The 112247-nt window shown below is 37.7% G+C and overlaps 1 protein-coding gene across 2 annotated transcripts; it reads left to right on the top strand.

The window, feature by feature from the left end:
- The first annotated feature begins 33668 nt into the window (after window positions 1–33668).
- Window positions 33669–106792, top strand: slc4a3 (solute carrier family 4 member 3). 2 transcript variants are annotated; one of them, XM_053495922.1, is made up of 23 exons: window positions 33669–33815; window positions 45767–45920; window positions 63600–63768; window positions 66175–66422; window positions 67864–68045; window positions 70616–70836; window positions 79853–79995; window positions 83407–83587; window positions 85014–85149; window positions 90526–90679; window positions 91637–91739; window positions 92206–92390; window positions 93412–93634; window positions 93780–93995; window positions 94930–95078; window positions 95466–95660; window positions 99457–99648; window positions 100165–100254; window positions 100456–100622; window positions 102196–102449; window positions 102604–102773; window positions 103453–103626; window positions 106486–106792. In XM_053495922.1, the coding sequence occupies exons 2-23, from the start codon at window positions 45867–45869 to the stop codon at window positions 106561–106563; spliced, it is 3684 nt and encodes a 1227-aa protein (XP_053351897.1). In that variant the 5' UTR covers window positions 33669–33815; window positions 45767–45866; the 3' UTR covers window positions 106564–106792. The 2 variants fall into 2 exon arrangements, with proteins under 2 accessions (XP_053351897.1, XP_053351898.1); XM_053495923.1 differs by lacking the exon at window positions 33669–33815 and having other exon boundaries at window positions 45782–45920; window positions 67869–68045.
- The last annotated feature ends 5455 nt before the right edge of the window (window positions 106793–112247 follow it).

The following is a 112247-nucleotide window of genomic DNA, read 5'->3' on the forward strand; positions in this document are numbered from 1 at the left end:
ATGTCCTCTTCAATAATTTTTTTTGTCTTATTGAATTTCTTGTATAAACTTATATAGAAATAGACAAAGTTTGCAATTTCTAAAGAGTTATTTAATTTATTTAATCAAAAGTAAAATTTCCATCATATAACAAACCAAATCAATTAAAGCCGATGCCCTATATGTACATATTATATTTTATTCACATTAAATATAAATGTGTACTGGGTTTTAACTTGGCTTGGCTAATTGCAGTAGATGGAAGTGCAGTAGGTAGCAGTAGTACGAGGTGCCTGCTGTGGCATATTCCTCTCGTCTGCCTGAACAGCCTTTTCCAACACATCCACAACACCACAAAGCCTTACCTGTAGACCAAATACAAGAGCAGCTAGAGGATTTCTTAATTTCAGCAGTTAATAATACATTTTTTAATTAGAAAAATATTTTATATTTTATGGTTTAGAAACTTACAGTAATTTATGCTAAGTAAGGCAACCAGACAAATATCAACTTCTTCATTTTATGATACTTAAAAAGAAAGAAACATACCTTTAACCCCACGAAACCCCACTGTCCTCATATAAGGACATCACATTTTATTCTTTTTATCCTTGTAAGATACGAGGACCATTGCCCGTTTTCTTTTCAAGCTTTTTCTTGTTTGAAGAAATTGATCAAGTTCAAAAGTTATCCAGTGCTAATAAACAGAAAAAGTGAGGTGGTGAAGGTACACAGTGTTAGAGTTTGGGTCTGAGGAAGTTACATCAGTAAATTCACCACTTACTTTGGAAGTAAGATACTTTCAAAATTTTAACATCACCAAAGGATTAATTGCTTTTATTCAACAATTTCACAAACACCATTTATTATCAACATATTATGATTTGTTTTTTATTTGACCAGTTATTTTTTTTTAACAGTTAGTGGCCGAAAGTTAATGGGATCGTAGTTTTAAATTCCTCCCAGTCCTATTTAGCCAACAGGTGAGGAAAATAATATATTTGAATATATTTGAATTTATATTTCCACTTATTCCACTTTAGAATATTATCTCTGTTAAATTCCTGATTCTGAGCTAAATGCCAAATAGCATTAAATACAAAGCTATTGCACTAGGGTGTACAAAGACTTGTTTAACACATCAAGTAGTGCCCTTGATTTGAGTTTACATAGGGATTTGGGATTCATCCTTGTGTTAGAAGCTAGTTAGCTTTGTACCTTGCCTTAGGTGCAAATAAAACAACATAGAGGCAATTCAGAATGACTTGGGCCCAAGTATTAACTTTCTCTTTCTACTTTCTCCTTAGTACCATGGATGGTACTGAGCTACTTTTACCCATGCTGCAAATGCCAGTTTATCATCACCTCTTGTGAAATGCCTCTTTTCCAATCAGGTTACACATACAGAACTAACTGTTGTATAATATACTGTACAGTCAAGCACTATGAAGTGTGTCAAACTTCTGCACTTCCAATGCCAGTCTCTACACTCTGTTTATATTTGGGTTAAAGTGATAATATTTTAATTAATGGTAGCTTTTTCTATAACTACTCACTACTCAACTTATTCATGCCTAAAAGATTCAGGACCCTTGCAAGTATTTACAGCCAGGAACAGCCTACCTCTGTACAGAAGGCTTTATGCAGGTTTTGACTAAAAAAAATTAATATGTGGAAAATAATCTTGTATTTAATTTCTTCTCGTATAATAAAATCAAAATGCTGCTCCTGAGCTGCTAGTGATCCAGACCCCCTTTGCCCTCCGAACCTGTTTTTCTCATCCTGGTACCACCGTTCTGTCGCACTGAGGGCCTGTGTGGTCTGCTTGGTGTACGAGTGGTGAGTGGGGAGGGTTCCACTTGACCATGAAGATGGTGTTGGACTTGGCTGATGCAGAAAGCTGTTCTCTGATGACTTGTGACTGTAGTCACTTGATAGCTCAAGACTGAAATTCCCACAAACAGACTTAACTGATAAAACTTAACATTAAATTAAAAACATTAACTTTGTACCTGACCCTCCAATAATGAAAGTGTACTTCATACAAAATCTCCTGTTATACTGAAATTCCAGCTTTCTAACACACAGTATAACAACAAATCAAGCCCTGCTATCTGATATCATCCGAATGATATCACGGACAATTTGATCATTTTGATTTGTACATATTTCCTCACTCACACATTTCAAACTCATTTCTCCATTTTTTTATTTTTATTTTGTAAAGCTTCTTTGTGACAATAACCATTCGTAAAAGTATTATACTGTATTAATAAAATTGAATTGAACTAAATTGATAACTTCTGGTATCAATATCTGGTGATGATATGTCTTTAGGTTACCTTGTCAATTAAATCATTTTAAACAACAGTGACATCTAATATGCTTGTAAAAATAATGTTGTAATTAGTGGCAATTTATGTTTTTGTGGCCTTTTTGTTTTTCCTTCTGTAGCATCTCTCGTAGAAAAGCCATTTCTACCTGCTGAACTGCTGCTCACTAGATGTTAAAATGACTGAGATTCCAATATCTGAGGCGAACATTAATGAAACATCTTGACCTATAGCTACACTTTCCAACTCCATGGTAGTTCCTGATTTTTATGACGTTCTACATTGTAAAGCAATGCTGGGTCCAAAATATGCAGTAATCTGGGCAAGGCATCCAAAATATGGAATAATCCCCTTTGAACAGTTTAGATGAGCCGAGGTGCTGTTAATTGGTGATTTCTGAGGCTGGTAACTCAAAATGAACTTCTCCTCTGCAGCAGGGGTAAGTTTTGGTTTTAGTTTTCCTGGGAATGTCAGAATGAGAGCCAGTTTCATCAAGGTGCACTTGACAATACTGTTCTTGCAAGAATTGTTCCAGAACAGCTGACCTTCACGTCTTAAAATAACAACTGACTGTTGTTGTTGTTACATAATTACCTAATTCCATATGTGTTATTTTATAGTTTTGGAATTCCCAGTATGGTTGTGCAATGTAGAAAAATAAATCACCAAACAAATACAAACAAATTTTCAAGTGATCCCAAATTTTTGAGCAGTAGTGTATGTGTATACATACATACATACATACATACATAGATACAACACCTACTGTAAATATTGTTTACAGTAAACAATATTAATAAACAGTAGTGAATTCAAGAAATAAGGTTTATAACAATGAGGATTTAAAATATTGACATAGATTTTACATATATTTTTGAATTTATATTGTATACGTATATTTTTCATTGATTAGGCTTAATTTTAAATAAAGTTCTTACAGGCATTTATGGTGGCACAGACAGGATTTTGCAAAAGAGAGCCACATTCCTCTTGCCTGCCTGAACATCCTTTTCCAAAACATCCATAACACGACAAAGCCTCATCAAATACAAGAGAAGCTGGAGGATTTCTGAATTTCACACCTAATAATAATAATAATAAATTTTTTTTTTTTTTTGGAAAACTATTTTATATCGCATGGATTTAGACACTTACTGTAATTTATGATAAGTAAGGCACCAAGACAAATAAATGGGTCTTAATTTTTTCATACATAAAAAGAAAGAAACAACAGTGTTAGAATTTGGTGAAGATGAAGTTAAAACAGTAAACTTACCTCTAACTTTAGAAGACAAAATATTTTTTAGATTTTAATCCTAAAAAAGGATCAAATTTTAAATATATGTGACGGATAAATTCAGCAATGCAGTATTATTATTATTATTATTATTATTATTATTAATTTAATTTTATTATTATTTATTTTATTATTATTTATTTTATTATTATTATTTATTCATTTATTATTAGAATGCATATTGTTTCAAATTGAACTGGCATCCTAAAAAATGTCCATATGTTTTGACTCACCTTTTGACTGATCCACCTTTTGCTTAGTCCAGTGTCCCCCTGAATTTATACCTGACCTTTATCCAAGGTTACTCATATGTCCCAGCCAATGTATGTGTAAAAGAAGTAGCTGGCACTGAATTCTGATAGCTGTTTTGCAATAGAGGAAAGTTTTTTCCTACACATTACACCTTTAGTGTACATATACATTTTTTTTTTTATATTGAAAACTATACAATATTGCTTATGTGTTTCCCTGTTTTTAAACCATGTTTTGAGTTTGGACTGACAGTGGTAGCACATGGGTTATAATAATAATAATAATAATAATAATAATAATAATAATAATACCCAAACCCAAAACATAGTTTTAAAAGAAGAAAAAAGTGTTTTTAAGCACTGTTATATACAGTAGTTTTCATAAAAAAATAATACTTAAACACACACACACACACACACACACACACACATTATGCACACAAGGTGTTTCCAGATTATGTAAGGTATGATTGGGTGTGTGAGTGTGTTTAATTGTGCCCTGAAATTTAAATGGACATCCTATCCCCATGAAATTTTCCAGGCTCTATATGACCCTGCACAGGATGAGGAAACATGGAGAAAACATGGACTCTGCTTTTGAGGATTCTTATATCCCCAAACATATATTTCAGCACATCTATCCCAATGATGCAGACAGAACTTTTTTTTTCATGGCACTGAAACATTTGTCCCTATGAATAGTCTTCAGTCCTTTGTTGAAGACACTGTCCTTAGCAATGGACAAAAGTGTGTAAAGGTCATCACCTATGAAAAGGTTTGCAGCATTCTTCACAGATTCTCCCATGGTTTTACTTTATTGTCTCAATAGGAACACCTCTCACCCAAGCTGCTCAAACACATTGTAAAGTTTTAGATGGACACGGTTCACAGAAGATAATAACTCTTCTGGAACTGTCTGCAGAACAAAAATAATTAGGGCAACAAAAAACAATGTATTGGTTCTAAATGCAACTTTTAGAGATGCAGTAACTCTGGGTATATTCCCAACCTGGAAGGTTATTTCGGTGAGAAGAAACGCTCTTGTTCAGATGATTGGGGATAGTAATTATTTACACACATTCAAAGATATCACACATTCAAAGATATTCGAAACAAAAAAAAAATGGTTTGCCAAGCTGAAATTCTTTTACCATATGATCTTTGGCCACTTGCCTCACTTTGTTCCCAGCTTATACTTTAAGTCTATTCCGGTTACCCTTCACACACTCTACAGGCTGGCAAAACAAACGACCTATTTATGTTGGCTATGGTAAAATAAATACTGGAAGCTGGAAGTCTTCTCTCAATCAGTCCTGACTAAATAAGGAATTGAGGAAGCACACTGATGCACATTAGTTTCAATTATCATGTCTCCCAGAGCCAGACTTTTATGTTCCACTTTTCCAGATTGTGTTTGCTTAAACGAAGTTCATGTAACAGGTTTTTACCCCTGCATACAGACATAAGGTAAAAACAACGAGCTGACAGTAGATAGGCTCTGCTGGTTACTGACCCTATTCTACGGTAGTTTTGTTACATTCGTTTTTATGCATACCTAACTTCAGAGATTGTGGCTGGCTAACTGAAGAGAAAAAACATCAAAAACCTCAGTTACATTCTTATTTTAGGGAGCTATGATTTTTGACCTAAACAGAAGGAAAATTTTTGAAATGTAGTAAGACCACATAACCACAGCATCATTTAAAACAAGAAGTTTTTCAGATGAGATGCGAGCAAAACAGTTTAGTCTTTAGAGAGGGTAATGCACAAAGTATTTGGTATGTGGCTACACTTTGGTAGATATGTGACAGTGACACATCTACTGCTTCTGCTATTTACAGCTTCCCAAGATGATTCATTGTTTTTTTTAAAGATTAGAAACAGTTCTTTAAATGTCTTTTAGGTTACTTGACAAACACATTTTTAGCTGAAATGAAACACCTCTAAAAGTTATTTTTTTTCTAATTCTGTTTTCAAAGTGTTGATGATCGGCGTCAAATGTTCATTGACCGATGTCTGATTTTGGAAAGCCCTTGGGTGACGCTCGCCACACTGGAAAGCCTTTGTTTAAAGTAAAGTTAGTGAGCTACTGCCTGCCATTCACACCAAATACCTCTTTGTCTGGGTCTTTTCTGTCACTGTAACCGGGGACAACAGGATCCACTGTTAGTCTGGAGGGAGTAGCTGTGAAGAGTGTGTTGCTCTTTGTGTTCCTTGTTTGGAAGGGCAGGAACTGTCAGTATGGGTACAGCTACACATTTTTTAAGATGACATATTTTATTTTGGTGGGTAAAAGCCATGCACATTACTTGACCTATAAATTGCAGAAAAGGAAATTATGAGGTTTACCAAACATTGGGGCTATTGAACAGTAGCCTACAGTACAAGTTATAGTTCTCACTTTAGTTTTTAAATGGTAGCCTGCCAGTAATAAAGACCAACTGGACAAACAAATCTAAAATACTTTAGGGTTAATCAGTTTAACTTTTTTTTAGTTCTATTAAGCAGTAAATTAGGTGAAATGGTGGCTTAGTGGTTAGCAGTCTGGCCTTGCAACTTCTGGATATGGGTTTGATTCCCGGCCAGGTTCGATACCTGTCTCTGTGTGCATGTTCTCTTTGTGGGTTTCCTCTGGCTACGCCGATTTCCTTCCACAGTCCAAAGATATTGCAAAGTGTCAAAGTGGCGTCCCCAAATTGCCCATACTGTGTATTGCCAACCTGTCCAGGATGTACCCCACATCGTGCCTACGTTTCCTGTGATAGGCTCCAGGCCTGGGACCCTGTACACAGGATTAAGCAGTATATAAAATGAGTAATGAGTGAGTCAGAAACAAATTAGTAAATTATGCATATATAATATTGAATCCTCTCACATTCTTTATGGAGTAAAAAACATTTTTAAATATGTATCATCAATGTTTTGAAATTCTAGCTAGCAATTTTTTTTAAACAGCACAAATAAAGCATCAACATTATACAACAATAAATACTGTTTTGTTATTAAGTGTTTTATTCCCTTGCAATCTTTTAATCTTATTAATTAATAAATACATAATAAGGAGTGAAAGATACTGTATTTTGAGCATATTAAGGCAACTTTATGTTCATAAAGTGGGAAACAAAAGTCTGAGATGCTTTGCAGATTTTCTAATTGCAAATATCTTCTATTGAAGCAAATGTTTAGACAGCACTTTCATGGATTTGGTCTAAAATCGATTATAGGGTTTTATACATTGTCATTAAAGCAAAAGGGGCGATACTAAACAATACAGAAGTTAAGGTAAATCTTTCAGAGATTCTACTTTTCAACCAAGTTGTTATCTATAATATAATTTTCATGAAAAACAAAAAAAGGAAAACAGAAAAAAATGTGTTTAATTTTTATATTATATTATGATATGTTTAGAAACATATAAAATATTATATGTTTCTTGTGATTTAATTAACAAAGAATACATTTTTAACACCTCAGTATAAAATTTTTGTCTGTTAGAATATTTAAACTCTACTGAAACAACCACAACAACAACAACAAAAATTGTTTATGTGTTTTGTGCACTGATCAAGTCCTTGGCAAAGTTTTCCCTGCCACTAAAACTATGGTCAAAAATGATGGTTTGATAAATAAAATATAAAATAAGTACCTTTTAAACACAAATAAGCATTCCGGAGTCCTTTGGTATAAATTGTGTTCTAAGTTAAAAGGTCTGAATTATTTTGTACAGTACTTGATTTAATATTGTAAAATGTCTTAACAATGTCTACTTGACTTATTATCTTGGCTTTTTCTCATCTTTCTCTGTCTCCATCAGGTATGACACAGCGTCTGTCTCTGCCTGTGTAAACACTCAACAGAGGAATGAAGAATGCTGTCTAGACTATAGAGTGTGTTTTGGATGCCCATGGCCCTGGCCCTCGATCAGGCCTATATTGTCTGCAGTAGAGAAGGCCCCACCACAGACAGATGCATCTCTTACGTAGATACATGCAGGCTTATGTTCTTCTGGTTATGTTTCTTTTTTTAAATTCTTACAAGGCCAGTGATCAAAACTGCTTTTTTCTTATATCGTATTAGCTGGATGGAATGCATTGTAATATGTGTATGCTCTTATCAAACATATCTATCCAGTTAGTAATTAAACAATATTATTAATCTTCATATATAAAGGCACATCAATTAGGCAATTATTTCTTATAATTATTTGTATATAAAATATTCTGAAATCTACAGATTAAATTAAACATAAGAATATGTAATTAACTCAGTGATGATTACTGTAGAAGTAATTCTACACCAGCACTAGTAAACTGGAAAATAATAAAATGCTTCTATTTACCCGTTGATATCCAATACCGTACAACCTCTACACGTGCCTAGAAAAGCCCACACAACCTCAATCTTATGAAAACACATTAACTTATGGTTTTTATTAACCTCTGAATTAATGTAGTTGAAGAAAATTTACATTCCCTTTGTGTAATTATTGTTGCCTGTCCAGTAAAAATTCTAAACTGTCTGTTCTCAAACCAGGATACAAAAAAAAAAAAAAAAAAAAAATGTAACTCGACCCAGTTTGTCAAATTATACTGTAGGCCTAAATCAAACCTCAGCTAAGCAGTAAAGCTCATACTTGCTGTTAAGTCTAAATTTAAAGGGAGAATTATTGCTCGATGTGTCTGACACACCTTTTGGCCAGGCGCCCTGTGTTACGTCCATCCTGTACGCACACACACACAAAAAAATAGAAGTCCCTATCTGAGTAAACATTTGTTTTTTATAATCTTTTACAATCTCTTTAATCAACACTTCAGTTTCTTATTAGGAATTAGATGAAGGCTACAGCAGTAGGTAGAGCTTTCTCCCAGAAAACTATCCTATTAGTATTCACATTTACTTACTCTTTACATTTGTACCTTCTTTAGATCTGCAATTCTGCAATTCATCATAAACCAGCAGCAATGTTCTCATCCCTAGTTTAGTATCACAATATGTTCATAATGAGAATCATTTCAGGACACCTTTCTACATTATATTACTATAAATATAGGGGAGCTATAATAGGGACCTAATTCTGTATCTGTATATCTGTAAAACTACTTGACAGTATGTAGACTACCAGTCTAAGGTTTGGACTCACATTTTAATGCAATGTTTTTCCTGATTTATTTTTTTCTACAAAAACAATGCTGAAGGCATCCAAAATATGCAATAATCTACTTTGAACAGTTGAGATTGAGAAGTGTGGGCTACTTATGATCTGTAAATATCTTCATAAAGGCTCTAATCAGAGGTACTGTGTGTTAAGTGGTGATTTTCGAGGTTGGTAACTCTAAATGAATTTTTTTTCAGAGGTACGTTTTGGTTTTGCTTTCCTGCAGTGATCTTCATAAGAGCCAGAATCGTCATGGCGCTTGATGGGTTTTGCAAATGCACATGACAATACTGTTCTTGTACGAAAATAACAATTGACTTCTGTTGTTGTTACATAATTATCTAATTACATATGTGTTAGAATGTCTGGGATCTCAAATGTGTGTCCAACCTTTTGACTGGTACTGTATATTGTTAGACATTTTATTATATTGATGCAAATCAATTTAGAATAAAAAAACTGTTATTAAAAGAGAATTATGGTATACATACTGTATATTGCTATACAACTAAAATTCAACAGAGTAAACAGATTGTTTAGGGACTATCATTAACACATTTTATTTACAGTACATTTAAATTCATGGCATTTGGGAAACACCCTTATCCAGAGCGACTTAAAAATGTACTATGAAGTCTGTATTAATAAATACATTATAATTTTGGTTCATTAGTTCAAGGAATAATCAATCTAAAATCTCAGTTGAGGACATTATAAATCATTAGCCTTAACATTACAATGCACAATATTAATTCCAATGATTTTGGTTACACCCACAAGAGCCAATGTGCCCTATCGAGACATGCCTCCACAAGTGGTGTGTTGTTATGTCTGGCACTGAGATGTTAGCAGTGGATTCTTTGGGTGCTGTGGGTTGCAGGGTGGGATCTCCATGGATCAAGCTCACATGTCTGGTGCATCCCATGGGTGCCAAATTTGATTTGGATCTGGTGAACTTGGAAGCCAGGTTGGCAGTATTGAGCTCCTTGCCTACTGGGCTCTGTAAGTGGCAACCTGTGGTACACTGTGTGTTCTGGTGTCTTTCTATCCAAGCCGCCTTTTTTTTTTTTTTTAGCACTTTTGTGTTGCATTTGCTTTTCTGTGAGATTGGACCAGAATCATGGATTATGATCCTGTCATGTTGATAATAATCAATTGCTGGTTGGTGTATAGTAGGAAATGGAACAACAAAATAAAGTGCTGATTTAAGTACTTCAGGAAGAACTAAGTCTTTAAACATCGTTTGATTATCGACAGTGACTCAGCTGTTTGGATGTCTAAAGAAAATTAATTCCACCACCAACTGTTTAACATATTTTACCAGTTAAAACCGGTCTTAGTTGTGTAACTAGGTGTAACTTGAACGCAATGGGTGCAAACAGGTCCTTTGTTTAAATTGTGCTTAGACACAATCTGTTTACAAGTCAATGCTGATTTAGTTAAGACCTTCTTGTATAATGAATACCAGCTAAACTGTAGTGTTAATAAAATCCATGTATATGAAGGTTTGGATATATACAGTATTTTACAGTATGTGTGTGTTGTCACATAAAGTGTAAAAACAAAACAATAAAAATAAAAGAAGTTAAATACAAGAATCAACCTACATACTGTAGAAATCATTAAAATATTACTGAAGACAGTCAATAAAACACAAACATGCAGATGGTTACTGTATACGTTTCGACTTGTCTTGGACATGCTCAAAAATCCTCTCCTCTTGATGGCTTTTTTTTTTTTTTTTTGATGGAAAGGTTCTATTCAGCAGCCTGCAGCTGTGGCCTGACACTAAGAGGAGAAGAGGAACAGCTGTTAAGGGATCTGGCCCTCTTCTTTAGGGAGCAATACTCAAAATTCCTGATATTCTACCACACAGTTCCCTAATAACTGCTACATGCAATTTCATAGTTTCTCATCTGCATTTCTTACATTAACACAAAACTGAAACAGGTAGATCACTTTGCATATTAAACAAGTATCAACAATGCATCTCGAATCTTTGGAGCATCTCATGGGGAATGCATGCAAGCTTCAGTTTTACTACGGTCAAATTCTTGACTTATTTCCTCCCACTGTTAAATGCAACAGCTGTACTGTGACAGCACTGTTATTAGCACATTTTAAATGGTACAGGGTGAAACACTGGAAAAACTGCAATAAAAAAGTTATTTTTTTCAGGTATTTAAGCTATCAGCTATCTTTTAGACTACCTCTCATTCAAACTGCATAATGCACTCATCTACCAGGACACAAGTTGGTCGTTTTCAGTCTGAGAAAGAAATTCACAACCTATTTTAGGACTGGTTTAGATGCATGAAAGCCAGCAAGCTAGAAACCACAGCCTCTTGAAATGTCAGTTTATTTTGTGGAGCTTAGTTTGGAAGAACATCATGGCGACATCTGTTTTGATTGCCACATGTATACAGTACACTTTTTAAAAAATACTTACTGTCTACATAAATGAGAAACAGTTCTCTAAATAAAATCCCTGAAAAGTCTAGCTGCATCTAAAAGCTGAAAACTGAAACACTGTGTATTTGTAATAGCATGCAGTTTGATTTTGAGAGAATACATCTGTGAATCTGTTCAGCATGACATGCCAGATGTGTAATCTTCTCCCCTTACAAGGGAAATGAAACAGGTACTTACTGTTAGAATTATTCCAGGCATATTACAGTGGTAGTACCAGCTAATGTTCAAACGTGGGAAGATGTGTGCACGCCAGGTAGGAATCATTTTTTTTATTGTTTTATTGTTATTATGTTGATTCTACACTTACGACTCCAGTGAGTTTACACATTTAATGTGATAATGCCAAAACAATTTTAGAACATCATATTAGATATCTATGTTAACAGGCACTAATATAGGCTCACTGTTTGTAAATATTTGAGTCATAGTGAGACTTTAGAACAGCAAACCGTTATGAGAGTAAAAACTACTTTTATTTCTCTATATAATCCTCTGCTATACTAATGCACTTATCCCAGTGTTTCACTTGTGTTCTAATACCTTCCAGGTAAAACGTTTTCTCAGTAGGCCTTAGCCTTAATCATCTGAAACCCTGGCCTCCCAGGAACTGCTGTAATAGCCCTAAAGTGGAAATGATTTATATTTTATATAATTACTGTATATAATTGGGATACTATCACTTCTAAGATAATCCTGTAGGTTTCATGTTTTGAAAAGCTTTACTTTATGAAACCTGTCTGAAATTATCATTGTTCCTGATCATGCATTCCTTTGGCTTCATATAGTATACAAGTGGTTAAGTGTAGTTTGGCAGTCTGTAATCATTTTAGTTGGCAGGAAAAGCTGGTTGCGTTTATCGCTTGCTCAGTAAGACTATAATTTCTTCTGTGCATATTAACTCCTTCTACAGCATTCATCTATTTGAATTCAATAATATACAAACCTGTCACTACTTTAGCACAAAATTGACACATTTCGGTGTTTGGATGCCTACAGTTTCTTGTTGGATCTTCTTGCTGGATAATGATTTCAAATTCAATTGCAAATCTCTACAATAAGAGGAAATACAGGTAGGCTCAGTATTTCGGATACCCAAAGACACATTATTATTTAATTTTTCAATGTTTAATACAGTTCCAGTGAATTTAAATTCTTCAAATAGTCAGGCATCAAATAAAAAATATTACTACTTATTCTGCTTTAGAATATCAGTTTGGTTAACCTCTGGGACTAACAATTATGGAGTGTTAATGCCCACAATTTAACAAAATTTTGACTTTTTCTTGTCTTTTGTCTGAAAGTGTTATTGTATCTGTATAGAAACGTAAAAAAAAAAAATCTATTAGTACTGCTTAAACTTTGCTTTTGTAACCTGAACAACTCTTTAAAACAGTTTTAAAATTCCCATTAAATTCCGCAGTGAGCTGCTAAAGTATAATTTTGCAGACGTTTTTAGTCGTTTCCAGAATTTTCTTGAAGCAACTGATTTTTTTGCATGGTCGGCATTTTAAAATGTCGATGTGGAAAGAATGCACTTGCTATCATACAACCAGACATTCCATCATCCATTGCCTCAGTGTCACACATCACAGAGCTTGCCTACTTGCCTACTTCTTCAATAGGAAAGATCAGCTGTCCTAAAAAGAAAGCAACACTTTAGAAGTTGTTGATCCAGATACAGAGATGCAGTAGAGAGGAGAAAACCATACTACCCCAACCAGATAGCCCTCAACGACTTGGTGGGAGACCAAAATCTTGGTCTCGCAAATTCCAAAGTTGACCAAGATGGAGGTGTGCATGTAGAAGATCAGATAAAGCGTCACAAGTATTTTTCAAGCTTCTTCAGCCATCAAGATGAGCTTTGCAATCCTCCTGCAATTTGAATTTTCTGTAACCCAAATGTGTGGTGCCTCTTGACAGTTTAAGCAGGACCCTAAAGCTGCTTCATAACCGAAGAAGGTATCCATCTCTTCCACTGGTTTACTCGGTGCAGCTTAAAGAGAAATACAGCAGTGTTAAAATCTTGGTTAGATGCTTTGAAATATAAAGACTACCGCTGGGAGATGATCAGAAACTTTAAAATGGTGGCATTTCTAATGGGTCTCCTAGGCGGTTTCACCAAGCATTCATGCAAGGTTTGCCTATGGGACAGCAGGGACACTGCGGTAAACTACCACAAGTGAGACTGGCCAGAGCAAACTGCGTTCAATGTCTGCAGAAACAATATCAAATGGGAGCCACTGGTAGACCCACAAAAAGTATTGCTTTTACCATTGCAGATAAAATTGGGCTTGATGTTTATCAGAGCACTTAATAAAGAATCTGCAGCCTTTAAGTACCTTCAGAAATTCTTCCCAAAACTTTTTGAGGCCCACAAATAAAGAAGATAATAGAGTGCAAGGAATATCCTAAGAAGTCTACCATTAGACAAAAAGCTGCATGGAACAGCTTTTTTGCTGTGGTTCGAGGATTCCTTGGAAGCCAAAAATGATGTAGAACTTGTAGACAACTTGTAGGTGCAAAACTTCTGCAAAATGGGCTTCAGAATGTCCCTCAAAGTGCAAGGCTCATCTTGACCGATTTATAGACAACAGGGGTACGTACAAAAAGGAACAAGGCGAACGCTTCCATCCAAACTTTGAACACCGCTTCTAAGGTGCTTACAAAGAGAACATGGTGGGTAATTACATTTGGACTCTAATATGTGAAAGCAATTTGCAGCAATTTGAAGTAAAAGTAATCACTTTTAACCTGTTTTGTGCAATTTAAAAATAAATATTTTTCATATTATAATTTTGGCCTTGTTATGACTTTGTGTAAGCCAGAAACTTCACAACTTCCAGTTTTTTATAAATACTTTGCATTTCAGGATTATCATTGTTCTAATTAAAAAACAAAGTTTGAAGGAAATTGTACCCATTTTACAACCTTTTAGGTGTAAGCTAATAGGAAATAACAATTACTATTAGAGGACAATTTGAGGACAATAATAACCACAGTTGTGTTAACACCCATTAGTCCGAAACCAAGAACTGGGACTGGTTTTGGACAGATGATTTTATATGTGCCCCAAATGGCCATTTTTTAGCAAACAAAAAATATTCATAGTTCTGTAACATGGCCACACATACGATGGGCGGTTGCTAGGCAACCCCGCAGCACTGACAATCAAAGGAAACAAGCTACACCTGGCCAGTAGGATATTTAAGTTCCCGGAAACCAGCGCACGCTGTGCGAACATTAGATAGCACCAGGTACGAGAGTGTGGCTCTGGTATAGGGAAAAGAGAAAAGAAAAGTGAAGAGAGAAAAAAGAAAAAAAAAGTTAAAGAGAAAAAAAGAGAAAAGAAAAGTGAAAAGAGGGAAAAAAGTGAAAAGAAAAGTGAAAAGAGCAAAGAAAAAAAAAGAGAAGAGAAAAGAAAACTAGTAAAGAAAAGAAAGGTGAAAAGAGAATAGTAAAAAGAAAAGTGAAAAGAAAAGTGAGTCATAACAGCACTAAATAATATACCTGTTTTTGGTGACGAGAAGCATGGTGGCACACGCCCACATTAGCACGCTTTCTTTCCTTTATAACGCTGTGTGATGTTCACGCGAGCCGAACATTCCCCACCAAAATAAACAATCCACGACCCAACACCCACCCCGAGTCCTGCGTTGGGGCTTCCATACGTGATAGTATACCGAGGGGCGCCATATTGAAGCACCCCCATATAACAAGTTCTATATACCTTTTTGACACTTTCATATTATACACATGCTCAGGTTTATATATTTTCACATAAAATCTAAATTGGCTAAGTTTCGTCTGAATAATAATTAATATCATTGAAAATTTTTTATTCAAAAAGTTACAGACTATATTAAAGACCATGAAATTGTATTTAGCAAATGTGTTTTAAATGTGTTTTAACCTTATTTTAGGTAGGTTAAAATTGTTGACATTATCAGTGGGAAGGAGTCCCATCAGTTGCTCACAATTTTTCTATTTCCCTTCAGAAAACTCCCTCCAGGGTTTTTTCTTTCTTGTTTAGTTAATTGCCAACAGACAAATATGTTTCTAATGCAGTAAAAATGTTATATTATTACATTCACTGAGATTTTTTAATCTTTCATATTTCATGTCTGGAGGTTTCTATCATGATTATCAAAGCAATGGCCTTTTTTTCTGCACTATTCTACATTCTTTATAACAAATGTCCTGACAAGTTAGTGGACTGGAAGGACAAGCTAAACATTGATTCATAAGTTCAGTTATTTAGTATATTAACCAAACAATCCCAAATCTCAAGCTCCAAAACCTGAAACTCTGTAAACTTCAGGATGACTCAGAGTTGTTATTCCATTGTAACTGCCAAAAGTGGCCTGTCCTTGTACATCACAACACATTTGCGTGATACGCAGGGATGAACTGAACAAAGCATTTCTAATAAATCAGTTAAACTTTCCGAATGAGCACATGTCTGAGCAATATAACTTAAATTGCTCGTGGTAAAGCCTTCATTTCAAGTTCGGCTGCTTTCATAGTTTAATCCTTAATTGTGTAAAAAGTGAACATACTGCCACGATGATAAAGTACATATGATTCTGACAAAATTTTCATTGTTAGTAAATTTGGCACTTAAACTTGGAACATTTGATGTGTTGATGTGATGTGTAGACACAGCACAAGGAAGTTTGTTTTTTAGGTGAAAGAAGTTAATTGTAAAGGATCTTATTGGTGTTTATGAACAGTGGCTTCCTAAAATTAAATCTTTGATCATAGGTTTGCCACATCATGAGGTGTACACAGTTTGCTTTATTTGCAAGAGGTCTTTACATTGGCAAGTAACAACAGCAAACTGTTATCTTGAATAAGTGGTCCCTCCAGTACATAAGGCCTATCTATTTGCCTATTCTCTTTCCTATTCAAAGATTGGATATGAATATGCTGAATATAGCATGCAAAACATTTTTAAAAAGGTCAGCGCAGGGAACGACGCCGATTACTTCTCCACACAACCTCGGAACCATGGATGATGTCCTTTTTTTTTTATTTTACTTTATTTTAGTTTTGATACTATAATGCATGGTTCGAAGCATCAAATTATTAAATTTTTTTATACAGCAACAGTGGAAAGCTAAAAAGAAAAAAAATGAAGAAAGTTGTATGTTTTTTTCTAATGCAGTTGGTGCAAATTAAACTGTGTACTAGTTAGAACAAACAGCATGTCAACACATAAGCTAGCTTAGCTTAAATGCTTATTTTAAGAACAAAAGAACGTCCAGAATCCTATCACATGATTTTTAACCTAGTGACTTTTAAATCACTGCAACAATCTGCAACAAGCCCTCATGTAATCTGCCATATTTTGTCTCAAGTGCCTCAGATAAGACACGCTGTGTCTTGGCCTGCCTTCTAATTATGCAGCATGGCCTCAATGTGCTTCTGGTTAGGCAGCACATGTTTATACTCTGCTCACCACTTCACCTCGCACATTGCATAACTGTATTTGATGCACGTGAGACAGTATCAGTCATTGACAGTAAAGCATTAACCCACGTTCAACTTAATGTCTTAGCTACATTGCATTAAAGCTTAAAAACAAACAAAGCAAAAAAAAAAAAGAACAGGTTGATTTTAGGGAAACAGTAACATCTGTGAATAGAACAACTGAAGCTTGCACAACTGCACATGACTGATAGTACAGAAGAACTAGAACCTGAATAATTTGCTGTCTGTTGGCAGGCAGATGATTACATCACCTCCTGATCATTCAGGGCATTTTTTAGTTTGTTTCAATTTCCTAAGTAGAGTGAAAGTTCAGATGAGGGAGATAGCACATTAGAGCTGATGCATGGTTTGAGTAAGATAAAAAATTGGTTAAAAATGCAGAGTTGCTCCTCAAATGTTCTATAAATAAAATCTAAGAACAGTTCCACTTAGGACTTAATATGCAAAAGTGCTTCTAATAATTGAGGTAAATGTGCATGATTTGCATGATGACTGTTTATAGGTCTTTAAACAGATTTACACTTCATTACTAATAATGATGCTTTCTTGTGTTTCTGGCACAGAATTCCTTCAGCAAGGAAGATTTATTGAGTTTTTATCATGAAATATTCTTAACGTACATTTTTTTGAGAAAGTTTTTTAGTTTTTGTGTACAGGTACAAACTGGGTGGCACGATGGTGTAGTGGTAAGCACTGTCGCCTTGCACCTTCAGGGTCCGGGTTCGATTCCCATCTCTGTGTGCATAAAATTTGCATGTTCTCCCTGTGTTTGGTGGGTTTCCTCCGGGTACTCTGACATTTAGCAGACATTTAGGCATTTAGCAGACGCTCTTATCCAGAGCGACTTACATTTTTATCTCATTATACATCTGAGCAGATGAGGGTTAAGGGCCTTGCTCAAGGGCCCACCAGTGGCAACTTGGTGGTTGTGGGGTTTGAACCTGGGATCTTCCGAACCGTAGTCCAATGCCTTAACCACTGAGCTACCCCTGTCCGGTACTCCGGTTTCCTCCCACAGTCTAAAGACATGTAGATTAGGCTAATTGGCGTTCCCAAAATTGCCCGTAGTGTGTAAATGTGTGTGCCCTGCGATGGATTGGCACCGTGTCCAGGGTGTACCCCGCCCCGTGCCGTAAGCCTCCTGGGATAGGCTCCAGGTCCCCGCGACCCTGAATACAAAGCGTTATAGAAGATGAGTGAGGTACAAACCAAATAAAGATGTATAGTGCTTACAAATCTAGTAATGTCTGATCTTCAATGACTATATCATAATCTGTTTATGAGTCCTCAGTAGGTGTTTTGCATTTTTCTGAATGTTTGTAAAAGATTGCAGGCTATAATTCTAAAAATGATGTCTATCTGTGCTGCCAACACTTGAGCTGTTCTTTAGAACCTCCTGGTTCCAGGGAAGCGACTCTAGAAACAAATCATGAGGACTCTCTACAAATAAAGCCTTTCACTTCTCTTTTGAAAACTTGCCAAGCACCAGAGGAAGGTCAGAAGTGAAGAGAGTTGTTTTCCAGAATCCATCAGGGCTACCTTGGCTTATCACCAATATATTACAGGATATTTATTTTACAGAAATAAGGCAGTAGAATATTAGTAAAGAATGTTAGATCACATATAAAGTTTCATAACAGGAAACCTTTTTATACCAGGTCCAGGTATAAATGTGTCTCAGGAGAAATTTGTTACACCTCTGCTTTTGACATTACCAATTCTTCTCAGATCACCAAGACAAAGCTTTTTAGTTCTTATGTAAATAATTATGCAATATTATACACTATTTGACCAGTTATATGGCTACCTGATTATATGTGAACCTTCCCAAAAAGTTGGAAGCATGTTGTTGCTCAGATTTAGTTTATATGCTGTAGTGTTGAAATGTCCCCTCACTGGAGCCAAAGTGTCTAGCCCAAACCTGTTCCAGCATGACAATGCCCTAGGCTTTCTGGACTGCACCCCAGATATCCACAACTGACATCAGGGCCCAACCTATTGCTCTTGTATCTATATGAGTGTGAATCTCCAAAGTAACTTCATTATCAAAACCAGACTAGAAAAGTAGAGGTTATTGTAAAAGCAAAGTGGGGACTAAACCTGGAATGGGATGTTTGAAAAGCACTAGTGTGATGGCCAGGTGTCTAAAAAGTATGCTTAAAAAATTATTAGTCATCCTGACAGTGCAATCTTGGTTTAAGCTCTTTGTTCAATTTAAAACAAAGCTGCCCTATGAATGCTCCTGCTGCTATTGGTTTATGAATTATTTACAGTGAGTCAGCTCTTTAGTGCAATTGAGCCTGTAAGTGGAGCAAATGCTTCCATCTAGAGGAAGTGCTATGTATCATGATGAGTACCGAGCAAAGTGAAGGATATACAGTAAATGTTATAGTATTATGTGCTACTGTAATATTATATAAAAGAATATTTTATGTGTATGAAACCATGGCAACCTGTCTAAGCTTTTTTGTTTCAGATTACACTAATAAATCATTACATCTAACGAACAAAATGCCAACACAAATGTACGGAAGAATAAAATATAAAATTAACAGGCCGTCTACACATCAAATAATGAACACAGAGGTGGAATAATTAAATGTCACGAATTGAATAAAAAAAGACAAAAGAATATTCACTAAAATCATTAAATTCAGCGCCACTCCTGCCATATGCAGGAAACCTTTTTATACCAGGTCCAGGTATTTTAAGGTCTATGTGTAGCTTTCACCACTCGCAATGTCATCATTCAATGCAGGCCTTCATTATTCATTGCTGTCACATTTGTTATCCGATGTGTACCTTGCGCATGACCTGTTAATCAAACCTACCAAAAGAGGTTTCTACCCATTTCCATTCCCAGCCTAAACAACACAGCCTGGCACTTGCTGGTGATGGAAGCTAGGGTTACTAGCTTGCACTAACAGGCTAATATGATTTATAGTGAGTTAGTTCAGTCAATTTACTGGACCAGACAAAAATAAAAACTAAATACTTTTGTTTTGTGTCAAATGGATCATGGACAGGATTTAATGAACTGCGGTTAAGTCAGCCACTCTTCCTGAAAAGACGGCTAATCTAGCCATGGAAAAAAATTAAAGGCCGCTAGTCACTTTTACATACTAGCAGTAACAGCACAAAAGCAGGGGAAAAATAGTTCTCTATGACCACAACAATTTAACCTTCTACAAATCTTAATATAACTAAATGACAAATAAAATAAACATTAAATGATTTGCGGTATATTTAAGCATATGTGCTTAAATATACTGCATGGTATGTATCAGGAAACAGAAAAAAAGGAGAAAAGAAAACTGAGAAAGAGAAAAGAAAACTGAAAAAGAAAAAGAGAAAAAAATTAAAAAGAGAAAAGAAAAACTGAAAAAGAATAAGAAAACTGAAAAAGAGAAAGGAAAACTAAAAAGAGAAAAGAAAAGAGAAGGATTAGTCCTGCTTCAAGAAGCAGGGGATTTGTGTTTTCATTTGTGTTTGAGTTTATTTAGTTTCATTAATAAACCCACGTTATCTCAGAACAGGGAAAACTTTCCTGAAAAGTTTGCACCAAGCACCCCCACAGCTCACACAAACAACCTTTCCTCTGACGCTCTGCATAAGAGTTCTGTATATAACCACCCAGCGCGCTAACACCACACGCTCTCAGTCACAACATAACAGAATCTCCGCACCACCCCAAGAGCTTGCAGATTTGGAGAGGATGCAGGAGATAGTAACAGGGCAAGCGGGAATGATTGCCAAACATGAACAAGCACTAACCTCGTTATTTTCGGAGATACATGGGATATCGGAGTGCATTGAGCAAAAATGCGCAATCGCCCCCTCTCCTGGCCGAGACGCATCTACCACCTCCCTAGCCATATGCAGGTGAACCTGAGCGATGCAATGCCTTTGTATTGCAGTGCTCTCCAGTTTTTGAGGTGCAACCCTCCCAGTTCCCCACAGAGCAAGCAAAAAGCGCCTTTATGATCTTCTTGCTTACGGGGCGAGCACTGGAATGGGCCACAGCAATTTGGCAGAGGTCCCATTCTGAAAATACAACCTTAGATGCCTTTGTTGAAGCTCTTAACGACACCTTCCACCATCCACAAGTAGCAGGGGGTGTAATCTCCCCACTACTCCAAATTCGCCAGGGTAGCCGCTCAGTAGCAGATTACACCACTGAATTTCGAACCCAGACAGCAAGGGCAGGGTGGAACCCTTCAACCCTCATGGCCACTTACAGTATGTTCAGGGGTTGTCAGAAAGGCTCAAAGATGAGCTACGATAACCACTAATATCCATTCCGATTGGGTACCTACTGTAGTTACTTGGGAACTTCTGGGTGATTTAGAAGAGCTGTATAATGATACCCATCATGCAGGGCTCTTCTTGTCAGCCATGGTCTCTTGGAATGGCGCTCAAGAGACTCACTTGGAGGCATTTGTAGACTCGGTGGTAGCAGGTAATTTTATAAACTGGCAGCTAGTCCAAAGACTAGGCCTGCCACTCCCCTCACTTATTCCTGTTGCATCTTTGAATGGACCGCCATTTAAATCAGGGTTCTTTTGGGCAGAACACTGAACGCTTGACTTTTTTGGTTACTCAGATACCAGAAGTACAGGTAGTGCTAGGGTTCCCCTGGCTTAAGCAACACAACCCTAGGATTGACTGGTCGACCCGTTCTGTCCCCATTTGGGGGTTCCAGTGCTCCCAGAGCTGCCTGAGGGGGATCCAACACCCCCTCTCCACCCCCCATGTACCAGTGGATCTGACCACTGTTCCCCTGAATTACTAAGACCTTAAGGGGTGGTCTTCAAGAGGGAGGCCGAAAGACAACCCCTGCACAGGCCCTTTGACTGTGCAATTAATCTGCTCCCTGAAGCTACTCCGCATAGGGGCAGGATCACCACCTCCTTCCTGGGCTTCGTAGTGTCCTGTGGGCACCTTTGCATGGACCCAGCCAAGATGAATATCCATGGCCTACATCGGTTCGTACTGTCCGGCGTTTTCTGGGGTTTGCTAACTTCTTCTGTTGTTTTGTCAGGAACTTCAGTACCTTGGCAGTCCCACTCAGTGGAGGTGGATGCGTCCGACATAGGGGTTGGGGCAGTTCTTTCCCAATGATTTAAATCAGACCACAAAATACACCCCTGCGCCTATTTCTCACACCGTCTGATTCCGGCGGAGCGAAATTACGGCATTGGGGACTGTGAACTCCTGGCCATAAAATTGGCTTTAGAAGAATGGAGGCACTGGTTAAAGAGGGCCAAACACCAGGTTCTCATTTGGACGGATCATAAGATCCTGGCGTACACCCAGTCAGCTAAACGCCTCAACCCTCTGCAAGCCAGGTGGCCCCTCCTCTTTACCAGGTTCAATTATACTTTGTCATAAAAGCCAGGCTAAAAGAACCTGAAACCCGATGCCTTGTCACGGCAATGGGACCACCCATCTCAGGAGCCAGTCCCTGAGCCTATAATACCAGCCCCACGGATTGTAGCCCCAGTGCGCTGGACGATAGAACGAGAGATCCTTCAGGACCAAAGACAGGAGCCAGATCCAGGTGGGGGCCCCCAGGCAAATTATATGTTCCAGTTACAGTCTGAACTTAAGCCCTTTTCTTGGGGTCACACTTTGCTTTTCATCGCACATCCAGGGGTGGTTAGAACTGTAGAGTTCCTGTGACATCGCCTGTGGTGGCCTGGCATGGTCAAAGATGTTTGAGCCTATGTAACAGCTTGCCTCGTATATGCACAAAAAAGGAGCCCTGCACATGTCCTAATGGGTTGCTACAATCTTTGCCCATACCATCACAAACCTTTTCCTTGATTTTGTCACGGGATTGTCTCCCTCCAAGGGAAACATTGTGATATTAGTTGTGGTTGATCACTTCTCTAAAGCCTGCAAGTTTATCCCTTTGCCAAGACTCCCATCACTTAAGGAAAGTGGCAACTATTATTACAGCATGTGATACATCTTCACGTGGTTAGACATCATATACCACAGTTTGCCAGCCAGTTCTGGAGGCTTTCTGTAGCCTAATCGGGGCCACGACAGTCTTTCATCGGGCTTTCACCCGGAGTTAAACGGGCAGACAAAGAGGGTCAACCAGGACTTGGAATGCTCCCTTAGGTGTGTGGCATCCACTCCTCCTGGGCCGACCATCTGATCTGGGTGGAATTTGCCCACAACCATCTATAGCAATCTTCCCTGGAATGGCGTGGGTTTTGTGACAGGCAAACCCACGGTCAGCTGCTCCACAGGTTTCCAGTAAGGCAGACCCGTAGCCACCCCCTCATGCTGTTACTAGGCAACGCTTATAATGGCCATTTGGAACAATGCATGACACCTGGACACATGTCTATATAAGCCCTCAAGACAAAGCAGTAGATGTTAGGACATTTAGGAAGCACTAGGTTGTGGAGGGTTGCTCCGGTATAGGGAAAAAGAAAACTGAAAAGAAAAATAGAAATGAAAACTGAAAAGAAAACTAAAAAGAAAAAGAAATAAGAAATAATAAGAACAAGTCCTGCTTTGATAAGCAGGGAATTTGTGCTCGCATCAGTTTATTTAGTTTTATTAATAAACCTACGTTATCTCCGAACAGGGAAAACGTTCCTGAAAGGTTTGCACCAAACACTTCCACAGCTCACACACACAGCCTTTCCCCTGATGCTCTAATGGTTCATTATGCTCATAAGGGTTCTGTGTACCACATAGCGTGCTAACACCACACGCTCTCAGTCACAACATAACAGCCGTCAGTTATTATTATTTAAACACAGTTCCTCCAGTTCAGTTCCAAGTTTATTTACTGCTCCTGTCTGGACTTGGTCCAATAAATTGGCCAATTAATGGTGAACTAACACACAATAAGACACATTAGCCTGTTAGCATGGTCTAGCAACCCTAGCTTGCATCAGCAGCAAGTGCCAGCCTTGTTATTTAGAGTTTTTAGGTTTAAATTGTAATGTAATTATTCATAAGTGTAATCTGACACAAAGATCTTTTACACTTGTCAACACTACCAATTTGTATGTATTAGAGCAAAACATCACAGGTTATAAGTTATAAGTTATCACTTATATTAAAGCAGGTATAGTCAATTTCTCACAATCTCTCATTTTCCCCTCCCTTTCCCATCATAACGTCTGTCCCATGTAAGGAAACCCAAAGGCTTAAATTTTAAACAGTTTTACTTTGTATCTTAGACCACACAATGTGTTTTCCTGCAATCTTAACAGTTCCTGATTACAACCTCACCTGTTTAAAGTCTCCTATCTTTGACCGATAACAATCTTAAATGCAAGACCTGACTTTTTTGTTCCCTACATAAAAAAATACCAACAAAATAGTCACAGCTTGAAAAAGCCCTTTAAAATGTCCTTCACATCATCAGATAACAGCAGCTGATACCTGCATAACACGTGATAAAATATGCTTCTTATTGTGTTGTTTTTTCACAAAATATGCCTTACATTGTGTTGTGTTGTCTCCCAATGAGGAAAACAGTGTACATTCTGTCCTTGGTGACCTCTGACATTTTCCAAGCTTTAGTAAAATCCATATGCCTTTTTTAATCTGCTGTCTCTGACAAGCCGCCTTCAACACCTGACCTTTGTTGGCGCATGATGAGATACAGTAGGACAGGACGAACACTTACATTTAGTTCAAACATATCAATCACGGATGCTAAAGTTAGTAAACGCAATACCTACAGTCTATTTGTTGTAGCACATATCATAGACAGCCTATTTTTAACCATTTGCCCTGCCATTCATAATCTCTCCTACAGACAGAAACATACCTTGGGTAGGCTAGTTACGTGTTAGAAGTCAGGTTGTGGTACACAGTCCTGCCTTTTTCTTTCTTTCTTTTTAAGATCATAAGTCTTCTGCAATGTTTATAAATATCGGTAGACTTGTAATTATGTAAGGAGTGAGAGAACTCAGTATAACAAAATACTGTCTATTGGTTTCTTGAGGCTCAAAAGATATATAAATGTACTCAATTGGACTTGAAAACATTTTTGGGGTCAAAAAAATAAAAAAACATTTTCTTGTTCATTTAGTGGGGACAGAGTTTGTGGTTAAGAGCCGAGAACTTTATACGTACTGTATCAGTGCTAAGGCTAAGAAGTTTGCATACTTTGGCTGATGCTAACTAGGTCAGAGGAACAAAGAAGGATAATTTGTCTGGCATAAATTACAGACTCATAAACAGCATTTGGAGTTTTTGGTGTCATTATATTCTTTTTTTTTTTTGCTCATTTAAAAGATTACATAATTTATCCCGCCACTCATTAGGGGCATTGGTGGCTAAGTGGTAGTTTTCTTAACTGACATGCAGAACGCCGAGGTTCAATTCCCATCCAATGCCCGAACCCCAATGCCAGGCCCAAGCCCGGATAGGGCTTGCCTCAGGAAGGGCACATGGTGTAAAACTTGTGCCAGGTTGTGTAATTATGTAACAACACCCAAAACATTCATATTTCTGGAACTGTGGTAAGTAGGAACAGTATTTCTTAAATCCCCTGGCTTAAAGAAATAGACTTTTCGATTTTGAGTCATATTTCATCTATTTTGCTTCTCCCCATATCCATTTTATTGAATGAAAACTGTCTCAAAGTCTGACCCCATAAAGATGCCAAGTCAAGATGCGAAACGGAATGATGCCTTTACATCACAACATTTAAAACATCAAAATAATATTTTTTATGAAAAAAACACATGATTCATAATAGGTCCTTAGAGCTGTCTGAACTGGGAACATGATGCTGTCTGGTTCTATATAGAGCATGTAAGGATTTACACTAAGCAACAGAGAACGTTTGTGTTCCTTCTACAGACATATCTTGTATCTGTATAAAATCTGTTGTTATTCTAAATCACAATTTAGCACTTTTGAACTGTACTGTATTTCACCTTTAACAGTTTTGTTTGTTCTTCTTTTTAGTAAAGCCCTTATATTGTGACAAGCCACAGCATAAATTTATTAAACCATTTCTGTCCTACCTTCTTCCCTAACTTTTATGACACCAGCATTTGCGTGGTGTTTTCACTTCACTGCTTTTATTATTACAGAGGCAGACTCCATAATCCCTCAGTGTTCATTTAATGAATCATTTATTTAAAGACACACACACACACACACACACACACACACACACATTTTTTACGGGACATATGAGCAAGTTAAGCATGCCGTCACTTCCGCGGTCGCATGCTGACGCACTTTCTGTGAAAGAATGTTGGACCCCATCTCAGTGTATGACTATTTTTTAACTAACCAAGACATTTTAGGAAAAGCTTTAGTTATCGGCTGTTTCAGGGGTTTTCCTAGTGCATATGAATAGATGATAAATTGTTTGTAGCAAAAACACTTCTATTTCTAGATTCCACACTTTAAAAATTATATACAGTAGCAGCCATTTCTGGCCAAGTGCTTTGGTCTTTTGAAAATTAGTACTTTTTAAGAGGTCTTCTTTAAATGTAATGTAATCCATATTCATTTAGCAAATTAGGTACATAAGGAAATCTTAGCAATGCAGATAATGGGGCTGATAAAATACAAACACAGTATCTCACGTCACATAAGTTATATCATGAAGTGTAACATTAACAGAAATGATGGCACCACACCATAGAACCTTATATCTGGGAAAATAGCAGGCAAGTTTCTCAATCTAGATTCCATTAGAGGAAAAGACATTTCATACACATACTACATACACTACTGAAAAAGTGTCTTTTTTGTCTTTATGACAATATAAGTGGGGTGATGAACTGGCAAGGAATTGTTAAAATTCTGCTGGATGCTCTGTGCATGTTAAGAACCATCATCATTTTAAGCATGTACCCAACACCACAACAGTACACATGAAAACACATGGCCACATTACCAAAGCCATAAATATAATGAGTCGGAATTATCATTTATTCTTTATTTGTAGTACTATTTGTAAATAATTACTACATGAATGCTTTCCCAACTTCTGCATTTCATTCTCTCAACCAAGACCCTTTCTTTTGAATCATACCCTTAGCACTCTTTAATCATGTATTTACGTCACGGAGACTCCACCTGGTAATAAATATTAGGTTTGGCGACCACTGATTAAGCTTCCTTGGTCACATCACTCTGAGCCAGAGAGACAAAGGCGTTGTTCTTTACTCTGCCTTGGATAATGTTTCAGCGTCATCATGACTAAAATGTCTTTTCATGACTTGAATACACATGTCCCCTCCCTTCCCTAGAGAGTTTTCTTCTTTTTTTCAAAGTTCATCTTTTTTATTTTCCTTGTCAAAGAGCTTTTATTACTAGGCTTAACATAAAAAAAACAAAAAAAAAACAAGTTTCCTATTTTGTGACTATTGCTTTTCCTTCGTTTTTCTGTAGTACGAGCTCTGTCATGTCCATGTTTCTTGCTCTTTGTTTTTGGCTGTACTCTCTGTGTAGGACTGTATATGATTACTGTTTGTCTTAGAGGTAATAAACTTAATAAAAATGTAATAATTTGTGATTACTTTTAGAATGTAAGAACTTGACTTCTGCCATTGGTAAGTTACACAATGAATTTGTGCTCCGTGAAAATAAGCAATTTAGAGTTTTTACAGTTTTAACAGTTACAAACAAGCATTAAACTAAGCAAAGTTCACAGTTTGAAAACTCTCCACACAGCTGGCATGACAGTGCTGTATGTATGTTGTTTGTTAATTTGACTCAAAAGGTGTTAGTTTAACAACTTGCAGCTGTTTTTTTTTTTAAACTCGACTGACACAGAAAAAAATAGCAGCTAGCTTAGTGATAAACTCTATTTTAAACACTTATGAGCTTGAAAACAGTAGTACAAAATAGAGCAGTAAAATGTTAAGAGCCATGAGTTCCATGTTGACCAGGTGTGCATCAAATATCACCCAGTGGTTTTAAAACACAAGTATAAAATACACTAATAAACTACAGTATTGTGTTTCATTTGGGGATGAGCCAAAAACAGAAATTTGAAGCTCGGGGTAAAGAAACAGGAAAATATTTGTAGTCCGCTAAAGAGAAACAGTTTAAAAATGCAAGAAGTGTAATGCTATGTATGAAGATTATCCAGTGATCAGATTTCTGTATATAGAAAATTTGCTTCTTGTGCTTATTGATTATAAATCTTTTGGGGATTGATCACAGCTTCAGTACAACTAGTTTTTATACAGTTCACCTAACACCACTACATGTGGACCAAATTTTAAATACATTGAGATTACTTCACCTACACAAAGTACATTCCGCACTTTTAGTTTTCAAATTCTTTAAAATATTTGTCTTTTTTTATTGCAATCAAAATAATGTACTTTTACAGGCCGATTAAATTATATATTTTAATCCTTAATTCAGACTCAGTATATTACAGTATTATACACTACTGTTCAAAAGTTTTAGAACACTTGCAAATTTCTTTGTTTTTGTTCAGTGATTTACTTTCTACATTCTACAACAATACTGGGAATTTCAAAACTATAAAATAACACATATGGAATTAGGTAATTACGTAACAACAACAAAAACAACAGTTAGTTGTTATTATAAGACACAGAGATCAGCCTTTCTGTAATAGTTCTTGCAAGAACAGTATTCTCAAGTGCATTTGCAAAATCCGTCAAGCACCATAATGAAACTGGCTCTCATGCAGGCCATACCAGGAGGGCGAAACCAAAACCTACCTCTGCCGCAGACGAGAAGTTCATTTAGAGTTATCAGCCTGAAAAATGACCAATTAACAGCACCTCAGATTAGAGGCGCTATGAAGTCTTTACAGAGCAGACGTAACAGACACATCTCAATATCAACTGTTCAAAGGAGATTAATACATTTTTTGGACGCCTTCAGCATTCCTTTACAATGTCGGAAAAAAAAAATAAATTAGGAACCATCATGGAGTTAGAAAGTGTTCTAAAACTTTTGAACGGTAGTGAACATGTGTGCAGCCACACAATTCATTGGGCTGCTATAACCCCAGCCCTGAGTTAAGCTGCAGAGTTTATTTGTGTTGTGTATAGGTGCTATGTATACATGTTGTGTATAGATATTACACATAATATCTGCAGATGGATATTAGAACATTATAATTGTTGTTTCATACCACTGATGTAACTGAGTATACCATATAATTTAGGTTAACTTAAATTGCTTTTAATATTAATACATAACTATTAACATCATAAATGGCTATTCATAAATAATTTGCTTGACTGTAAATGCATACATTTTTTACATTTTCCTGACAACCAGCAACAGTTAAATGTGGTTTAAAGCCAAATTCTGAGAAAAATTATCAGTAGGAGCATATGGCAACATGTGGAGATTCCTGCCACAAGGGGGAAGCACATGATGAGTGGTGGCATCTCCTCTATCTGAGATATGGCCAGATAACATGGAGTTCCTCGACTGGTCAGTATCACAGCATGACAGTGTATGGTCTTACGCACTACAGTAACTTCACTTTGTTCGCTCTGCATACTTGCATGCTTGTCCCATGTACTCACCATGATTCATAATAAAATATATAATAATAGGCCAATATATATGACAAACATTCAATATAAATGTTTATATAAAAACATAAATATTGATAAAAAAAAATGTATGTGGACCTAAATATTATGCCTATCTCTATGTATCTCTATTTTACTACATTATTTTACTGAATGTAGAGCAAGGTTGGATCAATAGCTCCACCTGGAGGTAGGTTGTAGAATCCATAGTCCATAGTCCACATTCATTTTATATGGAAACTTATCATCTAGTTCATATTATGTATATTAAATGGTCTTTTTGATATTTTTAAATTCTCAGTTCAAATATATATCCTTTATAGTCAAAGGAGTTTAATAAAGTAAATCAAAACAAACAAATACATCCATAAATAATGCATTTTGAATGCATGCATTCAAGACAATTAAAAATAAATTATATAAATAAATAAAAATAATCCTGTTTGTAAATCTAGTGCGCAAATGGCAGCTGTCAAACATTTACCATTCCTAAAATTCTAGATGTCTGTTTAATTATGTAATTAAATGTGCCTGTAAGTAATGAGCCTGTTCTCCTTTAAGGCTTTGGTGGTTCATCACAACAGTAATCAGCAGCAACTTATCAGTCAGTGTTTATTTTAAATCTGTGTGTGTGTGTGTGTGTGTGTGTGTGTGTGTTTCCCCACATAAAAAACAGGCATTTGATCCATCTGTGCTGCTTCTTTTCTTACGTGCTCCAAAAAAATCAGTTCACCTGGTTCAGCGGTCAGTTCTAACTTGCATTTGGTTTTCTATGTGTAGAAAGAAACAGCATTTCAGTTTGGAATTGTCCATCTAGCCCGTGTAAGTCTAGCTCATGTTTAGCTCATGTAGCACATGCAACTTTAGATTATTTGGAGGTGACCTCAATTATTTTTTTCACAATTATTATTAAGAATAAATACGTTTTCTCCCCTTCTTCCAGTGATTTTAGCAGATTCAGGTGACAAAACCAGACCCCAGGTGGGAATCATACCCAGACCCTGGAGGTACAAGGCAACAGTGCTAACCACTAAGCCACCATGCCACTATTTACTTTATGAAACAGCAAAATGCCAGATAAAGCTATGTCTACACAGGATGACATTTCGTTTAAACTGATTCACATATGAGCTTACTTCATTACACAGTCTTAACGGAGTAAGTGTATTATGGTCTACTATGCTAATTATCAGAGGATAACAATGTGGTAACTGAATATTTAGCACCTGAGCATGCAGGCTTGGCCAAGTGAGAAGTGAAAATGCAAATGTATGCATAAATAACCCACAAAAACCTGTTATTTTCATAAAAATGTTATCAGTGTGCCTATGTATAAAGGAAGTAGAATACTGTTTCATAATAAACTAAATTGTACACTTGATTTGTGGTTCGCTATGTGCAAATATATTTTAAAATGAAAATGTTAGTTAATGCTCTATAAACCAGCAATTAAGAAACTTAATCCTCTTTTCTGACTGAATGTGCATGCGTAGTAAATAGATTGTATTATTACTATTATTACTACATAGCCCTGTCGCATAATAGTTTCTCATTTTCAAAATTTATAATTTATTGTGCTCATCTGAGTAATGTTTTACTTCGTACTCAGTACTTGTGGAGGATTAAATATTGAACACCACAGCATGCTCTGTTATATGTTTACAAATCTTAAGTGGTCCCAGATGACCGTGACATTGGATTAAGATTTCATGAGGAAAAGTCCAAGTCTGTTTGAATCAGAGTTTATAACTGAGGTGGGAGCTTTAGTCACAAATACTGCCACCTGGCTAGTGACTAAAGTGACGTCATTTCTGTGAAAGACATACAATTAATGGGTAAAAGCATACATGTACACTGTTCATTAGTGTACAATGAACACTCGTGCGAAAGTGAAACAGTTAGAGAAAACAGAAGATTGTGATGGAGATGTCTCTGGATCATTTTGTTAGACGTTTATGAAGAAAAACAGTCACATGGTGGAAGATATACTATATACTAAAAATCTACTTACTTAATCATCACACCTGTATGTGGGTCTTCCCAAACTTTTGCCACAGTTGGAGGCACATGCATTTTAAGGATGTCGTTGCATGCTGTAGCATTACAATTTTATTTCACTCAAACTAAAACATGGATTCCAAACATGTTCTAACATAATAATGCCCCTCTGCACAAACAAGGTCTATTAAGACATGATTTGCCAAGGTTGCTTAGGAAACACTGAAGTTGCACAGACACCGACTGCACGCAAGGTCTTCTCTCCTGACATCTGTGCCCCATCTCACTAATACTCTTGTGGTTGAATGAGCAAATCCCCACAGCCATGTTGCAAAATCTGTTGGAAAGACCTCACAAAACAATTGAGGGTGAAATAAGAGTAAAATCAAGGGGCAAGTTTATGTTAATGCTATGCTTTTGAAAAGGTATGTTTAACAAGGCCATATAGGTATCATTGTTACTGTAGATCTCGACATAATTTTGGTCATATATTACATTATTGTAGAGATGCAATGCATAGACAACTCATTAGAAAGACAAATGCATATTGAAATTTTTTAATTAAAGAATATTTTAATAATATTTTGCTGCCATGGTTTGGGTCTACTTGATTCATTATAGTTCTTCTAACTTGTCACCTTTATCCAATGATAAAGACCTCTATCCCGTTGAGAGTGGATACTTCCAGGAGTTACTCCTCCATAAACATGGTAGAAGGGCTCACTCTTTCCCAAACCCAGCAGATTTTGGAATGTTAGACACATTAGCGCTCTCCACCACCACCATCACAAAACAGCCACTGAGGGAATATCTTTTGGAAGAATGGTCTTCCAGTATAGTTTTGAAGACCGTACACTCTATGCCATTACATTTTTTTGGTGGCTCATGGTGGCTAAGGTGTGGGAATTAGATACTGTACTATGTCATGGCCATGACTTAGTAAAGTATGGGAAGAAAATAGCATAAAGCATGGCCATGAGATACTCTGTTGTGGTAATGTGATGAGGTTATTAAGGTGCATTATGTTATTAAGTTGAGACACATAGTATCACATGACCATGCATAAAACTATGTTGTCTCCACGTGCCATTAAGTTGTGGCCACAACATACAGTAGTATCCTATGACCACGCATTAAACAATGTTGTCTCCAGGCGTCAGTAAGTTGGGGCCACCACATAGTATCTCATAGCCGTGCATTAAACTATTTGTTTCCATGTGTTATTAAGTTGAGGTCACAATATAGTATTTTGTGGACAATCATTAAACTATTTTACTTCCATATGTTAAGTCGAGGCATGGTACCTCTACATGGTATCTTGTGGCCACGCATTGAGCTACGTTGTTTCCATGCTTTATTAAGTTGTGGCTACAACTTAGTATTTCATGGGCACTCATTAAACTACATTGTTTTCATGTGTTATTAAGTTGAGGCCACAACAGAGTATCTCGTGGCCATGCATTGAACTATGTTGCTTCCATGCTTTATTAAGTTGTGGCTATAACGTAGTATCGTGTGCCCACTCATTAAACTACATCGTCTCCAAGTTGTGGCCACGACATATTATCACGTGGCCATGCATTCCCACGCTTCCTGGCCACACCATCGTATCTCGTTCCCACACCCCTTAGTAAATTGTGGTCATGGACCACATCACACCCCCCACACACCCCACCCCGCCCCCCACCCAAAATGGTCCTTGTATTCATCACCTTGTAGACTAGAACTAATTTGTACTATATTTTTATAGTGGCACCTTTAAAAGGTGCTCTTGTGGTTTCGGGCACCAAGATTAAAGATGCATGTAGCAGACTGTACTAAAATAAAACAAAATCGATACCCTGTAAGATTATATCCAGATCTAGATCTGGTCAGTTCAGACATCAGACATTTTAACACCTGGCGCTTGGTTGGTTCAGATAACATTACAGGTTACAATGGTAAAGATATACTGGTTACAATGCAGAAGGATTTGAAACAGATTAAAACACACTGATAGCAGTATGGGGCGGAATGAACAAGTGCGCGAGACTACATTTTCGCTGAGGGGATGGAGACGCGGCGCGTCACGTGACTCCCAGACGTCATTCTCGCGCCTGTAGACGGCAGCAGGCTCTCGGGAGGCGGAGTAGAGGAGAGAGAGAGAGAGAGAGAGCGCGAGGGAAAGGAGAGGAAAGAGTGCCTTCTTCATCATCAACATCAGCAGCAGCAGCAGCAGCATGGAGCTCCGGGAGCGCTGCGCTCTCTGACCGTGCGTCTTCACACCCTTTCAGCTGAGACCACTGCCCAAACGCACACATGCAGGTAGGCGAGCTCGCACACGGCTCTCACGCGCTCCAAGAAGACACGATCGTTCACTCCGATCCTCCGGCCCATTTGTCTGCGCCGCCTCCTTAAAGAGCTCGTACCTCGGTTTGTGTGTGTGTGTCATTCTGCAGAAATGACAGCTGCTCTGCGCGCAAGCATGAGCTCGCTTCTTTGTAATGTAGCTGTGAAGAAGGGTGTGTGTGTGTGTGTGTGTGTAGTTTAAAGCATGTGCTGAATGCGTCTAGGAGACAGGTGAAGGATGTAGGAAGGGTGGACACACTGGTGATGGGATTATGTAGCACTTCTCACATACTATACATATATATTAAATTATTAAATGATTAAATGGATTCATGCACATGTTCATCTATGCACGTATTTAGTTCATATTAGACTATTGATGCATTTAATGCGTTCTAGAATGCTTTTAACAGCATGACCTCTTTAATGGGTTAAGGTTGGAACAATCCAGTAATATCATGTAATATCTCATGATACATTTTGTAACAATACACTCATAAAAATGCAACATTTCTACTGTGTTAACAACCCTTTATCTTGTAATACATTGTAGAAATTTCATCTGAATACAATGACCCAATTTTTGTCTCATCACCCTACCCAAGAACAAATCCCAGGTACTGGAGCTGTATCGATTCAATACCAAAGCCAGATCCTGGCCTAAGAGATTAGACTTCTGGTTTTGGATGAGGTTTGACAAATTTTCTGGTGCACCGTTAAAGACAACTGATAAGAGATCATGCACATGAATAGAGGAAATGAACTGTTTTAAGCACACACCATCTAATGTTTTGCATAAATAAGATAAAGATGGTGGGTAGGTTGGTAAAACTTTATTGTCAATGCATAGTACAGTTACTTAGCAATATATTGTAGTTGTAGTAAGGGCAGTGGTAGCTCAGAGGGCTAAGGCTGAGTTACTGACCAGAAGATCAGCGGTTCAATCGACAGCTTCACCAGGTTGCCACAGTTGGGCCCTTGAGCAAGGCCCTTAAACCTATCTGCTCCAGGGGCGCTGTATCATGGCTGACCCTGCGCTCTGACCCTGTAAAGACTTAACTGACTTAGTTTAACATCTACCAGAAGTGCAAATAGTAGTGTATATACATTGGTGCAAATGTGCAAACTATAAGCTGTATATATACAGTATGTATGTGTGTATATATATATATATATATATATATATATAATTTTAGAGGCCATGGCTATGCAGTAAGTATATACTGTAACTAAAGAATAGATAATGCTATGAAATGGAAAAGTGGATATATATAACCAGGAGGATATACTGTATGAGTGTATATAAATATATTTGCATATATACATGTATTGATAAATGTATATATATATATATATATATATATATATATAATTTATTTCTACATACATTAATATAGTAATACATACTGTATATTAAGAGAGTTTAGTGACATCGGAATTTACAGTTTTATACTTACATACAAACATACACACACACACACGCACAAACACAACAAGAAAATTTTATTTAAAAGCGTCTGCATTTATATAAATTTGTAATGAAAAAACTGATTTATCAGTATGAAAAAAAATAATGGCCAAAATCCTCCTCACTGATAGCTTAGTCCAAATCAAAAAGATCTGCAGTTTATTTGCATTCATATTTGATGTAGTTAAATTTTGATTTTTGCATATATGTCAACAGAATAAACCATACGCTGGCTATGAATATATGACACTGACATATACATTATACAGGAGTGCATTGAATTAAAACATACTTTTTGTCTAAATTAATGTGGCATCGACTATATACAGTGCCTTGCAAAAGTATTCACGCCCCTTGGAGTTTTTAACATTTTGTCATGTTACAACCACAAATGTAAGCCCAAGGAACATACCAGACAGGTCGGGGATAAAGTTGTGAGCATGTTTAAAGCTGTGGTTTTGTACCTGCATGCCCTCCCACACAGATATCCCTAAATATATAGAATAAATTCAGATTACATGAGTGGAACAGTATATTTTGTCTTGTAAGTGGTGGTGTGCACCTTGGAACAATTCTGATGAGCCTCTTGGATGTTAGTTTTGCTCAGGCAAAGAACTTCCAAGTCCAGGGTTGAATTAAAAATTTTGTTAAAAGGAAAGCTAGTGCACTATATAGGGTTCCTCTTGTTCCACACACACCAAGTAGTGCTCTTGATCCGGGTTAAAAGAAAGATTTGTGATTTAGCCTTGTTTTAGACGCTAGGTAGCTTTGTACCTCAGGTTAGCCATGACTAAACAGCATGAACGATTCAGAATGACTTAGAAGCAATTATTAAGGAGACAAAGTGCTGTTTAAGATGATTATCAGATGTGTTTTCTTGCCAAAGAGCTTCTGTGATTGATTTTGAATGCGGCTTTTGGCAGGCAGCTTGTCTTTCCTCACTACTGCGGACCGTACCAACGTACTTTCACCTGTGCTAGCGACAGAAATGACCAAAGAAATTAACAATGAGTGATGCATATATTTAAGCTGTTAAACTTTATTATTACGATTCGTGAAAAGCCTTCCATCTAACTCAGTCAGAACTAACTGTTGTATAATTTAAATTAATCACTATAAAATTTATTTTACAGTAAGAACATTGACAGTAGGTAGTAGTAATCTATAACGTATAATTAAATTACAGAGCCCCTGCAATTCTGATTATTTTGAATTCACAAAAATGTACTTGGTGTTCCTTGTTTTAATTGTTGGTGCTGTGGTTTTTATTATTTATTATTTTAAGTATGCATGTTCTGCTCTTAGTATTAATGGTATTTATTGAGTTTTACTGACCACCATTGATGAGTTGCTAAGCAAATATTTATTGGCTTTTGTCAAGGATAATAAAGATATCCATCCATCCATCCATCCATCCATCCATCCTGTTTAGAATGTCCAGTAAAACATATTTGTGTTCTAAGCACAAGGGACTTCTAAATACAAATACCATTAAGTAACAATTTAAAACAGGGTTTTATGTTTGAAAGGGTTCATTACCCTCATGCTTATGAATGGTATTCAATGCAGGCAGAGGTTTATCGAGCAACACTAAGAAAACAACAAGGTAAAAGTAAGATATGATGATACTTTTAATAAGCAGCTCCTCCTTTTTTTAAACACCAAAGAGCTCACAGTTCCGTCCATGTTGTTTCTGTTGGCTCCTGATGCTGAGGGTTGTAAATTTAGTGTTCATCCAGATAAAGCTGGTGCTAAATGGAAGTACCAGGAGCAAACATGTGTTTTTCACATCCCACATCTTTTTCTCTTTAGTGAACTGGATTTTCCAAAAATAGTTTTCAGGTGGCTCCTATATCACTGAAGCAGATGGTTGATAAAAGGTTTGCAACAATGACAACTGTTAAAAGCGCTATACAAATAAAATTGAAAATTGTAAACGCTTCGGCGAGACCACAGTTGTTGGCACCTCTTCATGTATGAATATTAAACAAATCTGCACACAGGGGTGATTCTGTTATGGTTCCAGTTATACATATACTAAAGGAACTTTTATCACAATGGCATAATTTGATTTCAGAGATATTACTTTGAGCCCTATTACTATTCTAAATAGAGTAAATTCCTTGAGTGGTTGTCTGGGTCACTTAAGCAGCCTGAGGGCTCTAAGCTATGAGTCATAAATACAAATTCATTCATTGCACCAGCTGCGTGTTTATAACCTAGCAGTCCATATTCATCACCTGGCAAGCTCTTGTTGGACTGTGAACATAATTTGTATGTATTTTCCAATAGCAGAGTTATTTTCTGTTGTCTAGAGAAATGTATATGCCAGATGTACCAGATATAAGTGATTTTCTATATGTTTGGCCTCAGTTGCTATTGCAGAAATGGAAGAACCGTAAAAGACTGTAGACATAGTTATAAATTGCTTTTTTAAATGAGATATGGTAAATTTGGCTTTAGTCTAATACTCTTTAGGGAATGTTACAAATGTAAAAATAAACAACAGACAGTGTTGGAGGAGAGTATGTTGATATCACATACAGTACACTCATCAACAACAGTTAACAACAGCCTGTTACGGCAAGGTCAGTTACAGTAAGGAAATAAGCGTCCTTGCTAGTTCCCCTGGGCATTTATCAGTGTTGTGTTATTGTTTAACAAAGCCAGCTACAATTTAGAAACTGAGAGTAGCGTGGTAATTGCTTGAAAGTAATACCTGTTAGACATGGTTGCTTTTGTCAATACTATTCACCTGGTGAACTACAGCCATCAGAATTACAGTACATACTGTATTTGCAGTTCATAGCTTTACATTGGAATGGTGATATGTCCTGGATATAAAAAAAAGGCAAAAGTCATGTGATAAGATTTTTTTTGTTTGTTAATGGATCTATGAATAACAAAAATATAATCCTCATCCAAAACTTGATTGGAATGCACAAGAACACAATACACATAATGAATAATGTGACTTTATTTTTGTTGCATATTTCAGATGCTATAAATATTAATATCAAGAGGCCAATATTCCAATAACATTTGTGAAGAGATAGGAAAATTTATGGGACGTTAACAAGCATATTAAGGAGGAATATCTCATTGCTTTGCAGAGAAAGATGCATGATTTACACTCTGAATCATTTCAGCATAGGAATTGACAGAGACTCATCCTTAGGTGCAGGCAGGGCAGAGCGCCACCATTTATATTAGCCATTTATTAAATGTTAATCTTTATACAATTCTCATTTACTCTGAACAATTTATAATATTAAAACTGATTTGGAGCGACCAACAATAATAATAAAAAAAAACTATTGAACAAATCTTTGCCAAACTGAAACCAACACTTTTATTGTCAGCACTGATGACAAACTATGTGACAATTTAGATCACGTGACTAGTGAATCATTTTAGCATTTGTAAAAAATACCCAATTCAGGAATCCCCACCGACATGCTTTTGCTACCGATTCAGGATGTTTAGAGAGCGAGAGAGAGAGAGAGAGAGAGAGAGCATGACTTTAAAGCTCCTGACTCAATTTTGCTTTACACAATGTCATTTTTCATGTTAAACCAAAATTTATGGTCATTAGCCTGTCATTAGTGCTGTCTTTATTCTGTGCTTCAGGTTTATGGCAAAAGGCAAGCTACATGTACTAATCACAGGGCATGGAAGTTTAGAAGTGTGAGGTCATTGGCTTTGCGTTGTGAGCAACGCACCCTGATAATCATCTGGGCTCATCTGATGCTGTTGATGTTGTGGATAGAAAAGGCGCTGGCCTTTTAACCCATACTTCTCTCAGAATAAACTGCTGCAGCCACTAAAATGATGGAAATGTCCCAAAAAGCACAGAAAGGTGTGGTAGTTTTTACTGTGTGGGAGCTGTACTGTGATCACACCTGTTAGCACGATTTGAGGGGTTGCTGCAAACTGAGATTATCACACATGAGAACTGTTCAGCACTGAAGAATCGGCATGGATGAAAAGATTGTGCTGTGATATTTGTTAATGTTGATTAACCCATAATGACTGCAGAATTTAGTAATCTAGATAGTGTGGAGTTATACATGCTATTACAATGAAGAGTAATTGTTTTATTTAGAATACGCTTCTTTATGCAGGTTTACATCATTTGAATACTGGTATTATAGGTATTATTACATAGGGGTCCAGGGGTAGCTCAGTGGTTAAGGCATTGGACTACGGTTCGGAAGATCCCAGGTTCAAACCCACAACCACCATTTTGCCACTGTTGGGCCCTTGAGCAAGGCCCTTAACCCTCAACTGCTCAGGTGTGTAATGAGATTAAAATGTAAGTCGCTCTGGATAAGAGCGTCTGCCAAATGCCTAAATGTAAAATGGTATTAATTGTGTACAGCATATCCACAATTGCATTTTCTAATTGCCCTTGATGAACCTAAACATGAATAAAAGCTCATATTTCAGCTTACAGTAAATATCCACTATGTTATTGTGTTTTTGGTTTATTGGGATGGTTTTCTACTTACAGGCCACCACAGTCTAAATAAAACACCTAACTACAGTTAGTCTCCAACATACGAACGAGTTCCACTTTAAGAACTCGTTCATAAGTCCAACAAAACATTGTCCCGGTACTAGGATACTAACACAATTGACTATAGAAAGTATAAAACATGTTCTATGACCTTGTCCATGTTCTTTAGAATTGTGCCAGTAGTTGAACGATTTATGTTAAAAGAAGAAGCAGTTTCTGCCATTTTTTCACCATTCTTTTCATTTTTTTCACTTTTTATTTTCACTCAATCACTGCTGCTTTTGCACTTGCTTCCTGACATATGAACAGTTGTTTGTATATTCCAAAGTTCAGAACTTGAATGTTTGTATGTAGGAGACTTATTTACTAATACTAGTCTATTTGCACCCGTGGTGCAGTTTTATTGTGATGTCTTGACACTTTACAGAATAATTCTTTGAAACTTAGTGGTCTCAAATCCATACTATAAAGTTACATTTGAATGCATGGCTTAATTGGTTGGATCTAATGCTCTCGTGCCCAATAGACTCTTTGTACTTAGCCATCTGAGTCAATATCAGGATAGAGTGAAATAACATAAAGGTAAATATAATGTCTTTATTATATTTTAGTTTTTTCCCTTGAAAGAAAAATTAAAGACTGATAAATAATGATTTAAGCACATGTTATATTAACTACACATTACATTTGGAGCTCTGGACATAATGTGAGAGCTAAGTGCAATATTGTTTTTTAGAGAATGACAATTAGCTTTGTGCTTTATTTGCGCTGCTTTATTTACTATGCGATGAGATAAAGAAATGATGCGACAATCAACTGTTCTTGCAGTTTTTCTCTCCGTATTCCTAGCAACTCTGAGACATGCAGCCTAAGGTTACTGAATGCTGTAACTAAGCTGTCCTTGTGGCTATAAGCTGACTGTGCCACTTCTGAGTGGGTCCTCAAGGTCATAGCATGTTTAAATAGGCAGTAGCAGTGGAATTCCCTAAAGTACCTGGCCACAGGGGACTCATTTAAAAAACATGACCTAAATCTTGCTTACAAGGCCCAACTGTTACTCTTTAGGAGTCATTTGCATAAGCAATGAATCCACCAAACTGGAAAATTGGGAAAGAATGTGTCTCTTATGTGCATAGCTGTCTTAGGGTGGACTTTATCATGACCGGTGTGCACTTTAGAGGAAGTCTCTGGCCCATTTTCAAGATATACACATTCATAAAACCATTAAACGTACATCCTACTGTATATATCCATAGTGATCTCGTCCTGGAGCTCATGCAAGTGTTGCACTTTGCTAATCCATATATGCTTTCATGCTAATGGAAGCACCAACAGGTAAAAGATAATTGTGATCATAAAAAGTCATCCATTTTAAAAAAAATTACCAATTTTTATCGATTTTCTGTCATTTCCATGGTTTTATTTGTGTGAGCATGACTTGAAAAAGCTCAATTGGACCAAGCTTGGTTCTTTTCTTTTTTGGCTGCTGCCATCATTTGATTTTTGAGTGGCTCTGAGTTACTTTGCCAGTTCCCTCTTTATAAACTTGGCTCTGCAGTGGTAACTCATGCTGACAAGCTTCATAAATCATTTGTGGCTCTTTGATGTTTCAATGGAGGGAAGAGGAAGTGAAATTTTAACACTGATAAGATACAGGAAATCCATTTTTTATTCATATGTAGTGACTATATGTATAACATGGTGTTTCATACTAGACAAAGTGAAACCGCGCCAGTATAACTGATTTATTAGACAAGCATAGCTCGCTCACCCACTTAGGTGTATGGATATAGACTAATATGTTTCAATACACAGTGTGTGTGAATCAACTTCTAGCTCTACATTAATCTAAGTTTGCGAACACATGACGAGTGGCAGCCAGATACAGTACATATGGTCATAGTTTTATGCCAGAAATGCCAACCGTTAGTGTTATCGTTGCACTGTGAATTGTCCAGCAGTCAAATAATAATAAGCTCAGCAGTGATTCTATGGTGGTCCCTTTGCACTGCTGGACAGGATACGGAATAGGCTGACTAATCGTGCATAGCAACGATCGGCTACAGTCAGTAATTATATACCTGCAGATAACCCAGGATAATTATATGGGTAGTAAAAATATCTCTGTAGTACTCAGTTTTTCTCCAAAAGGGGATGTTTTTGACAAAATTCCATCAGCTGTATAAGCAAGCGCTTAAGGCTGTAGGAGGTGAAATCAGCTGTTATTCAAAATGGTCGATGACATAATTGTTTTTTTTTGGGTCCAGAAAGTCCAGAGAGTATAAATAAGCTTTTTCTCCTTATATGTCTTTACGTCATTGCTGAGAAAAAAAAAGAAATGTTATTAATCAGATGTCCATCGCTATTAAAGGACATATTTCTGATGGCATTAGTTTTCCAGGAGTAACCTGTCATCTATAGTACAGCTCATTTTACCTCTTGCACAAAGGACAAATTAGTCATACTGTAGTGATGCTTTAGAAGTGACTGGTGACACCAAAATTGTCTTTTAGTTGGATAGATAATGAAAAAGGGCTGATTAAATTCTCAGAAGTCTGGAATACCATCAGATGAATGGCTTGTTTTGAAAAGAGCTGTTACATCATCAAGCACTTTGCTTCAGAGGCAGTTGGAGTTTCATGAAGGACTTTTTTTCTGAATGTGCATTTTTTTTTCTTTAGAAATGTTGTGCATTTTGCAAAATGTTTTCTACATTGACGGTAATTAAGCCATGCAGTTATTTCCTGGATTCAATACCTGACCATCACATAATATTAAGGGCTTCCTTAATATTCCAATTGTGTGGAAACACACAATTGTCTAAAACGTCTTTGTATGTTTTAACACTAAGATTTTCCTTACCTCAAGGTAAGGGGCCTACCCCAAACATGTTCCAGCGTGACAATGCACCTGTATGCAAAGCAAGGTCCATGAAGACCTGCTTTGCACAGACACTGGCCTCTACTGAACACCTTGGGGAAATGCTAGGTTTGTTTACATGGTCCCTAATGTTCTACCAATAATCGGAATAATATCCCAATCGGAATAAAAATACATCATGTACCCACCTCAATTAGAACAGTCCAACCTGAACAGCATGATCGGAATGAATTTTAAATCAGGATGAAAGGGGTGGTGTAAACCTTTAACAATCTAATCAACAGGTACAGTAGATATGAGCTATGCAAAGTCTTGCATGGACAACATGGACAAGTGATGTGATGATTTTTTAGTAGGGAAATTTTGCTTCCATTCCTGATTGGTAAACTCTCTCCCACCAGCAGTTACTTCACCAGTCTTTACTTACCCAACACCAGTGCCTAACGTCAATAATACTTTTATGCTTTTTCTTGCTTCATGGGATAATCAAGAAGCAACATAAGTACAAAATGGACAGTTATCTGCATACATTTGGTCACAGTTTGCATATCTATTCATCTACTGTATCTATCCACCCACCCACTCATCCATCCATCCATCCATCCGCCTTCCCTACCCACCTAGCTATATGTTTCATTCACAGTTCACACACTTCAACAACACCACATACAGTAGTACATAAACAGTTTATTAACAAGATTTAGTTGCCCTGCACATGCAGCAGGGAATCTATTCGTCAAGCATATTTATAGAGCAGGCTATTCTTTCTTGTGAATCATTTGCCTTCTGTAATTATCCCAAGTGGAAAACTGCTATTAATGTACCAGTGTGCACACAAGCCATCTTATCTTGGGAGCAATTCATAAACTCTTACCAGATGCAGACAGATTGGTGCATGGCTGGGAAAAAAACAGATGTTTTCAACTTATGTTATCATTCAATTAATACACACACATAGACACACACAAACACAAATATATATATCATGACTTTCAAGTGTTGGGGACATACTGTGTGTATTTGCGTTATGTTTGGCATTTAAATATTACTGATAACACCAATGTTGAATTGTTTGCTTTCAGCATATCTATGACTCTACTGATGACACATATAGGTTTCTAAGGTTGAGCTTTTTGCATCATGTGGCCGAAACTGGCTAGATTGATAAATGCATAAATTACATTGTTAGTTTCGCTTAATTATCTTGCTATAATACTTTACACTGATGAATGTTTGGGAAATAATAGCCTTGCCATTGTCTTTCCTTCTAGACTATTGCAATTAATCTCTAAGCTCTAAATATGACTCTGTTGGCCAGCTGTGGTGGATATTCAGAAAGCAAGCACCTGCCCAGGTGTGTTCACAACATGAATACTGAAAATGAGACACAGCAGCATGAGAATGCAGTTTTTGAAATGTAGACAAAGAAAGCCAACAGCTAAGTATATTTAAGTCTGTTAAATGTTTTAGTTTTTCGTGCTTTTATATGGATTGTTGCACAATATTCGTTCTTCAACATGCTTATTCAACAAAATGTGATGGATTAATACAAATCTGTACTTACAGTGTCCTTTATACATACATTGCATACTGTATACAGTAAGTAGGCATTTGCTGTGTAGTTACTAAAACAACCAATAACCAGCAGTTCATATTGGTGTCCTGTTAGACACCAGTAGATGCAAATCAATTTAGAATAAAATAACATAACAGATAATAGTGTTCTTCACCGATGTTCAAAAGGCGTTTATTTTACTATCAACTGCTGTCTTAGTGCTTACATAGGTTGATGGTTTACTTTTCCAGTATGTTTTATTTGAATATGTTGCTGAACATTACCCTCATGGTTGCCAGGTATTATGTCAACATTCATCGACTTTGCATTGTGATTTTCTTGCATGCATTGTCTCAGGGAACATATTTTTTACATGGGTTTTTCCCATCGCTGGAAACAGCAGGTATAATGTCAAACAAAAGAACAAAGATAAGTTTATTGGCATTCGGCCTCTGTACACCACCACATTGAATTTGAAACGAAATAATATGAGTGAAGTCAGGACTTTCAGTTCAGTTGGTTTTAATTCGAAGGGTTTGACAAAAGTGTGGCATTAACCTTTTAGAAATTTCAGCCATTTTTACCCACACATTCCCATTTTTGGGGGCCGCATAAATAATGAAACAAACTAACATAATTTCCAGGATCCGGGTTTGATTACCGTCCTGGGGTCTGTGTTCATGGACTCACCAGGTCTGTGTCCTCCCCATCCACCAGGTATTCCCGTTTCCTTCCACAGTCCAAAGTGCAGGTTAGGATAATTGGTATTTCCCAATTGCCTGGAGTGTGTAAACGAATGTGCGATTGTGTGTGTGCTCCTTGATGGCTTGGCACCCCGTCCAGGGTGTACCCCTGTCGTGCCTGCCAGGCCCCCTGTGACCCTGTATACAGGATAAATTGGTATAGACGATAATAAGGATTGCCTTTATTACTTGGATGAAAATCCTTTGCAGTCAATGACTGCCTAAAGTTTGGAACTCATGGACATGACTAAATTCAAGATACTTTGTCAGGCCTTTACTGCAGTTGCCTTTAGCTGTCTATCTAAAAACATGTTAGAGACACTTAATATAACATATGACAAAAGTAAGGTCATTTCACCTCTCCTTGCCTAGTGATACAGAGCAAAAATCTGATAAAACGTCATATTGTGGAAGAAAAGTATGTTCCGATTTCCATTTGATGGTAATCATACTGTGTGTGATTCACATCTGTGCTGTACAGAAACTTGCTTTTCACATGACATTGGTGCATAAAGGTAAGCACTGGTGTGCAAACAGCTTTTTCCTCTCCGTCAAGGAGAGCACTTCCTTAACTACAGCAAAGCTGCTTAGGTTAAATGAAAACACTTAATGTTTTTATAGATCATAGCTGGAGATTTGCAGGTAGACTGTGTTCAGCATGGGTTTTGGCTTATGTGTTAGTTCATTAAATCCCATGCTTTTACAGTACATTAAACACCCCTTAGAGGCTGCACTAGTGAGTGTGTATGTGTTTTTTTCCAGGTTATGCCACCCCACAGGCTGACTGCAAACCCAACGGTCAAAGAGAAGGGCTGATCTCAGACCCCCCCGCACTTCTGCTGCTGTGCCCTTCCCTGTCCCCATGGCGACAGGAGGCTATGCCCCTGAGAAAGATGTTTTGATCAACCTGCATCAGGTAAAACATGTTTAATTTCTTCCCCCTCTCATGCTGATGTGGGTATCATCTTTGTGCTGTTTGCTGTTGTATAGTAAAACTAAAAAAAACAACTTAAAAATGCATAGATATGGGCTGTTGCCTGTATTCTAAGTGAACTAGGTACTGTATGTGTATGCACTCTGCTATGATGTTTTTTCTTTTTTCTTGTGTGCCATGTTAAGTGATACTCAAGAGTCTTCTTTGTAAGTTCATATTTAGAGAGAGAATAAGGGTGCATTCATGCTTATACAGTGAAATGACTCAAATATCTCTAATTAGAGCTTGAACTGCTATGTCTCTTGAGCGTGGCAGATGGTAGGGAAAGAACTAGGGATGTAGTGGCAGATGTGTGACTGAGGTGCCTGGTTACACCAGACAGAAAGGAAAGACAGTACCATGCACAAGACAGTATCATCTACCCTTCTCGAGTGCCACTCAGAATGCATGGGACTTTCACTTTGGATTACAGTATAGCCTAGTAGAGAAAAGTATATTAGCTTAAATATGTGTTTTTTGGTTTGTTTATAATATTTATTTAGGCTTAATGCGTTGCCATATACTGCATCAATGTGGCATAATTATAAATTTACATATGATATCTAATAAAATAAGTTTTTTTTATTTATCAAGAAGCACATTCAGCTCAAATCTGGCCAAACATATGACAAATACACCGTTCAGCCATAACATTAACAGCAAAGCCAAATGATTTGAATAACATTAATGATCAATTATATACACCAGTAAACTGGTGACAGGATCATTAGCACCCATGGCTCATCTACGCCTGTGCGGACCAAACCCTAGCCCGTCCAGCTTGAGCCCACCGAAAAACCAATGTAGCAAAAATTTATGATTTTTTTTAATGCTGGCCACTATAAAAAGGTTTCAGAAGAGGTAAAGAGCTTAGCGGGTAAAAAGTTGTTGATCTGGCCACCAAATTCCCCAGATTTCAGTCAAATCGAGCATCCATGGAATGCAGAAGGACAAACAAGTTTGACCCATGGAGGCCCCACCTTGCACCCTCCAACACTTAAAGGATCTGCTGCTAATGTTCTGGTACCGCGCCGCCAGGACACACCTTGTGGAATCATGTCTTGAAGAGGAGTCAGAGCTGTTTTGGTGGCACAAGGGGAACCTACTGTAAACCCTAGGCTGTTTTAAGGTTTTGATGTTATAGCGGATTGTTGTATACTGGTTTGTGCATTCATAGGCGGGCCTTCATTTAAATCATTTATTTGTATGATGCTTTTTATGATGCCAATGCAAACATACAGTACTTTAGTTTTGTTACACAGTTTTTTTCAGTTACTGTATGTATATGTAATTAATATATGTATATTCGTTTAGCTGGCATGTTCTTTTTTTCGTAGCATAACTGCAGTTTTGAGTTAGAGTGGGTACAAAAAAACGAAGAAAAGAAACACGGCACCACTGACAGATTTAAAATGACATAAACTCCTAATTTGCCAAGTAGAATTGATAATCCCCCAAGCACAGACAATATGGAGCCAGTGCTAAATAAATTATTACATGATTATATACAGTACTACACAAATCTTATAAGGCAAATAAATGCTGTACAGCAAGGAAAATATCCCGATAAAAATAAAGGAAAAAATCTATATGAAGCTCAGTAAACAGTAATTAATGTAGCAAAGTCAGTATTTGGTGTAAAAACGATTTGAGAACCTTTTATGTGCTGTTAAGGAAGTTTTAATGAGCGTCCTGCAAAACCACACAGTTCTTCTGAGGACCTTTACTGTTGCAACATGCTTCTTTTTTGCCTGCAAAACCCAGCAGGTCTATTTTGTTTTTGTCTAAAAAGTGGGCGCTTATATATAATGCTTTGTAAGTTCAGGTAAAGCAATTTGAACATTACTTTGCAATGAGGTTGTGTCCAAAGTCTTGATCTCTTGCATGTGATGTCACACCTGATTGAGAACCAAATCATATGCCATGTTGGCAGGCGATTTGTCTGTGGTTTTGCTAAACGATGTGGATACAGTTGTTAGGTATGACAGTGCCACAAAAGACGAGGTCAAAAGCCTGGAAGGTGGTTTTATTGTTTTTTTTATCAGCCATCCAGTGGTGAGTTGAAGTGAATACTGGTCAGAAATGAGCCCCTGTGGGTGTTATGGGCATTGTACCTCGGGTAGCATCATAAAATAAATATCTGATATCTAATAGACATGATGTACTTTAGTACTTTGTACATATTTTTTGCTAATTTAGAGTACATGCAGGGGTTGAATTGGGCCTGTGCTGTTATGTTTTTATTAGTGTCATTAACATTAATATAAAGTGTCTTGAAAGTCTCATAATATTCAAGTATTCAAGTAATGTTTGTTGTAATTTTAATGTCAAACTGGGGTTTACTTAAAGTATAAATTATTCTGATGAAGTTTTCTGATTACGCCAGTTTAAGCATAACCATCTAATCAGATTGGTGTGACTGCATACACAGCGACCTCAGTAACAGCACAGATGGCAGAGTGACAGGTGGATGACAAGGTAGAGCGAAAAGTAGGTCAGAAACTGACACATTTAATACCAAACTGCATTGATAGTCTGTATTTTTACAGACTATATTTTTATAACCTTATACCTGACGAGAAGGTCTCCGGAGAAGCACTAGTGCATAGGTTTCTGGTTTCTTGTCACATGTCCAGCATTGTCCGTGATGGTAAATTTGGAGAATTATTCGGCTTAGCAGTACTGTCTGTCTCAGCCATGCTTGCCTGACAAAATGGCAGATGGTATAATTCTGGATCGTGTGACTGCAAGAGCTGTATAAAGACTGCAAGTGTGGTTGAAAACAGGTGTAGATGATTCCAGCTGGGAGCAGGGTGCTGGGGATTGTAGTCTGTGGTGGCCTTGTTTTCAGGCTGTGGTGTGTTCTGGGAAGTGGAGTCTCAAATGGATACTAACAGCTCAGTTTAGTGCTTTACCTTAAAAAAAAAAAAAAAAAACCTGGCCACAAACCAGTTACATGTCCAGTCTGAAAGGTTTTCTCTCTCGGTTTCATTACAACTGAATGAAGGGAGTTGAAACTGGTCCGAGATATTCTGAGACTGGTTGTTTTATGTAACAACTTAGTGCAGTGATCTTTAACTCCTGGCTTGGAGGGACAGTTTCCAACACAGCTGGTGACTCTTTTGCTTAAACAGCTGATTCAACTAATGTGTTAATTTCTAGGTTCAGTGGGTGTGTTTAAGGCCTGGTATTTTTAAAGATTTTTATTAAAAAAGATTTTTCTTCACAAAACGCCCTGTTAGGAGTCCCCTTAATCAACATGGGGCCAATCAGAAGCCTAGACAAAACGTCATTACCTGTTGCGCTTTGTGGAAGTCCGACGGGCCTCGTCCGAAAAAGCTGTCGCTGTCTAAAGGGGTCTGTGTCGTCAGAGTTTTGTACTGTATGTAGCAGCAGTGAGCTTCATAGTACATTCAGACGCCTCTGTTTATTAACATAATGTGTGCGTAACTGCGTGTATGTACACGTATGTAAAAAGTTTAGTACACTGTTAACACAGTCACTAGTTTACTGTACGTACGTCCACCATTGATTTAAATTCCTATTGTCCCCAATAGGGCTGCAACTAACGATTATTTTAATAAACGATTATTCTGTCGATTATTTTTTCTTCGATTAATCGATGAATCGGATAAAAACAACCCAAGAAAAGCATTCATTTCCAACGCTTTATTCAAAAACAGAACTTAAATCTTTAGAAAGTGCACAAACAATGTTGCTCCTTGAGTTAAATATAATAATAATAAAATAAAATAAAAATGGACTAACACAAAAAACATAGATATGTATGCTTTACATCTGCCAAATACATATAGTGGAACTTTGGATTACGAGCATAATTCGTTCTGGAAGCGGGCTCGTATTCCACAACACTCGTAAACCAAATGGAATTTTTTAAAAACACACTAACGGAGTCACTGCTGTAAAGTAAAATAAAACAAATTAGCCTGCACTTTATCTTTGAAAAGAATTGCGACAGAGCAGTGTTTGTGTAGAACAGAGGGAAAGAGTGTGTGTGTGTTTGTGTCTGTAAAGGTGAAAGTAGGCGGGGTCTCCGTGTGTTTGTGCCACACACAGCAGGCAAAGAGCAGGCTAAGCCTTTAGCAGAGGGAAATTTTTTTTTAACATCTCTAATGAGACTTGCTTTTGCTTTACACACACACACACACACACACACACACATAGACACAAAACAAAATGTTTTACGCGCACACACATGGTCACAGTGTTATAGTAAACAGTACACGCGTGCACAGATGTTGATTATACCAGTAAGAGACGTGCACTAAGACCCAGCACGGGAGACATTTACCCGATTACGGATTTCTCTGCCTCCGCTATGTATCTTTCCTCTACCTCCACTCGTTGAAAAAATTAAATTTGTTCCGCCCTGTCTATGAGGGCCGTGTCGCGCGACACAACAAATCGATTATGAAATTTGTTGCCAACGCTTTTAGTAATTGATTTTTATCGATTTAATCGGTTCGTTGTTGCAGCCCTAGTTCCTATATATATAGGTGTTCCCAAATTGCCCATAGTGTGTAAATGAGTGGAAGTGTGTGTGCCCTGTGTGTGTGTGCCCTGCGATGAATTGTCACCCTGTTCACCCTGGGATAGGCTCCAGGCCCGTGCGACTCTGAATACAAGATAATGTGGTATAGATGATGAGTGAGTGAGTGAGTGAGTGATTTTAGGTTAAAAGCAAGGATGTTTTTTTTTAATAACTTGGAGGGAGCCAGTTTTGATCCTAATTAAATACTATTAAAAGGTGTTGTATTGAATTTTGAATTAATTGTATAACAAAAAAAACTTAGATAAAATTTTTTTTCAAGTAAATAAATACATCTTTTAACGTCTGATGATGTTGACTTTACAAAAATCCTATAATTCACTGAAAAAGTTATTTATACAAAAAATATTACAACTGAGAGGTTGTTAAAAAAACAGGGTAATAAACTTTAATAACCCAAACCTCACTGTTCAACTATATACTGTATGTATTAAGATTTTAAGTTTTCAAAAACATGTTTTGACCTAGTTCTCAAAAATCCCTGAAAATTCGATACAGTTCGGAGAAGGTGTGTGTGTGTGTGTGTGTGTGTAAAAAGTATTATTTCGTGACAGCTTTATGTGTGCTGTGAGGTCTTTTGATGAATAGAAGAGTGTTAACTAAAGTCATTTGAACTGCGATGGCTCACTGAAGCTAGACCTTCAGAACGTCCTTTGTTAATGTTCATCCCAGTCTCGTGTCAGTGACATTTCTAATCCTCACCTTCTTTCACAGGACACTTGCGTTATCAGTCTTGATATCACATAAGAAGGTAAAGAGACAGGAGCTTCAGACGGACAGTTAAAACAGTGAAAACACTTTGCAGAACTTCCATTAACATTTATTGAAAGCAGGTGTGAAATTCAATACATCCAGCCACAGAGTCTGACCCAGTGTTGGGCTTGTTTACAGGAGCTGAGGGTTGGAGCGAGGCTGAATTCCAGAAACTGTTGGCTGGAGAAAGGCTTGCGTTTTGGCCTCAGATACCAGATTAGTCCATGTCAAGGCTGTGCTTTGGATATGAACAGATATTGCTTGTTCTGTTTGTAAAGAAGTGGAAGTCTAGAGGAGAGGGAAAACTACAGTAGGAATACGAATAGGCAGAATAGGATCTATTGTATTGTTGGATTCTTCCATTAGTATCTTTTCTACCATCACAAGTAAGCTTTCAGGGAAAATAAAAGACGTTTCTAGTAGGAGCTATAAAGAGAAAAATTTAATTTTTTGTATTTAGAGAAATTAAGTGACTTGAAATCACAGATGTGCATTTAGTGACTCACACTTGTGTTCAAACTGTGCAGCAGGGAAGTATACCTGCATGCAAATATCTGAATTAACACAAATGTAAACAAATCAGAGGGCCATGTAACCAGCCTGATTTGTTTCATGACTTTTGCCCTATAAGCACATCCTAATCAGGAATCCCAAGGGTCCAAGCAAGACACTTTTAAAAGATCTACTCTACTATAACATGCTGTCTTATGTACGAATACTCTTAAATATACTTATTTAGGTAATTTTTGACAACTAAGACTTTCATTTTAAACAAGTATCTGGTTTGAGGTGAAAAGAAGCCATTTTGAGCTTCCACTGTGGTCCAGGCACTGATATAAATAAACCAAGAGGCAAGAACCTGAGTCAGCCGAAAGCACGAGCACATAAAACATTTAAAGTGCGTGGCACAGCAGAGATAAGTCAGGCTAAAGATGAAGCATGTTTGTGGTCAAAAGATGATGTATGTGATCAAATTCAAGAAAATGGATTGGACTTAATGAATAACAGTACAAGATATGGAGAAGTAAATGAAATAAAAAGCTGTTTGAATGTGTTAAGTAGACTCCAGAATTTTGTGAATCTGCTCAGGTCATCTGGTTTCCTTTTCCCAGCCCTAGCCGTTGATACCCATTTGATCTTTCTCTGACACAGGTCCATTGTCCTACATTATGGAAAGATTGGCCATTTTATCTCTGCAAAGCCTCTTCGTCATCATGCGCCGGCACAGAAAGGATCTGTAATGAAATTTTCACGATGAGTCATCGGCATCTTGTATAGAAAATGTCATATCCAGTGAGGCTCAGTCTTGGATTTAGTGCCTGAAATGTTGGTGTGATTCTGGATGGGTTTTAAGGGGGACAAATATAACGCGTTGTGTAAAAAATATGTATGCATAGTAAAAACAATGTAGTGATTTTAGTACTATAAAATGTAAGGATATACAGTGATATTAGCGTACGTACTACTAGTCGTACCACTAAAGGGTAAATAGAAGCATTGGTTTTTAAAAACCTATTCATTTAGCAGACACCTTTATGCAAAGCAAGCTGGAGCCAGTCGGCAAAGTGGTTGATGGTTAGTCGCCCAGCAGGTCCATGCTCTGAAGACTGAATCCTGTTTCAAATCTGCCTGTCCCAATGTTTTCCCTGCTTTTCTGGCAGTCTATGCTTGGGCGTATGATGGTGTGTATGCCTGCAGGTTCTCTATCAAAGTCATAGGACACTGCAACCAACCTGTAGTAGGTGATGTCAGCTCGAATGTATGGCCCATAGCTCGTAAAACTCAGAGCATTTTAGCCATTTTTTGTTTTGCTGTTTTTTTTTTTATAAACATACAGTGTATAGAACTTAGGATTTTGCACCATAGAGTGACATCCTTTTTTTTTTGTACAACCTAGGCCAGGGGTCGGCAGCCTGCGGCTTCGGAGCCACATGCGGCTCTTTCATCCCTCTGCTGCGGCTTCCTGTGGCTTGGGAAATAAATAATGAGTATTTAGTTTCAATTTATTTTATTTTAGGTTATTCGTTTTTGAATGTAATTTTAAATTTGACATCCAGTCCAGCTTTTTTTTTTCTTCAAAATGTTTTTGTTGCATGCAGAAATAAAATTTAGTTTTTTATTTGTAGCAGTTAATTGATTTTACTGTAGTTTTTTTTTTAAAACATATGCAGTGTTATTTTTATTTTAGATGTCAAAGTATGGGTTTTGTGGTACCTATGTTTTCTTTTCTGTGGGAAACAGGTCCAAATGGCTCTTTGAGTGTTTAGGGTTGCCGACCCCTGACCTAGAAAGTATGATGAACTGCATTCTATTTCATTTTAACCAACTATACAAAAATGGCTGAGCAAAAAATTCAAAAATCCCATAGGAAAAGAAACAGCACATGGTTGTTTTTGAGTGTTTCTAAGCCCGAAAAGTAATAACATTATGCTAATTTATTTTTTTTTGTTATTCATTTTTGCGATGTCATTCCCATATTCCAGTGCTGCGATTTAAACTCATAACCTTCTGATTATTAGCCCAAAGCCTCACTCTTACAACAGATCTGAAAGATTTCCTGTTTCCACTGCAATATTTAAGACACATCACATGTACAATCGTGGCAAAAAGTTTCAAGTATCACCCTCCTTTTAACATGTCAAGTCTACCATTCTAACCCAATCAGCCTGACATAATGATCTCCAGCCTTGTGCTCGTCAACATTCTTACCCGAGTTAACAAGACGATTACTGAAATGATCTCAGCAGGTCCTTTAATGACAGCAATGAAATGCAGTATGACACAATGAAATGCAGTTTTTAGGGATTGAGTTAATTTTCATGGCAAAGAAGGACTAGGACTCTTCATAACATTCTGGACTATATGCAAATTGCTATTGTAAAAACTTAAGCAGCAACTTTTCTAATTTCCAATATTTATGTAATTCTCAAAACTTTTGACCACGACTGTACACAATAATATTATTATCTGCATCATCCAGCGCTAACAATGCAATTATATCTTTAACATAATTTATAGTTCATCTTGACAGAGAATGCAAAAAAAGGCCATAAGAGCCACACACCTTGGGGGTTGGGGGTTTGCATTTCACTTACATCCTGTGCGAGTGGCGTTTGCATATTTTCCCAATGCTTGGTGTGTTTCCTCCTGGTTATCCAGCTTCTTTCTTAAATTCAAGGCTAAGAGGTGTTTCCAAATAATTTGTGAGTAGGTGTGTAAGCGCATTGTGCCGTAAGCTCCCTTAGGGATTCAGACCCCCAACTATGATCCTACATAGGATTAACAGTATCACTAATAAATGGATGGACAGCTTATTAAAAACAAATTTGTTATAGTGTGTTATAGGCAGGAAACCATAAATCTGGTTCTATTTGTGCTTTTCTTTTGACTATTTTGGCTGTTTGTCAGAACCTATTACATAAGGCCATATACTGTTATGATTTATATGTAAAAATATACAAGTTTCTAAAATGACATTAATAATACTTGATGTTTTATGGTAAATAATTGTCAATTTGAAACATAGAGCCACTCCAGAGGCATAATTCTGCTGACAGAGCCAGTCACCAATACATGACGTTAACCAAACATTTAGGTAAATTACATTGTTTGCTCGTGTTGCTCTTCTGTCAGCAACTGACACAATGCCTAAGCTGTCCATCCTGAAAGGCTGCATGCTTTTGGGCATTTGTGTCACTGAAGAGACAACATTTTTGCTTGTTTTGCATAAATGTCAGTCTCACAGGCTTGACCCAGGGTTCAGTTGGGATTGTGTTGCCATGACAATGCCACTGTGCCAGCTGCACTTGCAGGTAGTTATAAAGTTTTTTTTTATTTTTTTAATGCACATTTAGTTTGCTTGAGCTCATTATTCAATTCAATTCAATTCAATTTTATTTATATAGCGCTTTTAACAATGGTCATTATCCCAAAGCAGCTTCACAAGAAAAAAAATGAAAGATTTTTTTTTTTTTTTTTAAGAAAGAAAAGAAAAGAAAATATTTGGAAGTGTGTATGTGTGAGAAAAATGTGTCTAGATAATAATTAAATGAATGAATGATGAATGAAATGTCTCTGATGAGCAAGCCAAGGGTGACGGCGACAGTGGCAAGGAAAAACTCCCTGAGACGGCAATAGGAAGAAACCTTGAGAGGAACCAGACTCAACAGGGAACCCATCCTCATCTGGGTGATAACAGATAGAAATAACATCAAGTGTGTTGTGCAGGTGAAAGTTCAATATATCAGAAGTTGTGTAGATTCAGTTCAGCAGTAGGTGCAGAGGGCAGATGGGGTCAGATCACTGGAAGCACAGGAGCAGGATGTGTAGCTCCAGCCATCATAAAGCAGAATCTAGCTGGAGCAGGTCCTTCTCAAGATGCTTTAGAAACCTCGCAGGGTTGGCCTTTGTCTACTGAAGCTGGCACAATCTCCAGATGTCTCAGGATGGGTAGAAAAATACAGAAAAGATGGAGAGAATTAGCGTAGTTGCCATTCAGGATAAGTGTAATGGAGTATGAGGTTATGGGATGAGTTACGCGTATGCCAGATTAAAGAGATACGTCTTGAGCCTACTTTTGAATTGGGAAACCGTGTCTGCTCCCCGAACAGTGTCTGGAAGGCTATTCCAAAGCTTTGGAGCCAAATATGAAAATGCCCTGCCCCCTTTTGTAGATTTTAAAATTCTGGGAATTACCAGAAGTCAAACATTCATTATTTAATCACAAATTGAAAAGAAAGTTCAGGGTCAGAAAATATCGTTAAAAGATATGAAAACATTCATTTGACATCTTTAAGCAGTTGGAAGAGGTCTGTGGTTGGTCATCCTTGATGTCAGTCAAGTTGTTTCTATTGTCATAGAAGGTTGTTCTTCATCATGTTTATTTATGAAATGTATGAGAAGAAGTAAGACTATACATCAGTGTCACTAACATTCCCAAACCATTCTGTTTGTACAGCCCTTAACAATAATTTGTTGTGGAAACTTACATCATGAAAATATTAAAATGATGATTAATTGCATCATTAATTATATAGACATTTGTAAATTACATGTATTTAAGACTATGTTTTGATGAAGCATTTAGGAATCATAGCTATTTACATATCATTTATTTGGTAGACACATGCAAAGCAGGTAATTTAATAGCTGGATACTAGGATGTATTTGGGCGTTGTGTATGTTTTACTCTATGTGACACGTCTGTAATGGGTCAATATGGAAGTGGATATATACAGTATGGACTTATTTGGGGTTTAGATTAGATTTTCTCATTATTTTATAAAGGAAACAAGTAAGGACTAAGTAAGTTTTGTTATTCTGGTGTATTTACATTTAAATTGCCTTTTCCCCCCAGAATTAAAGCTTGCTGCTTCCTTTACTGTGAAAGATCACACAGTAACGGATCCTATTGAATTGGTGATATGATACCTATTGGAGTGGCCTTGTGAGGGATACCTGCGCTCTGTAAGAGCACTCTCAATGGCTCAGATTGCTCACAATGGTTCCTTTAATGTTTTACATTTTATAAATATGTAACTTCACATATAATTGCATAATGACACAAAGACTATAGGTCGAACTGCAGAGCTTCTTCTATCTCTTTGCCTTGTTAGAGGGCAGCAGTAATGTGGAGGTGGGCTGGAACTGCTGTACACCTGTGCCCCATGTAACTCTATCTCCAGCTTACCCTGTGTGCTAATGAAGAGCGAGCAAGCACATCTGTTAGCCAGAGCTGATTTTACAGCCACATTGCCTCAGTACGCCTCAGTGCTATGATAAATAGAGCTGCAATCCATAACCTTTAATGCCATCGCTTGCTCCCAATCGTAGCCGGGCCATTAACATTCGGACAATGAGACAGCGCTTTGACTCAAAAAGACGAGAAACAAATGCTGGCTGCGTCCCCTGTCATCTCTCGGTTCCAGTACAGTAAAGAGACAGTGGGAAGTGGCCTTTAAAAAGGGATCTGCTAAAAGGCCGTCCATTGTTTTATGTTTGTTTGTTCTTTTGTTATTACATGGTGATAATTTAGGCGAGACAATTACAAAACAAGACAAGTGACCAGTGGAACTAGATTTCTTTCTCTGGTTAAATCAAATGAAGTAAAATATATTGTGCATTTTGCAAGTCTTTAAGAATATTAAAGCATGCATAAAGGCACATGTACAAACATGTGGCTTAACTTTGAAAAGCTTGAAAATTCTGCATAAGGATGAATTGTAGACATCAGATGAAACATATGTAATAAAGATAAAGACATTTGGATCCAGTTTTATTAGCTGAAGACAAGCACAACATGTGGTTTATTAAATATGCTTCTGTTAGATTTTGCTCTGTCTGCAGCATTACATTTCCATTTAGAGCAAGTAGCAGATTCCCTTATCCACAGTTAGTGTAATGACAGTATACAGTATACAGTACATAAGTTAATATTCAGATGTATACAAATGCTAAGTCTGTAAGTCATTAAAATGCATAACGTACTGTAGCCTCCTCAGATTTGGCCTGATCGGAAGAATGTTTGATTTGGAATGAGAGGGTGGTGTAAACATTCGATAATCCCTTCAGTAGGTAATGTAGACATTTGATCTGTTCTTATGATTCCAGTATCACCCAAATGAGGATGGGTTCCCTGTTGAATCTGGTTCCTCTCAAGGTTTCTTCCTAATGCCACCTCAAGGAGTTTTTCCTTGCCACCGTCGCCCTTGGCTTGCCCAACAGGGACAATCTCACAATCTTATTATTATCTAAACACATTTTTTCTCACTCATACATTCACTCACTCATCTTCTATACCGCTTTATCCTGTATTTAGGGTCGTGGGGACCTGGAGCCTATCCCAGGGCATGAGGCAGGGTACACCCTGGACAGGGTGCCAATCAATCGCATGGCACACACACATACACACACTCACACACCCATTCACACACTACAAGAGTATTCTTTCTATGCATGTTTGCCCCACATGTTGGTTACATTAGATCATGTCAAATATTCAAGAAATAAGTTGAATTTTGATTCCACTTCATGAGCACAAATCTTTGGGTGAGTAAGGGGAACTGATTGGCTTGCCTTTCACATGTAGTATAGCATCTAATGGTTACTATCTAATGTTTAGAAAAATAAACGTTGAAGCAAAATAAAAGTTATTTAGCTATTAGCAGTTAGGCAAAACAACAACAACAACAAAAAACACCTATAACCAACATACAATGGATCTGTTTCTGCAAAAAGTTTATGAAAGTGGCTTAAGTTTTCACAGATTCTCTGATACATTCTGACTTTTTTTTATACAAATACTATCAAGAAAATGTATCATGCTTCCACATGCTATACCAGCTACTGTTAGCAACATTAGCCTGAACTTGTATGTATGCACTGCATGCATAACAAAATCACACACACACTTACAACTTTGATGATAACTGTAGGAAAATAATCTGCAAATAAACAATTATTACTGTTTTTTCACTCCCTTAGAAGATGGTTTTAAAAAGAGGAAGTTTGGTGTTCTCGTTAATAGCCAACAACAGAGCATGTCTGACATGCTGTGAATGTCTAATGCTTATCTCGCAACATAGGTTTGACGACTCCTGGGTGAAACTGAGCCCCATGCTGAAGGAGGGACATTAACAAATTAATACAGTGGAACCTCGGATTACGAGTAACATGGTTTACGAGTGTTTTGCAAGACGAGCAACAATTAAAAAAAAAATTTTTTTAGAAAAACGAGCATTGTCTTAGTTAACGAGCACCGAGTATCATGTTTCACGCATGCGCTTCTTGTTTTAACAACGAGCGTTACGTCATTACAAGTGAGCCACCGGTTTTTCTCTCTCTTGCAGCAGAATTGTAGGTAATCGTCTCTCCTGCTGGGTGAATACACACACGCGCTGTGTGTGTGTGTGTGTGTGTGTGTGTCTTAATGGAGAGACCGTTTTTTAAAACCATTTAAAAATTAGGAAGGAACATCGCTAGTCACACTCGCGTGAGTGCATAATAACGGGATTACTACTGTAAAATAAAACAACAACAACAACAATTAAACAGCTCCTCACCTTTGAAAACAGTCGCGACAGAGAAGAGTTTGTGTGTTTATTTGGCAACCTGAGAGGAGAAGAGCTGTAAAGCCGAGACCTATCGTCTTCCTTGCTGGGTCTTAGTGCTTGCAGTGTTTTTGAGTGTGCGTGTGTTTGTGTCTGTGTTAGGCAGAGAATTTGTGTGTTTGTTTGGCAACCTGAGAGAAGGGGGCTGTAAACGCGAGCGAGCCCCCCTTCATCCCCCCTCCTCTCAGGTTGCCAAATAAACACACAAACTTCTCTCTGTCGCGATTGTTTTCAAAGGTGAGGAGCTGTTTAATTTGTTTTTTGTTGTTGTTTTACTTACAGCAGTGATCCTGTTAGTATGCGCTCACGTGAGTGTGACTAGGAATGTTCCTTGCTAATTTTTAAATGGTTTTAAAAACGGTCTATCCGTTAATGTGTGTGTGTGTGTGTGTGTGTGTGCGCGCGCGCACACATTTTACACACATACACCCTGCGTGCACAAACGAAAACCCTTATCTGTCGGGGTTTAATTTTACATTTTTTTAAGGTAAAGTACAGGTTAATTTGTTTTATTTTTACTTTATATTTTGTATTAATTATATTTATGTATTTATTTTTTTGGCCTGTAGAACGAATAATTTAAGTTTCCATTATTTCCTATGGGAAAATTAAATTTGGTTTACGAGTGTTTTGGAATACGAGCCCACTTCCGGAACGAATTAAGCTCGTAATCCGAGGTTCCACTGTACCTTCTTTCCCTAAGGAGTAGTGCACGCATCACAAATAACAGACAAATTTCAATAGAGTTTTTTTTATAAAGGAGCTATATTGCAGATTTAAAGAGGAAAAAGGGAGGGTGTGTGTGTGTTTTTGCATATACCGTAGATACACAATATAGAACAATTAAATTCTGCAAAAATGATAAAAAAAGGTCATTTTAATAATCCAACCCATTTTAATTAAATGCTTTCCCACTCTTTTTCTAGTTGTTATTAAGATGATAGTTCTTACATAACCGTTTATGTGAAAAACCTACTTGCTGGTGATGCATGATTGGTGGGGCATTGGAATGAAAGAGAACATTTGAATGCAGTTGAAGCAGTCTCATGGGAGGAGCACCAAGAGCTAAATGAAATGTTGTCCTGATTAATTCAAGCAATGTTAAGGGACACAGACAACAAAGACTACACTGTGTGCTTTAATTAGTGCCTTTCTATTCTGCTATTATTCTTGCTGTTTGGTGTGTTTAGCCCATCTGCTCTGATTAATTGCCACCAGGCACTTTAAAGGAACATCTGAGTCTTTACACAATCTAAAGCAGCTTTAAAATGGAGCTTTATTAAATCTCAATTTGTCTGGAGACAAATAACTTTGGAAAAGTATCTTTGTTTGTTTGTCTGGATCCTAAAGAACAGGGAGTGTATTTTCTTGTCGTTGGTGACCCATAGAATCTGCTGTCGTGCCAGTTAGAGCTTGTATGACATGATAGAGGTGCTTATTAGAGTAGTAGTTGTAGACATCCTGAGCTTTGCCGTCTGCCTCCTATGGGGCTGTTGACATTTACTCTGACTGATCTGGCAGCCCTGTAGCCTGCCATCCTGCTTCCTTAATCTGCACCATCACTCCTGGACGTCTTCAAGGCTGACATTAAAGTATTTGAGGCCTAGAGGCCAACAGCTTCTTACGTCCATGCTACCAGAGGCCTCGCTGTAGGGAGTGTTACATTGTATATTAGTTAATAGTACATCATACTGGAGGAGACAGTACTGAGTCTCAGTTACTCTTCTAACTGAAAGAAATAAGGTACAGATAGTGCTTCGTGTTAAATTCAGAATCCCACAGCAATGTTGCTCTAGCAAAGATGGTTTAAAGCCTAGAAAACAATAAAGAAGCATACTAAAAAAAAAAAACGATGTTGTGTGCAATTTTCTATTTCACATTTGGAAATGAGCAAACATTTGGACATAAACTGTTGCTTTATTTAAATTATTTCTACTTTTCAGGATAATACTGAAGATAATAATGCTTTGTAATAAAAAATATAGATTTATGCAGTGATGATCTCATACAGTAGGACAAGAAAATCTTAAAAGAACTTTAATCTTTCATGCAATATTAACACATTATTGTTAAAGTAATGCTGGTACTTTCATAGCAGGCACTCTAAAGTTGTATAGTACAGCAAGTCCTATACAACTTCAGATACAAAAACAGAGCTCCGTTTCTGAGCTAGTTTGTAAATCCAATTCATTCATAAGTCCAAGAAAAGTTGTCCTTTACCTTGTACTTATAAACAAATTGGACTTACGAACACAATTGGCTATACAGAGTATGTTACAGTAAGTCTTCTTTAGATGCCGATGATTGAACGATTCATGTTAAAAGAACAAGCAACCCCCCATCGTTTCACCTCACTCTATTCTCACAATTATTCTCTCTTTTTTTCCCCATCATTATTGCTTGCCGCTTCTCAGTACCAGCTTAATCACCGCTGCTTTTACACTTGCTTCCGCACACCCTGGGATGCACGTTGCGCACACATACTGTAACAATGTACGCCGGACATATGATCTAACTTCCGTGATTTAATATGAGCAATTGTCCTCTACAATGTTCATATCTTTAAAAGTTTGTAATCAAATGTTTTTTTAGGGGACTTATTGTATTGTCGTAAAGGGTTTTCAACCAATCAGTTATTATTAAAGGTTATAATAACTTATAAAATGTCATAAAACGGCGTTCGGACATTGAATGAATGACCCCAAAACAACTTATGCATATACAACCGCAAAACAACAGAATGTCACAATTTACTTATAGTACTTATACCTCTTAATGTCTGTGCATTCCCTAAGTTTATAACATAAACTTCAGGAGAGAAAAACTGGATGAACACAACAGCTTCCTGTACATAGCATGTGTATCTCATGTAATTTGTACATGCAAAACACTAAAGCTCTTGCATGTCTTTTAATGTTATCTTTAGGTTTAATTTTTATTTATGTATTTGTTTAGTATGGTGAAGGGTTGGATGTTACATCAGTATAGTGTTATAGGGGCCTCTAAGTGGCGCAGTGGTAAACTGCTCGCCCTATCATCCGGAGGTCACTGCTTCGGTTCCTGGGTGAGGCTGTAATTTCTCGCAGCCGGAGGTCTAGAGCTTGCTGGTTCCCAAGTGCCGGATGAGAAAGGAGAAGGGTTGGGCGTTGGGCTAGCAACCCACCTAGGAAAAAATCAGTGAATGATATACAGTAGGCATGTCGTATCCAAACAGTGCAGTAAACTGCAATATCCCATAAGGCTTTGCTAAGTTATCAGTACGTACTTGTACTATCGTATAGTGTTTGCTGTTTAGAGCATCAGCTTAGTTGCTGAAAGGAATTATGTGGAAATGTACTGTCAGGATGAAGACAATTTCATGAATGTATTTTTGGTTGGAAGATAAAAAATAAATAGGATCAACTATTCAATGTTATTCCAACATCATGTAGTCGATGTTGGTCCAATGTCATTTAATCAAAATTATTGTTGTGTTGTTTAAGTGTACATACCGAAATGTCACCTAAATAACCTGGCCACAACTGTTTAACAATGAAAATTAGACTCTCAGTGGTAGCACAAGCATGCATGTAATAATCAAATATAAGCCTATTGTGTTGAACCACATAACTCTTTTACAGTATAGCATGCAATATAAGGATGTACTGTATATTACAGTGTAGATTGAAAAGGTCAGATATCATAAATAATTTTTCACTTAAAACTGGAAGTAAACAAAAATGATTTTGACAAAGAAACAACGAACGGAAATGAACAGTGCTAATTAATATATAAGATTCTGTAAACTACGAAGTCAGTGTTTAAATTTAAGTCAGTTTGTTATACTGACTATTTTAACTTTAGTAGAAAAGGTTAAAAAAGTCGAAAAGTCTTATCCCTCTTCTTGTGTCCAGATGACACTATAATGCATTTGGTCTAAAATCCACAAGCAGGTTTTGCCCACTGCACGCCGCCATTAAAGTAAAAGTTGTAAATACCAAGAAATTATTAAATTCATGTCAACATCTGAGATCCTTTTAACTGAAAATGTAATTTGTAATGAGAAATTGTGGGTTCAATCCTCACCTCTCGTTTGCGTCTGTCTGGAGATTGCTTGTTCTTCCTGTGCTTGATGGAGTAATTAATGCATGTTTAAAAATAGAAGCTTTTTCACACAATGTGCTGTAATTGTGCTTTTCTTCCCTTGTTCAGGTTCTGGCTGAGTTGGAGGAGGAGGAGGAGGAGGGTTCCACAGAAGGCCTGGAGGATGAAGACTGGGACAGGGCTTTATCTGTGGAGCGTTTTGGGGACATCATCACAGAGTCTGGCACGAATGGTGCAGACAAAATGGGTCGCAGCTACAGTGAAAAGGACTTTGAATGTAATTATAGCTGTTTTTGGACAACCTCACACTCCTGATGTTTTACAGAGTAGAAAATGCAGCAGAGAACTTTGTTCCATACAGCATTCCTAGTTAAATAATATCAGACCTTGCTTGAATAATTGCAAATGCTATCCTTTTGTTTATAATATATCGTAAGCATCGATCACCCCTGCAGCAGGTTTCCATGATGTCGTCTTAGTTTAAGAGCTCTAGCCTTGAGGAGAACACCTGTCTTATCTTTAATGGATTGGCTTTTCTATCTCTCGGTCTCTGTTTATTTCTTTGTTCATTTTTTCCCTTTAACTACAATCTTGTGCATCTACCTAATCTAAGTCCCGTACTTAGTTTCCACTCGAAACCCCCTGTATACTCTGTAATGAATGTATGATTCAGTAACATGCAATGACTCATTAAGATAAAAAGGAATAATAAGATTAAGCAGAGGCGACAGAAAAAGCAAAAAAAAAAAAAAGGGTCTTCTGTTCCTTTGTGAGCTTTTACTAATATGCATGCCGAGAGATGTTTCTTATAATGACAATTTAAAAATGCAAATCACCTAAGGCTGTAGCACACTGCTATGTTTTTATGATAATGCCATTGCATCCCAGCGTTTGATGTCTGAGCACAATTATTCTGACAGCTGAAACATTCAGTTAAACTGAACCGCTTACCAAAGACAAAGACGTGAAAAGGGCTGCTCTGATGGCCATAGGGTGTGACTAGGGCAACTGAAAATTTGCTCTGTATTTTGCTCATCTGCTGATATAAGTCACTATAAGACGTTTCAGTCTCGTACGTAAAATTTTGACTGTTATACAGTAGTCCTTTAAAAAAGGGAAACCCTATGTTGCAAAGATCTACATAGAAACTCTGAATTATCTCACAGTGTAATGTGATTTTTCTGGAGGAACGTCCACTTTATTTCCATCCATTCATCTAGAAACCTCTGTTGTCCAACTAGGGACTATGGAGGTCATTGGTGACCATTGTATTTATTCCCACACTACGGGCAATCTAAAACGCCAATTATTCTAATCTGCATGTCTGTGGACTGTGGGAGAAACTGGAGTACCCAGAGGAAACCCAAGCACAGGGAGAATGTGCAGATTCCAAGCACACAGATCCGGAGGCTAAAATCGAACCCAGACCCTGGAGGTGCAAGGCGACAGTGCTAACCACTAAGTCACCGTGCCGCCATGTTATTTATTTATTTATTTTCCTTAAGCTGCTAATTCACTGCTAATATCCTTAGATCCAAGTTGTAAAATGCACAGACATCAGTGACCTGGCTGGAGGGATTAAACCTTTCCATTCATTTAATATAACTGACTTGCTCAGGGAGAGGAGCATCAAGATAAAAGTATTGGTGGAATCCAGTGCCTTGGCACCCCAAAGTAAAAATCTGCTAAAATTTGTGAAAAATGGAATCAGCACTAAAATTAGAAAGGGGTATAGTAAATCATTTTCATGGGTCAGTGCATGCTGTCGAGGCAGGCTGTCTGGCTACACTTAGGAGAACAACACTCAACAATGAGCTGACTTGGCGTCGGCTAGAAGGTCCACCTGCACTTTGGCAAACTTTTCCCAGATCTGGGACACCACTTCTGTGTGCAGACGTTGCTGATGCAGGACTGTATAATGCGCCCACTGCACTATTGTACATTCCCAGTAGGTGGGTTTCTCTCCATCAGGCTAACCAGTGTTTTGTCCACTTGGAGCTTCTTTCCAGACTTTCAACCTCATGCTGCCTTGATGATTGATGTTTCTCACAGTCACTGTGTTGTCTGAATAGACTAGCATGTGACAACATTTCAGATCTGATAAGATCTCCAGGGAAAGAATGCCACCCATTCTTGCTGTTTGATGTGTTTTGACACCAGGTGGCCACATCTGATTATTCTAATAATCAGAGAAGACAGGGTCACCTTTATAGAGAGACTAAAGCATATTTGGTGTGCAATTTCGAATTGGAGTCGCTGTTCCTGGAGAGCAAACCTAAAAAAAATGTGTATTTTGGGTGATGGATTGCTTAGCCAACTTACTCTGCATATTTGTAACTGCAGAGCATTTTATGTTTCCTTTGCAATCTGGAAGTACCCATCTATTCTGGGACTATTCTGGTAGTGTTGATGTACTGTATCACTTACTACAATATTATAGTTAAGGGTTTAAAGTCCATAATATTTCTGCAAAGTGTTAATCTTTCCAAGTGTTCAAAATAGCAATTTTAACCGCCAAAAGAGAAATGCACAGACATTTCGTATTTAGCATTATTTATAATTAAAAGAAATCTGGTGAGATTTGCGGTAGTGTTTGATAATTCTTTGGAGAATTTATAAGCAATTTAATCTGTCAAACATTGTGTATGTTTGTATAATTCTGGGCATGCATCTGTTCTGCCAGACCACCGGCACACGTTCCACCATACGCACCACCCGCTGTCATCTCACCTGCCCCCGCAGCGGTTCAGGAAGAGGGTGCTCAGCATGGAGCGTCGACGCAAGAAGAAACGCAGGAAAAAGAAGACGTCTATGCCACCCTCTGACGTCACCCCCACCATCCATGAGGTCGATGAAGAGGAGGTGGAATCTGAGGCAGATATTCAGGGTCAAGACTCTACGCCCACTGAGCCCCCTGAACAACAGATGCAGGTAATTAGATGCGACATGTCTACAGTAGGTGTGTGATACAGTATTAGTGCTCTATGCAGTAGAATAAATCGTAAAAGTTTTACGAAACGTTTGTCTAACGTTTAAAAGTTAAAAGTCTAGTTGTTTAAAAGATCATGAGTTCAAGTCTGTTTGGTAGATCATTAATTTAAACCCGAGGATGCCTCACTCATTAGTGGCTCAGAGTCTGACAGAATTTGCCCTTGTTTTTGAGTTGAAAGGATGGTGTTCAGTGCCAAATTGTGGTTCAGTGTTCAATTGTGTTACTTTATTCATATGAAATAGGACTCTTACCATGATATAAAGACAACATGCATATAAATTTTTTTTCTTAAAAACTAGTTGTAATTATCTTTAGATTATTATGTTTAAAATGATAAATATTGCACAGCACAGTGGCACAGAGGTTAGCCGAGGGTTCGATTCCCACTGCTTGGTGGGTTTCCTCCAACTGTCCAAAAACATGTGGAGTAGGCTAATTGGTTAGCTCACTCAGCAGTTTCACAGAAATATATTAATTCCACTCCGTATTGTAATTTAATCCCTAGTGCACAAGGCGGAGATGAGTGAGGAAAGAAAATACTTCCTGAAATCACACAAGGGAGAAACCTTGAGACTCAAGGGCACCTGTTCTTATCTGGATGACATGTGATAGAGTGATTATAAACCTTATAAAAGTTATAGAGGTGATAGTTCACCTCTATAACTGTATGCTTTATAAACTCGAAATGTGTCATTGTGTAAACAGGAATTTATCAGCATATATGCAACACACATATATATATATATATAAGCATCAAAGTCATTTTTGAATTCCTTTAAAAAAATTGACAGCTGCTTTGTGCAAACTGAAATAGAGTGCAAAACTGGTTTTTTTTTTCCAGGAAAAATAATTGTACATGTTAGCTTGATGGTGCTCTGGAGCTGGAGCTCCTCCAATATTTCAGATAAAATTGTCCTACATGTTGACTTATTACTAATCATGAACATGCTGAGAAATGAAGTCAGATAGTCATGGCTTTGTTGAATAGGATCGGTACTGCTTTGTTAAACAAAGACATTGGTCGGCACTGTTGCTACCTGCTCCATGCATATAATATGTTTTTTAGGTGCGTATGTGTGGGCTGAGTGTGAGTAGGAATGTGAACTGTAGGCATAAAGGAGTTATAGGAGGTATATGGTGTTATGTGTGCAGGTGTACTAAATGTGTGTGTGTGTCTGCATTTGTGTATAAGTGTGTTTAAATTTGCAGACATGCATGCAAGTTTAGGAGTGCATGATGCATCTGATAACTGTATTTAGTGGGGCATGCAGGAAAGTGCTGACACAGTGTGTAGATACACATCTGCTGACTGCATTTTGAAGATCTTACGTTATTTTTCAGTAAATGTGAAAAAGTTTAACGCATACTGTCTGCTCTCAGTTTAGTTTGGGATGTGAACGAGTGATGATGCCGCCTATTCCTCTTCCCACATTCCACGTGGAGAATGAAAGACCCCCGAGCCCAGAGCTGGCCATACCCAGGTCTCCACATGTACATGCTGAGAGGGTACAAGATAAACGAGAAGAGGAAGAAGAGGAGGAGGATGAGGATGTATTTAATAGGTAAGCAAAGACACAATTTAACAAGCCACCACTAAGGGGTTTGTAAAAAAAACCTTAAAATAATAATAATAATATTATTATTATTATTATTATTATTATTAATAATAATAATAATAATAATAATAATAATTGCTAACTGAATTACTGGTGGAAAAACTGGTGGCCCTTTTGTGCAATATGTAATACTCTACTCATAATACCCAGAATCCAACTATAAAATATGGGATATCACAGGCTAAAGAATCCCTTAAACAAAACCTGTAGGAAACATCTACTTTGTACACTTTTTTAAAAACCAAAAATTTCCACAAACAGAACATTGCTCACATTGGAATTGGGAATATTTTATGTGAACTTTAGAAACGTCAGTCATGCATTTTTCTTTATAGGTCATTATACACTCTTATGTATGTGACGTCTTGTATCATTCATGCTGGTCATCATTCACTGGTCTTGTTTTTCTTGTTTTACTTTATGTCTTTGTAAAACATTGTTTGTGAGGAGACTGACAATAAAACAGGTTTTAATAATGATTACACCACAGAACGGGTGAAACCTCCGATCTGATAGGTCTGAAATGTTTGATTAATTTTTATGAAAGCATGACTTTTGCCAGGCTACATAACATTACAAGTGTATAATTACATCCCAAATGTTAAATAAATGTTATAAGTTGATATACTTAGGTAACGGTTAATTTATAGGAATTTGTATGACTGATGCTTCATATAAATAGATTTATGAAGAGACATTTATTTGGCATTTTTAGATGAACTCTTCATAAACAGATATTCCCTTCAATCTTCTGACTTTAGAATTGCTTTGTAGATCTAAAACTTTGTGGTTTTTGGTTACATAACACACTGGGTAACATAAAAAGCTGCATTTCATTGATTTATTAACTTCATGGATGTAGTAAGAAAGACAGGTTGGTGAGTGGAATGACTGTTTACCTCTGTTATACTGTACTGTATAAAAGCCTTACCCATAATAAATTAAACTAAATTTGATTAAATTAAAAATGGAAACTTTGGAAAAGGAAATGGAAATGTGTTACTGTAAAACACAGTACCTCAAGATACAATAAAAAAATCGGTTGTTTATGAAAGAACCTCAGCAACAACCTCATTTCCCCTCTCATCTGTTATAACCACTCAGCATTATCACCGGCCTGATCATCTGTCATCACTTGCTTCGGTTTTTCACTGGTTCATGCCTTACAATAGATGTTTTTTTTTATACGTGAATAATTCTATATATATATTATTCATTGTCAAGCTGTTGAATTTTTTTAGACAGATAGAGTTACGTTGCCACTAGGTGTGTGTGTGTGTGTGTGTGTGTGTGTTGGGGGGTGTACTCTGTGGATCTACCATGACCCTGTCCAGAATAAAGTTACTGACGATAAAGAATAGATAAATGAATGGCAGGAACTAACTTGTTGTGTGGTTTCTATGTAAACATAAATGGACAAAAAGTATAATGTGTCAATCGATAATGCTGGTTTTGGAAAATGTTCTTTACGCTGGTTATAACTGCTTCACATCAGGCTCATCACATCACCCTGTTGCTATAAATACTATGTCACAAAAGTTTAATTAATCACTTAGATTGCAGTTTTTCGGTTCACCCAATTAAATAATATTCAGTATTGATGAGCTTAACTAAAATTTGCCAGTTAGCTTATGATAGATATTATTATGAACTGTTATTTTAGCTTTTTCTTTGTAACCCTTAAAAGCTCTAGATAAATTATCTAAAGCTATGTTATAATTTTATTCACTTTAGGCTGCGTTAATTTGTCTCACTGTTATAACATTGTGTGATAAGAGACTGAACTTGGTTATACAATCTTGCAATAAAATGTTACATAAGATGCTTGATTTCACCAATGTCCTCTCCATGATCTAGGCAAGTAGATCTCTTTTTAGTTATAATAAGAAACAGAAACTATATCACTGCTAAGCATGTACATTTGAACAGGATCCCTTTATGGCTGCTTAACAAAAAAAAAAAAATTATTTATATAAATATAAATCAATGTAAAATTTATAATGATCCAGAGCTGTACTGTGCATGTAATATGTATCTCGATGGTGCGCAGAATATAAATAATTTGTAATATGATAAATAATGCACTACATGAAAGCAATTGAGTGCTTCTGCTGCTGCTGATCTGCTCCCTGTAATAGCATTTGGAAAAGCATTTACAAATCTGAAAGATTTAAGATGATGCATGGAAAATAATCCTGTTTAAATAAAGAGCATGATGCAATGGGGTACTATTGTTGGAGATGAAGGAAAGAATAAATGGCTTTGCTGGGACAGGGGATGCTCTGGCAAATTTATACATGAGCTCCCTCTACTGGATGACTGAGATTCTGAATAAAATTAGAAAAGTGTGCTGATCAGCCAGGGAAAGATTTGTACTAGCATGATTTTTAAGCACATTTGTAAACCATAGAAGATGTACTTTTCTCAGATTAGTTGTGTTTTTCAGATAACATGTTGAAGAAAAGCATGTGCTTTGAGCGCTTGAATTCTGAAAAAGCTGTTTCTTTGCCCTTCAGGTTAAGTCCATCTCTAGAAATGATCAGTGTCCCCACACGAGCCTGGTTTTGCCGGAAACCTGTTCACCGGCTAAGCGGGACCCAACGCACCAACTATGACCTGAGAGAACGTATCTGCATCGGCAGCATGACAGCCATGGAGACAGCCGTTTATCAGAAAGTGCCTACGGATGAAGCCGAGGCTCAGATGCTTGCCACTGTTGACCTGGATGACATGAAGAGTAAGAATCGCAGGTTACAATATTTGTGCTGAATTAGCAACCGGTTGTTTTTAATATATCTACATGGAAAAATATCTACATGTATGCAGTATGTGTTTTTTTTTTCTTTTCTTTTTTTAATCAGTTTCACCTGCTTATTCTGTTTAAATTTCAATCTTTTCTTATAATTATGAACAGGTAAACGTGATTCATAGTGTCAACCATGTTATGCCAGTGAGTAGAACGTGCAACTAAACTACTTACTAGCTAGCTATGTTTCACTGAAAAAGGTAATGAAAACTAAGACAAATGCAAGTAATTTATTTACATTATTTACCCATATATAGGTATGTATACAGGTCATCGGCACCTGACCCTCACTCCTTTATGTCTTCTTCCCCAAACTGTTGCAGCAAAGCTGAGACCACAAAATTGTATATTATGTCATTGTATGCATTTCAGTTTCCATTCATAGGGAAGAGGTGGCCTAAAAATGTTGACAATGCATGGCAGCTGTGTACAGAGCAAGGTTCTTGAAGACATAGTGATCCTAGGTTGGAGTGGAAAAATTTAGTGACCTACACCGATGATGTAATGGCGAGCTTACTGACTCCTGGGTTTCCTCACCTGAAAAAAAAAACACAAACTTTTGGCCATATATTGTATGATCATTACCATTTAGGTGATATGAGGTACTGCTCCTTGAAAATATCTCCCGATTATCAAATAAAAAAAGCCAGTCATCCTGTTCTCTTGCATTCACCCCAAAGTCTGAGTAGGACACAAAATGATGTGTTTCTAATATTTCTTCTAATCTTTAACAATTTGAGTCCTAGAATATGGCTGTGCCATCATTGGAGAAAAACTTCATAGATGTCATAACCTCATCATTCAGTACATTCAGGGTCATCGTGGGACTTCATTTTATGTCCACATTACCCTGCTGAGCCTAGATTAAATTAATATTTTCTTGATCTGGTAAGAACTCTCGAGGCTGCATTTTGGACTAACTGTAGCTTGTTTATTGAGGATGCAGAACAACCACCTAGTAATGCATTACAGTAGTCCAGACTGGAGGTCATAAATGCATAAACTGCCTTTTCTGCGTCAGATACGGATTAAATGTTCCTACTCTTGGCAGTAATTTTAGGGTGGAAGAAGGCAATTTTTGTAATATTGGAAATCTGTCTCAACTGACAAGCATTACGCCCAGGTCTTTTACTGTCAAGCTAGTAATAATAGTACATCCTTTTAAATGCACACTGAATTGTAAGAGCTTTTGTGTACTGTTTTTTTAGACCAATAAGAAATATGTCTGTCTTATCTGCATTTAATAATAGAATATTATTAAATATTATTAAATGACCAGTTTAAAAGACTGGTCATCCAGTCTTTTAAACATTTGACACACTCAGTTAATCTAGTCAATTTGTAGTACTTCATTTAGTTTTGATAAAATATATTACTGGGTATCTTCAGCATAGCAATGAAAACTAATCCCATGTCTTCTAATGCTGTTACCCAAGGGAAGCAGGTACTGTATATTGAGAACAGCAGAGGTCCTAAAACTGACCCTTGTTGGACCCTGTTTTTCACTAGGATTACACCAGACTGTTCTCTGTTTAGATCTACAAAATAGTATCAATCAGACAGTTGGATCTAAACCATTTTAATGCCTGTCCCTGAATATCTATGTCATTTTGTAAGCAATCTACAAGAAGATTATGATCTATAGTGTCGAATGATCACTAAGAATGATCACCTAAGATCAAGTAAGACTAATATTATTAGATCTGAATTATTATTATCTGAAGCAACCCCAAATCATAAGAGTAAATTCAGAGGCGTGTACAGTGGCCACTATGCATGATGGGTGCATCACTTCATGTGCTTCCCTTCTTACCACACATCACCCTTGAATAGGGTCAATCTAGACTCATCAGACCACATGACCTTTCTCCATTGTGCAATCTGTTTGCTCCGTAGCCAACCAATTCCTTTTTCTCTTGTATCATCGCTAACAAGTGGTTTCCTTATGGCTTTTTAGTTCAAATCCAGTTCCAGTTGTGCTGTGTGTAGATACACTCTTACTTGTACAATTAAGCATAGGTGTGATTTCTAATGTCTATTTTTTTCTCCAAGCATTTTAGTGCTCTCTGATCGTGATCATTTATTATTTCTTCTGACTACATTTCTTCTGCAAAGATTATTTTTAACTTTGCTCTCCAGTTTTTATTAATTTGTTGGACAGTTCTTAAAAATTTCTAATCATTTTAGCAATCTCCCTAGTTGTTTTCTTTGCTTTATGCAGGGGGTTATAAAATGGTGTCTTTTGCAGGCAGTATATTAAAAGCCTCTTGTCCAGTTGTTATTCTGCACTCCCATTAAACACAGAGTACTTGAAATTGCCATAAGGCCCATAAAAGCTGTGCTTCACTGAGGCTTCTATCAGCACTGTTAAGGGGTTTAAAATTTAACCATATGTTACTCAGTCTACAGAAAATACAAAAACAATGTGATATTGCAGTGAGACATTTGATCATTTGATTCACCAAAACTAATGAATATTGTACACACATTTCTGGACTTGGTATAGAAACATTTCAATACCACATTTGTAATCAAATTTAAAGACTCTCATGTGGTCATAAAGTAATCATTTTTTGCTGTGATGTAGTTCCAGAAAAAGTGTCCCTTAAAGGTTCTTTGGATGGATAGCAGCTGTAATGTTTCTTATTAGTCTAAATATTTGGAAGCCGTAGTATTAAAACCATTACCATTAATACCACTTAGGTTTTGGGTTCCTCTTGTGTCAAAGGGAGGTTCTGGCCCCTTGCGGCATGGCTACACAGGATATCTGGAGCTTTGCTGCAGTGTCTGGCACCAGGATGTTGGCAGTGGATGATCCTTTGGGTGCTGTGGGTTGTGGGGTGGGGCTTCTGTGGATCGGACTTATTTGTCCAGCCTTTGATCCATGCAGGCATGGCTGAGCCTTTGGGTGTCTATGATTTTGTCACCAGTGACCACTTGTCCATTAAAATTAAACTCATTCTGCCAGTTAAAAAGCTCTGTTGTATACAGCATCACATTTTCACATACAATTAGTTTTATGCCTTGTTATTTAAAAAAACTATCATGATTGAATTTGCTTCTACAAATTTGATGTAGGGTTCAACTAATCGATTACATGGTTACATAACTAACCAACCACTATTTCACACCCCACAAGAATGCTACTACTTTTAGTGCTACAGTTATTCAATGGGAGATGGATACAGCTAATGAAGCATGGGTTTAGTGTTTGGTGGAAGTCTGCTATTTGAGGCTTGCACTGACTGCAGTTTGGATGGATCATTATGTAAAGACCTGCTGTGTGCATGTCCATACTCATGAATGTGTTTTTGTAGGGAGCAGGACCAGGGTCAGCGTAGCACTAAACCAACAACGGCCCGACATCGGGCCAGATTCACTCAAACTGCATTAAAAACTGTAGTAAACAAGTCCTGATGCGTAGATATATGGTTGGGATCACTGGGACTGGGATTAAAGCTCCCTGTTATTTTTACAGCAATTATCCTTAATAAAATCTGCTTAATTGAGCATAAGGCAGGAGAAAACAAACCGCAGATTACTCCTCCCAGCTTAAGTGCGTGGCATCAGGAAGCAGTCACTAACCGTTGCTCATGTCTTTTAAGCTTCAGAAGGACATAGAAGTAGAGGATGCCCAGTGAAGTTGTCACGGATTTGGTTAAAGCTTTAGGGTAATCTCTCTGAAACCAGCAATCATAACTCATCATCCATTCATTTCTCAAAACGCTGTGCAGTGCCCGTAATAACATGTTTGCCAGTGGTTAAAGCTCATGATGGCCACTTTTCCGTATGATGTTGGGAGAATTATGTTCCTCTTTATCTCTGCTCATGTGATGCACATGATATGTAGAAGCTTAAAAATAGCTTTAGTGAAATGGACATAAACAGACCTGTGCTTCTTTAATCGAGTTTATTTTTTATTTAAACACAATAAATTTATTGCTTTTTCACACGTAAAATTTCTGCTATTGTATACAAATTTCTGTTTGTATAACTAACATATTTTCAAAACAACTATTACATTATAAATAAACTAATTCATTTTATAATCTGTTCATGGATAAAATTATGTAACAAATATCTGTTGTATTTCCCCATATGGAGAGAAATAGTGTGTGTGTGTGTGTGTGTGTGTGAGTGAGAGGTGGGGGGGGGGGGGCATTGGGGGGGGATGTGGTTGGGAGGGGGTTAGGGCTTGTCTAATTTTGATCAGGAGGGCATGTCTAAGTGAAAGCTGGGAACATGGTCCTGAGGCTGTAATTAGCATTCTAATTGATTACCTTTAACAACACTTCCTGTACTGAATCACATATGTGGGCCTGCAATGGAACAAGCTATTTTATTTTGGCCCTGTGTAGAATGAAAGGCCTACCAATACCCACATCAGCCCCTTTACCCACTATCTCTTGTCCATGTTAAATACTGGATTAAATTAATATGCTTAAATGCACTACAGTTCTAGTAGTTTCATTCGAGTTGAATTGAGTTAAATTAATATGCTTCCAGTACTATAATTTTTTTAAGCTCTCGATATCAAGTTATTTTATTAACTGCATTTCTATCTATTCTGTAAGAACTGGTAATAAGTTGAACATATTATCATTTTGGCATGGTATTTTGACATATACATGAAATGTTTGGGTGCATGTGCGCATTTCAGGTAACTGTGTGTCAGAGATGGGAGCGGTTTCCATGGAGATCTATGATGTAGAGACAGTGCTCCCTAATGTTAGGCTCCATGCGTTTGGACGTTGTTTGACTAAGTGTGATGTATCAGCTGACGCCTCCATCTGATGCTTAGCTGGCGAAGCCACTCATCGCGCTCTCACATATATCAGGCTGCTCGGCATCATTAGCCACTTTCTGTCTTGCTGCTGTTTCAGCTGCTGCTTTGGACAATCACCTGGGAGCCCCCACCAGCGTTTTTCAGCTGGAAGCAGACAGTCCACTCCAGGCCTCTGGCTCACACTACTGAGTCTGGCAATGCAGGGAAGGCTGAAAACAGGACAACACTAAAACATTGAGAGAAGCACTTTTATTCATGCACTGCTGCACAATCAATCAGTACTGTCATGGAAATTGGACAGGGAGCCAATAGGTTGTTTTGGAGTTAAAAACGTAGATGTGTTGTTTTTGGTGATTCGTCGGGCATCTCTGTTGTCTTGGCTGCTCACTTACATGGACGAAATGCAGGAAGCCAGATCCTCTTTTTAGAAGCTTTTATCCCTTAAGAAAGACCTTATTTGAACAAAGAGTTGGATTATACAGGATCAAACTTATCAAACAAAGGTGGAATGCCAAGAAAGCTTGTTAAAAAGAGCAATTTCATATTATTTTGTTTTTTACTGACATTTTATGTTGTACTTGGTAATGTTTTTTTTTCTTTCTGAAAAAGTAATCTCTGCTGATGATAGGATGTGTGTATTATTGTAGCAATCCTATTGGAATTGGTAAAACTCCACCCAGTGGATATAGAGGATCCACAAGGCTTAGACGTCCATCACTGCTAGTGGACCCAGGATTGCTGCATCCATCTGATTTGAGACAGTCAAACTCGTAACAGAGGTCCAAAACATTGGGTTGCATTATAGAAAAACATCTGTTATCAACGATCAACAAGTGACGCACTTTCTGGATGCAATTATCCCACCGGTCCAGGGTGGGGTGGAAACGTTGGGCATGGAGATGACAGGTATGGATCAGGGACAAGTAGATGCAAGTGCTGAACCACATGAGAATTCAATAGACATGAATGTTGGGAAAGGACAAAATGGTGGAGAGGAGTACTCTGAAAACTTTCATGTAGATGGGTTTGAAGACTTCGAAGAATTTGTTTTGGATTTTGATGACTATGACCTTCTGGAGTCCATCCACAGTCATCTCAACTCTCCTATTGAACCTTTCCGTGAGTAAAATCAACAACATGGTTTGGGAGGCACATAAGGGGGCCTTAGACCACATATTTATCCCCAGTGGTATTGCAGAACACTGAAGTTACTGGGAGAGCCTACTGTATGCAGTGCTTGGTTATGCTTAGATTATAAGAAAACTGTATGCTCTAGGAAAATAATATTTTTCTGTATTTTTTAGTATAGGTAAACATTCTAAGCTTCGTAATGGGGTTTTGACTTGGCATGTTCTCTAATTTAGATAATGATTGTTGCAGGGTTATAGGTGGATCTACTGTATGAGTTCCTCCATAGCACTCTGGTCCTATTGTATCTCTGTTTTGCCATTGTAGTGTTTTCCCAGACCTGTCTACACTTACTAAGTGACTTGTAATTAGCTGATTAGTTAAATAAGGTGCATTTTCTGAAGTGGGAAAACAGTAATATGTATAGGATAGATACTACTACAGGACAAAGTTAAGGAACATGAGCTCTTACGGTTCAAACACAAGTACATTAAAGGTCATTTATGAAGCACATAGTCCTAATAAAAAGTCAACATTACACCCAAATGACTTGTACTTTAAATGTTATGTCATCCACAAGGATTTTCCGTTCAGCTCTGCACTGTGAAAGCATCCTCTACTCTGTGGAAACCCAAAATTGGTAATGGATCAATGGGACTGTTTAAGCCAGACGGCTTATCGATTCTTTTAAGGGAAACACGAGCAAATTAATTTAAAGCCTAGGTCTCATAGACAGCTTATTGTTGCCGTAACTGAAGTAGGGCCTGTGGTGATGTGCTGTTGACATGGTGGAGAAAGCTATTGAACAGGAAGCACATCCTATTCACACACAGACCCATAGACACTCACAGACATGCAGCCACAGGCCAGTCCTGTTCATTATCGAGCTCAGTGAGACACGAGCACATTCCATTGACTGGTGCTGTTGCTTTTGCCATGAAAATTTCAGGAAATCGTGCCATAAATGCAGTTAAATTGATAATAACAATGCTGCATACATTTCTTTATCTATGCATCAGGATAAAGTAAATGTTGGAAGACGTGCAATGCCTTCAAAGTAATCAGTCACCTAGTCAATAGGTACTTTTGGCAGCGGAGTAGACTGTGAACACTTGCCAGGAAACAAGCAGTCTCTGTTTGAACAGTAAAGGTGTCCTTGGTTTTGTCATTGATGTCAGCAGCTCCTGGGCTTCTTCATCTGAGCACTTATCCAGTTGTTGAGCTCCTCTGTTCTATGAGACAGGGCACCCCTGTTTGTTCGACAGCCAGTCTGTCTGGAAAACTTCCCTGCCTGTCTGCCCCCTCTATCTCTGATTAACGATCCAGAAACAGCCTTGGTCTCATGTCTTAGTTCAGATTCTCCACAGTTGTCTGCTTTATTGAATACAATGTCATTGCTTCCTATCCAGTGCACTCATTCCTCGTGATATTCATTTTAATTTATCTGTTTTTTAATGGAACTTAAGTGGACATTTCTACTGCTTTAGTCTGCTTTCACAAACCATTAAGGTTTTACAGTTTTGACCCCAAAGTGTTTATATCATGTAAGTAGGCAAGGCTTTATTTACACTGCTTTTGCAATAGACTCCATAATCATAGCAATCATGGCCAACATAAAGCAATTTTGTAAAATAATTTAGTTAAGGGATAAATGTAAATCCCATGCTGTTTGATTATAGTCATATTTTCTTGCATATATACCTTGGTTGATAATACGAATAATGCAGAAATACAGTGAGAGGCAAACAAATGATATCTAATGCTTCAGATCCAAGTGCCTCTCTATCATCATTTGAATTTATCCAAGTTTGCATCCATGTTGTTGTTCTTGTTGCCAATTTCTTCCTGCATTAATCAGCCTGGACCCCATCCCAGGAGGCTTAGGGAATGAGGCAGGGTACACCCTGGATATGGTGCCTATCTATCACAGGGCACACACACACACACACACTATGGGCAAATTGGGAATTCCAATTAATTTAATTAAAAGATATAAAATCTGCATGTCTTTGAACAATGGAAGGAAATCGGAGTACCTAGAGGAAACCCACCAACCACAGGGAAAACATGCAAACTCCATGCACACAGACCCGAGTTGGGAATCAAACCGGGATCCTAGAGGTGCAAGGCGACAGTGCTAACCACTAAGCCTTGCTACTGTACACTATTTTACACAGAATATTTTCCTTTATAATAAAATGCATCACTTGTTAAGCAGAATTTGGATACCAAGCGCAACATGAGTTATTACTATTATACTATTACTATGGAGGGCCTTTAAATAATTTGGTAGTGTAATAAAATATAGCTATAGTTTAATGTTGTTTTGACCTTTTAACATTTTCATTCAACTTGGCCTGAAATCTCTTTTTAAGACTGCTGCTTTGCTACCACATCAGCACAAGCAGAGTCCAGCCAAAAGGCATGGCTGCCATGTTTGTAAGGAGTCTCCCTGTGCAAGAAGGAGCAGAGTTAGAACTGAGTGGACTCTGGGGGTTGGGGGAAATTTGAGGGTTGGACTGGAGTTATAGATTTCAGGGTCAGAAAGACGGAGAACAGAATGTAGTTGAAGAAAAAGACACAGAATTTGACTTTTGTTTACGGCACATCCTGCAGCTACTGTGACAACCCGAAACAGCAAGGGACCATTGTGGCCTGGCATGGCCCAATCCCTCAGGCCCCTTAGCTCTTTGCTACTGGGTGAATGCATGACTTTGGGCCTTCAATTATCCCAAATTTAATAAGAACCTTGGTTTGTGGGTTGAAGTGATATAATATTAAATCAGAGCCAGTTTTTGGAGAAGCCTGTGGCTTTAACCGCACAAAATAATTTGTTCTGCCCTGTAGATTCCTTTGGCCAACATTGACTATGTTTCTCTGTTCGCTAATCTGTGTTCCTTTGCGCAAGTAAAAGCTTTAATTAAATAATCTTTCAGTCAAAACATGTTTATAATGAAAACAGTTGTGTTGTTACCACTAACATGCTTATTTTGTACTCGTTTTATCTATTTTAAACTTGACGCTTGCTTGCAGGTCACCGGTTTGAAGACAATCCCGGAGTAAGACGACACCTGGTCAAGAAGTCATCGCGTTGTCAGGTTACACGGGCAAACAATGGCTCTCCTTCTCTGTCTAGCCTGAAAAAGAGGAAGAAAATGGATAAAAAGACCCATGAGGTGAGATTATGTACCAAGGCACAAGGATCCAGTTTAAACCCACTGTGCTAAGCATCATTTCTATAGACATAATCACATAATGAAGGCTTTGAAGGAGAAAAGAAATCCAAAGATAAGTGAATTAAAGCTGATGATTTTATATTTAAATGCAGAGTTCCATGCACTACATAAATAATGAAAGTTGCAACATTAATATACATTATAATATGGAGCAATGTCTCTGAAGAAACGTTTTCCCCAATGAGAATGAACCTGAATCCAACTGCAATGCACAGTATAATAGATTATATGTGATGATATATGATATGAAGAATTGCTCTATAAATAAACACCGATCAGGGATGCTGTTTTATCCCCACTGAGAGGGTCATCTAACTTTCTGTATTAAACACTGCGATGATAAATTTACCACGAGCTATAAACACGAGAGCTGAATGATAAACAGCATTAAGAGTTAGAAGAACAGAGATGACAGTAAAGCATGTAAATTATATGTCCATAGCCAAGAACTGAAAGGAATAAGTCTGTATGGGAAAGTCAAAATAAGCTTTGTTTCAGCTTCAAATTTTTAAGTATGTTGTCAGCTCAGAGAGCTTGATGTGGATGCAAATGCATTTTAGTGTTTTTAATAAAAGTATCACAAGCAAACAAATCCAAAGCTTGAGGCAGAAACGTAAATAGAAGGGAGCTCCACATGGTGACTGAAATGATCGCCAGTGTGCATAATGTTTTTATTTTGCGAATGGTTTTTATCCAGACAGTTGGCAGTGGTGTCGCGCCCCACAGGAAAAAAAAAAAAAATCGAAAAGACATGCAGCGATCTTTAATCCTGTTACAGACTTTCCTCTATCGTGCATCTGCCTGCTCGGCACACGAGCACAGGCACGCACGTGATAGTTTAGCATGGCTGTGTTCAATAACGTGAACGCTCGTGGAAAAAAGACAGTTAGCCAAAGTTAGCTAATGTTAGTCAAAGAACAGCAACAACCGATAAGAAAACTAGATGGCCGAATTAATCCAAACCCTGAAACAGATCTGACAAAGTTCTCATCTCATGCAGTCATCTCACCCAGAATCAGTGAGTGTTTACTTTATCATTATTAGATAATGCACAGTGAATAATTTTCTTGTACCTGTAACTACAGTTTAAATCAGCGAAGCTGCTTATGGGCATGGTTGCATTATGAAAAGGGTTATATTTTTGAAATTAGACACTGATTAGCTGTAACATTCTAACGACTGGCAGGTGAACCGAACAACACTGATCATCAGCTGATGACACCAGTAAACTTTTGACAGGGTCATGGGCACCGGAGACCCACCCATGCCAGTGGGACCTATCCAGTCCAGTCACATGGAAAAAAAACAGGGTAGCACAAATGACCAAAAAAAGTCAATGCTGGCCATGATAGAAGGTGGTAAAACACCCAGTACATCACAGCCCACCACACACAGGGCCCAGAAGGCAATAAGTCTAAAGCCGCAGGTTTGGCCTCCAGACTTTGTAGATCCCAATCCATCCATATTGTCTATCCATGGGATGCACCAGACAAACAAGTCCAACCCACAAAGTCCCCTCCACGCAACCCACAGCACTCAAAGAATCCGCTTCCAACATCCTGGGGTCTGCTCACCCACAGAGGTTCCATGGAGTCCATGAGATAAGGGGGCCAGAGCTGTGTAGGCTAAAAGCTCCTAAAGATTTATGTTTGTTTTTATATTTGTCTAAGATATCGAAACAGACTTAATAAACCAGAATATCAAGACACAAAAGCAAGGCTTGGTAAGTTTAAACAAAAATATGCCAGGCATTACTCTACAACTGAGTAAAATCTATGCCAAGAAATGGATGGCAGGATGCAGGTGCAGTCATACACTGCCCGGTCAAAAAAAAAGTCACACATTACCCATATCATTATTTCAGCAATCTTTTCTAAAATAATAAACTCCTCTTTTATCACATACTGTAACAAGGACTTTCAATGGTGGCCCGTTCATGTGTGAAAGTCATTCCTTATGCTATGAGAGGCACTTGTTTTTCATTTTGGGCTCAATGAATCTGTCCTGGAAATACCTGTTTTATTAAAGAAGAAAAACTTCATTGATGGAATAACCTGGTCATTCAGCACATTCAGGTGGTCAGCTGACTTTGCTTTATTGCCAAATAACATTGCCGAGACTAGACCTGAAGCAACCCCACATAATACTGTAACACATGCCTCCAGAGACTAGTACAGTGGCCACTATGCAAGAGCAGTACACGCTTTATACATCTCCCAGATGTGCAACATTGTGATGGGGTAGCATTGTGTAATCCAAACTGGAGCCTATTTCATCTGAAATCATCTTATTCAAATATGACTGCCAAAATATAGCCGCAACTAAATGATGAGACTATATCTCAAGCATGTTATGGACCATGGATTGCCTTTGGAGCCAACATTGAAGTGCAGTCCAAGCATTTGATATAGTTAGTTGCATAATTTGGGACATGTTTGGCCCAGACTTTAAATTTTTGTGTGTGCAACTTATGTCACTGCTTATGTGGCTTCTAATATTTGGGCAATTCTCGGCCAATAAAACACTTGCCACTGTCATAACTGAGCCTTATGGATCTAAACTCAAGCATCTCTATCTCAACCATAATTTTCTGTTTATATGTCATAAACTCCCTAACATCTTTAGATTAGCATGAAATCAACTAGTTAAGAAAACTGTTCCCCTGCTCCTTTAAGTCTTTAAAATGTAATTCCTGACAGAGGGAAAGTTGCAGTGCTCAAAAACGTAATACCCTACTTACCGGGTCACTGATCCATCTCCCTATGGAGATTTTATCACTTTATCCTCACCAGTTTCTCCTAAGGAGGTCAAAGTGAATGTTTGTACTTTGTTGTGTTAATAGAGACTACAACTCCAAGGCAACTGCTCCCTGGCTTTTGCCTAGCCCTATTGATCTTGTCCCACTAGCTTAACTTGTACTCTCCATCAGCAGTGTCTCTGACTCACTCAGATCTGACAAATTGATTAATTACATAAAAAATCTGCCCTTAGTCACACTCTAAACCTCATTTAATCTCACAGATCACCACACTGTTCATTTATCAACACTTCACCATTAATCTGTGGCATGCTGCTCAACCAGAGGAAACTGGCTCCTCTTTGACAGATGTGGAGGTCAAACAGACAGCATTTCCCTGAAGAGTGGTGATCTGATGCTAGCCTACAGACTAACAAATTATGTTCTGTACATAAACAGGGAGATGTTTTAGAGCACATGTCAAAATGTATTCTGTACATACTAATGAAAAATCTGCACAGCCAGAGTCAGAATATTTATAACTGGTTCATGGTTATGAACTTTGATTTCATGGTTATGTTAAGTCATTTATGATGTGACTCTGGCATCTTTAGGTCTTTGTAGAGCTAAATGAGCTGATTGTGGACAAGAACCAGGAGATGCGCTGGAAAGAGATGGCTCGCTGGATCAAGTTCGAAGAGGATGTTGAGGAAGATACGGATCGATGGGGCAAACCACACGTGGCCTCACTGTCCTTCCGGAGCCTGCTTGAGCTGCGCAGGACAATCACACATGGTATGTGTACAAAAATAGGTTCATGATAGGAGGCACACCCTCATATCTTTATATTCAATTGCAGTAGATTATGAATATTAAATGAGCTATTAAAAGGCTGCAAAGTGCCTAAAGATAGAATTTGTCTTATTTAAGTAACAACCTAGGCGCAACCTCTTTTCCCCTCTCATCTTATTAACCACTCAGCATTCAGCATCACCAGTACACTGTAAACCCGAATAAGTTGGCAAAACTCAAAAAATTTGAGGTACTGTAATCAGTTACATCAATTTTTTTAAGTAATGATGTTTTCAGTAAACAGAACTATAAGTTTTTGAGTTTGCTGTACTCATTCATATTAATCGTTCTTTACTTGCATTATCGAGTAGCCTAACTCATACTATTTAATAGCAATTATCTTTTTTTTTTTTTTAGTTGTTGCAAATCAAATTAATTTTTGTTGGTCTTTCTGCTGGTTCCGGCAATGGGTCACTACAGCAGACAATCCGGTTCGCACACAAGCTTGGCACAGGTTTTACGCCAGATGCTCTTCCTGACACCACCCCCCTTTTTATCTGGGCTTCATCCAGTTGTTGGGAATCGAACCCAGGCCTTTCGCATGGCTGGTGAAAAACCTACCACTGAGCCACCAGTGCCCTATTGCCCTGATGATGTCAGACACAAAATCGCTAGTCTGAAAGATTTTAAGTTGGTTGAACTTTAAGGTGTCAGTTACTGTTACTTAAGTACTTACAAATACTGTACCTAAAATATCAGATTTGTTCAGCTTACTTGAAAAGTGTAATTTCTACAAACTCAAAAATAATAAAAAATCTAAATACTCATCAAGGTCTATTAATTTAACCTAATTGTAATTATTTAAGTTAACAGTACTCAATATGTTTAATTACTTTGAGCGTTAGGTCCATAGGGAATACCTATCACCAATCTTATCATCTGCCATCATCTGCACATGTTTTTCACTGGTCCATGCCTTAAGTTCGATGTTTTTATGCTTAAATGAGTCATAGGTTACTGTGAAAAAAGGAAGAAAAACATTCCTCTGAAACTAGTTAGGTACAGGGATTGGACTGAAAATGAGGGCCAAAAACTTGCTAAAATATGAGAGCCAAAAAAGTCATTCAGGAAGCCTTAAGAAAACTACATGAAAGAAAAACAAAGTCTGTTTCTTTGGATGTATGATATGAAGGAATGAGGGGTTGCTCAAGACTTTTGCACTTTAGTACTGTATGTACAGGGTAACAGAAAAGTTGTAACCAGATCTTCACAACCATGAAAAAAAGTAAAGCAGTTTTGTGTTTGTCCTTTCTGGTATTGTGTTCATTCCAAGGTAAGAAGGGTGGGATTGCACAAGCATGTTTGGAAATTTCCAATTTCTATACCTTGGATATCACAATAAGAGTAACATGGTTGATTTTCCACTTAGGTGCCATAATGTTAGACTTGGAACAGACCACGCTTCCTGGAATTGCGCACTTGCTGGTGGAGACCATGATCATCTCAGATCAGATCAGACCTGAGGACCGTGCCAATGTGCTTCGTGCATTGCTGCTGAAACACAGGTCAGAGATGCATGCATCAATATTTCAAACAGGAATATTATTGACCAGTAGTGCGGTAGACCTCAGGCACTGTGCCATTTGCCTAACATGCTGGCTGGTCATGATGGCATGAGTGTGATTATGCACATGTTTTTTTAGCTAGAGTTAAGGATAGCTTTACAGGCAAATTATTGTTAATTTTTTTAAGATAATTTACCGTATGTTGTAATGATATGTTTTATAAGGTTAGGTATCCTTTTCTCTGTGTAATAATCTATCCTTAAGAAAACAGTACAAAAACTAAGCTTTGAGATTAGATTATGTGATCTGTAGCTAGTGTACATGCTTTGTTTCGTGCCGAGCTTACAGCGTGTTGGGTTCAACTCATGCATCAGGACCATTCAGTGAGATCTGAGCAGCCATCACCCTGCTTGAGGACTAAAATGATGAATATTGCATGGTGTCCCACAGAGAATTAATGTTTTGCAGATGAAGCCTTGAACCTTTTAGAGAATGACCTCTTTTTCCTAAACACTAGAAAATAGCACACATATGAACTTAATGAAGGGTTGTTTTGGTTAAAGTGTTTGAAAGAGCCATACGATGACACATTGCTTTTGCGATTTTTCATTAATATTGGGACCGTATGCCATATCAGTTGAACCCTGGGGTTTCAACTCGCATTAAAACAGCTGCTAAAAAATTATATTAAAAGAAAATACGGGCTCTACAAGCCATGTACATTTCTCTATGTTCAGGTCGTTTATGTTCTAACAGCCTAGGTTTCAACTGTACAGTGGTGTGAAAAACTATTTGCCCCCTTCCTGATTTCTTATTCTTTTCCATGTTTGTCACACTTGAATGTTTCTGCTCATCAAAAACCGTTAACTATTAGTCAAAGATAACATAATTGAACACAAAATGCAGTTTTTAAATGAAGGTTTATGTTATTAAGAGAGAAAAAAAAAATCCAAATCTACATGGCCCTGTGTGAAAAAGTGATTGCCCTCCTTGTTAAAAAATAACTTAACTGTGGTTTATCACACCTGATTTCAATTTCTGTAGTCACCCCCAGGCCTGATTACTGCCACACCTGTTTCAATCAAAAAATCACTTAAATAGGAGCTACCTGACACAGAGAAGTAGACCAAAAGCACCTCAAAAGCTAGACATCATGCCAAGATCCAAAGAAATTCAGGAACAAATGAGAACAAAAGAGTAAAGAATAAAAGACTAAAACCAACTAAAGAATAAAAAACATCATTTAAAAACTGCATTTTGTGTTTACTTGTGTTATCTTTGACTAATAGTTAAATGTGTTTGATGATCAGAAACATTTTGTGTGACAAACATGTAAAAGAATAAGAAATCAGGAAGGGGGCAAATAGTTTTTCACACCATATGTATATGGTCTAGTGGTCTTCTGTATACATATATTCTAGTTATATTTTAGGATTTTATGTTGCAGATACCTGTTGATATCTAGAGTTATTATTTAGATATCTGTTATATTCATAAACTGCGTGAAGGAATTGAATGAATAAATAAATGAATGAATGAATGAAAAGTATAGCAGTAGAGATACACTGAAAGCAGATTTCCAAGGTGTACAATTTTATGACTGATCTTGCTATTTAGTATAGAAGAGAAGAATTTCCTCAGCATCATGGCAAAAACTGTGGAAAATGAGAACCTAGTCATGAGGACCTAACCATTCCATGTCAAGCGCCCATAAAGGCTCAGATTGGCTTCAAAGGCTCCAAGGATCCTATCCAATCCGAGCCTTCATGGTTCATGACACTTGGAGTAGAAGACGGCAAGTCACCTGTATAGAGGCCTGACCTCCAATAAACAAATCTGGGATAAACTGAAACTCACACTCTACCCCATCCCTTCTCACCCAACATCATCCCCACATGTGAAACCTAGTGCAAAGCCTTCTTAGAAGGGTGGAGCTCATTGTAACAGCAAAGGGGAAGAAATCTGGAATGAGATGTTTTAAACATGTAGATTCACATGTAGATATGTTGGTTAAGTGGCCCCAAAGGTTTGGGTAGTGTATGGTGCTCTAGATATCTTTGATATCCTAGATTTATGGTGTACTCTCGTAATCTCGATTTCTATTTAGATTTCCGCCTTCTTTATTTATTTAATATCTATGCTGTAAATGCTTTTGATATTCTCAGAAACTAAAGTTTAGATATGCATAATTCTAAAATACATCCATCATCCACTTTGTTAAGAACACCTGTACAACTGCAAATTTATTTGCATTTTATTAAGATAAAGTGCAAATATAGGTCAAGAGCTTCAATTAATAATTACATCAAACATCAGAATGGGTAAAATGTGATGTCTCCGACTTTGATCATGGCATAAGTGTTTATACAAGAAGATCTGGTTAGAGCATTTCATGCAACTGCTAATCCCCTGGAAATCCCCGAGGTTAGGACTGTACAGGGGAAATGGCACTCCCAGCCAAATTCCTGTTATGTGCAAGTGGTTTGGTTCTTTGTCTTGCAAAAACAGAACACATTTGGTGTTCAAACAAGGTCGTTTTTCCTGAGAGTGTTCCACTTGCTGAATGTTCATGGGAACGACTGCAGTGGGTTCGGAGCCACCTCAGCCAGCATCATCAATCATGAATGTACGACCTTCATAAAATAATTTTATAGCGGCTAAGAGTGTTAAGGCCTATCATATTTGAGGCTCAATCCACTGACTCACAGAGTATGTAAAGTTATCAGTAGGTCAGCATTTTCTAAAATGTTCAAACCAGCCCATCTGATAGCAACAAACATGCCAGTCCTCGAGATAAAACTTTCCCCATTTTGATGTTTAATTTGAGCATTAACTGAAACTAAAAACAAACTGCACACTTATATGGAATGTGCTGCTGCTGCATGATTGGCTGATGAGATAACTATGTGAATGCGAACGAAGTAGATGGAGAGTTTATATCATGTTCCAGATATTTATGCTCCCGTTATCTATGATGTAGATGTCTGTTATGTTTTTACACTTTATTTTATGTATCTTTCTATTTTGTCTTAATAGATAAGCTAGATATCTATTACTAAATTCACATTTTAAACAAATTTTAAGGCAGAAAGTTTTACAGACATGGCTTTGGCTTCCTTATAACTGTGGGTACTTTATTTTCCCTGAGACATTACACTTATTTACAGGTCTGATCCAAATATATCCTTAACTCACTAGGTGGTCCAAAGCCAGATGGAGCACCTGTGGCCATTTACTGGAGTAGATCAATTGCCCAGTAATAAAACACAAGTACACACACACACACACACGCACACATACATCCTGTGCGGCCACACTTGTGCTCACACAAAAGGATTTTCTTAATAAGGCTTAATGAACAACATTAAGCCTTAATGATAAGGCTTAATGAATGGTTAATTATTAAAGCCGTCTCCCTCCTGTTCCTGATTAACCATTAGTAAAAGTATAATAAAGTGCAGCTTACTCATACAGTACTATAGGACACACTGGCTGTGGCATTGACAGGACAAGCTAAGCATGGACCTAACAAGAGCACTGATGACACTAGCTGGACAGAGTCATTGTGTTGACAGCATATGTGTGTGAGGTGATAAAACACAACCTCGCTGGTTCTTTTCCATAATTTCTTTTGCCAGATGCATGTTATCGTACTTTCTCACTATTTAAAAGCAGAAGGAGATAAACATTATCAAACTGGATTTGGTTCCAGCACCAAATTGCCACTGTTTTGGAATCAAGAACCGGGGATGTCAGGGAATTAATGGCAGAAATATTATCGTCATGACAACAACTCAAGCAGCTGAAGTTACTTTTATGATCGCGTTTAAACAAAACACTAACATTTAGAGGGATTTCGAAGGCTGTTGTTGAAAACAGCTGGAGTAAATTTTGCTACTTTGAACTGGGAGTAAGAACAGTTTTATTGTCATTTTAAGTAGGAGTTACATTGTAATTGCTAATGTTAACAAAATGTCATTTAAGCAGCTACAGACACTGACAAGATGGCCAAAACAGGACTGAAAAACATGCATCTGTCATTCATTTGCCCATTCTTTTATCATGATTAACTGCTTTATCCTGGACAGGGTCAAGGTGGATACACAGATTATCCTCCAGGAAGACTCCTTCACACTCAGCAGCAACTTAGCTCTGTCTACATATTGATTTTATTTACATAGAAAAAGGTGAACAGTTTGACAATAAAGGATAACATATACAGTACTGTGCAGAAATCTTAAGCCATTACTCTTTCCTTCATATTTTGCTTTTAAACAGCTAGACCTCTTGTATCTGATGTTGTCGGACATCATTTTTGGCTTTTATTTTATGGCAAGATTTGCCTTTAATTCTCAGTCCAGTCTCTGTACCTGACCTGTTTTTGTTTGTTAAGCCACACAGTGACCTATAAATCATTCAGGCATAAAAAACTAACCAAAAGCATGGACCAGTAAGAAACAGGTGCAGATGATGACAGATGATTAGGCCGGTGATTGGTATACTGGTGATGCTGACCTCTGAGTGGTTGGAACAGACGAGAGAGGAAATGAGGTTGCTGCTGAGGTTGTTAAATAAACAAACGATTTTTAGGCAGTTTGCAGCCTTTTTCAGTAAAACATTTGTTCCTTTGTGCTTAATGTAAACTATATAATTGAATTTCATTTATAAGAAAGATGAGTGGTGGTGTAAGACATTTACACCGTGTATACAGTAAACATTTTACCAATTATTTAAACTTTTTACTTTTATGCATTCATTCTATAACTACTCAATCCAAACTATGGTTGCTCAATAGTTTGGCTTTCAAACTATTTTTTATTAACAAATTCTTGATTTGCATTACCAGCACCAGCTCCAGTACCAATACTGGCATCTTGTTAGTGGAAAAAACAGTTCCTTTAGAGCATGCACACAATGTGGCCCTCAAATAAGAATTAAGCTTTTTTAAAAATAATAATGCTTCACATGCCTTTGCGCACATGTTTATATGTCACTGTGAACTGAAGACTCATATTTTCTGTTTGAATAGCCCCTGATATTATCAGGCCCACATGTGGCCTGTTTGTAGTTTTTGCAATTTATCCTGATTTCCTTGGCATGATTTCCTCTGTTTGAATGGAAAATGTGGTTTGGTTTGCAATTTGGATTTTGATATCATGTAATGTGAGGTTTCTGTGTTTGGTTTGCAAATATTGGACTCAAAGCTGAAACCATCATAAATGCTTGCAAACCAAGATCAACATGAATATGGGCATATTGTGTTCTTTTGTCTTGCAGGGCAGAACACATGTTTTCAAATTAAACAAAGAATAACGCATTATGGTTGACATGGATATGAAAGAATTCGACATGACCTTAATTTTTTTTTTCTTTTAGTCACCCGAATGATGAGAAGGACGGCCGATTTCACCGAAAACATTCAATCACCAGTCTGGGCAGCTTGCGCCATAACCACAACCATGTTCATGACACGAACCTGCCACTAGTTGCCCAGGACCATGACTCAAAATCACCAGAGCACGACAAAGAGGTGTTTGTTTATGGATCTTATCTCATGTATATACAATTTAACCTTTATTTAAACAGAAAAGGGAACATAAAAAAAAAAAAAATTACGAGCGCTGACAATGAAGGCTGCCCGATAGTTACCACAAGTAACATTAAAATTCAGAATATAACAAATACCACCTAGGCTGGCACTGCAAAACAATTATAAAAAATTTCTTTAATGCTTTTTAGATGTCCATGACAGATGCAAACCTCTCTTACCAAACCTTAGGAACAGAACATGAACATAATAGTTTATCTCATGCTTTTTTTTCGTACAACCCTGCAACATTTTTATGAGAATCTTGCTTGGTTGTGTCCTGCAGCATGCATGTTCTCTGCAGCAAACATCTCTGTTTTTTATCACAGATTTTAACCTTTTATTACCTGAATCACACAATTCATAATTTTTCTCTGACACGAAAATAAAAGCAGCTTTATTTTAAAGAAGAAGCTTGAAGATTGCTCTGTTTATGCAGTCAAGCAGCGGACGTTTTGTGAAGTGATGCTGTCTTTGCGCCTTTATAAGGACCCAAAATGACTGCGTTTATATTAGCACATGTGCATGTCTCGGAGGTACACAGGTGCTTCTTGTTAAACCATCCCCACACAATAGCTGTGAAACTTTTAATGTTTCCCATGGCTCAAAATGTTGGCACATTCAATGCATAAAAAGTCATGATGTCAAATGATTTTAAAATGACTGACCGTTTGGCGAGTTCATCCTTGCGCTGTACGTTTTTGCCTGGTGATTAAATACAGCCAAAATGGTCCATTAAAATCTAAAGAGCAGTAACGAACACACATGCACACTAACATATGGAAGCCTAATCTTTAATGCAGCCAAAGAGTGACGTTTGTGTGCACTACCTGCCAAAGCACTTCATCCACAGCCAGAGTTTAACGTTAATATGTTGCTATTTTCTCCTGTTAATGAAAGAAAAACCTGCACCCCGTTCCTGCAGAGGCACACGCTGCAGCTAGATCTATGAAACTGCTGGCAAAGATCCCCAAGGATGCTGAGGCTACAGTGGTTTTAGTGGGTAAGCAAAGGATTGCTTTACTTTCTTTTTTTTTTCTCCTTTGTTTCATTTTCAAACCAAAAGATTGTTAAGTCATCACACCACAGCAGATTGCCAAAAACACTTTGCTATGACCTTGCTGGATTATTCTTCTCTATATTGCCACGTCTGATTTTAGTTATAAAAATAAAATAAAAAATTTATACTCAAATCCATCAAAAAATAAAGAGAGAGGGAGGCTTGGTGTTCTATCTTGGTGTGGACCAAATGTTCCAACAATGATAGGAATATCTAATAGTTTTGGCCTTGTAATGATTTGGCTTGTCCACATTAATTATAAAGACTATAAAGTTTTGTGTTCATAAAGTTAGACTTAGGTTTAGATGTAGGCATGGCATTAAACATCTGCAATAATGCTTATGTAAATAGGCAGTGGTCACAAGCATAGTAAGACAAATATGATTGTGTGCATGTGTATGTTGTCTAGGCTGTGTGGAGTTTCTGGAGCAGCCAGCTATGGCATTTGTGCGCCTGAACGAAGCAGTCCTGTTGGAGTCGGTTCTGGAGGTTCCAGTTCCTGTGCGCTTTATTTTCATCCTACTGGGCCCTTCTCAGAGTAACATAGACTACCACGAGATTGGACGTTCCTTCTCCACACTTATGTCTGATAAAGTTAGTATTTACACAAGTATTTCAAGTATTCTGTTCCTTTATGAGTAATATAAAAAGTTGTAAAGTAATTATTGGACAACATTGTCATCTTAAACAACACTTTGTTTTCTTAGTAACTGCTTCTAAGTCATTCCGAAGATAGCCTCTGAACTGTCCATGTTGTGTTTCATGGCTAACATGAGCTACAAAGCTTACTAGAACTAGGCTAAATCCTAAATCTCTCTCTTACCTCTATACAAGTGCACTACTTGGTGTGTGGAACAAGGGAATCTACACCCTCTACATACTGTAACTCACTAGCTTTCCATTTCCAAAACTCAGTATTTCAAATGTCAGTATTAGTTACCTGCACATCATTTTATGAGGTCTAAAGCCAAATGCCAATAAATCCAGGCGAAATCACTTATTCATACAACATTGTCGTATATAATAAGTCAAACTTTCTACATCTATTTTACACACTTGTTTCTCTTTTGCACAAGTTATAAAGTCACACCATATACACAACATGTTGCATAAGAAAATAATCAGCAGAGAAGTTACTTTTTTAACTGTGTGACAAAATTAACAGGTTGTTGTAGTTAAGTAGGTAATCAGGTAATTATGCTGTAATATTGATGGTAACTTTTTTGCCTACAAAATACACCTCAAATTAATAACATAGTTGCTTGACAGTATCTTTACCATGCACTGTTCTGATTGACGTCAGTGAGAACACATTCAACACGGGTTAAGTCAATTGTGTTTTTACATTTTTTGTAAATACTACAAATACTAGGGTTAACAGTTTCAATTCCTTAGCATTTCTTTACAGAAATATTGATGTAAATTTGAAACTAAAGCATCCAGCTTGAGTACCGCCTTGCATATAACTCAGATTTTGGATAAAATTATGGCTCTGAATTATGCAACAGTTAGTCCAAGTCTCTTCTAAGCATTAGAGAACAAACACAAGATTCTGTTTAAGGATAAATATCCTACAGTCAAAATAATATTTAATGCTCCTTTTAACTTTTCTTAGAACTTCCATGAGGTAGCCTACTTTGCTGATGATCGTCAGGATCTGCTGAATGGCATTAATGAGTTCCTGGATTGCAGCATTGTGATTCCTCCTTCAGACGTAGAGGGTAAAGACCTGCTGAAGACAGTGGCCTCATTCCAGAAGCAGATGCTACGCAAGCGCAAGGAGAGAGAAAATAAGAAGAGCTTGAGTGGACCAGCAGGACCTAATCTTGAGACCAAATGTAAGTCTCTTTAGTGGTTTCTGTATACATTTAGATTTTAACTACGGGTGGCATGGTGGTGCAGTGAGTAGAGCAGCCTGGGATAGTCGCCAAACAGCATAAAAGATCAAATATGTCTACAATGTATCTTCTGCACTTGTGTCAGATCTCAGTCAAGATGATCAGGAGGATGAAGAGCTGGAGGTTGACCCACTGAAACGTTCTGGGATACCGTTTGGAGGACTGATACATGATATTCGCCGCCGCTACCCACACTACATAAGCGATCTGAAGGATGCAGTGGATACGCAGTGCATCGCTGCTGTCATTTTCATCTATTTTGCTGCCCTCTCACCAACCATCACTTTTGGAGGTTTGCTAGGTAATTTAAATGTTGTAGTGTTAAAGGTGGTAGTTTTTGATTATTAACCATACTTACATTGTTAGCATATTAAAGGTGCCATATTATAGTCACTTTTTAACAAGTTACAAGTGCTGTTTCAATATGTGTAGCATCTATCCCATGCCCATGTGTAGAAGTGCATTTTTAGAGCCAATCAAAGCACAAGAAATTGACTTCTGTGAGAAGGACTAGTTGAGCTGGTGAGAGGCTATGCAAATTGTGTCTCTCCCTCCACGCCGACATTTATTTATGCCTCCAATGATGTCATATCAGGCAGAAAATGTAACCAGCAAGTTCAAACACATTAACACATATTCTGCCTGTGTATACAGACACATACACTGTTAACATTGAAAAATTATGAGAAAAGTAAATTTTGCTTAACAGGTTGCATTTGATCAAATGTAGCAATACAGTATAAACTAAAAACCAAATATGAGTTAAAATCAAATAAAATTTGGTTACTGTCAGCTTGTGTCAGCTTGTTACTGCCAGTTTGGAGTTTAGTTTGTGTCAGCATGATTTTAACCTAACTCTGGGCTATTTGGTTTTTGCCTACAGTACGTCTTAGAAACGTTCTGGTAGCTACTGTATGCTAAATTGCCTGTAAGTATATGAGTTCAGGTAGCCGTACATGTACTGGTGTCCATCTAGAGCGAATTTCTATTTCATGCCTAGTGTTCCTGAAACAGGCTTTGGATCAACTGCACCCCTGCCTTGGATAAAGCAGTTAATGAAAATTAATTTAAGCACAGGTTTGATCTTTATTTGCCTTTGATCCTTAGCTAGCATTCACTGTCTTCTAAATGTTCTCACAATGAGACTGAGGTTTATATGTACAATCCCAGGTCGGTTTGATTTGTATCTGTTATCAAAAATGTTTATTCAGACAGCAATGTTCTGGTTTATTTAGGGGAAAAGACGCAAGGTATGATGGGAGTGTCTGAGCTCATTATCTCGACATCAGCAGTCGGAGTGCTGTTTTCCCTGCTGGCAGGACAGCCACTTCTCATTATTGGCTTCTCTGGGCCTCTTCTGGTGTTTGAGGAGGCCTTCTACAAGGTAAACTCCCTCTAAACCACATAGCCACAGAGCCTACCAAAGGTTTTTGTCAGTGCTCAGTGTGAAGGACATATTGAGTGGTGAAAGTTTGATAGCCCAATATATTACTTCATACAACATGTGTGGGTGTTACAATAATGTTTTAGACTTTGGGTTAATGTCATGTTGACTCATTCACTGGAGATTATCCAGGAATTAAAGTCACAGCCCAACATTTGTTATCCATGCTTTATTCACATTTGTTTTCCATGCTTTAGTCACTTTGGTTTTACTGTCCGATAACAGATAATAATCTGTTATCGGTCAGTAAAACCAACAAAAAATGCCATTTTTTCCCTTTATTAATATTATTTCTAAAGTAATGATTTCTCTGGTCTTGTGGATCAGTTCTGCCAGGTGCAGGGCTTCGAGTACCTCACGGGTCGAGTGTGGATTGGCTTCTGGCTCATCTTCATCGTGTTGGTGATCGTAGCAGCCGAGGGAAGCTTTCTTGTGCGTTACATCTCACCTTTCACTCAGGAGATCTTCGCCTTCCTTATTTCCCTCATCTTCATTTATGAGACCTTCTCCAAACTTGTCAAGGTAAAAACTCATACAATCACAACAAGACAAAAAAGTTAAAAGTATAGGTGTATGGAACAGCAGCCAAGCCTGTTAATCTAACTTGCAATTGGGCAGTGGTGGCTTAATCGGTTAAGGCGGGATTTTTCCCCAAGTGCTAAAAATTTAGACGACAGGTTTCTGTCAGGTGGCGAAGGGGAGAAGCCTCAGCGACGCTCTCTCTCTCTCACCCCTTTTTTTTTGGCGACCTTCATAATTGAGTAAACTCTTTCATGGAATAAGCCTTATTTATCCCGTGTTTTTCGTGCCATCAACCATGTCAATCATGTTGATGCGAAGGCACGGGGTTATATGATGATGTCACAGATAGAAGAGACGCTTGCGGGCTATCTCTCTCCTGGGACATCATCCTTCCTGAAAAAGCACACACTCCCCACCAAGCCACGTAGCCTGACATCTTCCCTGGTGGGGAAAAGCTTTCAGGCAGCTCATCAGGCTGGTGCTCTACTGCACACCATGGAGGTTTCTGCAGGCTTACCAGGCTGACCTGCTGAAAGACTTGAGCACTGGTGGGGCTCTTTATGATAAGGCGTTCCTGGAATTATGCCGAGCCACAGACCTGTCTCTTCGTGCAACAAAGCAGATGGCCTGTGCTATTGGCCGTTTTTATGGCTGCGATGGTGTTCCACGGAGAGTTACCTGTGGCTAAATCTCACGGGCATTAGGGATAAGGTTGTGCGTTCCTCCTTGATTCCCCCATCTCGCCTTCCAGCCTGTTTGGAGACGCTGTTAACTCCGTCCCCACTAGGTTCGGGAGGTGAAATTATATGCACAAGCCTTTGGGCACCCCCTCGTAAGACTGGGGTGCGGCGCACCGCGCTTCGCAATTCGCCTCAAAGAACTCGGACCTACGTACTGTCTCCTTCCCTGAGGCTCATTCGCCCAGGACCGTAGTTGTGGCTCCCCCCGGAGAGGGGCGCATACAGTAGAATTCCTTTCAAGGATGAAGTGTTCTCCCTGGCACCCCCAGGAGGTCAGTGTTCATGCTCCGCCACCACTGGTGTTTCGGGCAACACCGGTTTCCAAGAAATGTTGGAACATCTAACATCTCAACCGCTATCCAAAACCATTGCAGGTTCAAAAGCTTGACTTTCAAAGTGATTGTTTTTTAAATCCAACTAGGGGATTGGTTTGTGACAATCGATCTGAAGGACGCCTATTTTTACATAGAAATATTGCCACAACACAGAAAGTTCCTGTGGTTCGCTTTCGGGGGCGAAGCTTACCATTATCAGGTCCTTCCATTTGGCCTAGCTTTGTCACCCGCACATATACAGTACAAAATGCATCCGTATTTTGTGAGACATAGGCAACTGCCTGATTCTGGCTCAGTCGCAGAAGCTAGCGCCCCGACATAGGCATGTCGTCCTAGCTTATCTTAATTCTTTAGGATTGAGAATCAATGGCATAAAAGCATTCTCTTTCCTGCTTAGAACACAACATATTTGGGTGTCACGTAGGATTCGATCGCAATGCGGGCACAGGTGTCTCCTGCTTGTGTCGAATCCATTTCCAACACCTTGAAGGAAACCAAGCTAGGCCAGAAAGTGACTGTTCATCACTTTCAGAGATTTTTAGGTCTCATGGCAGCTGCATCCACTGTGATACCTTTGGGCCTTCTGCACATGAGATCGTTTCAGTTGTGGCTAAGAGCAAAGGGATTTTACTCAGGGCTGATCCCTGTAGGCAAATAAGGGTTACGCACCAAGGGCTTTATACCCATTCTATGTGGTTCAGACCCCGGTTTCTGACTTTGGGTTCCACTCTATGTGCGTTTTTGTCGTTGCGAGACGCTAACGACAGTCGCTTCCCTCACGGGCTGGGGTGTGGTCTAAGATGGCCATCCAGGTCAAGGGATCTTCTTGCGTGGCACGCTAATTACCTCGAAATGATGGCTTTATTTTAGCCCTGAAACACCTCCTCCAGCAGTTGAGGCTACCATGTCCTAGTGCGCGTGGACAACACTACGGTAGTCTCGTACATAATCGCCAGAGCGGACTGTGCTCACGCCGCTTGAATAAGCTAGCGCACCAGGTTCTGCTTTTGGGCACAGGAAGAGTTCCTGTCCCTCAAGGTGATTTACATTCCAGGGCATATGAAGTTGGGAGCCCTGGAACCTTCACGCACTAGAAGAGCTTATGCCCTTAAGGTGAGGGTATTTGAAAGTGGTGCATGGGGAAACATGTAGACCCAGTCCACTGCCGAATTGTTTCAGTGCTGGATTTCTGCAAGAAAAGTGTCCTCAGGCTTATGCCCTAATACCCTCACAATGTACGTAGCCGCTATTTCGGCTTGTCATGTTCTCACTGATGGGTCTGGTTGACACCCTTTCCAAACCACTAGAGTCAGCGTCTGTATGGCTTCTGACCCTTAAGATGGTTTTCCTTATAGTTACTTCTTTCAAGAGAATTGGAGATCTGCATCCTCACCCAAACTATTTTCATTCTTGACCATGCCTTCCTTGAAGCCTCTGTCCTCCGCCTTTTACAGCTCCGGAGCAGGAAAGGTTTTACTTACTGTCGTCAGTACGCACCCTTCAGATTTACGTCCACCGCACTAGCCAGTGGCGTAAGTCAGAGCAGCCTTTTTTATTCCAAACGCTGTCATATCGGGTGAGAGAAGCTATTGCCCTAGCCTACGGGGCACGTTGTCACACTTCACCTCTAGGAATCAGGGCTCATTTATCCAGGGGGATTGCCTCATCTTTTGCGCTGGCAAGAGGAGTCCCCTTGCAGCAAGTGTGTTTTGTGGCAGGTTGGTCCTCTCCGCACACATTTGTTAGATTCTCTAGTTTGGATGTTCATGCTACTCCAGGCTTACAGGTCTTCGAGTCAGCCTTCCAGGGCTAGATCTGAGACCTCCTTGGCTATTGTGCGCACACGCAACACAACCCTGGGGGTCCAGACACTTGCAGTGCGGCGGCGTTGGTATTCTCATTCCCATAGCGTTTTCACGCAGCATCGAGTGTAGCTTTTGAAAGGGAACGTCTTGGGTTACTTTGCTGTAACCCTGTTTCGTGAAAAAGCGGGAACAAGATGCTGCACTCCAATGCCGCGCTGCTTGCGTGACTGGACGTCCTTTCAGGCAAAATTGATCTGAAGAATGTTTCCTGTTCACTCTCATTTAAAATCTACAGGTGCACTTCATCAGATGCTGTCACCTGACCGAGGTTATATAAGTCAAAAATTTGGCGTGTATATACACAAATGCTTCACAACCGGCAACACAAAAAGATGTTCCCATAGCGTTTTCACGCAGCATCTCGTTCCCGCTTTTTTAGGGAACAGGGTTACAGCAAAGTAACCTGAGACGTTTTTTTGTCTAGCATTAATATGCCTGGGCAGTGTTTGATAAGACTTTAAATACCAGCATTAAATACTATTTACTTTATTTATTTAATTTGTTTAGTGATTATAGTTAAAGAAAATGTTATTAAGCAACATATATGGATCTAGAGTTCTAATGAGCAATCCAGAGGTAACAGCAGCAAGAAAAACTGGTCCTTGGGTTGATTTAAGAAAGAAATCATAAGAGGAATTCAAAAGGGTACCGACTTCTCTTTAAATGATCACATAATGGAGTTATAAATCTTTATAGTATAGGTACAGGTTTAATAAAGACACACTGTTATAGGCTTGTTAAAAGGATGTTTGCAATATTAGTAGCTTTTAGAACTACAGTAAAAATCATCGTTAAAACCAAACAACGTGCAAAAAGGTCGAGAATTTAATGATAACATCAATTATTTTAATTGTAGGTATTCCAAGAACACCCACTGATGAAGATCTACCCAGTGTCTTATCCAGATTCAGAAACTCTTGTGCTAAATGAGGTTCCTCTGCTAAACCAGCCTAACACTGCTCTACTCTCCCTTGTGCTCATGGTGGGGACCTTCTTTGTGGCCTTCTTCCTTCGAAAGTTTCGCAATAGTCGCTTTCTTGGTGGCAAGGTAAATATTTAATACAATTATGTTGCTCTTGCTGTATTTAATGGCCATTTAAGAAGATAATTTTGTACTAGGCGGGATATGTTTTAATTATTCAGTACATGTACAGGTGTGGACAAATCATACTTTTAGTGTACTTCTTAGGTTGTCTGAAAACCTTTGTTAGGCAAAAAATTTGTGGTAGCATAATGTTAAATGGATGAAAGATGGATGATACATATAAAATATATTATATACACACATAAAATACTATATACATACTATACTCTGCCCCTATTCTTGAGGAAAGGCAATATTTTTTAATTGCTATAGCATCTATTTTTTTGATACCACATACAAATGCTTTAGATAACGTGTGCAGTGCAGTAGGCAGAGAGATCTTGCTACTATATATATATATATATATATATATATAATGTAACTACCAAACAATTTATTTTAATGATGAAAGCAAAGTAAAGGGACATGACCGGTATGTTATTTTCCAGTCATTATGTTCCTCTATTTCATTGTTTAAAGGTCAGGAGGATTATTGGAGATTTTGGCATACCCATCTCTATTCTGCTATCTGTAATAGTGGACCTCTGCATTCCTGACACTTATACACAGGTAAAAATGCTAGAATCTAAATTGTTTCACTCTGCCATGTCACCTCCATCAAGCATCTTGCTCATATGCTTTATTAAATACTCGCCTGTAATTGAAGCCAGGTTTCTTTCAGAGTGCCTATTAGAATGCAGTTAAATGCTTGGCATGGCTGAGTGACCAGTGAGGCCTGGGATCTGAGCAACAGTGTTTTTGTGGTTGCAGAAACTGAATGTGCCCTCTGGTTTCTCGGTCACATCTCCTGAAAAACGAGGCTGGTTCATCAGCCCATTTGGAGACAAACAGTCCTTCCCCACATGGATGATGGGGGCCTCTGTAGTGCCCGCCCTTCTCGTCTTTATCCTCATCTTCATGGAGACTCAGATCACCACGTGAGTTTGGCTTCATGTCTTGAACAGACGTTTTGCATTTTCTTTTGTGTTTTTCTTGCTTCAACACTGATTTAAAATTCTCTATTAAGACAATTGATTTACAATAGGTTGTTCTTGCAGAATTTATTTTGTTCCCACAAATCCAAACATGCTAATCATCTCTATTCCACCAGCTAGCCAGTTCACTAAGGCACACAAACTTGTGGATTTAAAATTTAAATGTACTTTTAATAATTCATTATAAGTTATAATATTTATTATTGATTTTTACATAAATACATTGGTTTCGTGTGACTAATGCTGTTGTCTCACTTTATTTGTAAAGAGCTGCCTGTTAACCACAGCAAATGATCCCTGCAGTGGAGGCTTGTGCTGCTAGTTTGTTCATTTTATCACTTCTGCAATGATATATTGTCCCATGAGCCTGCAATCATATTGTTACCAAGAATGAGGCATGTAATTTAAAAATGGAGCACATTTAGAGGTCTGGTCTGAATGATGACAGATATATTGCAAGTCAGTCATAAATATGAAATGTCAAAGTGAAAAAGTTTAAAAATTCTAACCAGAAATGACAATTGAGCAATAGGGGAAGGTAGCCTGTTTCGTGTTATTTAAAATAAACGTCTCTGTTTTCCCTTGAAGAGCTATCTTGCTACTACTTGTCTGTATTACATTATGTGTTAAATTAATAACTAAGACTCAACACTCAGCTCTTTGCTTTATTTATACATTTAAAATATTCTAAATTATGCACCATTGGCACAGAGGAAAAGCTGCTGCATTTTCTTAAGTATTTAAAAGTTTTTTTAAGGAAGCAGTTTTATAACGCTGATTATAAACTATATACCTAGAAAATGGTAACAGGGACATGGGCACCCAAGGCCCTCAGGATTTACAATTGAGGAAATGCTGGCCATGACAGAAAGTCACCAGAACACTCAGTGCACCACAGCTCACCACACACAGGGCCTGGCAGCCAAAAAGCCCACGGCTGCTGGCCAAGGCTCAGAACATCCCAGATCACAATCTTATCAGGCACCAATGGAATTTCCTAGACATACAAGTCCAATCCATGTAGATCCCACCCCGCAACCCACAGTACGCAAGGATCTGCCGTTAACGTCCTAGTGCCAGACACCAAAGCACACACCCTAGAGGTCTTGTGGAGTCATGCCCAGGGGCCAGAGCTGCCCAAGCAGGAACAAGGACAACCTACTCAATACTGGGCCTGATGTGTTGAGTTGTAATTTTATGACTGATTGGTATACATTTAACAACATTATGCTATTCATTAATAGACTAATAATTGCAATCTCCGCAAATGTGTGTCGTATGAGGGAAGTTAAGCATCAGAAAATAGTGTTATAGGAAAACAAGAACTTTGGGCAAATAAAGTGGTATATCATTACAGCCTACACATAAATAAGTACAGTATATACATTCATGTAAAATTTGTGATATTGAATATGTAAAAGTATTTAAGCTTAATTTTTGTATGGTGTTGCTATTAAGATTAATAAAAAGAATTTTCTGTCTCTTTCTCTCTCTAATTCTGTCTTCCTTCCTTTAGGCTGATCGTTAATAAAAAAGAGCGACATTTGGTGAAAGGTTCAGGTTTCCACTTAGATCTGCTGCTGATCGTGACTCTGGGCGCAATCTGCCCACTCTTTGGCTTGCCATGGCTGACGGCTGCCACAGTGCGCTCTGTCACACATGTCAATGCTCTGACAGTAATGAGCAAAGCTACAGCTCCTGGAGAAAAACCCATGATTCAAGAGGTTAAAGAGCAGCGACTGACTGGGATGTGTGTTGCCATACTTGTGGGTAAGGGAAGTTAAAGCTTAACAAGTACCAATTTTTTTTTCTTTTTTATTGTGCTGGATTTTGATGAGGATCTGGCACTATGGCATTGTATTTTTGTACACCATTTCATACTTGTCTATGCTAAAAATGTCTTCACTTTTTTTTAAACCTGCAGGCATGTCCATTGTGATGACAGATGTTCTGCGGCATATTCCTCTGGCTGTGCTTTTTGGGATTTTTCTGTACATGGGTATCACCTCCCTAACTGGTATCCAGCTCTATGAGCGCATCATGCTCATGGTCACGCCTGCAAAACATCACCCCGATCACAACTATGTGACTAAAGTAAGGAAATGTGAAAGGGAAATAACAGTTTTAGATTTCCTCTGCTCTCTTAAAAATATCCAGCTCTTGTTTCTGGTCAATTAGTTGTAATCTAGTTTTGAGGCTCCGCTAACAAGTCTAAGCTTGCATCATAATCTGCTTTGCATTTAGGTTGCATTGGATAAGTCATCCTCTAAATCACTAAACAGATGTAAGAAACAAGTTCCGTTCAGTTTGTGGCATTATTTTAAATGAATGAAATATTCCTTCTGGGTTTATCTCTTTGCAGGAGCACTGAATAATTTGTGACCCAGTCTATGAAAACCCAGATAAAGTAATTTTGAGGCAGTTTTGAATTTTGATCTGATCTAATGTTTTTTTAGAATGATTGTATGTAGAAAACCATGGATAATAAATATTTTATATATAGACTTTAGCTGGGTTTTCACAGACATGGTCACATTTAATGACAGTACCCCTTAAAGACAGTACCCTATTATTTTAAAGCATCCACTAGGTGGTGCCCAAACCCTCAATTTCCAAATTTTTTTTTTTTTTCCATTCAAAATAATCCTGAATATTGTTAAGCCGTTCAATCTGGTAAGGTTTTCACCGCCTGACAATTATTGATAATGTGCCAGTCAATTGAAATCAAACTCCAGTAATATATCCCATGTCACTTCTTTTCTTCTTTACCTAGGTGAAGACATGGCGTATGAACATGTTCACCATAATCCAGCTGCTGTGTATTGCACTTTTGTGGGTGGTGAAGTCCACTGTGGCGTCCTTGGCTTTCCCCTTTATCCTCATCATGACTGTGCCGCTGCGGAGGCTCATCCTTACTAGAATTTTTGAGGAGAGGGAGCTGGCGGCTGTGAGTCACGCTCATAAATCAGCTTAGAGTTCTTGTACAGGTCTAAAAAGTCTTTAAAAATATGGACTTTTAAAGGCAGTCATTTTCAGCCTTGGAAAAATACAGATATTGTCAGAAACACTTTGGAAAATTTATTGGTAAAGTAATATATTGACTTCAGCAGATGCTGAAGCCCTACCTCTGAGTCTTTCACATAAAACATTCCCTTATTTTCTGCTTTAACAGCCTTGCCTAATGCATATAACATTTTGTTTTCCTTTTCCATGATGCAATTTAATTGTTTTATTAATTAAGAAAAAAAAGGAAGTCTGCGATTGTCAAAAGTCAATCATGAGCATTTATTAACTCCCTTGGAATGAAATTATGTTTATAATAATCTGTTTTTAAGTAATACTTGCTTTTTTGGCTGTACTCAGAATTGAGTTAAGCATGCATATCAAGGTTTTAATACTCAAAGCAAATATATTTTATTTAGACCTTAAACATAACTGTTATGTCTCACTTACATTTGCTTTTGAACTTCACACATTATTCTCGCACAATACTGATGTGAGCAAGGAGCCAGTAACCATAATACATCATACTTGTCATTAGGTTTGGGCTGTAAATACACTAAACAAACTATGCCAATGAAGGCCATTCTTTAATATTTAAACAGGACACTATTTAGGAGCTAAAATGTGCTCAGTCAGCTTATTAGGAAAACCACAGAGCAATTTTCTTTACAGAAGAGCGCAATGACATCATTTTCTGAATTTGACTAATCAAACTAGCACATTAAGATAATTATTAATAGTCTACGTTAAAATTTTATGACCTTGAGGAGTATTTATGTAGCAATATACTAGGATTGGCGGTGTAGTGGTTAGCACTGTCGCATTGCACCGTCTGGGTTCGATCCCTGTCTCTATGTGCATGGAGTTTGCATGTTCTCCCTGTGCTTGGTGGGTTTCCTCCAGGTACTCCGGTTTCCTCCCAGTCTAAAAACCTGCAGATTGGACTAATTTGCGTTCCCAAATTGTCCATAGTGTGTGAGTGTGTGTATGTACAGTGAGGTCAATAAGTATTTGATCACCCTGTGATTTTCCAAGTTCTCTTACTTAGAAATCATGGAGGGGTCTACAATTTTCAGCATAGGTGCATTTCCACTGTGAGACACACAATCTTAAAAGACAAATCCAGAAATCACACTGTATAATTTTTTTAACAACTTATTTGTGAATTACTGTGTCAAATACGTACTGTATTTGATCACTTGCTTATCAGCCAGATATCTGACCCTCAAAGACCAGTTATTTTGCTTTTAAATAGTCCATATGCTTCTTACGGAGCCACTCCTTGGTTGTGTGCTTTGGGTCATTGTCATGTTGGAAGACCCAGTCACAACCCATCTTTAATGCTCTGACTGAGGGAACGAGGTTTTTGCCCAATATGTCACAATACATGGCCCCTTCATCCTCTCCTTAATACAGTGCAGTCATCCTGTTCCCTGTGCAGAAAAACACCCCCAGAGCATGATGCTTCCAGCCCCATGCTTCACTGTAGGTATGGTATTATTGGGATAGTACTCATTATTCTTCCTTCTCCAAACACGGCTCCTCCCGTGTAGTTCTGGGCTGATTCTTCACCATTCTTAGCAGCATTGATACCCCATGTATCTACTTAGACTTTGGCTGATTGTGGGGTGCACGGGTGTCTTTATGACAGCTAACGATGTGCTACTAATTTAGAATCATGAGCAGAGTGAAGCTGGACTATTTAAAAGCAAAATAGCAGGTCTTTGAGGGTCAGAAATCTGGCTGATAAGCAAGTGATCAAATACTTATTTGACACAGTAATTCCCCCCAAAAATTTTTTAAATCATACAATGTGATTTTCGGATTTTTCTTTTTAGATTCTGTCTCTCATGATGGAAATGCACCTATACTGAAAATTGTAAACCCCATCCATGATTTTTAAGTAAGAGAACTTGATCACAGGGTGATCAAATACTTATTGACCTCACTGTATGTGTGCCCTGCAATGGATTGGCACCCTGTCCAGGGTGTACCCCGCCTTGTGCCTCCTGAATACAGAATAAAGCGGTATATACAATAAGTGAGTGTGTATACTAGGATTCTTTTAAATGTTTATTTAATGTCATCTTATTTAAAAACAAGAATTTATTTCTTATTTGACAGGCCAACCAGCTCTGAATATGGCTGTAAAATAGCAATATACAGTATACAGTACATAAAGATGTTGCATATTTCTTTTTAGATTCTCTCTTACATTGTTCTTAGCTGAAACTTTCTTACATCATGTCTAATCACATGAACTTTGTGAATTTCTATGTCTCTTTATATATACATTAATCAGCCATAACATTAAAAGCATTAACATAAAAAAATACCCAGGTTTTAGATTCTCTCTCTGCCACTCGGGCAGCTCTGGCCTGTCGGCGCATGACTCCACAAGACCTCTGGTGTCTGGCACTGCTGTGCCCCATACACTAGTGTTCTAGTACCTTTATGTCATGTCCAGCATTGAATTTTTTGGAGATTTTGTGCTTTGGCTTCTCTGTAGGATTGTGTTAGACAGACCTTTGTGATGTCATCATAGGTGAGCCTTGGGCGCCCATGATCCTGTCACCAGTTTACTGGTATATAATTAATAATCAGCGTTAATGTTATGTGGCGGAAATGTTATGGCTGATCAGTGTTGGTGCCACTTTGGGTGCATCTGATCAACAATGCTTTGCTATTTTAAAATTTGTGGATTGTGCCTCTCTCCTATTGGAGGCACATGACCCTAAGTTGCATTCACCTCCTCATACATTATATACTAGATGTAAAACAACTTCTCGTTTTGTTCCCACAGTTGGATGCAGATGAGGATTCACCCAATTTTGATGAAGATGGTCGTGACGAGTATAATGAGATCCACATGCTTGTGTAGACTCGCTCTCCAGTCACAGGATAAACTGTAAAGGTGACACTGGCTGTGATGTAAATTCATGAACTTATAGTCTTCTCTCCTTCAGGATGGCGTCATGTGTACATTCAAACATTGTAATTATTCTGTGTAAAATGGAGCTACGAATACCAGAGATTCACAAGATTTAGATACTTTTGTGGTTGTTATTTATTTGTTATATATATTAAAAAATACTTCTGGTTCCTCATAAGTCGTCTCCCTGAAACTTGATGATGTCCAGTGTTTCACATTCCTGGTTCAGGATATTTTACTATATTAGCAGCAGTAACACAGCCATTGTATCTCATGAAGGGCTTGTTAATGAGCTGTTAATGAGGTTTGTCTATTGTGTTAGAGTAGGGAAAGCACTAAAATGTAAGAACTTGAGAACCAGGATCGAGAAACACTACACGACAGGTCCCACAATAGGCTGTTTACCTTATGTTGATGTATAAAGTGAATGATTTGCTCCCTATGCTGAAAGCACTAGCCCACTTCTTGTCAATCAGAGTTGCCTGTTCTTCTGTAGGCCACAGAATATGAAGGATTTTCAGTAGTAGTAAAATCAATCTGTGAACCCTAAAAGTGGTTCATTTTGTGTGTGCAATTCCCTTAAAAAAATGCACTATATTATAATGCTGTCATAAATACATAAATACTAAGTCAGTTATTTATTTGCACTTATTTAATTGTGACATTTGCTTGCCATACCCCATAACCTTTTTTTTTAAGAACAGCACTTGTTAAATTTGCCGTAAAATAGGCTTTTCATATAAAAAGCATAAAGCATGGACTGAAAGTTAGCCCACCTGTATGCTTTTCCTGTACCTGTGTGTTGTGATCATAATTTGATTTTATTGTGTTTTATTGAGAACAGATAAGGCCAAAGTGCATATGATTTAAAGTTGTAATGTACAGATTCTAAAGTTTCATCATAAAATTTATCTTAATCTACTGTCTGCTTATCTGACGGTGTATATGGATGCACATAACATTAGCGTTTGTACTGGAAGCAAGTGTGTTTAGCTTTACTGCATTCTGCTGCCAAATCAGTGGGTGGGGGCAGATAGAAAACTTGGCCTTGGTTCCATCTATCAAATTTTATCTGGTTTAAAGGAAGTGCTTGACCTTTTAAAATTCACATTTTGTCACAGCAACCAAGTGAGCAATCTGTTTTCTTTTATACATTATAAAATCCTCTAGAATCTCTGACATTGGTTAGGTGAACTTTTGCCCATATTTTTTCACAGGAAGTCAAGTATTAAGTTTTCTGTTTAATAATATATTGAAGCACAGCATGTGCTAAGATTGAAAAGGATGCCCTTTAGACTGTAAATAACATCATGACCGGTTCCTGTTGGTTGTGCTATATCACTGTGTACTTTAAGCAAATCAAGTCCAGGTTCAGTTTTCACACACACCATTGCACAGAAGGCTCTTTTCCAATTTAAATGACAGGTTTTGAAAATGGTAAAATACAAACATAAGGGATTAATTTTAAGATCAAATGCTGCTACCCACTGAAAAAGGTTGTCAGTTGTGAGACCACATCGAAGTTTCTAGGTTGCTTGTCCTCAAACATCAAACTGAGTTGTGTATTCATGCCAAAAATGTTAGCTTGGGGTTTTAGTTTTGGAGTTAGGAGTGCATGTGTTTGAGGGAGGGCAGAATTGGGCAATAATTACAGTAAAGAAGTGTGATTGGGGGAGTGGTGGCCCAGTGGTTATGGTTCTAATCTAGTGATCATAAGACTACAAGGATTTTCAGGACTGTCAAGGAACCCTTAAAAACTCATTTGAAAGCAACTTTGGGTAAAACCATAATAAATGTGATTAGGGATGCATGCTACTTCTTTAATGTGAGAAAAAATGCACTAAAGTTGATGTCTGGCTAAAGTTTTGCAACCTATACCCCATACCTGAGTGTCTCTTCTGGTTAGTCCGTGTCTCCGACATACAGAAGCCTACCAATACAGTGATTGGTGACTTCACATTAGCTGGTGGGAATAAATCTATAAACATGTGCTTGCATGGTGTCCTGCAACTGACTGGTGTCTAATCTAGGGTGTATACCAATCTCATGCTCAGAATACTTGGATTAGGCTTTGCATCCACTGTGATCCAGATCCAAGGTAAAGATGAATGAATAAATTAAAGAGCAAGCGTAATACTTGGTTCTTGATTCAATTCTTAAAGATTAAACACTGCCATTATGTTGCTTGTTTACTTTATAAATATCACATTTATGCTGAATCTGTAAAAAAAAAATAATAACTTTGGCCACGAACACTTTACAGGTAATTTGGTGTTCTCTCATTTTTTTGGTCCTTTAGACTAAGCCATATTGTGGCAGTAATAAAGTGTCTGCAGGCAGCTGTAAGAATGACGCCAGAGGTACGAGTGCTTGGACACGGCCTTGTAAAGGAATGGTTTAAATCAACAAAGATGGATAGGGAACAAAAGGAGCTCTTAAACAGACATCTATTGTCATGATGGCTGGCATTTCTTAGTTAATGGTGGTTACCAAGACTGCAGACTTATTGCTTATTCAAGGTGCCTAATGATCTGCAGGGCTACTGTTCAGTGGGGATGTTTATAGGATGAGTGCTGGGAGAGAATACACCTGTGCAGGCTGGAAAATCACACATACCTGTTCTTTAAACATTGTCTGGGCCATAATGTGTGTGCGTCAGTGTCAGTGTGGAGAGGCAGAATAGTAGAAAATAGAAAGGTAAAACAACTGAGTCTGGAAGGGAATTCAAAGGTATGGGTGGTATGTAAGAAAATAAAAGGCACAGACCCACTTCCTATCTGTGGTTATAAAGATGTTTGGAATAGGATCTAAAAAAAATCTAAAAACGTTTCTAACTGTCTAATGCCACCCCCGTTGCATGGCCCACCCACCCGATCCCATAAATCATGTGTTATTAAATAACATTATGTCTGACTGTTTTGCTTTCAATTTTCGCCCATTTCCTTTATTGTTTTTGACACTGAATGTGTGCCTCACATTCCACAAAGTTTTACTTAGAGGGAAGTAATGATATTGAATAATGGACAGTCAGAGTCAGGTTGTATTAATTCTCCAAACATCCTTTTTCAGCAGTCAGAATAGCTGACCAAACCACAATTTGGTGCATTAGATTAGAAGTGTGAAAGGAGGAGACATAAAGTACTGTGCAAAATTCTTGTCCTTCATTTCTTCATATATTGCTTTCAAATATCCAGACTTTCTTGAATTTTAATGTAATCTTGAGGAATAGTTCTTCAGGCTTCCTGAGGGACTTTTTTGCATTCATTTTTGGCTCTCACTTTCAGTCCAGTCCCTGTGCCTGGGCAGTTTTAGAGGAATGTTTTTTGTTTGCTAAGCCACGGAGTGACCTATGAATCATTCCAGAATAAAATACCAAATTACCCAAGTGAGCCAGTGAGAAACAGGTGCAGATGATGACAGATGATCAGGCCGCTGACTGGTATACTGGTGATGTTAAATGCTGTGTGGTTGGAACAGACAAGAGGGGAAATTAGGTTGCTGCTAAGGTTTTTACATAAACAATCAATATTTAAATTGTATATTTATTTTTGCAGGTAGTCACAGTAAATCGGGGTGGCTCAAGACTTTTGCACAGTACTGCAGAATGTGGCAAGGGTTTGAAGAAGTCCTTTTTCAAAAACATATTTTCTGCATTTTCAAAGTATCTTTAAAATACAACTGGTTCTCAAAATATTGCATCCAGGAACCCTGTAAACTTGTAATCAATTCCACTGACTCATTCCATTCAGATTTATTTGATGAATAGTGAATAAAATTATTTATTTATAGTCTAACTATTCAAATACTAGTCTAATAATATATCTAATAATGGACAATTACCCTTTTCCCTTTTTTGAGGCATGGAATTTCTTTTTCTGTACTTTCCACCAACAGATAACATTAAGTCCAAGTTGACTTAATGATCATTTAACTAATGTGTTAAAGGACACTTTTAAAAATAGTAAAATTCTAATAATTCAACTGCCAGAGGCTTTTTTTTTAAATAAAGGCTACAATGCATAAATGGCATCAGGCTACCTAGCACTGCTTTCAAACAACAACAATAGTATTTTCAGAGAGAAATGTAAGAAAATTACATTTACCTCAAACAGGTCACACAATTATGTCTAAATTGAAGTGTTTTTCTGCATTTTGTCACCCTAATTTTACTGTTTAATAAGGTTTTGTGCAAGAAAAACACAAAAAGTTATTAGACATTCAATGTATCACCAAACATACCACAGATGTATAATTATTCTACCTGCTGCACTTCTGAAATTTAGTCACTTTTGCATCAGGTCTAACCTTAGTTATAAATAACTGTAAAACAGAAAATATTGTCTCATATTATAAAATTGCATCCCATTGGCAATAATGTGAACTCTTAAAAAATATGTTGAAATTATCTACTGATGTAACAATTTTCTATAGGATTTCAACAAACCAAATATAAGATTATGTCTAGACTTTTTTTTAAAAACTAATTTCAAGCCTAAAATAGACATTTTTGTTTTATTTATGAGTTTATGGTTTTAATTAAATTTTTTCTAGATGTCTAGAACAACTTTTGCCAATAGAATACTAAAAACCTTGAATTAATAAAAATGTTTAGACATAGGGTAAAAACCTTATACAGTATTTGGTTCATCTATCCATCCATTTAGGAACCTCTGTAGCCCAACTAGGGACCATGAAGTCCAGTGGTGACCATTGTATTTGTTATTTGGTTTACTGTAGTTGTCTAAATAGGAACTATGAAATACGTGACTATATTTATAATATTTTTCCTTGCTAAGAATATTTCCAATGTTTTTTCATGATGTGCGAAGGTTGTTGTGTCACTCTGAGTCCTATCAGAGGAAATGTTTTTACATACCATATTTTCAAGCACACTTTTAATACTGTGAAACATTAAGGAATTTGTGTAGATAAATGTTAATATTTCTTTAACTCATTTGTTCATAAATGCCAGTGCTTAGGAATGCATTGATTCCTTTTTTTCTCTTTAGACCAAGTGCAAGTAGTACAGTACATGTTAAAGTAGCATATGTTACAGTGCTACTGTACATGTTTTGTATAGGATAATAATAATGATACAGAAATAAGAAACCTCTTTAGTATTAAGCAATCAAATGCTTTATGGAGCATGAAGCATCTTAAGCTGCCACCATTAAAGTTCTTCTGCTAAGATTTATGTTTTAGATGTTATGGCACTTTAGCAGTTTCTTAAATAGAGAAGTCAAGCGTGGCTGACCTGAGTGCTCAGAGAAATGAGCTTGACTCACGCATGTCAAATGTAGTGCATACGCTATAACAAGGAACTACATATGTGATAGTGCTTGCAGATGGCCTCTCGCATGTACTGTAACATTTTACAGCATCTTGAGCACATAGGTGATGAATACATTTGGTAATATAGGTACAGTATGCGTTCTGAGGTTAGCCACTCTAAATGTTGCTCTCTGTTAAAGATAATGATTGTAGGTTTTACAGATTACTTGTGTTGTTGGATGATGCTGTAATTCTCTTTCTTGATATATTTAGAAAGTACAGTTTGCAGCCTGCTGCGCTTTGATTGCTGTCCTTTTTGTGTATCGGCTGTACATTAGTGCAACAACACACAGTACAGTCTG

This window comes from Clarias gariepinus, chromosome 5 (assembly GCF_024256425.1).
Source record: "Clarias gariepinus isolate MV-2021 ecotype Netherlands chromosome 5, CGAR_prim_01v2, whole genome shotgun sequence".
Taxonomy (NCBI): domain Eukaryota; kingdom Metazoa; phylum Chordata; class Actinopteri; order Siluriformes; family Clariidae; genus Clarias; species Clarias gariepinus.

Coding starts and splice junctions, on each gene's coding strand:
- slc4a3 (XM_053495922.1), top strand. CDS start 45,867: ATGGCGACAGGAGGCTATGCCCCTGAGAAAGATGTTTTGATCAACCTG. Junction 66,423..67,863: donor CCCCTGAACAACAGATGCAG/GTAATTAGATGC, acceptor GTCTGCTCTCAG/TTTAGTTTGGGATGTGAACG. Junction 93,635..93,779: donor ACCTAATCTTGAGACCAAAT/GTAAGTCTCTTT, acceptor CACTTGTGTCAG/ATCTCAGTCAAGATGATCAG.